The sequence below is a fragment of the Chiloscyllium punctatum genome, chromosome 34, assembly GCF_047496795.1.
Source record: "Chiloscyllium punctatum isolate Juve2018m chromosome 34, sChiPun1.3, whole genome shotgun sequence".
In the NCBI taxonomy this organism is placed as follows: Eukaryota; Metazoa; Chordata; class Chondrichthyes; order Orectolobiformes; family Hemiscylliidae; genus Chiloscyllium; species Chiloscyllium punctatum.
In genome coordinates, this window is record NC_092772.1 from 51,473,956 (window position 1) to 51,579,270 (window position 105,315).

At 50.4% G+C, this 105,315-nt stretch overlaps 2 protein-coding genes across 7 annotated transcripts; one reads left to right on the forward strand and one right to left on the reverse strand.

Annotated features, from left to right (window-relative positions):
* Nucleotides 1-19,754: 19,754 nt before the first annotated feature.
* Nucleotides 19,755-81,951, reverse strand: LOC140458836 (uncharacterized). Of its 5 annotated transcripts, XM_072553515.1 has the most exons (9): nt 81,848-81,951; nt 46,753-46,948; nt 40,482-40,817; nt 35,188-35,493; nt 33,731-33,853; nt 28,782-28,825; nt 26,394-26,423; nt 26,262-26,305; nt 19,755-22,250 (listed from the first exon to the last, which is right to left on the reverse strand). In XM_072553515.1, the coding sequence occupies exons 2-9, from the start codon at nt 46,799-46,801 to the stop codon at nt 22,247-22,249; spliced, it is 936 nt and encodes a 311-aa protein (XP_072409616.1). In that variant the 5' UTR covers nt 46,802-46,948; nt 81,848-81,951; the 3' UTR covers nt 19,755-22,246. The 5 variants fall into 5 exon arrangements, with proteins under 5 accessions (XP_072409616.1, XP_072409614.1, XP_072409617.1 ...); XM_072553513.1 differs by lacking the exon at nt 19,755-22,250 and having other exon boundaries at nt 26,066-26,305; XM_072553516.1 differs by lacking the exon at nt 19,755-22,250 and having other exon boundaries at nt 26,066-26,305; nt 40,482-40,833.
* Nucleotides 79,336-97,715, forward strand: LOC140458838 (uncharacterized). Of its 2 annotated transcripts, XM_072553518.1 has the most exons (8): nt 79,336-79,489; nt 82,210-82,345; nt 91,100-91,453; nt 92,769-92,841; nt 93,236-93,349; nt 93,890-93,912; nt 97,226-97,267; nt 97,365-97,715. In XM_072553518.1, exons 2-8 carry the CDS (start codon nt 82,300-82,302, stop codon nt 97,433-97,435), a joined length of 723 nt encoding a protein of 240 aa, XP_072409619.1. In that variant the 5' UTR covers nt 79,336-79,489; nt 82,210-82,299; the 3' UTR covers nt 97,436-97,715. The 2 variants fall into 2 exon arrangements, with proteins under 2 accessions (XP_072409619.1, XP_072409620.1); XM_072553519.1 differs by lacking the exon at nt 92,769-92,841.
* The last annotated feature ends 7,600 nt before the right edge of the window (nt 97,716-105,315 follow it).

Genomic DNA, 105,315 nt, shown 5'->3' on the forward strand with positions numbered 1-105,315 from the left:
ACATGCACACAGGCAGACACACACACACCTTCTGATACACAGACACACACAGACTCTCATCACACACATACGCACTCGCACTCTGACACACACACAGACACAGACTTTCACACGTACGCACATACTCTGTCACACACTGTCTCACTCAGATACTCACACACACACTCTGACATACAAACACTCAGACTCTCACCCACAGACACATCTCTCAGACAATCACACACACAGAGACAGACTCTGACACACGCACACACAGACACAGACACAGACACACACACACTCTGACACACACAGACACTCAAACTCTGACACACGCACCACCACACACACACACACACACATACACACACAGACACGCACACGCACATACTCACACAGAGAGACACACACACTCACACAGAGACACATACCCACACAGAGACAGGCACACCCACATGCACACACACGCACACACACTCACACAGAGAGACACGCACACACGCATAATCACACACACACGCACATGCGCACAAACACACATAGACACATGCGCGTGCACACACACACATACATTCACAAATACACACACATTTGCATACACATACACACACACTCTCTCTCACACACACACACTCACTCACACACAGACATACACACTCACACTCACACATACGTACACACTCACACACACACACACACACTCATGCACACAAACTCATACACACACTCACACACACATGAACACACTCACTCACACATACACTCAAACACACTCTCACACACGCACAGACATACACACACACACACTCTCATTCACTCAGACACACACTCTGACACACACTGACAGGCACAGACACACATATACATACACACTCACACACACGAACACAAGCTTACACACACGCACACAAACTCACTCACACTCACACACACACTCTCACACACACTCACTCACACTCACACACACACTCTCACACACACTCACTCACACTCACACACACCCTGTCACACACACTCACACACAAACAGCAAAATCTCCTGTGTCATTTGTATCATGATGGTTGTGACTGGTCAGGACAAGTGACACCCTTCCTGTTTTTGATCCACAGAGCTGAAGCCCGTGCCAACCACTTCTGTGTGTGTCCAGTGAATGCCAACTGTTTGCTGCACCTCTCCCTTTGTGTCCAGAGTGGTTACACTGTCACTGAGTCAGTGCTGAGGGAATGGCACTGTCGGAGGGTCAGTGCTGAGGGAGTGGGCACTGTCGGGGGGTCAGTGCTGAGGGAGTGGGCACTGTCGGAGGGTCAGTGCTGAGGGAGCGCTGCACTGTCGGAGGGTCAGTGCTGAGGGAGTGGGCACTGTCAGAGGGTCAGTGCTGAGGGAGTGGGCACTGTCAGGGGGTCAGTGCTGAGGGAGTGGGCACTGTCAGAGGGTCAGTGCTGAGGGAATGGCACTGTTGGAGGGTCAGTGCTGAGGGAGTGGGCACTGTCGGGGGGTCAGTGCTGAGGGAGTGGGCACTGTCGGAGGGTCAGTGCTGAGGGAGTGGGCACTGTCGGAGGGTCAGTGCTGAGGGAGCGCTGCACTGTCGGAGGGTCAGTGCTGAGGGAGTGGGCACTGTCAGAGGGTCAGTGCTGAGGGAGTGGGCACTGTCAGGGGGTCAGTGCTGAGGGAGTGGGCACTGTCAGAGGGTCAGTGCTGAGGGAATGGCACTGTCGGAGGGTCAGTGCTGAGGGAGTGGGCACTGTCGGGGGGGTCAGTGCTGAGGGAGTGGGCACTGTCGGAGGGTCAGTGCTGAGGGAGTGGGCACTGTCGGAGGGTCAGTGCTGAGGGAGTGGGCACTGTCAGAGGGTCAGTGCTGAGGGAGTGGGCACTGTCAGGGGGTCAGTGCTGAGGGAGTGGGCACTGTCGGAGGGTCAGTGCTGAGGGAATGGCACTGTCGGAGGGTCAGTGCTGAGGGAGTGGGCACTGTCGGGGGGTCAGTGCTGAGGGAGTGGGCACTGTCGGAGGGTCAGTGCTGAGGGAGTGGGCACTGTCGGAGGGTCAGTGCTGAGGGAGTGGGCACTGTCACTGAGTCAGTGCTGAGGGAGTGGGCACTGTCGGAGGGTCCGTGCTGAGGGAATGGCACTGTCGGAGGGTCAGTGCTGAGGGAGTGGGCACTGTCGGAGGGTCAGTGCTGAGGGAGTGGGCACTGTCGGAGGGTCAGTACTGAGGGAGAGGGCACTGTCGGAGGGTCAGTGCTGAGGGAGTGGGCACTGTCGGAGGGTCAGTGCTGAAGGAGTGGGCACTGTCGGAGGGTCAGTGCTGAGGGAGCGGGCACTGTCGGAGGGTCAGTGCTGAGGGAATGGCACTGTCGGAGGGTCAGTGCTGAGGGAATGGGCACTGTCGGAGGGTCAGTGCTGAGGGAGTGGGCACTGTCGGAGGGTCAGTGCTGAGGGAATGGCACTGTCGGAGGGTCAGTGCTGAGGGAGCGCCGCACTGTCGGAGGGTCAGTGCTGAGGGAATGGCACTGTCGGAGGGTCAGTGCTGAGGGAGTGCCGCACTGTTGGAGGGTCAGTGCTGAGGGAGTGGGCACTGTCGGAGGGTCAGTGCTGAGGGAGTGCCGCACTGTCGGAGGGTCAGTGCTGAGGGAGTGCCGCACTGTCGGAGGGTCAGTGCTGAGGGAGAGCCGCACTGTCGGAGGGTCAGTGCTGAAGGAGTGGGCACTGTCGGAGGGTCAGTGCTGAGGGAGTGGGCACTGTCGGAGGGTCAGTGCTGAGGGAGTGGGCACTGTCGGAGGGTCAGTGATGAGGGAGTGGGCACTGTCGGAGGGTCAGTGCTGAGGGAATGGGCACTGTCAGAGGGTCAGTTCTGAGGGAGTGGGCACCGTCGGAGGGTCAGTTCTGAGGGAGTGAGCACCGTCGGAGGGTCAGTGATGAGGGAGTGCTGCGCTGTCGAACGGTCAGTGCTGAGGGAGTGGGCACTGTCGGAGGGTCAGTGATGAGGGAGTGGGCACTGTCGGAGGGTCAGTTCTGAGGGAGTGGGCACCGTCGGAGGGTCAGTGCTGAGGGAGTGCCGCACCGTCGGAGGGTCAGTGCTGAGGGAGTGGGCACTGTCGGAGGGTCAGTGCTGAGGGAGTGGGCACTGTCGGAGGGTCAGTGCTGAGGTAGTGGGCACTGTCGGAGGGTCAGTGCTGAGGGAGTGGGCACTGTCGGAGGGTCAGTGCTGAGGGAGTGGGGAAGGAGGGGATGGTACACACTGCTGTTACTGAGGGTCGGTGGGGGGAGGGAGGGGATGGTACACACTGCAGTTACTGAGGGTCGGTGGGGGGAGGGAGCGAGGGGATGTTTGTGGGTGTGGGGGCTGCTTTGTCCCTGGATGGTGTCGAGCTTCTCGAATGTTGTTGGAGCTGCCCCCATCTAGGGGCAAGTGGGGAGTAGTCCCTCAACCTCCTGCCTTGGGCCTTGTCGATGGTGGGACAGGCTTTGGGGGGAGTCAGGAGGGGAGTTACTTGCTGTAGGATTCCCAGCCTCTGACCTGCTCTTGGAACCGCTGTGTTTATGTGGTGGGCCCAGTTGAGTTTCTGGTCAATGGTAACCCCAGGATATTGGCAGTGGGAGAATTCAGTGTTGGTGACACCATTGAATCTCCAGGGGCAGGGGTTATAATGTCTCTTGTTGGTGATGATCATTGGTTGTTATTTGTATGGTGTGAATGTTACTTACCCCTTGTCAGCCCAATTCTGGATATTGTCCAGATCTTGTTGGATTTGAACATGAATTGCTTCAGTATCTGAGGAGTCGTGAATGGTGCTGAACACCCAATGGTGCCATTTTCAAGTTCGCTGATGACCTCAGCATCGTCGGTCGAATCCCCGATGGTGATGAAACAGACTACAGACAGGAGATGGAAGACCTGGAAAAATGGTGCACTGAGAACCACCAAGCTCTCAATACCAGCAAAACCATGGAACTCACTCAGGACTTTCAGTGGGATATTACTCATGCCCCCCCCCCCCCTACACATTAACAGCACAGAGGGGGAACGAGTGGAGAGTGTCAAGCTCCTGGGAGTGGTCATCATCAACCAGCTTCCTTGGACTCTTCATGTGGACGCACTGGTTACAAAGGCCCAACAACGTCTCTTCTTCCTCTGTCACCTGAGGAAATTTGCCATGACAGCGAATACCCTCGCCAACTTTTATAGGAGCACCATCGAGAGCATTCTGTCTGGATGGATCAGTACATGGTATGGTAACTGTACCATTCAAGATCAGAGATGGTTACAGAGAGTGGTGAACTCGTCCCAGACAATCACAAAGGCCAACCTCCCATCTATCGAATCCATCTCCCAGGCCCCACTGTCAAGGAAAGGCCACCAGTATTCTCAAAGATCCATCCCACCCCGGCAGGTCTACAACCAGTACCATTGGGGAGAAGGTACAGAAGCCTGAACACATACACCAGCTGGTTTTGTAACTGTTGTTAGAATACTGAATGGACTCACAAACTCTTAACATTCTCCTGTACCTGTTTTTGCTGCTGTTTACCTATTATTTACTATCTGTGCTACTTTACTCTGTGATCTGCCTGGATTGCTCACGAGACAAAGCTTTTCACTGTGCCTCGGTACACAGGACAATAAATTCAATTCCATTCAATGCTGCACAATCTTCGGCGAACATCCCCATTCTGACCTTATAACAGAGGGGAGGTCATTGATGAAGATGGTTGGGTCTAGGACACTACCCTGAGGGACTCCGGCAGAGCTGGCCTGGAGCTGAGATGACTGACCCTCCAACAACCACCACCATCCTCCTCTGTGCCAGGTATGACTCAGCGGAGTGTTTGCCCCCTGGTTCCCATTGATTCCAGTTTTGCCAGGGCTCCGTGATGCCTCACATGGTCGAATGTAGCCTTGATGTCAAGGGCGGTCCCTCTCCCCTTCTCTCTGGAACTCAGCTCCTTTTGTGTCCATGTTCGGACCGAAGGCTGGAATGAGATCAGGAGCAGAGTGACCCCAGGGTGGGGTGGGGGGTGGGGGACCCAAACTGGGCCTCACTGAGCAGGTTATTGCTGAGCGGGTGATGGGGGGTAGCACAGAGCCCTTCCATCATGTTACTGTTGGGGGAGAGGAGGTGGATTGGGGGGGGGAATTGGCCGGGGTTGGATTTGTCCTGCTTTTTTAGGTGCGGGACATCCCTGGGGTAATTGTCCCCATTATCGGGTAGATGCCAGCGTTGTAACTGCACTGGAACAGTTTGGCTCGGGGAACGGCCAGTTCTGGGGCACAATCATTTAGCACTATTGCCAGAGAGATGTGTTCTTGAAGGACAAGGGGCAGCCGGTACATGGGAACACCCCCCGCTCCCCCCCCCACCCCCCCACCCCCCACCTGCAAGTTCCCCTCCCAACCCCTCACCGTCCCGACTTGGAAATCTATCGGCCGTTCCTTCCTGGGTCGGAATCCTGGGATTCCCTCCCTCAGGGACATTGTGGGTCTACCCTACAGCACATGGACTGCAGTGGGTCAAGAAGGCAACTCCCCCCCAGATTCCCAAGGAGGGCAACGAGGGACGGGGTGGGTGATAAATACTGGGCTGCAGCCAGTGAAGCTGAGATCGCGGAAATGATTAAAAATCGATCGATGGTTGCTGGAGTCTCCCGTAAATACAAATGTATCCTGTAGCTGAGTAAAGCAGCTGATTGGAAATGTTGGTGTCCACTCACTGGGAGGGCGTGAGTCCAATAGCTCATGCTGCGGATTTGTAACGGCACTTCCCCAGCATCGCATGATTCAGCCTGAATTGTTATTGCGGTTTTAGATCATGACTCAGCTACTGTGCAGAGGGTGAGGGCAGAGGGCTCAGTTGCATCGATGTGAAAAACATGGTCATCAACAAATTGAACACACACTTTTCAGGAATGTGAAGGAGCCAGCGCCCGAGCTGTCGGTATTCAGCCAGAGAGCCGCATGTGGCTTCCCTCTCGCCTCTGAGTCACACACCGTCATGGGTTCAGGCCCGTCACAAAGAGCTGCAGGTTCAAAATGGTCAGTGTTCTCGGAGTGCCGCACTGTCAGAGGGTCAGTGCTGAGGGAGTGGGCACTGTCGGAGGGTCAGTGCTGAGGGAGTGCCGCACTGTCAGAGGGTCAGTGCTGAGGGAGTGCCGCACTGTCGGAGGGTCAGTGCTGAGGGAGTGCCGCACTGTCAGAGGGTCAGTGCTGAGGGAGTGGGCACTGTCGGAGGGTCAGTGCTAAGGGAGTGCCGCACTGTCAGAGGGTCAGTGCTGAGGGAGTGGGCACTGTCAGAGGGTCAGTGCTGAGGGAGTGCCGCACTGTCAGAGGGTCAGTGCTGAGGGAGTGGGCACTGTCAGATGGTCAGTGCTGAGGGAGTGGGCACTGTCGGAGGGTCAGTGCTAAGGGAGTGCCGCACTGTCAGAGGGTCAGTGCTGAGGGAGTGGGCACTGTCAGAGGGTCAGTGCTGAGGGAGTGCCGCACTGTCAGAGGGTCAGTGCTGAGGGAGTGGGCACTGTCAGATGGTCAGTGCTGAGGGAGTGGGCACTGTCGGAGGGTCAGCGCTGAGGGAGTGCCACACTGTCGGAGGGTCAGTGCTGAGGGAGTGGGAACTGTCAGAGGGTCAGTGCTGAGGGAGTGGGCACTGTCGGAGGGTCAGTGCTGAGGGAGTGGGAACTGTCAGAGGGTCAGTGCTGAGGGAGTGGGCACTGTCGGAGGGTCAGTGCTGAGGGAGTGGGAACTGTCAGAGGGTCAGTGCTAAGGGAGTGGGCACTGTCGGAGGGTCAGTGCTGAGGGTGTGGGCACTGTCGGAGGGTCAGTGCTGAGGGAGTGAGCACTGTCAGAGGGTCAGTGCTGAGGGAGTGGTCATTGTCGGAGGGTCAGTGCTGAGGGAGTGGGCACTGTCGGAGGGTCAGTGCTGAGGGTGTGCCGCACTGTCGGAGGGTCAGTGCTAAGGGAGTGCTGCACTGTCGGAGGGTCACTGCTGAGGGAGTGGGCACTGTCGGAGGGTCAGTGCTGAGGGTGTGCCGCACTGTCGGAGGGTCAGTGCTGAGGGAGTGGGCACTGTCGGAGGGTCAGTGCTGAGGGTGTGCCGCACTGTCGGAGGGTCAGTGCTGAGGGAATGCTGCACTGTGGGAGGGTCAGTGCTAAGGGAGTGGGCACTGTCGGAGGGTCAGTGCTGAGGGTGTGGGCACTGTCGGAGGGTCAGTGCCGAGGGAGTGAGCACTGTCAGAGGGTCAGTGCTGAGGGAGTGGTCATTGTCGGAGGGTCAGTGCTGAGGGGGTGGGCACTGTCGGAGGGTCAGTGCTGAGGGAGTGAGAGCTGTCGGAGGGTCAGTGCTGAGGGAGTGGGCACTGTCGGAGGGTCAGTGCTGAGGGAGTGGGCACTGTCGGAGGGTCAGTGCTGAGGGAGTGCCGCACTGTCAGAGGGTCAGTGCTGAGGGAGTGGGCACTGTCAGAGGGTCAGTGCTGAGGGAGTGGGCACTGTCAGAGGGTTAGTGCTGAGGGAGTGGGCACTGTCAGAGGGTCAGTGCTGAGGGAGTGGGCACTGTCAGAGGGTCAGTGCTGAGGGAGTGCCGCACTGTCAGAGGGTCAGTGCTGAGGGAGTGCCGCACTGTCGGAGGGTCAGTGCTGAGGGAGGGCCGCACTGTCGGAGGGTCAGTGCTGAGGGAGTGGGCACTGTCAGAGGGTCCGTGCTGAGGGAGTGGGCACTGTCGGAGGGTCAGCGCTGAGGGAGTGCCACACTGTCGGAGGGTCAGTGCTGAGGGAGTGCCGCACTGTCGGAGGGTCAGTGCTGAGGGAGTGGGCACTGTCGGAGGGTCAGTGCTGAGGGAGTGGGAACTGTCAGAGGGTCAGTGCTGAGGGAGTGGGCACTGTCAGAGGGTCAGTGCTGAGGGAGTGGGCACTGTCGGAGGGTCAGTGCTGAGGGAGTGGGCACTGTCGGAGGGTCAGTGCTGAGGGGGTAGGTACTGTCGGAGGGTCAGTGCTGAGGGAGTGCCGCACTGTCAGAGGGTCAGTGCTGAGGGAGTGGGCACTGTCAGAGGGTCAGTGCTGAGGGAGTGCCGCACTGTCGAAATGTCAGTGCTGAGGGAGTGCCGCACTGTCGGAGGGTCAGTGCTGAGGGAGTGGGCACTGTCAGAGGGTCAATGCTGAGGGAGTGCCGCACTGTCGGAGGGTCAGTGCTGAGGGAGTGCCGCACTGTCGGAGGGTCAGTACTGAGGGAGTGGGCACTGTCGGAGGGTCAGAGCTGAGGGAGTGGGCACTGTCGGAGGGTCAGTGCTGAGGGTGTGCCGCACTGTCGGAGGGTCAGTGCTGGGGAATGCTGCACTGTGGGAGGGTCAGTGCTGAGGGAGTGGGCACTGTCGGAGGGTCAGTGCTGAGGGTGTGGGCACTGTCGGAGGGTCAGTGCTGAGGGAGTGAGCACTGTCGGAGGGTCAGTGCTGAGGGAGTGGGCACTGTCGGAGGGTCAGTGCTGAGGGAGTGGGCACTGTCGGAGGGTCAGTGCTGAAGGTGTGCCGCACTGTCGGAGGGTAAATGCTGAGGGAATGCTGCACTGTGGGAGGGTCAGTGCTGAGGGAGTGGGCAGTGTCGGAGGGTCAGTGCTGAGGGAGTGGGCACTGTCAGAGGGTCAGTGCTGAGGGTGTGGGCACTGTTGGAGGGTCAGTGCTGAGGGAGTGAGCACTGTCGGTGGGTCAGTGCTGAGGGAGTGGGCACTGTGGGAGGGTCAGTGCTGAGGGAGTGGGCACTGTCGGAGGGTCAGTGCTGAGGGAGTGGGCACTGTCGGAGGGTCAGTGCTGAGGGAGTGGGCACTGTCGGAGGGTCAGTGCTAAGGGAGTGGGCACTGTCGGAGAGTCAGTGCTGAGGGAGTGGGCACTGTCGGAGGGTCAGTGCTGAGGGAGTGGGCACTGTCGGAGGGTCAGTGCTAAGGGAGTGCTGCGCTGTCGGAGGGTCAGTGCTGAGGGAGTGGGCACTGTCGGAGGGTCAGTGCTGAGGGTGTGCCGCACTGTGGGAGGGTCAGTGCTAAGGGAGTGGGCACTGTCGGAGGGTCAGTGCTGTGGTTGTGGGCACTGTCGGAGGGTCAGTGCTGAGGGAGTGGGCACTGTCGGAGGGTCAGTGATGAGGGAGTGGGCACTGTCGGAGGGTCAGTGCTGAGGGAGTCGGCACGTTCGGAGGGTCAGTGCTGAGGGTGTGCCGCACTGTCGGAGGGTCAGTGCTGAGGGAATGCTGCACTATCGGAGGGTCAGTGCTGAGGGTGTGGGCACTGTCGGAGGGTCAGTGCTGAGGGAGTGCCGCACTGTGGGAGGGTCAGTGCTGAAGGAGTGGGCACTGTCGGAGGGTCAGTGCTGAGGGAGTGAGCACTGTCGGAGGGTCAGTGCTGAGGGAGTGGGCACTGTTGGAGGGCCAGTGCTGAGGGAGTGGGCACTGTCGGAGGGCCAGTGCTGAGGGAGTGGGCACTGTCGGAGGGTCAGTGCTGAGGGAGTGGGCACTGTCGGAGGGTCAGGGCTGAGGGAGTGGGCACTGTCGGAGGGTCAGAGCTGAGGGAGTGGGCACTGTCGGAGGGTCAGTGCGGAGGGAGTGGGCACTGTTGGAGGGTCAGTGCTGAGGGAGTGGGCACTGTCGGAGGGTCAGTGCTGAGGGAGTGGGCACTGTCGGAGGGTCAGTGCTAAGGGAGTGCTGCACTGTCGGAGGGTCAGTGCTGAGGGAGTGCCACACTGTCGGAGGGTCAGTGCTGAGGGAGTGCCGCACTGTCGGAGGGTCAGTGCTGAGGGAGTGGGCACTGTCGGAGAGTCAGTGCTGAGGGAGTGGGCACTGTCGGAGAGTCAGTGCTGAGGGAGTGGGCACTGTCGGAGGGTCAGTGCTGAGGGAGTGGGCACTGTCAGAGGGTCAGTGCTGAGAGGGTGGGCACTGTCGGAGGGTCAGTGCTGAGGGAGTGGGCACTGTCAGAGGGTCAGTGCTGAGAGGGTGGGCACTGTCGGTGGGTCAGTGCTGAGGGAGTGGGCACTGTCGGAGGGTCAGTGCTGAGGGAGTGGGCACTGTCGGAGGGTCAGTGCTGAGGGAGTGGGCACTGTCGGAGGGTCAGTGCTGAGGGAGCGCCGCACTGTCGGAGGGTCAGTGCTGAGGGAGTGGGCACTGTCGGAGGGTCAGTGCTGAGGGAGTGGGCACTGTTCGAGGGTCAGTGCTGAGGGAGTGGGCACTGTCGGATGGTCAGTGCTGAAGGAGTGCCGCACTGTGGGAGGGTCAGTGCTGAGGGAGCGGGCACTGTCAGAGGGTCAGTGCTGAGGGAGTGGGCACTGTTGGAGGGTCAGTGCTGAGGGAGCGGGCACTGTTGGAGGGTCAGTGCTGAGGGAGCGGGCACTGTCGGAGGGTCAGTGCTGAGGGAGCGCCGCACTGTCGGAGGGTCAGTGCTGAGGGAGTGGGCACTGTTGGACGGTCAGTGCTGAGGGAGTGGGCACTGTCGGAGGGTCAGTGCTGAGGGAGTGGGCACTGTCGGAGGGTCAGTGCTGAGGGAGTGGGCACTGTCGGAGGGTCAGTGCTGAGGGAGTGGGCACTGTCGGAGGGTCAGTGCTGAAGGAGTGGGCACTGTCAGAGGGTCAGTGCTCAGGGAGTGCCGCATTATCGGAGGGTCAGTGCTGAGGGAGTGGGCACTGTTGGACGGTCAGTGCTGAGGGAGTGGGCACTGTCGGAGGGTCAGTGCTGAGGGAGTGCTGCACTGTCGGAGGGTCAGTGCTGAGGGAGTGGGCACTATCGGAGGGTCAGTGCTGAGGAAGTGGGCACTATCGGAGGGTCAGTGTGAGTGTGTGAGCGTGTGTGTGTGCATTTGGTTTTGTGTGTATGTACGTTTGTGTGTGTGTGCGTGAGTGCATGTGTTTCCGAGTGTGTGCGTGTGAGTGTGCGTGTGAGTGTGTGTGTGAGTGTATGTGCCCATGAGTGTGCGTGTGTGTTTTGTGAGTGTGTGTGTTTGTGTGTGTGTGTGTGTATGTGCGTGTGTTTGAGTGAGTGTGAGTGTGAGTCAGTGTGTGTGAGTGTGAGTGAGTGTGAGTGTGTGTGACTGTGTGTGTGAGTGTGAGTGTGTGTGTGAGTGAGTGTGTGTGTGAGTGAGTGTGTGTGTGTGAGCGTGTGTGTGAGTATGTGTGAGTGTGAGTGTGTGTGAGTGAGTGTGTGAGTGTGAGTGAGTGTGAGTGTGTGTGCGTGTGTGTGAGTGAGTGTGAGTGTGTGCATGTGAGTGTGTGTGAGTGTGAGTGTGTGTGAGTGAGTGTGTGTGTGTGAGTGTGTGAGTGAGTGTGACTGTGTGTGAGTTAGTGTGTGATTGTGAGCGTGTGTGTGAGTTACCGTGAGTGTGTTTGAGTGAGTGTGAGTATGTGTGAGTGAGTGAGTGTGTGTGTGAGTAAGTGTGAGTGTGTGTGAGTGTGAGTAAGTGTGAGATTGTGTGAGTGAGTGTGAGTGTGTTTGAGTGAGTGTGAGAGAGTGTGTGTGTGTGAGTGTGTGTGAGTGTGTGTGAGTGAGTGTGAGTGTGTGTGTATGAGTGTGTGAGTGTGTGTGTTAGTGTGAGTGTGTGTGAGTGTGTGTGTGAGTGAGAGTGTGTGAGAGTGTGAGCGTGTATGTGTGAATGAGTGTGTGAGTGTGTGTGATTGTGAGTGAGTGAGTGTGAGTGTGTGTGAGTGTGTGTGTGAGTGACTGTGAGTATGTGTGTGTGAGTGTGTGTGAGTGTGTGTGAGTGTGTGTGTGAGTGTGTGTTAGTGAGAGTGTGTGTGAGTGTGAGTGTGTGTGTGAGTGAGTGTGAGTGTGTTTGTGAGTGTGAGTGTGTGTGAGTGTGTGTGAGTGAGAGTGTGTGTGAGTGTGAGTGTGTGTGTGAGTGTGTGTGTGATTGTGAGTGTGTGTGTGAGTGAGTGTGAGTGTGTTTGTGAGTGTGAGTGTGTGTGAGTGTGTGTGAGTGAGTGTGAGTGTGTGCATGTGAGTGTGTGTGAGTGTGAGTGTGTGTGAGTGAGTGTGTGTGTGAGTGTGTGAGTGAGTGTGACTGTGTGTGAGTTAGTGTGTGATTGTGAGCGTGTGTGTGAGTTACCGTGAGTGTGTTTGAGTGAGTGTGAGTATGTGTGAGTGAGTGAGTGTGTGTGTGAGTAAGTGTGAGTGTGTGTGAGTGTGAGTAAGTGTGAGATTGTGTGAGTGAGTGTGAGTGTGTTTGAGTGAGTGTGAGAGAGTGTGTGTGTGTGAGTGTGTGTGAGTGTGTGTGAGTGAGTGTGAGTGTGTGTGTATGAGTGTGTGAGTGTGTGTGTTAGTGTGAGTGTGTGTGAGTGTGTGTGTGAGTGAGAGTGTGTGAGAGTGTGAGCGTGTATGTGTGAATGAGTGTGTGAGTGTGTGTGATTGTGAGTGAGTGAGTGTGAGTGTGTGTGAGTGTGTGTGTGAGTGACTGTGAGTATGTGTGTGTGAGTGTGTGTGAGTGTGTGTGAGTGTGTGTGTGAGTGTGTGTTAGTGAGAGTGTGTGTGAGTGTGAGTGTGTGTGTGAGTGAGTGTGAGTGTGTTTGTGAGTGTGAGTGTGTGTGAGTGTGTGTGAGTGAGAGTGTGTGTGAGTGTGAGTGTGTGTGTGAGTGTGTGTGTGATTGTGAGTGAGTGTGAGTGTGTGAGTTTGTGTGTGTGTTTGAGTGAGTTTCAGTGTGTGAGTGTGAGTGTGTGTGAGTGTTAGTGTGTGTGAGTGAGGGTGAGTGAGAGTGTGTGTGAGTGAGGGTGAGTGTGTGTGTGAGTGTGTGTGAGTGAGAGTGTGTTTGAGTGAGTGAGAGTGTGTGCGAGTGTGAGTGTGTGTGTGTGAGTGAGTGTGAGTGTTAGTGTGTGTGAGTGAGGGTGAGTGTGTGTGTGAGTGTGTGTGAGTGAGAGTGTGTGTGTGTGAGTGAGTGAGAGTGTGTGCGAGTGTGAGTGTGTGTGTGTGAGTGAGTGTGAGTGTGTGTGTGTGAGTGAGTGAGAGTGTGTGTGAGTGTGTGTGATTGTGAGTGAGTGTGAGCGTGTGTGTGAATGAATGTGAGTGTGTGTGAGTGGGAGTGTGTGTGAGTGTGTGTGAGTGTGTGTGTGATAATGTGTGTGTGAGTGAGTGAGTGTGAGTGTGTGTGAGTGTGTGTGTGAGTGAGTGTGAGTGTGTGTGTGAGTGTGTGAGTGTGAGTGAGTGTGTGTGAGTGTCAGTCACACACCCTCCCTGATCCCCCTCACACCTTCCATCCATCTCCCTCACTCACACCCTCCCTCCATCACCCTCAGTCACACACTCTCTCCATCTCCCTCACACACTCCCTCCATCTCGCTCACACCCTCCCTCATCTCCCTCCCTCACACCCTCCCTCATCTCCCTCCCTCACACCCTCCCTCATCTCCCTCACACACTCCTTCCATCTGCCTCACACCCTCCCTCATCTCCCTCCCTCACACCCTCCCTCATCTCCCTCCCTCACACTCTCCCTCATCTCCCTCACACACTCCTTCCATCTGCCTCACACCCTCCCTCCATCTCCCTCACCCAAACCTCCCTCCATCTCCCTCACACTCTCTGTCTATCTCCCTCACTCACACCCTCCCTCTATCTCCCTCACTCACACACTCCCTCCCTTTTACTCACACACTCCCTCTGTCTCCCTCACACCTACGCTCCTTCTCCCTGACACCCCTTCTCTCTCCCTCACCCCCTCCATCTCTCTCCCTCACTCCATCCCTCCCTCTCACACACTCTCCCTCCAGCTCACTCACACTCTCCCTCCATCTCACTCACCCCTCCCTCCCTCTCACACACTCTCCCTCCACCTGCCTCCTACCTTCCCTCCCTCTCACCCCCACCCCCCACCTGAACTCCTCGAGCCATTGATTCCCTCCCTCGCCCCCTTCCCTCCATCCCCTCAGAGCCACTCCTGCCCCATTCCCTCCAATCCCCACCACCCTCCCCTCTGTGAACCCTCATCTCTCTCTCTACCTCTCTGCTCCCTACCATTCTGCCTCACTCTGCCTCCATTGGTGCTCTCCCCCAATTCCTCCAGCCCTCTCCCTCAGAATCCCACCTCCTGCACCCTCACTCCCTCCTCAAAACCCTCCAAAACACCTCTTCCCTCGAACGTTCCCAATGAGGCCTGGACTCAACTCCACCCTCAACATGACCCTCACCCTCCGACTCCTCACTCAGAGTCACTCAGGAGGGTAGAGGAGACACAGTCACACTCCTTGGCACACAGACACCGTGCGGAGGGAGGGGGATATCCCAGCAATCCATGGGACTCCCAGTCCTTGGGAAAATCACGGAATGCCTTCGGGAAATGGATTCCAAACGAATTCACCGGGCGTCTGAGACAGAAAGACATACTATCCCAGTGCATCAGGACAATTACCTCATTATTGACCTCAGAGCTCCCTCTACACTGTCCCTCTATCCCAGGACAGGGACAGCACGGGGTTAGATACAGAGTAAAGCTCCCTCTACACTGTCCCCCCATCAATCACTCCCAGGGACAGGGACAGCACGGGGTTAGATACAGAGTAAAGCTCTCTCTACACTGTCCCTCTATCCCAGGACAGGGACAGCACGGGGTTAGATACAGAGTAAAGCTCTCTCTACACTGTCCCCCCACATCAAACACTCCCAGGGACAGGGACAGCACGGGGTTAGATACAGAGTAAAGCTCTCTCTACACTGTCCCCCCATCACACACCCCCAGGACAGGGACAGCACGGGGTTAGATACAGAGTAAAGCTCCCTCTACACTGTCCCCCCATCAAACACTCCCAGGGACAGGGACAGCACGGGGTTAGATACAAAGTAAAGCTTCCTCTACACTGTCCCCCATCAAACACTCCCAGGGACAGGGACAGCACGGGGTTAGATACAGAGTAAAGCTCCCTCTACACTGTCTCCCATCAAACACCCCCAGGACAGAGACAGCACGGGGTTAGATACAGAGTAAAGCTCCCTCTACACTGTCTCCTCATCAAACACCCCCAGGGACAGGGACAGCACGGGGTTAGATACAGAGTAAAGCTCTCTCTACACTGTCCCCCATCAAACACTCCCAGAGACAGGGACAGCACAGGGTTAGATACAGAGTAAAGCTTTCTCTACACGCATTCCGCAATGAATCTTTAAGGTGGTGCATTGGTGCCACACTGTGGCCATTCTCTGAAATGGCGCCTGTCATTTGCAATAGCTGCACCAGAGAGTTGTTGAGGGCGGGGACGTTGGGAATAGGAGGGTTTCTGCTGGACTTTCCCAGGATTAATTGGCGACGTCGGCTCCCGCTCTGCCCCTTCGTATATGACGAATGGAGAGATTTTCCGATTTCTGACGGGAGATGGTGATCGGGAAATCGCAGGGCGGGCTGGAGCACAGAACGCATCATTCCCTACTGGCCTTTATACAACTGGCACCTGCTGCATTCTTATATCCCCAGGGATTTGGGGATAGCGGACGGTGTGAGGGTGGCCCTGCCAGGTAGGTAGGATGTGAAGGGAGTGTGGGGCAGGGTGCAGCGAGACAGGATAGTGGAGAAGGTGTTTGGTTTGCTTTCCTTAATTGGTCAGAGTATTGAGTACAGGGGTTGGGAGGTCATGTTGCGGCTGTACAGGACATTGGTGAGGCCACTGTTGGAATATTGTGTGTAATTCTGGTCTCACTGCTACAGGAAGGATGTTGTGAAACTTGAAGGGATTCTGGAAAGAATTTCAAGGATGTTTCCAGATCCATAGGATGCCAAGTGGGTAAGGGTTTAAGAGATCAGTGAGCCAGGTGGGTAGGGTGCCAGGATCAAGTGGGAAAGTGCGGGTGAGGTTGGCAAATCCATGCTGAAGGTAGGGCACGGTGCACCGAGGGAGTTGGGGAGCGGTTGGGTGAGAGTGGGTATGGGGTCTTGAGGGACAGGTGGGGGAATGGGCCCAGGGGGTGGGTGAAGGGAGCTGGGGGTGGGTGCAGATTGGGCCTGGTCAAGGGAATGATCAGAGGAAATGGGTTGGGGCACCAGGCGGAGGGAGATGAGGGGTCAGGAAGGGGATTTGGGATAGACAGAGGAATGGGAAAGGTCGAGGGCAGGGGGTGCTACCAGACCCCTGGGGAGCGCGAAGGGAGGGGTGTACAGGAGTCCGATCCCTCGGGGAGGGGGGTGGGCGTAAACGAGGAACAGACGGATGTGGTTTCACAGGAGATCAATAGTTGAGCTGTCCCGGAAGGACTGTAACATATCGGAGATTTTCACCTCGAGGACCGACTACACCAGAGAGTCAGAGAGATGGACAGCTCGGAAACAGACGCTTCAGCCCAAATCATCCACACCGACCCAGATATCCCAACCCAATCTAGTCCCATTTGCCAACAGCCGGCCCATATCTCTCCAAACCCCTTCCTATTCATGTCCCCATCCAGATGCCTTTTAAATGCTGTCATTGTACCAGCCTCCACCACATCCTCTGGCAGCTCATTCCATACACGCACCACCCTCTGGGTGAAAACGTTACCTCTCAGGGGGCTTTTAAACATTTCACCCTCAACCCTTAAACCTATGCTCTCTAGTTCTGGACTCCCCCAAGCCCAAGGTAATTGTCCCATAGTGCCCAGGGATGTGCAGGTTAGGGTAGATTGGCCATGGGAAATTGTCCCATAGTGCCCAGGGATGTGCAGGTTAGGGTGGATTGGCCATGGGAAATTGTTCCATAGTGTCCAGGGATGTGCGGGTTAGAGTGGATTGGCCATGGGAAATTGCCGAATAGTGCCCAGGGATGTGCAGGTTAGGGTGGATTTGCCATGGGAAATTGTCCCATAGTGCCCAGGGATGTGCAGGTTAGGGTGGATTGGCCATGGGAAATTGTCCCATAGTGCCCAGGGATGTGCAGGTTCGGGTGGATTTGCCATGGGAAATTGTCCCATAGTGCCCAGGGATGTGCAGGTTAGGGTGGATTGGCCATGGGAAATTGTCCCATAGTGTCCAGGGATGTGCAGGTTAGGGTGGATTGGGCATGGGAAATTGTCCCATAGAGCCCAGGGATGTGCAGGTTAGGGTGGATTGGGCATGGGAAATTGTCCCATAGTGTCCAGGGATGTGCAGGTTAGGGTGGATTGGGCATGGGAAATTGTCCCATAGAGCCCAGGGACGTGCAGGTTAGGGTGGATTGGCCATGGGAAATTGTCCCATAGTGCCCAGGGATGTGCAGGTTAGGGTGGATTGGCCATGGGAAATTGCCGAATAGTGCCCAGGGATGTGCAGGTTAGGGTGGATTGGGCATGGGAAATTGTCCCATAGTGTCCAGGGATGTGCAGGTTAGGGTGGATTGGGCATGGGAAATTGTCCCATAGAGCCCAGGGACGTGCAGGTTAGGGTGGATTGGCCATGGGAAATTGTCCCATAGTGCCCAGGGATGTGCAGGTTAGGGTGGATTGGTCATGGGAAATTGTCCCATAGTGCCCAGGGATGTGCAGGTTAGGGTGGATTGGCCATGGGAAATTGTCCCATAGTGCCCAGGGATGTGCAGGTTCGGGTGGATTTGCCATGGGAAATTGCCCGATAGTGTCGCATTTTGAGTGCGAGCAGCAGCGGAGGTAAGACGAACCCGGAAGACTGCAGCTAAAGTAAGGCAGTTTTAAAAAAAATTACTTACTTGGTAACGGACAGCGGTGTTTTCCCTTTCACAGAAGGAGCGGGAGCAGTGGGGGAAGTGACGGGAACCAGAGGGGCAGCCGGGAAGGAAAGCAGTGACCATATATATCAGCAAGGTGGGAAAATTGTCCCATATCATATTTCTGGACACTATGGGACAATTTTCTATGGCAAATCCACCCTAACCTGCTCATCCCTGGACACTATGGGACAATTTTCAATGGCCAATCCACCCTAACCTGCACATTCCTGGACACTATGGGACAATTTCCCATGGCCAATCCACCCTAACCTGCACATCCCTGGGCACTATGGGACAATTTCCCATGGCCAATCCACCCTAACCTGCACATCCCTGGGCACTATGGGACAATTTCCCATGGCAAATCCACCCTAACCTGCTCATCCCTGGGCACTATGGGACAATTTCTCATGGCCAATCCACCCTAACCTGCACATTCCTGGACACTATGGGACAATTTCCCATGGCCAATCCACCCTAACCTGCACATCCCTGGGCACTATGGGACAATTTCTCATGGCCAATCCACCCTAACCTACACATCCCTGGGCACTATGGGACAATTTCCCATGGCCAATCCACCCTAACCTGCACATCCCTGGGCACTATGGGACAATTCCCCATGGCCAATCCACTCTAACCTGCACATCCCTGGGCACTATGGGACAATTTCTCATGGCCAATCCACCCTAACCTGCACATCCCTGGGCACTATGGGACAATTTCCCATGGCCAATCCACCCTAACCTGCACATCCCTGGACACTATGGGACAATTTCCCATGGCCAATCCACCCTAAGCTGCACATCCCTAGACACTATGGGACAATTTCCCATGGCCAATCCACCCTAACCTGCACATCCCTAGGCACTATGGGACAATTTCCCATGGCCAATCCACCCTAACCTGCACATCCCTGGGCACTCTGGGACAATTTCCCATGGCCAATCCACCCTAACCTGCACATCCCTAGGCACTCTGGGACAATTTCCCATGGCCAATCCACCCTAACCTGCACATCCCTGGGCACTCTGGGACAATTTCCCATGGCCAATCCACCATAACCTGCACATCCCTGGGCACTCTGGGACAATTTCCCATGGCCAATCCACCCTAACCTGCACATCCCTAGGCACTCTGGGACAATTTCCCATGGCCAATCCACCCTAACCTGCACATCCCTGGGCACTCTGGGACAATTTCCCATGGCCAATTCACCTAACCTTCACATCTTTGGACTGTGGGAGGAAACCGGAGCACCCGGAGCAAACCCACGCAGACACGGGGAGAACGTGCAAACTCCACACCGACAGCTGCCCGAGGGTGGAATCGAACCCGGTTCCCTGGCGCTGGGAGGCAGCAGTGCTAACCACTGAGCCACCTGTTTTGTACATGTTGGCCGCGTGGTGAACGGGTTTCTCGTTGATTGAGGGGTTGCATGTTTCTTCTTGTCTTATTAATGCTGCAGTTCACCTGTTAACATTTAGTAAACATTTTGTGTCTCAGGACACCCTCCATTGGTACGAACTGCCCACAGTCACTGACATCCTGTAAGCCCTCCCCTCCAAAATCCCTCAGGCCAAGCAGTGACCCCCATGGTAACATTGCAGCAAGGACATTGAGGCAAAGTTGGGGATAGTAATCATGGGTTGGGAGGCTGGATGTTCGAATTTGGTGCTTGTAAAATATTGCTGTTTGTAAATTGTTGGGGGATTGGAATAATTGCATGGTCCCTTTAAAAGATTGTGTGCTTTCGCTGCACTTAGAGATTTACAATGTATGTCTGTGAAAAGCAGTGCAGCAACAATTTGCAAGCACACAGAGAGATCCCGAACTGAAACATTTATATTGAAAGGCCGTAGCGTTAGCAGACCAAGCTGCATTTTTACCAAGAAACAGTCTTTTGAATTTAGCCCTTAGATACCAAAAACCTGTCAAAGTTAAATCTGACAGTTTTGATAACCTGGGACCAATCTGATTGTAAAACTATTGATATCTCATCAAAGGTAGAAGAGAAGGGGGCAGTTGGAAAATTAGCAGAGCTAACTATCATCTGCTAGAGATAACAGCTCTCTGATCTTTGAGGAAGTGTTCTCTATTTACCATAGTAACAGCAACAGAGAAGGAGTTCCTGGCAGAAGAATCATGTGAAGGAGGTACAGAACATTCCGGAAGATGTAACCAGGCTGTAACTTCAAACAAATTCTATTTGTTTTTGTATAAGTGGGACTTCTATTTATTGGAACAGCATACCATCAGAATCTTGCTGTATTCGGGAACAGTTGGCAGTTAGAAGGGATTTATTTGCTTTGTTACTAGTTTAGTTAATTTGTTCACTGTTAGAGTTAGATAAATAAATGGTGACTGCTTGATTTTTAAGTGAGCATCAGGGATTTATTTTATTGGACCACGAGAAGTTGCTGAAAAGCAGGTTACACCAACGTTTACAGATTATAGGGTGAGGTGTTCCACTTTGGGTGTTTTTGGTTGAATCTCTCACGGAGGGGAGGGGTGGTCAGGTTCTGCTTTATTACAACATTGTGCAGTCAGAACCACACAGCCAGCTCACGGACTAGACCAGGCAACAACTCCCAGCTATTTGCACACTGTCATAACACTCACTCAGTCCAAACCCTCAAACCTCACAGCTCATGCCTGCACTTGGGAGATAGACTTGGAACATACAAAGAGGTGATAGTTGATGCGATAATCCTTCTCTCTCCCACCCTGGTTACAGTCTCCTTTTCCACCAGGCAAAAGTTTGAGAACGCGTGCCAACAGATTCAAGAGCAGCTTCTTCCCCGCTGTTATCAGACTCACGAAGTGACCTCCCCTGCATTAGAGTTGATCTCTCTCTCTGTTGCTGTGCCACTAGACTCTGCATTCTAGTTACCCTGATGTACTGATGGAAGGGATGATTTGTCAGGTTAACACGCAAAACAATACTTTTCACTGTAACTCAGTACACCGGACAACTATAAATCAAATCAAATCTTGCTTTGATCCACAACGCTTAATAACTGGTTAAAAATCTGACTCTTTCTCATAGCATTGGACACATTGAATGTCCCAGCCTCAAGAGACCTCTGTGGTAAAAAGGCCCACCGATTCACTCCCCTCAGAGGGTCGGTATTCCTCCTCACCTCTGTCTTTAACGTGTGCCCCCTTATTCCAAGATTGAGCTGTCTGGTCCGATATTGTCTCACTAGGGGGAGCAAAGATTTCCATAAGAATATCAAAAGGAAGGAGAGTTGCCTCAATACATGAAACGTCTTCTTTCGGGAGAATTAGATGACTGGAGATTCTGAGTATTTTATAGAGTCACATCGTCCCACAGCACAGAGACAGGTCCTTCGGCCCACACTGGTCCAAACTGGCCAAAATGTCCGTCCATGTTAACTCCATTTCCCTGCATTTGGCCCATATCCTTCTAACCCTTTCCTATCCATGTATTTGTCCAAATGCCTGTAAAATGTTGTTGATGTACCAGCCTCAACCCCTTCCTCTGACAGCTCATTCCATATGCGTACCACCCTCTGTGTAAAAAAGTTGTCCCTCAGGTTCCCTTTTATTCTTTCTCCTCTGACCTTAAACTGATGTCCTCTAGTCCTCGATTCCCCAACCCTGGGGAAAAGACTGAGAGCGTTCACCCTGTCCAGGCCCCTCATGGTCTTATACACCTCTATAAGGTCCCCCCCTCAGTCTCCAAAAGTCTAAAGTTAAAATGTCCTCTCCAGCCTCACCCTTTAACTCCCGGCAACGCCCTTGTAAATTTTCTTCTGCACTTGCTCCAGTTTAATACCATCCTTCCTGTCGCAAGGTGACCAAACCTGAACCCAATACGCCAAGTGCAGCCTCACCAACGTCCTGTACAACTGCAACATCATTTCCCAACTCCTGTACTGAGGAGAGATATTTCCTCAGAATGTTATTGAAAGACACTGGGCTGGTGGGTGACTGGTGTTCCTGAGCTGGACGAACAAGGGATAAAGTATTAATTGGCGAGATTCACAGGTGTCACGATGCGTTGAAGATTTAGATGTGGAAAATGGGGCATTGAGATGGGGTTGACACGAACAAATAAGTCAAGAAACAAACACAGCAGTTACTGGCAGATCCGAATAGGTCTGGGAACATCCGTCCAGAGAGAAGGAGAGTTAACCAATTCCCAATCATCATTCGTAGACTGAAATCTCCTCGGATAATACAGTTGTCCATCCTGAGCCCTTGTTGTACTGAGGTACAGACTTCCCGGTGGGCAGCTGAGCTTCTGCACTCTCTCCCGTTTCAACGAGTGCGGATATGTCAGAGGCTTTTGAAGAGGGAGACAATGGGAAATTGGGAGTCTCTCTGACTGGAGAGGAGGGGGGTGTGGGGGACGGGTATCCCAGTATCACACCACCACTGAGGACGGGCCATGGGGAGAGGACAGGGTGAAGGGTCTCGGACAGGGTGAGGCACACCAGCGACGCGGGCACCAGGATGTTGATTGACCCGTGGCATGGATTTGGCCGAGAGATTGTTGCATTAGGATGGCAGAGCTGGAGAGGGTTTTCAGATCCAGGTGGGATGGTGCCTCTGGAAAGGGAGGGCCAGGGTTGGACACTCGATGGGAGGAACGCTCACTGCTCCCGGAGACTAGTCTCAGTCGCAGCTTATCTAGGGGAGAGATAAGGGGCCAGGTGAGTTTATAATCCTCAGCCAATCCACCCCCTCCCAATCTCTGTAACCCCCTCCAGCCCCTACACCCCCTCCCTATCTCTGTAACACCCTCCAGCACGGACACCCCCTCCCTATCTCTGTAACCCCCTCCAGCCCCTACACCCCCTCCCTATCTCTGTAACCCCCTCCAGCCCCTACACCCCCTCCCTATCTCTGTAACTCCCCTCCAACCCCTACACCCCCTCCCTATCTCTATAGCTCCCCTCCAACCCCTACTCCCCCTCCCTATCTCTGTAACCCCCTCCAGCCCCTACACCCCCTCCCTATCTCTGTAACCCCCCCTACAACCCCTACACCCCCTCCCTATCTCTGTAACTCCCCTCCAACCCCTACACCCCCTCCCTATCTCTGTAACTCCCCTCCAACCCCTACACTCCCTCCCTATCTCTGTAACCCCCTCCAGCCCCTACACCCCCTCCCTATCTCTGTAACTCCCCTCCAACCCCTACACTCCCTCCCTATCTCTGTAACCCCCTCCAGCCCCTACACCCCCTCCCTATCTCTGTAACTCCCCTCCAACCCCTACACCCCCTCCTTATCTCTCTAACCCCCTCCAGCCCCCTACACTCCCTCCCTATCTCTGTAACTCCCTCCAGCCCCCTACACCCCCTCCCTATCTCTGTAACCCCCTCCGGCCCCCTACACCCCCTCCCTATCTCTGTAACCCCCTCCAGACCCTACACCCCCTCCCTATCTCTGTAACCCCCTCCAACCCCTACACCCCCTCCCTATCTCTGTGACCCCGTCCAACACCAACACCCCTCCCTATCTCTGTAACCCCCTCCAGCCCCTACACCCCCTCCCTATCTCTGTAACCCAAAGCCCTCCCCATGACCCGAAGTCTGATGTTCCCAAGTTTAGTGAGGTCAGAGAATCCGATAGGATCGAGTCAGGTCCTTCGGCCCTAACTGGTCCGTGCTGAACAAATGTACATCCGTGCTAATCCCTATTTCCCTGCACTTGGCCCATATCCTTCTAACCCTTCCCTATCCATGTATTTGTCCAAATACCTGTTAAATATTATCAATGTACCCCCCGCCCCAACCACTTCCACCAACAGCTCATTCCATATGCGTACTACCCTCTGTGTAAAAACGTTGTCCCTCACGTTCCCTTTAATTCTTTGCCCTTTAACCTTTAACTGATGCCCACTAGTCCTCGATTCCCCAACCCTGGGGAAAAGACTGAGAGCGTTCACCCTGTCCATGCCCCTCATGATCTTATACACCTCTATAAGGTCACCCCCTCAGTCTCCTACTCTCTAAGGAAAACACTCCGAGCTTGTCCGACCTCTCTCCCTACAACTCAGACCATTAAGTCCCGGCAACATCCTTGTAAATTTCCTTCTGCACTCTTTTCCAGTTTAATACCATCCTTCCTGTCGCATGGTGAGCAAACCTGAACCCAATACTCCAAGTGTAGCCTCACCAACGTCCTGTATAACATCAAGATACTGAGTCTGCACATCCCTGGGCACTATGGGACAATTTCCCATGGCCAATCCACCCTAACCTGCACATCCCTGGACACTATGGGACAATTTCCCATGGCCAATCCACCCTAACCTGCACATCCCTGGACACTATGGGACAATTTCCCATGGCCAATCCACCCTAACCTGCACATCCCTGGACACTATGGGACAATTTCCCATGGCCAATCCACCCTAACCTGCACATCCCTGGACACTATGGGACAATTTCCCATGGCCAATCCACCCTAACCTGCACATCCCTGGGCACTATGGGACAATTTCCCATGTCCAATCCACCCTAACCTGCACATCCCTGGACACTATGGGACAATTTCCCATGGCCAATCCACCCTAACCTGCACATCCCTGGGCACTATGGGACAATTTCCCATGGCCAATCCACCCTAACCTGCACATCCCTGGGCACTATGGGACAATTTCCCATGGCCAATCCACCCTAACCTGCACATCCCTGGGCACTATGGGACAATTTCCCATGGCCAATCTACCCTAACCTACACATCCCTGGACACTATGGGACAATTTCCCATGGCCAATCCACCATAACCTGCAAATCCCTGGGCACTATGGGACAATTTCCCATGGCCAATCCACCCTAACCTGCACATCCCTGGGCACTATGGGACAATTTCCCATGGCCAATCCACCATAACATGCACATCCCTGGGCACTATGTGACAATTTCTCATGGCCAATCCACCCTAACCTGCACATCCCTGGGCACTATGGGACAATTTCCCATGGCCAATCCACCCTAACCTGCACATCCCTGGGCACTATGGGACAATTTCTCATGGCCAATCCACCCTAACCTGCACATCCCTGGGCACGATGGGACAATTTCCCATGGCCAATCCACCCTAACCTGCACATCCCTGGGCACTATGGGACAATTTCCCATGGCCATTCCACCCGAACCTACACATCCCTGGGCACTATGGGACAATTTAGCATGGCCAATCCACCCTAACCTGCACATCCCTGGGCACTATGGGACAATTACCCATGGCCAATCCACCCTAACCTGCACATCCCTGGGCACTATGGGACAATTTAGCATGGCCAATCCACCCTAACCTGCACATCCCTGGGCACTATGGGACAATTACTCATGGCCAATCCACCCTACCCTGCACATCCCTGGGCACTATGGGACAATTTCCTATGGCCAATCCACCCTACCCTGCACATCCCTGGGCACTATGGGACAATTTCCCATGGCCAATCCACCCTACCCTGCACATCCATGGGCACTATGGGACAATTTCCTATGGCCAATCCACCCTAACCTGCACACCCCTGGGCACTATGGGACAATTTCCCATGGCCAATCCACACTAACCTGCACATCCCTGGGCACTATGGGACAATTACCCATGGCCAATCCACCCTAACCTGCACATCCCTGGACACTATGGGACAATTTCCCATGGCCAATCCACCCTAACCTGCACACCCCTGGGCACTATGGGACAATTTCCCATGGCCAATCCACCCTAACCTGCCCATCCCTGGGCACTATGGGACAATTTCCCATGGCCAATCCACCCTAACCTGCACATTCCTGGACACTATGGGACAATTTCCCATGGCCAATCCACCCTAACCTGCCCACCCCTGGGCACTATGGGACAATTTCCCATGGCCAATCCACCCTAACCTGCATATCCCTGGGCACTATGGGACAATTTCCTATGGCCAATCCACCCTAACCTGCACATCCCTGGACACTATGGGACAATTTCCCATGGCCAATCCACCCTAACCTGCACATCCCTGGACACTATGGGACAATTTCCCATGGCCAATCCACCCTAACCTGCATATCCCTGGGCACTATGGGACAATTTCCTATGGCCAATCCACCCTAACCTGCACATCCCTGGACACTATGGGACAATTTCCCATGGCCAATCCACCCTAACCCGCACATCCCTGGGCACTATGGGACAATTTAGCATGGCCAATCCACCCTAACCTGCACATCCCTGGACACTATGGGACAATTTCCCATGGCCAATCCACCCTAACCTGCACACCCCTGGGCACTATGGGACAATTTAGCATGGCCAATCCACCCTAACCCGCACATCCCTGGGCACTATGGGACAATTTAGCATGGCCAATCCACCCTAACCTGCACATCCCTGGGCACTATGGGACAATTTCCCATGGCCAATCCATGCTCCTCTTCACATCTTTGGAGTGTGGGAGGAAACCTACCTGCAGTCATGCAGAGAATGCGCAAACTGCACCCACTCCGTGTCCCGAGCGTGGGATTGAAACCTGGTCTTTTGTGACCGCTGGGCCACCCTGCTGTGTGTTTGGATCCAGGGCTTAGCGTGGCAGTAACAGTGCAGAACTGCGCATACAGAGTCTACCTGGTTATATCCAATCGAGTTACGTAGTGTCCGAGGAAAGAGTGATCTGTGTAGATCAGGAATAAATCGTACCTCTGCAGCTGACTGTACAGTGATCGATCATTCATGTTCAGTATCTTGAAGAGAGATGGTCAGACAGTTATAAAAGCTGAAATCTCTGGTTAATGTGAGAACAACAGATGTGTGTTTGAGCAGTACACTCACCATGTAAATCGAGCTCACCGCTGGGTCACCCTGGAACACAAATTCAACAAGGTCAACTGAGCAGGCTGCACCCAGGTGCTAAACAAATGTAGAGTAAGGCACCTTGTCACACACGCAAGATTCTTAAGGGGGTACATGACAGGGGAGATGTGGGGAGGATGTCTCCCATTGTGTGGGAGATTCTCACACCAGAGGGACATCATCATCGAATAGGGGGGCCACCCGTTGAATACAGGGATGGGGAGGACCGTCATCTCTCTCTGCCGATGGGGAGTGAATCGTTGGAATTCTTTCCCGCAGAAGGGGCTGGCTCAGTCCGGATGTCCATGGCTGAGTCAGATCGCTCAGGGGAACTTGGGGAGAAAAGGCAGGATAGTGGAGTTGAGGGCAATCAGAGCCACCATGATCCCACTGTGAGCTGGAGGCTGCTCGAGAAGACTATGAGATGTAGAAGCAGAAATGAGGCCATTCTGTCCATTCAGGATCGCGTGCAATTCTGGTCTCCCTCCCATCGGAAGGATGTTGCGAAACTTGCAAAATTTCAGAAACGATGACTTGGATGTTGCCAGGGTTGGAGGGTCTGAGCTACAGGGAGAGGCTGAACAGGCTGGGGCTGTTTTCCCTGGAGCGTCGGAGGCTGAGGGAAGACCTTATAGAGGTTTATAAAATCATGAGGGGTATGGATAGGGTAAATAGACAAGGTCTTTTCCCTGGAGTGGGGGAGTCCAGAACTAGAGGGACATAGTTTGTCATTCATGGCTGATTAGTTTCTCAACCCCAATGTCCTTCCTTCTGCCCTTTGACCCCCTTAACAATCAAGAACTTATCTATCTCTGTGTTAAATATGCTCAGTGACCTGGCCCCACAGCCTTCTGTGGGAGTGAATCATGGCTGAAGATGTTTCTCCTTATCTCGGTTCTTAAAGGGCTTCCTTCTAATCTGAGGCTGTGCCCTTGGATCCTAGTCTCTCCAAACAATGGAAACATCTTCCCAACATCCACTCTGTCTAGGCCATTCAGTATCCCTCCCCCCCACCGACCCTCAGTAACAGCAGTGTGTACCATCCCCTCCCTCCCCCCACCGACCCTCAGTAACAGCAGTGTGTACCATCCCCTCACTCCCCCCCCCACCGACCCTCAGTAACAGCAGTGTGTACCATCCCCTCCCTCCCCCCACCGACCCTCAGTAACAGCAGTGTGTACCATCCCCTCCCTCCCCCCACCGACCCTCAGTAACTGCAGTGTGTACCATCCCCTCCCTCCCCCCACCGACCCTCAGTAACAGCAGTGTGTACCATCCCCTCCCTCCCCCCCACCGACCCTCAGTCACAGCAGTGTGTACCATCCCCTCCCTCCCCCTCCACCAACCCTCAGTAACTGCAGTGTGTACCATCCCCTCCCTCCCCCAACGACCCTCAGTAACAGCAGTGTGTACCATCCCCTCACTCCCCCCCCCACCGACCCTCAGTAACAGCAGTGTGTACCATCCCCTCCCTCCCCCCACCGACCCTCAGTAACAGCAGTGTGTACCATCCCCTCCCTCCCCCCCCACCGACCCTCAGTAACAGCAGTGTGTACCATCCCCTCCCCCCCCACCGACCCTCAGTAACAGCAGTGTGTACCATCCCCTCCCTCCCCCCCACCGACCCTCAGTAACAGCAGTGTGTACCATCCCCTCCCTCCCCCCACCGACCCTCAGTAACTGCAGTGTGTACCATCCCCTCCCTCCCTCCCCCCACCGACCCTCAGTAACTGCAGTGTGTACCATCCCCTCCCTCCCTCCCCCCACCGACCCTCAGTAACAGCAGTGTGTACCATCCCCTCCCTCCCCCCACCGACCCTCAGTAACTGCAGTGTGTACCATCTACAAGATGCCCTGCAGAAACTCACCAAAGACCCTCAGGCAGCACCTTCCAAACCCTCGGCCACTTCCATCTAGAAGGACAAGGGGCAGCAGGTACATGGGGACACCACCCCACTCCAAGTTCCCCTCCGAGCCCCTCACCGTCCCGACTTGGAAATCTATCGGCCGTTCCTTCCTGGGTCAGAATCCTGGGATTCCCTCCCTCAGGGACATTGTGGGTCTACCCTACAGCACATGGAGTGCAGTGGGTCAAGAAGGCAGCTCACCCCCACCTTCCCAAGGGGGGGCAACTAGGGACAGGGGGCGATAAATACTGGGCCCACCCATCAAAGCCTACACCCTGCAAGTTAATAAAATAAAGCTGACCAGTGTTATCTCAGGTCAGGGTTCAGATTCTGAAGGTTAAGTGTCAGATATTACTGGAGACCATTGAGCCAACAGCCAACGTGCTGATAGACAATTACTTAATGATTTCTCGAAAGGGGGATGCTCACTCTCTCTAGAACATTCCTGCAGTCAGCTTACCTGATTGGAGAGCTGGTGTTGAGCAGGAAAATTGACGTAGTTGCCTGGAAACAGGGGAAAATATCAGTTAAAATCACAACGGTTCACACTGGGAATGCTCTCCAGTCACTGCTGCCACATTGCAACGTGGACAGTTTTGTGAACTCAATGCTCAATTTTTTCCTCTTGCGTTTCAGTGCGACAATGGCTCAAATCGGGGGCTATTCCCTTTGAGGGAGAGAATGTTCACAGGAGATTTCAGGACCTGACTCCTCCCAAAGACTGTCCCACCATCGACAAGGCCCAAAGCAGGAGGGTGAGGGAATACTCCCCACTTGCCCCTGGATGGGGGGCAGCTCCAACATCACTCAAGAAGCTCATCACTATCCAGGGACAAAGCAGTCCTCGCCGGAGTGGCCCCACACCCACAAACATCCTCTCCCGTTCCCTCCCCCCACCGACCCTCAGTAACAGCAGTGTGTACCATCCCGTTCCCTCCCCCCACCGACCCTCAGTAACTGCAGTGTGTACCATCCCCTCCTCCCCCCCCACCGACCCTCAGTAACAGCAGTGTGTACCATCACTTCCCTCCCCCCCACCGACCCTCAGTAACAGCAGTGTGTACCATCCCCTCCCTCCCCCACTGACGCTCAGTAACAGCAGTGTGTACCACCCCCTCCCTCCCCCACCGACCCTCAGTAACAGCAGTGTGTACCATCCCCTCCCTCCCCCCCCCACCGACCCTCAGTAACAGCAGTGTGTACCATCCCCTCCCTCCCCCCACCGACCCTCAGTAACAGCAGTGTGTACCATCCCCTCCCTCCACTCCACCGACCCTCAGTAACTGCAGTGTGTACCATCCCCTCCCTCCCCCCACCGACCCTCAGTAACTGCAGTGTGTACCATCCCCTCCCTCCCCCCACCGACCCTCAGTAACAGCAGTGTGTACCATCCCCTCCCTCCACTCCACCGACCCTCAGTAACTGCAGTGTGTACCATCCCCTCCCTCCCCCCCACCGACCCTCAGTAACTGCAGTGTGTACCATCCCCTACCCCCCCCACCGACCCTCAGTAACAGCAGTGTGTACCATCCCCTCCCTCCCCCCCCACCGACCCTCAGTAACAGCAGTGTGTACCATCCCCTCCCTCCCCCCCCCACCGACGCTCATTAACAGCAGTGTGTACCATCCCCTCCCTCCCCCCACCGACCCTCAGTAACTGCAGTGTGTACCATCCCCTCCCTCCCCCCCACTGACCCTCAGTAACAGCAGTGTGTACCATCCCCTCCCTCCCCCCATCGACCCTCAATAACAGCAGTCTGTACCATCCCCTCCCTCCCCCCCACCGACCCTCAGTAACAGCAGTGTGTACCATCCCCTCCCTCCCCCCACCGACCCTCAGTAACAGCAGTCTGTACCATCCCCTCCCTCCCCCCCACCGACGCTCAGTAACTGCAGTGTGTACCATCCCCTCCCTCCCCCCACCGACCCTCAGTAACAGCAGTGTGTACCATCCCCTCCCTCCCCCACCGACCCTCAGTAACAGCAGTGTGTACCATCCCCTCCCCCCCCCCACCGACCCTCAGTAACAGCAGTGTGTACCATCCCCTCCCTCCCCCTCCCACCGACCCTCAGTAACTGCAGTGTGTACCATCCCCTCCCTCTCCCCCCCACCGACCCTCAGTAACAGCAGTGTGTACCATCCCCTCCCTCCCTCCCCCACCGACCCTCAGTAACAGCAGTGTGTACCATCCCCTCCCTCCCCCCCCACCGACCCTCAGTAACAGCAGTGTGTACCATCCCCTCCCTCCCTCCCCCCACTGACCCTCAGTAACAGCAGTGTGTACCATCCCCTCCCTCCCCCTCCCACCGACCCTCAGTAACTGCAGTGTGTACCATCCCCTCCCTCCCCCCCCACCGACCCTCAGTAACAGCAGTGTGTACCATCCCCTCCCTCCCTCCCCCCACCGACCCTCAGTAACAGCAGTGTGTACCATCCCCTCCCCCCCCCACCGACCCTCAGTAACTGCAGTGTGTACCATCCCCTCCCTCCCTCCCCCACCGACCCTCAGTAACTGCAGTGTGTACCATCCCCTCCCTCCCTCCCCCACCGACCCTCAGTAACAGCAGTGTGTACCATCACTTCCCTCCCCCCCACCGACCCTCAGTAACTGCAGTGTGTACCATCCCCTCCCCCCCCCCCACCGACCCTCAGTAACAGCAGTGTGTACCATCCCCTCCCTCCCCCACCGACCCTCAGTAACTGCAGTGTGTACCATCCCCTCACTCCCCCCACCGACCCTCAGTAACTGCAGTGTGTACCATCCCCTCCCTCCCCCCACCGACCCTCAGTAACAGCAGTGTGTACCATCCCCTCCCTCCCCCCCACCGACCCTCAGTAACTGCAGTGTGTACCATCCCCTCCCACCCCCCCACCGACCCTCAGTAACAGCAGTGTGTACCATCCCCTCCCCCCCCCACACCGACCCTCAGTAACTGCAGTGTGTACCATCCCCTCCCCCCCCCCACCGACCCTCAGTAACAGCAGTGTGTACCATCCCCTCCCTCCCCCCCCGACCCTCAGTAACTGCAGTGTGTACCATCCCCTCCCTCCCCCCACCGACCCTCAGTAACTGCAGTGTGTACCATCCCCTCCCTCCCCCCACCGACCCTCAGTAACTGCAGTGTGTACCATCCCCTCCCCCCCCCCCCGCCCCTCAGTAACAGCAGTGTGTACCATCCCCTCCCTCCCCCCACCGACCCTCAGTAACAGCAGTGTGTACCATCCCCTCCCCCCCCCCCCGCCCCTCAGTAACAGCAGTGTGTACCATCCCCTCCCTCCCCCCCCCTCAGTAACTGAAGTGTGTACCATCCCCTCCCTCCCCCCCACCGACCCTCAGTAACAGCAGTGTGTACCATCCCCTCCCTCCCCCACCGACCCTCAGTAACAGCAGTGTGTACCATCCCCTCCCTCCCCCCACCGACCCTCAGTAACAGCAGTGTGTACCATCCCCTCCCTCTCCCACCGACCCTCAGTAACTGCAGTGTGTACCAACCCCTCCCTCCCCCCCACCGACCCTCAGTAACAGCAGTGTGTACCATCCCCTCCCTCTCCCACCGACCCTCAGTAACTGCAGTGTGTACCATCCCCTCCCTCCCCCCACCGACCCTCAGTAACAGCAGTGTGTACCATCCCCTCCCTCCCCCCACCGACCCTCAGTAACAGCAGTGTGTACCATCCCCTCCCTCTCCCACCGACCCTCAGTAACTGCAGTGTGTACCATCCCCTCCCTCCCCCCCACCGACCCTCAGTAACAGCAGTGTGTACCATCCCCTCCCTCCCCCCACCGACCCTCAGTAACTGCAGTGTGTACCATCCCCTCCCTCCCCCCACCGACCCTCAGTAACTGCAGTGTGTACCATCTACAAGACCCACTGCAGAAACTCACCAAAGTCCCTCAGGCAGCACCTTCCAAACCCACGGCCACTTCCATCGAGAAAGACAAGGGGCAGCAGGTACATGGGAACACCACCCCTCTGAAATTCCCCCTCCGAGCCCCTCACCATCCCGACTTGGAAATCTATCGGCCATTTCTTCCTGGGTCAGAATCCTGGGATTCCCTCCCTCAGGGACATTGTGGGTCTACCCTACAGCACATGGACTGCAGCGGGTCAAGAGGGCAGCTCACCCCCACCTTCCCAAAGGGGGGGGCAACTAGGGACAGGGCAGTAAATGCTGGGTCCACCCATAATCTATGCATATGAAATGTTATAAGACATGAACCAGTTACTGTTCTGTGCTCCTTTTGTATTGATTTTGCCAGGACTTAAGGGTCTGAGTTATCGGGACAGGCTAGGACCTTTCTCTTTAGAGTGTAGGAGACTGAGGGGGGACCTTATCGAGGTGTCTCAGATCGTGAGGGGCATGGACAGGGTGAACGCTCTCAGTCTTTTCCCCAGGGTTGGGGAATCGAGGACCAGAGGGCATCAGTTAAAGGTCAGAGAGGAAAGAATAAAAGGGAACCTGAGGGACAACTTTTTTACACAGAGGGTGGTACGCATATGGAATGAGCTGTTGGTGGAAGGGGTTGGGGGGGGTACATCAACAACATTTAACAGGCATCTGGACAAATGTATGGATAGGGAAGGTTGGGAAGGATATGGGCCGTGAGCAGGGAAATGGGGATTAGCACAGATGGACATTTGGGTCAGCACGGACCAGTTAGGGCCGAAGGTCCTCTCTCTGCACTGTAGGACTCTACGTCCCTAAGAAGGGCAGTTTATTCTAAGTAATTTGGGAACTGGTAAACCTTCCTAAATGTCGGCCCAGCCAGTGACACTCAAACCCCGTGAATAAGTAAACTGGAAAAAATAAATATTGTTTTCCCAATTGAACTTTGCAACACAGAAACTGAATGAAGGAATACGCGCAGTGTAGACACCAGAGCTCTCTCTCTCTCTCTCTCTCTCTCTCTCTCTGTCTCTCTCTCTCTCTCTCTGTCTCTCTCTCTCTGTCTCTTTCTCTGTCTCTCTCTGTGTCTGTCTCTCTCTGTCTCTCTCTCTCTGTCTCTCTCTCTCTCTCTCTCTGTCTCTCTCTCTCTCTGTCTCTCTCTCTGTCTCTCTCTCTCTCTCTCTCTCTGTCTCTCTCTCTCTCTCTCTCTCTCTCGGTATCTCTGAATAAAAACAGAAAGAGCTGTGGATGCTTTAAATCAAGAACAAAGGCAGAAGTTGCTGGAAAAGCTCAGCAGGTCTGGCAGCATCCGTAGAGAGAAATCAGAGTTAACGTTTCAGATTCTGAGGAAAGCTCACCAGGCCTGTTAACTGATTTCTCTGCACAGATGCTGCCATACCTGCTGAGCTTCACCAGCAATTTCTGTATTTCTCTCTCTCTCTCTCTCTCTTTTTCCCTGTCCCAGTGTTTTGGATTTTCAGAAATGAACAGGAAATCGATGGGTGCAATCAAAATCTCACCAGGCTGGTTTTGTTGACGAACTGCTGGCCTCTTATAAGCGAGCATCGCTGAGGCGATTAAACACAGCACCCCGATAATGGCCAGGCTGACGCCAGAGATGAGCGAGATTTCGGGAAAAGACCCTGGAAGGAATAAGATTGGTGCATCTGTGATTTGAACTCTGGTTCCTTGACGTTGTCTCGCACCCCTTTCCTTTCCAAAACACAGCCTGAGTTTTGCCCTACTCTCGTTCGGAGAGTAGACATCTGCATTCTACAATAGCTGCACATAGAGTCATAGAGATGTACTGCACGGAAACAGACCCTTTGGTCCAACCTGTCCATGCTGACCCAGATATCCCAACCTAAACTAGTCCCATTTGCCTTCACTTGGCCCATATCCCTCCAAACCCCTTCCTATTCATGTCCCCATCCAGGTGCCTTTGAAATGTTAACATTGTACCACCCTCCACCACATCCTCTGGCAGCTCATTCCATACACACACCACCCTCTGCGTGAAAAAGTTGCCCCTTAGGTCTCTTTTATATCTTCCCCCTCTCACCCTAAACCTACGCCCCTCTAGTTCTGGACTCTCCCACCCCAGGGGGAAAAGACCTTGCCTATTTACCCTATCCATGTCCCTCATGATTTTATAAACCTCTATAAGGTCACCCCTCAGCCTCCGACGCTCCGGGGAAAACAGCCCCAGCCTGTTCAGCCTCTCCCTGTAGCTCAGACCCTCCAACCCCGACAACATCCTTGTAAATCTTTTCTGAGCCCTTTCACGTTTCACACCATCCATCCTTTGTGATATCCACCGATTCTGACTGACAGCATCAGCAGTCCTTACTGTCCCCAGAATGGGGTAGTGAGTTGGGGAGTGGCTGGGTGGGAAGGGGCGCGCACTACATGCCTCCAGACCCCTCTGTCCCATTCATCCCCACACATCCAGGCCCCTCCTGCCTTTGCCCTCACTCCAGAGAGGAATGTTGTAATCCACAGGCTATTCCCATGGTACCCCTCCCCCCCACCCCCCCCCCACCCCCCCAACAAAGACCCCAAAGCCAACTGAGACTGGAGAATCATTGACCCTGAGGTAGATGTTGCGAGTTCCCACCAAAACATTTTTTTCCGATCCACCGGGTGGAGGGGCAGTAACTGGATTCTCTTCGAGGGGTTTGGTGTAGATCTGTTGTGCCAAAGGGCCGGTTTCCACACTGTCAGGTTTCTGTGAATTCTATGGGTTCGAACCGGGGGTCCCTGGGGCTGTGGGGCAGCAGTGCTAACCACTGCCCCAAGGTGGCACCCAAATATGTTTGAAGGGGCTTTGGTCTGGTCCATAACAAGTGACAAACTAAGCCTTTGAGGGTTTCGCAATGTGGCCCATCTGAGTGACTCCATTGCCTCTGTCTGTCCCCCTGTACCTCCCCTGCTTCCTGGATGCTAAGGGAGCGTTGGAAGTGGCCGCGCAACGTACCTGCCACCTCCAGCCACTTGCTGTAAGTAGCGGCCGTCCTGTTGTTCAGGGTCAAGGTTAGCGTATACTCCCCGGAGTCCCTCCTTTGGAAGCAGCTGATGTTGAACGTTCCCGAGTTCAGCATGTGCCTGCTGCCCCTCACGATGGGAGCACCATCGCGTGTCCACTGGAACTCCAGCTTGCTCGTGGCGCCGTGCGCCAAGCGTGGATCCCACTTGACGTCATGGCTATGGATGGGCTCCGATAGTTCTGTGGTGAAGCTCACGGTTTCCCCCGGGGTCAGGGCGTTCACTGGAGTCACCTTCACTGCAGGAGCAAAGTGGTGAGAGCAGCTGGTAATGGCGCCAGCGATAACGTTGGCAACCCAGAGGCCTGGGCTTTGACCTGGGTTCCCAATCCCGCAACAGCCACGCGCAGAAATCAAATTCGATTCGTCAACGTGCAATTGTCTCAGCGAGGAAAAACGCCACCGAGCGAACACCAACTGTCGTTAAAATTACCCATGTCTCATTCCCATCTGTCCGTTCGGAAAGGAAGCTGGTTCCGTCAGGTAGAGTGGTGATGAAAAAGCAAGGGAGACTTCCCTCTATCAGCCAACACTATGATCTCTACAGCCAGGAAGCTACAATGGAACAGACATTAGAGAACACTGGGAAAAGTTCAGTCAGTCTGGCGGTATCCGTGGAGAGAGAGCAAAACAGATTTCTGATCCACTGACCAGTCTGAAGGAGAGTCATACCAGGCTTAAAAACGTTAACTTTGTTACTCTCTCTTCACTGATGCTGCCAGACCTGCTGAGTTTCTCCAGCATCCCCTGTCTATGTGTCAGATTCCTAGCTTTCACTTGATTGTTTTGGAGCTGGGTGTAACATGTAGCCCAGATATTGGTGTCATGGCGGCTCAGTGTTTCACACTGCTGCCTCCCGATGCCAGGGACCTGGGTGAGAATCCAGCGAGTGGAGTTTGCACATTCGCCCTGTGTCTGCGTGAGTTTCCTCCGGGTGCTCCAGTTTCCTCCCACAGTCCAAAGATATGCAGGTTAGGATGGATTGGCCATGGGAAATTGTCTCACAGTGCCCAGGGATGTGTAGGTTAGGGTGATTGGCCATGGGAAATTGTCCCATAGTGCCCAGGGATGTGCAGGTTAGGGTGGATTGGCCATGGGAAATTGTCCCATAGTGCCCAGGGATGTGCAGGTTAGGGTGGAATTGGCCATGGGGAAATTGTCCCATAGTGCCCAGGGATGTGCAGGTTAGGGTGGATTGACCATGGGAAATTGTCCCATAGTGTCCAGGGATGTGCAGGTTAGGGTGGATTGGCCATGGGAAATTGTCCCATAGTGCCCAGGGATGTGCAGGTTAGGGTGGATTGGCCATGGGAAATTGTCCCAAGTGTGTCGGGAATGTGCAGGTTCGGGTGGATTGGCCATGGGGAATTGTCCCAAGTGTGTAGGGAATGTGCAGGTTCGGGTGGATTGGCTATGGGAAATTGTCCCGTATTGTCCAGGGATGTGCAGGTTAGGGTGGATTGGCTATGGGGAATTGTCCTTGTAGTGTACAGGGATGTGTAGGTTAGGGTGGATTAGTCAGGGGTAAACATAGGATAAGGGGCATGGGTCTGGGTGGGTTACTCTTTGGAGGATTGGTGTGGACCTGTCGTGTCGAAGGGTCTGTTTCCATTCGGTGGGGATTCTACGATGCCGCGTGCAGTTCTGGTCCGTGTGTTTTTTGGAAGGATGGGGATTGTACTGGAGGGAGGGAGGGAGGGAGTGGGGTATTTGCCGAGGAGATGACCCAGCAATCTGCCTGGGATGGGGTTACCAGGCTAGGAAGGGAGGCTGATTCGTATTGGGAGGTGCAAAGAAAGCTGAGGGGGTGATCTGGTTGAGAATGACGGACGTTTGAGGGATGTCGGTTGGGTTTATTCATTCACGGGATGAGGGTATCTCTGGCTAGACCAACATGTATTTCCCCATTCCTAACTAACCAGGGGACAGTTAAGAGTCAACCACGTTGCTGTGGGTCTGGAGTCACGTGTTGCCCCAGACTAGGTAAGGATGGCAGTTTCCTTCCCTGAAGGACATTGGTGACCCAGATGGGATTTTCCAACAATGGATTCATCATGAGACTCTTGAATTCAGATATGAAATTCACATTCCATCATCTGCTATGATGGAATTTGAACCAAATTCCCAGGACCATTCCCTGGGTTGCGGTTAACAATCCAGCAATAGTACCACATGACCTTTACCTCCCCTACATTGTCAAATGTCCCTCCTTTGTAGCCTGGTCAATAACCATGGTTACGGCTAAGTTAACAATAAACTGGCTTTGGAAGTCATGAGAAGTCCTCTCACTCCTTTACCCCCCAAATATGACTTCCCAGTGGATGTAGGTTTGCTCGCTGAGCTGGAAGGTTCATTTTCAGACGTTTCGTCACCATTCTAGGTAACATCATCAGTGAGCCTCCGGTAAAGCGGCGATGATATGGCCCGCTTTCTATTCATGTGTTTAAGCTTCCATGGGTTGATGATGTCATTTCCCGTGGTGACATCAGTTCCACTGGTGACACCATTTCCTGTTCTTTTTCTCAGAGATCGGTAAATGGGGTCCAAGTCAATGTGTTTGTCGATAGAGTTCCGGTTGGAATGCCATGCTTCTAGGAATTCTCGCGTGTGTCTCCGTTTGGCTTGTCCTTGGATAGATGTGTTGTCCCAGTTGAACTGGTGTCCTCTCTCAGCCGTATGTGAGGATAGTAGTGAGAGAGGATCATGTCGCTTTGTGGCTAGTTGGTGTTCATGTATCCTGGTGGCTAGCTTTCTGCCTGTTTGTCCAATGTAATGTTTGTTACAGTTCTTGCACGGTGTTTTGTAATGCGTAATGTCTGTATGATGTCTTATAAGTTCATTAGCTGCTGTTTTAGTGTGTTGGTGGGTTTGTGGGCTACCATGATGCCAAGGGGTCTGAGTAGTCTGGCAGTCATTTCTGAGATGTCTTTGATGTAGGGGAGAGTGGCTCGGGTTTCTGGACATGTTCTGTCTGCGCGTTTGGGTTTGTTGCTGAGAAATCTGGGGACTGTGTTCATTGGGTACGTTCTTTTTGAGTACATGGTATAAGTGATGTTCCTCTGCTCTGCGTAGTCCCTCTGTGCTGCAGTGTGTAGTGGCTCATTGAAATAATGTTCTGATGCAACTTAGTTTGTGGGTGTTGGAATGATTGCTTCATTAGTTCAGTATTTGTTCTGTATGTGTTGTTTTCCTGTCGGTGCTGGTTTGAAGATCCCCATTGGCTGTTCGCTCAACTGTGACATCTAGGAACGGCAGTGTGTTGTTGCTTTCCTCCTGTTTAGTGAATTTTATGCCAGTGAGGGGATTATTGATGAGTCTTGAAGGTTTCCTCTAATTTGTTTCATTTAATGATGACAAAGGTGTCATCCACGTAGTGGACCCAAAGTTTGGGTCGGATGGTTGGCAGAGCTGTTTGTTCAAGTCTCTGCTAAGAACCCTGATATCAGAGACCCCATTGGTGCTCTGTTGGTTTGTTGTTGAAGGTGAGGTGGGTGGTAAGGCATTGGTCCACTGGCTTGATGATACTGTCCTTGCTGATGAAGATGGTGGTGTTTGGTGCATGTGTCTTTGGTCTTCTAATAGTGTAGTCAGGGTTACCTTGGCCAGGTAGATGTTGGTGAATATGAGCAGGGCTGTTCCATCAAAGGAGACCATTATTTCATCCTCTTCTATCTTGGTGTCTTTGATGGCCTTCAGGAATTCTTGGGTGGAGTGGATGGAGTGCCGTTAGTGTTTCAGTCTATAGTGTAGTTCCTTGGCCAGTCTGTAAGTTGGTGTTCCAGGTAGCGAGACTATGGGTCCGAGGGGGGGCTCCTGGTTTGTGAATTTTGGGTACTCCATAGAAGAGTGGTGTATTGGATCCATCTGGCTTCATTTTTTGGAAGTTGGTCTGATTTAATTCTCCAGATTTCTGAAGCTTTTTGAATAGGGCTGTGATTCGGTTCTCTCGTTGTGGGTCATGTCTATCACCACCTGTTGGTAAGTGTTGGTATCTGCAACCAGTACATTCACTTTCTCGATGTAGTCTATTTAGTTAAAAATGGCCATCAAGCATCTTTTGTCAGACGCAGCAGCTATTGAACTTGAAAGAGCTGACACAGACAACAAGCAAAGCTAATCTCATTTACAAAATACCGTGCTAGAACTGTAACAAACACTACATTGGACAAACAGGCAGAAAACCAGCCATCAGGATACATGAACATTAACTAGCCACAAGATGACATGACCTCTCTCACTGGTATCCTTACATAAGGATGTGGGAGAACACCACTTTGACTGGGACAACACATCCATCCAAAGACAAACAGAGGCACGCATGAGAATTCCTAGAAGCAGCCAGAACTGTATCAACAAACACATCGCCTCAGAACCCATTTGGGGAAAAGAACAGGAAATGACATCACTGCAGGAAATGACCCCTCCACACGAAATGACCTCGCCAACCCAAGGAAGTGTAAATACATATATAGAAAGTGGGTCATACCACCAGTGCTTCACCAGAGGCTCACTGTTGATGTTATCTAGTGTGGTGACGAAACGTCTGAAAATGAACCTTCCAGCCCAACGAGCAAACTTGCAACCTGAGGCACAAATCTTCTCAAAATACCTTCCCACTTTCTATTTTTTTTTAAAAAAATCAACCCGGTCAGAGATGTTACACTGAACCTCGGGCACAGGTGGGACTTGAACCTGGATCTCTCGGGCCTGGGGAACGGACTCTACCTCTGCACTGCAGGAGGTCTCTTTGCTCTACCTTTCATCCTTGCTGGAGCACACACTGTAACCTGCCTTCCCCACCCCCACCCACCCCCTGCATTGACTGCAAAGGAAAAGTCGACACATCACAGAGATAGCGATCTGGTTTACTCACTCATAAAATATGGGAACTCCCCTGACCAGAGCAGAATTTACTGCCTTAATTGCCCACAGGGCAGTTAAAGTCAACCACATTGAGTCAAATATTGTTCCAAAGCAGGCAAGAACAGTAGCCTCCTTCCCGAAAGAATCCCGGCAATAGATTCATCATTCGAATCTTAATTCCAGCCTCGCTATTCTTTTATCGAATTTACATCTCACCATCGGTCGCAGCAGGATTTGAACCTGGGTCCTTGGGTGGATAATCTAATGACTGAAGCGGCTGGGACATCACCTTTCCTCCTCGCCCTCCAAAAGCAGCTGTGGTCTGTGGAATGAGCTGGTGTTACCTGGAAAGACGGAGCCTTACCTCGAAAAACGAGCAGCTCGATCCCCCGAATATACACGGTCTCGGCCTGCCCGCGGACCTCGCAATAATAGGACCCACCGTCCCGCAGTGTCGGCGTGAGCAGGATTGAGAAGTCTCTCGTCTGAAAGCAGTCAGCCCGATTGAAGGTGACTTTGTCAGTGTTGCCTTGGCAAGGGAGGCTGGCGTTGTCGATCCTGCTTATGAGGTGTTTATTCTCTGAGGAAGAATTTCTCCGAAGCCAACTGACAGCCACTGGTTGAAAACTCACGTTGGAACAGGGCAGCAGGACCTCAGTGGAATCCATGGAAATGATATTGGTCTTGGTCACAGTCGAGCCTGTTAACAGGGAAGTCTGTTTTGAGTCATTTTGATTTATTGCAGCCCCTCGCGCCTAAGTACAGTGAAAAGTTCTGTTTTGCATGCAGTACAGACAGATCATCCAATACAAAGATCACAGGGGTGATTGAACGAGCGAGGAACGCATCTGCACACAAAGCGAGATCGGTGTTGGGTGTGAAATTTGAGAGATCCGTTCGGGAGTCTAACGAGAGCGGGGAAGAAGCTGTTCCCGTACCTTCTGCCTGACGGACGGGGTTGGAGGGGATTATAACCGGGGTGGGAGGGCCCTGTGAGAATGTTGGCTCCCATTCCCGATGGAGTCCATGGATGGGAGGTTGGTTCCCGTGATGGTCTGGGCTGTGCCCACCACCTTCTGTAGTTTCTCACCGTCCCTGGGCAGAGCAGTTTCCATACCAGGCCGTGTCACCCCCCCGGACAGTACCCTCTCAATGGGGCATCTGTAGCAGTCGGTGAGGGTCCGTATGGACAGGTGGGATTGCCTGAGGCTCCTGGGGAAGAGGAGACTTTGCTGTGCTTGTGTTTTGAAGGGACAATATGACCAAGATGTCAAATTATGAAGAATATTTCACTCTGCAGGTCTGTCACACCATGCATTCCATGGTTCATTGTAATGTTCGGAATGTTTTAATCAGGAAGGCGAAAAAAATAGCAGAAGGAGGCCATTCAGCCCATCGATCCTGCTCTGACATTCAGTGGGATCGCTGTTGATCTGATCTCCACTTTCCTGCCTTTTCCCCTTGAGTCCCCTTCAGGACCGAACTCCATCTTTACAAACTTCAGGTCCTAACCTCGGCAGCCCTCTCGGCTAAAGAGTTCCACAGATTCCCGCCCTTCTCACAGAAGGAATTCCTCCTCATCTCTGACTTCAAAGGGAGACCCCCTTCTCCTGAGACGATGTCCCTCTGACCCTAGACTCTCCCACACAAGGGGGAAGGAAACCTCACCTCATCTCCCCCCCCCCCCGCCGACAAGAATATTCCCGTGAATCTGGTACATTTCCATAAAGGTCTCATCCCCTTTATCCAAACTCCGATGAATAAATCATAGTAAAATTGTGAGGGGGAGTATAGGTAAGGCAGCTGTCTTTTCCCTAGGGTTGGGGATTCCAAGACTCAGGAATGTCACCTCCTTGTGTTAACTGCGATAGTCACGTGGAAGGTATTGGTGAGACCACATTTGGTGTCGTGCGTACAATCCTGGTTGCCTTCCTACCGGAAGGATGTTGTTAAATGGTTCAGAAAATATTTACCAGGACGTTGCCGGGACTGGAGGGTTTGAGCTACAGGAGGTGCTGGAGGACTGGTACAATGACAACACTTAAAAGGTACCTGGATGGGGATATGAATAGGAAGGGTTTGGAGGGATATGGGGTAAATGCAAGAAAATAAGATGAGCTTTATTCAGGGGTATATATGGATTGGCATGGGGGAGTGGGGCCAAATGGCTGTTTCAATGCTTCCTTTCTCCATAGTGGCCAACAAACTGAAAGAGGGTGAAACCTCAGTGGTCACAGATGACAATGAAGCTGAGGGAGACATTAATTTCAGGAACTTAATGTCGGAAAGCAGCTGGGTATGGAGGAAGAGGCTTCTCTCTGTCTCCATTTGGTGTGTTGGACCAAAGGGTCTGTTTCTGTGCTGTATGACTCTATATGGGGCAGGGACAGCAGAGATAAGAAGCTCTTGGTTCAATAACAAGGAGGGGGATAGGGATAATAACTTGAAAGGCAAGAGGGTTAGAGAGGGTTTGAGGAAATGGTGGGGGTGCAGTTGGGATGGAAAATCTCACGACTATTTGAAAGTACATGGATGACCACTTGGGACTCTCGTAATATTCGAGGCTATGGGGCGAGAGCAGGGAAGAGGGACTTGTGTACATAAACTTGGACTAACGACAGTTGCGTCGGTGGAACAACTTGATGGGCCGAAGGGCCACAACTCCATAATTCTATTCCATGAGGAGAAATGTCTTTGCCCAGAGGGCGGGAGGAGACTGCGGAATTCTCCATCACGGAAAGCAGTTGAGACCGAAGCATTTTCACAACTGCAAACATCTAAATGGGTATATGAATTGGGAGGGTTTGGAGGGATAGGGGCCGAGTGCTGGCAGGTGGGACTAGATTGGGTTGGGATATCTGGGTCAGCATGGACGGGTTGGACCGAAGGGTCTGTTTCCGTGCTGTACATCTCTATGACTCTATGATTCTAAGAAGGGGGTGGATTGTAGTTCTCAGGGTTAAAGGGATCAATGGGGGAGAAAGTTGGAGTGAACAGCAGAGCAGGCTAGAAGGGCCGAACAGCCTCCTCTTACCCCCATTTCCACTTTGTTTCAATGTTTGAAGATGGAAAGGTTTGTTTTTTATTAACAGACGAGAGTCAGTTCTTGTCATCAACATGTTGGTCAGTACACAGCCGACAGAAACATTAATATTTAAAACGATATGGAATTGTGTGTTCCCAGTGTTTCTGGGTCTTGTCGACTCTCTGGTGAACGGCCGACTCCTCTCCCCTGAATGATGATACCCTCTATGGACGGGGAGTTCCAAACCATTTTCCTTTCGTTTATTCATTTGTGGGATGTGGATGTCACTGAATGGGCCCCGTCCCTAGTTGCCCCCCTTGAGAAGGTGGGGGGGAGCTGCCCTCTTGACCCGCTGCAGTCCACGTGCTGTAGGGTAGACCCACAATGTCCCTGAGGGAGGGAATCCCAGGATTCTGACCCAGCCAGACTGAAGGAACTCTCTAGAACCCCTCTGCCTGCCCAATACTCTGAGATTGGCCATGTTCGTCTCTCAACTCTGTGCCACATTTTAGCCACCCCCTCCCCACCTGAAGTCGTCAATTCGGACCACCCCCCCCTCCCCCCCCCAAGACCATCTCTGTAAAAAGCGCCTGAGTTGTGGCCCGCTCTGGGCTCATCGGCCGGGGAAGCCCTCATCGGTGCTTTTGTCACCTCGGGACTCGGCCAGTTTCCTACTCTGGCCTCTTCCACAGCTTTCAGCCCTCCACCTTTGGTGACTGTGCCTCCCTTGACTAGGCCTGGACTTTTGGACGTCCATCGTACACCCTTCACCAGCAACACCCCCTCTTCCCCTCCCCAACTCCAACTCCCATCAATCCAGCGGCACCTCTCTGTCCTCTCCCACCCTGGAGACTTCAGCGTCATGCCTTACTTGTGACGTTTCACGCGGCCTGTCTCAGGACACTTTGTTTCTCTAAAGGTGCTAGACAAATGCAGATTTTCTTTCATGTGTGGGATGTGACCGGGCCCAGGATTTATTGCCCATTCCTACTTGCCCCTTGAGAAGGTGGGACTGCGACCAGACCTGGGTGTCTCGGTGGAACAGTCCCTGAAGGTTGGGAGGCAGGGGGAGCAAGCAGTGAGGGGAGCTGATGATGTGCTGGCCTTCCTAGCGAGAGGATTGGAGTATCGCAGTGAGGGGCGTCCTGCTGCAGTTACCCAGGGCCTAGCTGAGGCCACTCCTTGAGGACTGTGTGCAGTTTCGGTCTCCTGGTCTTGAGGGAGGGACATTCCCGCTATTGAGGGATCCCAGCGAAGGTTCAGCAGACTGATTCCCGGGAATGACACATGAGGGAAGGCTGGATCGACTGGGCTTGGACTCACTGGAATTTCGGGGAATGTGGGGGTGGATTCTCGTAGAAACATATACAATCCTGTTGGGACTGGGCAGGCTGGACGTGGGAGAAATGTTGGGAAAATCCAGAACGAGGGGGTCACAGTCGAAGACTAAAGGGGGAAGCCATTCCGGATTGAGATGAGGGAGAATTTCTTCCCTCAGGGAGTTGGGAATCTGTGGAATTCTCTCCCACAGGAAGCTGTTGAGGGCCAGTTCATTAGATATATCCAAGAGGGAGCTGGATGTGGATCATGGGGCTAAAGGGATCAAGGGGAGAGGGTGGGAATGGGATCCTGAGATTGTACAGTCAGCCATGATCGGAGTGGATGGTGGACCAGGCTGGAAGGGCCGAATGGCCTCCTCCTTCTCCTTCGTTCTTGGTAGACTGAAGGATGTAAAAGGAAGTGAGGAAGGAGGTATAGTTGAGGCAGGCGTTGGCAGTGTCAGAGATGCAAGAAGACAACTCTATGCTGTTTCTGACACGACTGATCAATCTCCTCCTCACCTCAGGGGCCAGAGTTACATAATTCCGATGAGACATATGTTCCCTTTGTGTTTTGCACGGAAGTCTTGCGCAAGGTCGTAACCGTTTTCTGTGCTCAGTGCATCAAAAACAGAAGTTCAGATGACAAGGACAGTCTGTGCACACACACATATTTCATTTGTTTTCTTGAGAGCAATGGCCAGCGATACTGCTTTGTAACTTCAGAGAGATTAACCATCACGTCCTATCAGCTTGAACACAACTCATCAAACCATCTGCGTGTCCGAAGGTTATGAAATTTGCAACTTGATCTCTTCCTTGAATGTCACTTCATAACTCCACGAAAAGTCATCTGTGCATTTTGGAAAAGCAAATCAAGGCAGGACTTATATCCTTAATGGGAAGGTCTTAGGGAGCATTGCCTTGGAGTGCAGATTCATAGCTCCTTGAAAGTGGAGTCGCAGGTCGATAGGATAGTGAAGAAGGCATTTGGTATGCTTTCCTTTATTGGTCAGAGTATTGAGTACAGGAGTTGGGAGGTCATGTTGCGGCTGTACAGGACATTGGTTAGGCCACTGTTGGAATATTGCGAGCAATTCTGGTCTCCTTCCTATTGGAAAGATGTTGTGAAACTTGAAAGGGTTCAGAAAAGATTTACAAGGATGTTCCCAGGGTTGGAGGATCTGAGCTACAGGGAGGGGCTGAACAGGCTGGGGCTGTTTTCCCTGGAGCGTCGGAGGCTGAGGGGTGACCTTATAGAGGTTTATAAAATCATGAGGGGCATGGATAGGATAAATAGACAAAGTCTTTTCCCCCTGGGGTGGGGGAGTCCAGAACTAGAGGGGCATAGGTTTAGGGTGAGAGGGGAAAGATATAAAAGGGACCTAAGGGGCAACTTTTTCACCCAGAGGGTGGTACGTGTATGGAATGAGCTGCCAGAGGAAGTGGTGGAGGCTGGTACAATGACAACATTTAAAAGGCATCTGGATGGGGACATGAATAGGAAGGGGTTTGGAGGGATATGGGCCAAGTGAAGGCAAATGGGACTAGATTAATTTAGGGTATCCAGTCAGCATGGACGGGTTGGACCGGATGTGTGCGTTTTTATGCTATATGACTCTGTGACATAACCCTGAGATAGACAGACAGACAGACAGACACAGAAACAGTTAACTGTATGGATCGATGGATATTCAGATAAATACGCAGAGACATGCAGACAAATGATCAGACAGATACAGAGACGCACACCCAGATCGACAGATAGAAAGACGGACAGACACACAGATGGATTGTTTGATGGATACATGTTTAGCATGTGGAACAACAGATAAACAGTCGGACAGAGAAACAGACAGAAAGATAGCCAGACACACACACACACAGGCACACACTCACACACACACACACACACACACACATACACACACACACACGCACACACACACACACACGCACACACACACACAGACACACAGACACACACACACAGACACACACACACTCACACGCATGCACACACGCATGCACGCGCACACACACACAGACAGGCACACACTCACACACACACGCACACGCACGCACACATGCACGCACGCACACACACATACACACGCACGCACACACACGCACGCACACACACACACACTCACACACACACTCACACGCACACACACACGCACACCGCCACACAGGTACACGCACACACGCACACCGCCACACAGGTGGAAGAACAGAGACAGTGAACTGAAAAGCAGCTGCGTATCGAGCTGCTCAGATGATGTCCCTACCTGGAGAGATGGCCCTGAAGATGAGGAGATACCAGATGAGAGAATCCATTGCCCTCAGTGTCGGTGTGGAGAATGCGGAGGGTGCAGTAACAGCTGCTGACGATATAACCTTCCACTTGCTGTGGAGACTGAGCTGCTGTAAACTGGACTCCACCAATGAGACCGGCCATCACTTATCACTGATCTGTACTGACAGCTGGGGTGACACAAAGACTCACACTTAGCTGGAACTCTACAAACTGTTTAACCTGAATCCTGAAGATGGCAACGTTCACAGAAATGCTGTGATTTTCCTGTTTTCCGATAATCCTGTGGATTGCTCTATATTTTTTTCTCTCGAACGGAGATTACTGACCCTTCCCCTGACCACTGCAGTGTCTCTACCTCATGTTGTAGCTCTGCATATTTTATGGTTCTCACTCACTCCAAAACGGGAAGAGAATGTCAGATCAAGTCAGGTTTTGTTTACGGGTAAGTGAAATGTCTGTAGAGAGGTGAAGGCATCACACAAAGATTTAAGAAATTCGATTACTTACAGTGTGGAAACAGGCCCTTTGGCCCAACAAGTCCACACCGACCCTCTGAAGAGCGACCCACCCAGACCTATTCCCCTACACCTAACACTACAGGCAATTCAGCATGGCCAATTCACCTGACCTTCACATCTTTGGACTGTGGGAGGAAACCAGAGCACCCGGAGGAAACCCACGCAGACACGGGGAGAATGTGCAAACTCCACACAGTCAGTCGCCTGAGGCGGGAATTGAACCCGGGTCTCTGGCACTGTGAGGCAGCAATGCTAACCACTGTGCCACTGTGCAGCCCACCGTGCTCCCCATCCTTCCCGGAATGTGCCGAGCAGAACTGAATGCAGTTCTCTCAGTGCGGCCTAACTAAAATCCGATAAAGCTGCAGCCTGACATCCTGACTCACGTACTCAGTTACCCGAGCAATAAAAGGCGTTTAATACTGATTGGAAGTTTGTGAATGGTTTACAACTGATCTAAATCCACCACAATTCTCTCAGATTACCTGACAAATTTGAGAAGGGAATGTGAATGAAAAGCCAGTTTAATTCTCACACACAAAAAGACTGAGATAACATTTCAGTTTGAACTGACAACGAGCAGTTGACTTCTCTATCGGAAAAGGAGCAGGTAATGCCCACCTCGATCTGAGAGAATCTACCAATTACACCTTGAAGTTCAGTGAGGACCATTTTATCTCCCACAATCAACATCCTGGGGATTATTATTGATCAGAAACTCAACTGACCATAGAAATAACGTGGCTGCAAGATTAGGACCGAAGCCTGTAAATCGGAAGTGAGAAACACACATCCTGTCAACTCTAGCTCTGCTTCTCATAGTTTTGTAGACTAATATCAAGTCTCCCCTCGGCCTCTGTCGCTGGAGAGATTTTTCGAGGCGCTCCTTCAAGTTGACACCCCCTAATCCAGGCTTCATCCCTGGGAAACCTCCACATCCTCACTGGAACCAAGCAACACCAAACCTGTCCCACCATCGACAAGGCCCAAGGCAGGAGGGTGAGGGAATACTTCCCACTTGCCCCTGGGTGGGGGCAGCTCCAACAACACTCGAGAAGCTCGACACCATCCAGGGACAAAGCAGCCCCCACACCCACAAACATCCCCTCCCTGCCCCCACCGACGCTCAGTAACAGCAGTGTGTACCATCCCCTCCCTCCCCCCACCGACCCTCAGTAACAGCAGTGTGTACCATCCCCTCCCTCCCCCACCGACCCTCAGTAACTGCAGTGTGTACCATCCCCTCCCTCCCCCCACCGACCCTCAGTAACTGCAGTGTGTACCATCCCCTCCCTCCCCCCACCGACGCTCAGTAACAGCAGTGTGTACCATCCCCTCCCTCCCCCCACTGACCCTCAGTAACAGCAGTGTGTACCATCCCCTCCCTGCCCCCCCACCGACCCTCAGTAACAGCAGTGTGTACCATCCCCTCCCTCCCCCCCACCGCCCCTCAGTAACTGCAGTGTGTACCATCCCCTCCCTCCCCCCCACCGACCCTCAGTAACTGCAGTGTGTACCATCCCCTCCCTCCCCCCCACCGCCCCTCAGTAACTGCAGTGTGTACCATCCCCTCCCTCCCCCCCACCGCCCCTCAGTAACAGCAGTGTGTACCATCCCCTCCCTCCCCCCCACCGACCCTCAGTAACTGCAGTGTGTACCATCCCCTCCCTCCCCCCACCGACCCTCAGTAACTGCAGTGTGTACCATCCCCTCCCTCCCCCCACCGACCCTCAGTAACAGCAGTGTGTACCATCCCCACCCTCCCCCCACCCTCAGTAACAGCAGTGTGTACCATCCCCTCCCTCCCCCCACCGACCCTCAGTAACAGCAGTGTGTACCATCCCCTCCCTCTCCCCCACCGACGCTCAGTAACAGCAGTGTGTACCATCCCCTCCCTCCCCCCACCCTCAGTAACAGCAGTGTGTACCATCCCCTCCCTCCCCCCACCCTCAGTAACAGCAGTGTGTACCATCCCCTCCCTCCCCCCCCACCGACCCTCAGTAACTGCAGTGTGTACCATCCCCTCCCTCCCCCCCCACCGACGCTCAGTAACAGCAGTGTGTACCATCCCCTCCCTCCCCCCACCGACCCTCAGTAACAGCAGTGTGTACCATCCCCTCCCTCCCCCCCACCGACCCTCAGTAACTGCAGTGTGTACCATCCCCTCCCTCCCCCCCCCACCGATGCTCAGTAACAGCAGTGTGTACCATCCCCTCCCTCCCCCCACCGACCCTCAGTAACAGCAGTGTGTACCATCCCCTCCCTCCCCCCACCGACCCTCAGTAACAGCAGTGTGTACCATCCCCTCCCTCCCCCACCGACCCTCAGTAACAGCAGTGTGTACCATCCCCTCTCTCCCCCCACCCTCAGTAACAGCAGTGTGTACCATCCCCTCCCTCCCCCCCCACCGACCCTCAGTAACAGCAGTGTGTACCATCCCCTCCCTCCCCCCACCCTCAGTAACTGCAGTGTGTACCATCCCCTCCCTCCCCCTCACCGTCCCTCAGTAACAGCAGTGTGTACCATCCCCTCCCCCCCCCACCGACCCTCAGTAACTGCAGTGTGTACCATCCCCTCCCTCCCCCCCACCGACCCTCAGTAACTGCAGTGTGTACCATCCCCTCCCTCCCCCCCACCGACCCTCAGTAACAGCAGTGTGTACCATCCCCTCCCTCCCCCCCCACCGACCCTCAGTAACAGCAGTGTGTACCATCCCCTCCCTCCCCCACCGACCCTCAGTAACTGCAGTGTGTACCATCCCCTCCCTCCCCCCCACCGACCCTCAGTAACAGCAGTGTGTACCATCCCCTCCCTCCCCACCCACCGACCCTCAGTAACAGCAGTGTGTACCATCCCCTCCCTCCCCCACCGACCCTCAGTAACAGCAGTGTGTACCATCCCCTCCCTCCACCACCGACCCTCAGTAACTGCAGTGTGTACCATCCCCTCCCTCCCTCCCCCCACCGACCCTCAGTAACAGCAGTGTGTACCATCCCCTCCCTCCCCCACCGACCCTCAGTAACAGCAGTGAGTACCATCCCCTCCCTCCCTCCCCCCACCGACCCTCAGTAACAGCAGTGTGTACCATCCCCTCCCTCCCCCCACCGACCCTCAGTAACTGCAGTGTGTACCATCCCCTCCCTCCCCCATCGACCCTCAGTAACAGCAGTGTGTACCATCCCCTCCCTCCCCCCCCCGACCCTCAGTAACAGCAGTGTGTACCATCCCCTCCCTCCCCCACCGACCCTCAGTAACTGCAGTGTGTACCATCCCCTCCCTCCCCCCACCGACCCTCAGTAACTGCAGTGTGTACCATCCCCTCCCTCCCCCCACCGACCCTCAGTAACTGCAGTGTGTACCATCCCCTCCCTCCCTCCCCCCACCGACCCTCAGTAACAGCAGTGTGTACCATCCCCTCCCCCCCACCGACCCTCAGTAACAGCAGTGTGTACCATCCCCTCCCTCCCCCCCCACCGACCCTCAGTAACAGCAGTGTGTACCATCCCCTCCCCCCCACCGACCCTCAGTAACAGCAGTGTGTACCATCCCCTCCCCCCCCCACCGACCCTCAGTAACAGCAGTGTGTACCATCCCCTCCCTCCCTCCCCCACCGACCCTCAGTAACTGCAGTGTGTACCATCCCCTCCCTCCCCCCACCGTCCCTCAGTAACAGCAGTGTGTACCATCCCCTCCCCCCCCCACCGACCCTCAGTAACAGCAGTGTGTACCATCCCCTCCCTCCCTCCCCCACCGACCCTCAGTAACTGCAGTGTGTACCATCCCCTCCCTCCCCCCACCGTCCCTCAGTAACTGCAGTGTGTACCATCCCCTCCCTCCCCCCCCGACCCTCAGTAACAGCAGTGTGTACCATCCCCTCCCTCCCCCACCGTCCCTCAGTAACAGCAGTGTGTACCATCCCCTCCCTCCCCCCCCCGACCCTCAGTAACAGCAGTGTGTACCATCCCCTCCCTCCCCCCACCGTCTCTCAGTAACAGCAGTGTGTACCATCCCCTCCCTCCCCCCACCGACCCTCAGTAACAGCAGTGTGTACCATCCCCTCCCTCACCCCACCGACCCTCAGTAACTGCAGTGTGTACCATCCCCTCCCTCCCCCACCGACGCTCAGTAACAGCAGTGTGTACCATCCCCTCCCTCCCCCCCACCGACCCTCAGTAACAGCAGTGTGTACCATCCCCTCCCTCCCCCCACCGACCCTCAGTAACAGCAGTGTGTACCATCCCCTCCCTCCCCCCACCCTCAGTAACAGCAGTGTGTACCATCCCCTCCCCCCCCCCATCGACCCTCAGTAACAGCAGTGTGTACCATCCCCTCCCTCCCCCCACCGACCCTCAGTAACAGCAGTGTGTACCATCCCCTCCCTCCCCCCACCGACCCTCAGTAACAGCAGTGTGTACCATCCCCTCCCTCTCCCCACCGACCCTCAGTAACTGCAGTGTGTGCCATCCCCTCCCTCCCTCCCACCGACCCTCAGTAACTGCAGTGTGTACCATCCCCTCCCCCCCCCACCGACCCTCAGTAACAGCAGTGTGTACCATCCCCTCCCCCTCCACCGACGCTCAGTAACAGCAGTGTGTACCATCCCCTCCCCCCCCCACCGACGCTCAGTAACAGCAGTGTGTACCATCCCCTCCCTCCCCCCCCACCGACCCTCAGTAACTGCAGTGTGTACCATCCCCTCCCTCCCCCCACCGACGCTCAGTAACAGCAGTGTGTACCATCCCCTCCCTCCCCCCCCACCGACCCTCAGTAACTGCAGTGTGTACCATCCCCTCCCTCCCCCCACCGACACTCAGTAACTGCAGTGTGTACCATCCCCTCCCTCCCCCACCGACCCTCAGTAACAGCAGTGTGTACCATCCCCTCCCTCCCCCCACCGACACTCAGTAACTGCAGTGTTGAGAGCTACAAAATGAGATCGTGGCTGGGAGCCGGGTGTGTTAGTGTGTGTGTTTGCGTGTGTGGGTGTGAGTGTGATTGTGAATGTGTCTGTGTCTGTGTGAGTGTGTGTGTGTGATTGTATGTGTGCGATTGTGTGTGTCAGTGTGTGTGTCTGTGTGAGTGTGCATTTGAGTGTGTCTGTGAATGTTTGTGTCTGAGTGTGTGCGTGTGTGTGAGTGTGTGTGTATATGTGTGTGAGTGTGTCTTCGTGTTCGTGTGTGTGTGAGAGTGTGTGTATGTGTGTGTGAGTGTGTCTTCGTGTTCGTGTGTGTGTGAGGGTGTGTGTGTCTTTGTTTGGGTGTGTGTGTGAGATTGTGGGTGAGAATGTATGTGTGAGCCTGTGTCTGTGTGTGTTTGTATGCGTTAGTGTGTATGTGTGTGTGCGTGAGTGTGTGATTGTGTGTGTGAGTGGGTGTGTGTGAGTATATGAGTGTGTGTGCATGTGAATGTATGTGTGAGTGTGTGTGAGAGTGTGTACGTGTGTGTGTGTCTGTGTGTTTGTGTGTGTGTGCGTGTGTGTCTGTGTGTGGGTATGGGTGTGAGTATGAGTGTGAGTGTGTAAGAGTGTATGTGAGTGTGTGTGAGTTTGTGTGCGTATGTCTGTGTGTTTGTATGTGTTAGTGTGTGTACGTGAGTGTGTAAGTATGTGTGAGTGTGTATGTGCGTTTGTGTGTGAGTTTGTGAGTTTGTGTGTGAGCGTATGTGTGTGTGTGTGTGTAAGTTTGTGTGTGAGTTTGAGTGTGAGTGTGTGTGTGTATGAATGAGTGTGTCTATGAGTGTGTGTGTGAGTGTGTTTGTGAGTGTGTGTGTGTGCCTGTGTGTGTGTGTGCGTGAGTGTGTGTGTGTGTGTGTGTGTGTGTGAGTGTGTGAGTGTGTGTGCGTGTGTCTATGTGTTTTTGTATGTGCTCGTGTGTGTGTGAGTGTGAGTATGTGTATGTGAGCGTGAGTGTGAGTGTGTGAGTGTGTGCGTGTGTGTGTGAATGTGTGTGTGAGTGAGTGCGTGTGTGTGAGTATGTGAGTTTGTGTGTGAGGGTGAGTGTGTGAGTGTCTGTGAGTGTGTGCGTTTGAGTGTGTGTGAGTGTGCGTGTTCAAGTGTGTGTGTGTGAATGTGTGTGTGAGAGTGTGTGAGTGTGTGTGTTCCTGTGTCTGTGTTTGTATGTGCTTGTGTGTGTGAATGTGTGCGAGTGTGAGTGTGAGTATGTATGTGTAGGTGTATGTGTGTCTGTATGTGTGATTGTGCGTGTGAGTGTGTGTGTGTATGTGTCAGTGTGAGTGTGTTAGTGTAAGGGTGTGGGTCTGTGTGTGTGAGTCTGTGTGTGTGTGTGACCGTATGCGTGTGAGTATGTGAGTGTGTGTGTGTGAATGTGTGAGTGTGCGCGAGTGTGTTCGTGTGGGTTTGTGTATCTGTGTGTGAGTGTGAGTGTGTAAGTGTGAGTTTCTGTGAGTGTGTGTTTGTGAGTGTGAGTGTGTGTGTTTGTCAGTGTGTGTCAGTGCATGTGAGTGTGGGTGTGTGTATCTGAGTGTGTGTGAGTGTGAGTGTGTGCGTGGGAGTGTGTGTGTGTGAGTGTGCATGAGAGTGAGTGTGTATGTTAGGGTGAGTGTGTGAGTGTGTGTGCGAGTTTGTGTGGCTGTGTGTGAGTGTGTATGTGAATGTGAGTGTGTGCATGTCTGTGTGCGTGTGAGTGTGTATGAGTGTGTGTGTGAGTGTGTGTATGTGAGTGTGTGTGTGTGTGAGTGTGTGTGTGAGTGTGTGTGAGTGTGTGTGTGTGTTTGTGAGTGTGTGTGTGAACGTGTGTGAGTGTGTGTGTGAGTGTGTGTATGTGAGTGTGTGTGTGAGAGTGTGTCTGTGTGTGTGATTGTGAGCGTGAGTGTGTGTGAGTGTGTGTGTGCGTGTGTGAGTGTGAATGTGGGTGGGAGTGTGTGAGTGTGAGTGTGTGTGTGTGACTGTGTGAGTGAGTGTGTGAGCATGTGTGTGTGTCTGTGTGTAAGTGTATGTGTGAGAGTGTGTGAGTGTGTGTGTGTGTGTCTGTGTGTTTGTATGTGAGTGTGAGTATGTGAGTGTGTGAGAGTGTGTGAGGGAGAGTGTGTGCGTGAGTATGTGAGTGTGAGTGAATGTGAGTGTGTGCGTGTAAGTTTGAGTGTGTGTGTTATTGTGAGTGTGTGTGTGTGGATGTGAGTGTGAGCGTGTGTGTGTCTGTGTGTGAGTGTGTGTGTGTGAGTGTGAGCATGTGTGGGAGTGTGTGAGTGTGTGTGTGAGTGTGAGTGTGTGTGTATGAGTATGAGCATGTGTGTGTGTGAGTGGGTGTGTGTGAATGTATGAGTATGTGTGAGTGTGCGTGTGTGTGTGTCTGTGTGTTCGTGTGTGCATGAGTATGTGTGTGTCTGTATGTGTGTGTGTGTATGAGCGTGTGTGAGTGTGAGTGTGTGTGTGAGTGTGTGAATATGTGTGAGTTTGTATGCGTGTGTGTGTGCGTGTGTCTGTGTGTGTTTGTATCTGCTAGTGTGTGTGTGCCTGAGTGCGTGAGTGTGTGTGAGTTGGAGTGCGTGAGTGTGTGTGTGAGTGTGAGTGTGTGTGAGTGAGTGTGTGTGAGTGCGAATGTGTGTGTGAGTGGGCGTCTGTGTGTGTGAATGTTTGTGTGTCTGTGTGTGCTTGAGTATGTGTGTGTCTGTGTGAGTGTGTGTGAGTATGTGAGTGTGTGAGAGTGTGTGAGTGTGAGTGTGTGTGTGAGTTGGTGTGAGTATGTGAGTGTGTGAGAGTGTGTGAGTGTGTGAGTGTGAGTTTTTATGCGTGTGTCTATGTGTCTGTGTTTGTTTGTATGTGTTAGTGTGTGAGTGTGAGTGTGTGTGAGTGATTGTGTGTGAGTGCGAGTGTGTGTGACTGTGAGTGTGTGTGTGAGAGTGAGTGTGTGTGTGAGCCTGAGTGTGAGTGTGTCTGTGTGTGTGAGTGTATGTGTGTGAGTATGTCTATCTCTGTGTGTCTCTGTGTGTGAGTGTGGATGTGAGTATGAGGGTGTGTGTGAGTGTGTGTGTGTGTCTGTGTGTTTGTATGTGAGTGTGAGTATGTGAGTGTGTGAAAGTGTGTGAGGGAGAGTGTGTGTGTGAGTATGTGAGTGTGAGTGTGTGTGAGTGTGTGCGTGTAAGTTTGAGTGTGTGTGTTATTGTGAGTGTGTGTGTGTGGATGTGAGTGTGAGCATGTGTGTGTCTGTGTGTGAGTGTGCGTGTGTGTTAGTGTGTGTGTGAGTGTGAGCATGTGTGTGAGTGTGTGTGTGTGAGTGTTTGTGTGTGTGTATGTGCATGTGTATCTGTGTGTTTGTGTGTGTGTTCGTGTGTGTGAGTGTGTGTACGTGTGTGTGTCTGTGTGTGAGTGAGTGTGCGACTATGTGTGTGTCTATGTGTGCGTGTGTGTGAGCATGTGAGTTTGTGAGAGTGTGTGAGTGTATGTGCGTGTGTGTGAATGTGTGTGAGTTTGTATGTGTGTGTGCGTGTGTCTGTGTGTTTGTATGTGCTAGTGTGTGTGCGTGAGTGTGTGAGTGTGTGAGTGCGTGAGTGTGAGAGCATGTGTGTGAGAGTGCGGGTGTGTGTGTGAATGTGGGTGTTAGTGTGTATGTCTGTGTGTGTGTGTGTGTGAGTGAGTGTGTGTCTGTGTGTCTGTATGTGTGATTGTGTGTGTGTGTGTGTGAGTGTGCATGTCTGTGTGTATTTGTATGTGTGTGTGTGTCTGTGTGTGTTTGTGTGTGTGTGAGTGTGTGAGAGTGTGTGAGTGTGTGTGTGGGAGTGTGTGTGTGTGTCTGTGTGTGTGAGTGTGTGTTTGTGTGTGAGTGTTTATGAGAGTGTGTGAGTGTTTGTGTGTTTGTGTGTGAGTATGTGCGTCTGTGTGTGAGTGTGTGAGAGTGTGTGTGTGAGTGTGTGTGTGTGTCTGTGTGTGTGATTGTGTGCATGAGTGTGTGTGTGAGTGTGAGTGAGTGTGACTGTGGGTGTGAGTGTGAGTGTGTGTGTGAGTGAGTGTATGTGTGAGTGTGAGCATGTGTAAGTGTGTGTGAGAGTGTGTAAGTGTGTGTGAGTGTGTATGTGTGTGTATCTGTGTGTTTGTTTGTGAGTGTGAGTATGTGAGTGTGTGTGTGTGACTGTGAGTGTGTGTGAGTGAGAGTGTGTGTGTGTGTGTGAATGTGTGCGTGTATGTTTGAGTGTGTGTGTTTGAGTGTGTGTTTGTGTGGCTGTGTGTGTGACTGTGAGTGTGTGTGTTTGAGAGTGAGTGTGTGTTTGAGTGTGTGTGTCTGTGTGCGTGACTGTGAGTGTGGATGTCAATGTGAGTGTGTGTGTGTCTGTGAGTGTGTGTGTGTATGTGTGAGAGTGTGTGAGTGTGTGGGAGTGTGTGAGTGTGTGTGTGAGTATGAGTGTGTGTGTATGAGTGTGAGCATGTGTGTGTGTGAGTGGGTGTGTGTGAGTGTGTGTGAATGTGTGAGTGTGTGTGAGTGTGCGTGTGTGTGTCTGTGTGTTCGTGTGTGCATGAGTATGTGTGTGTCTGTGTGTGCGTGTGTGTATGAGAGTGTGTGAGTGTGAGTGTGTGTGTGAGTGTGTGAATATGTGTGAGTTTGTATGCGTGTGTGTGTGCGTGTGTCTGTGTGTGTTTGTATCTGCTAGTGTGTGTGTGCCTGAGTGCGTGAGTGTGTGTGAGTTGGAGTGCATGAGTGTGAGTGTGAGTGTGTGTGAGTGAGTGTGTGTGAGTGCGAATGTGTGTGTGAGTGGGCGTCTGTGTGTGTGAGTGAGTGTGTGAGTGTTTGTGTGTCTGTGTGTGCTTGATTATGTGTGTGTCTGTGTGTGCGTGTGTGTGAGTATGTGAGTGTGTGAGAGTGTGTGAGTGTGAGTGTGTGTGTGAGTGTGTGTGAGTATGTGAGTGTGTGAGAGTGTGTGAGTGTGTGTGTGAGTGTGTGAGTGTGAGTTTTTATGCGTGTGTCTATGTGTCTGTGTGTGTTTGTATGTGTTAGTGTGTGAGTGTGAGTGTGTGTGAGTGCGAGTGTGTGTGTGACTGTGAGTGTGTGTGAGAGTAAGTGTGTGAGTGATTGTGTGTGAGTGCGAGTGTGTGTGTGACTGTGATTGTGTGTGAGAGTGAGTGTGTGTGTGAGTGTGAGTGTGTGTGAGTGATTGTGTGTGAGTGCGAGTGTGTGTGTGACTGTGAGTGTGTGTGAGAGTGAGTGTGTGTGTGAGTGTGAGTGTGTGAGTGCGAGTGTGTGTGTGACTGTGATTGTGTGTGAGAGTGAGTGTGTGTGTGAGTGTGAGTGTGTGAGTGATTGTGTGTGAGTGCGAGTGTGTGTGACTGTGAGTGTGTGTGTGAGAGTGAGTGTGTGTGTGAGCCTGAGTGTGAGTGTGTCTGTGTGTGTGAGTGTATGTGTGTGAGTATGTGTATCTCTGTGTGTCTCTGTGTGTGAGTGTGGATGTGAGTGTGAGGGTGTGTGTGGGTGTGAGTCTGGTGTGCGTGTGTCTGTGTGTGTCTGTGTGTGTGAGTGTGTGTGTGGGAGTGTGTGAGTGAGTGTGTGTGTGAGAGTGTGTGAGTGAGTGTATGTGTGTGTGTGTGAGTGTGTGTGTGTCTGTGTGTTCGTGTGTGTGTTTGTGTATGTGTGTGTGAGTGGATGTGTGTGTGAGCGTGTGAGTGTGTGTGTCTGTGTGTGTGAGTGTGTATGAGCATGTGTGTGAGTGTATGTGTATGTCTGTGTGTTCGTGTGTGCATGAGTATGTGTGTGTCTGTGTGTGTGTGAGTATGTGAATATGTGAGTGTTTGTGTGAGCTTGTGAGTGTGTGTGAGTTTGTATGCGTGTGTGCGTGTGTCTGTGTGTTTGTATGTGGTAGTGTGTGTGAGTGCAAATGCGTGAGTGTGAGTGTGAGTGTGTGTGTGAGTGTGTGTGTGAATGCGAGTGTGTGTGTGTGAGTGGGCATGTGCATGTGTGTGTGAGTGAGTGTGAGTGTGTGTGTGAATGAGTGTGTGTGTGTGCCTGTATGTGTGTGTGTATGTATGTGTGTGAGTGTGTGTGTGTGAGTGTGAGTGTGTTATTGTGAGTGTGTGTGTGTGAGTATGAGTGTGTGTGTGAGTGTGTGCATGTGTGTGAGTTTGTGAGTGTGTTTGTGAGTGTGTGTGTGAGTGTGTGTGTGTCTGTGTGTGTGAGTGTGTGTGTGAGTGTGTATGTCTGTGTGTGTGAGTATGTGAGTGTGTAAGAGTGTGTGAGTGTGTGTGAATTTGTATGTGTGCGTGAGTCTGTGTGTTTTTATGTGTTAGTGTGTGTGAGTGTGTGTGAGTGCGTGAGTGTGTGTGTGAGTGTGTGTGTGTGAGTGCGTGCGTGAGTGTGTGTGAGTGTGGGTGTGAGCGAGTGTGTGTGAGTGTGGGTGTGAGTGAGTGTGTGTGAGTGTGCGTGTCTGTGTGTGTTTGTATGTGTGAGTGTGTGTGTGTGAGTGTGTGCGTGTGTGTGTGTTTGTATGTGTGAGTGTGTGTGTCTCTGTGTGCGCGTGAGTGTGTGCGCGTGTGTGTGAGTGGGTGTGTGTGTGTCTGTGAGTGTGTGTGTGAGAATGTGTGAGTGCGAGTGTGTGTGTAAGTGGGTGTGTGCGTGTGTGTGTGAGTGAGTGTGAGTGTGTGCGTGAGTGGGTGTGTGTCTGTGTGTGAGTGTGTGTGAGTGTGAGTGTGTGTGTGTCTCTGTGTGTGCGTGAGTGTATGAGTGTGTGTGTTTGCAAGTGTGTGTGATTGCGAGTGTGTGTGTGTATGTGAGTGGGTGTGTGTGTGTGTGAGTGAGTGTGTGTGAGTGTGTGCATGTCTATGTGTGAGTGTGTCTGAGTGTGGGTGTGAGTGAGTGTGTGTGAGTAAATGTGTGTGTGAGTGTGCATGTGTCTGTATGTGTGATTGCGTGTGTGTGTGAGTGTATGTGTTAGTGAGTGTTTGTGAGTGTGTGTGTGTGCATGTGTGTGAGTATGTGAGTGTGTGAGTGAGTGTGTGTGTGTGAGTGAGTGTGTGAGTGAGTGTGTGTGTGAGTGAGTGTGTGAAAATGTGTGTGTGAGTGGGTGTGTACGTGTGAGTGCAAGTGTGTGTGTGTGAGTGTGGGTGTGAGTGTGTGAATATGTGTGTGAGTGTGAGAGCTTGTGTGCGAGTGTGAATGTGTGTCTGTGTGTGTGTCTGTGTGAGTGTGTGCGCGTGTGTGTATGTGTGTGTGAATGTGTGTGTGTCTGTGTGTGCGTGTGCTTGTGTGTGAGTATGTGAGTGTGTGTGAGTGAGAGTGTGGGTGTGTGTGTTTGTATGTGTGAGTGTGTGTGTTGAGTCTGTGTGTGTGTCTCTGTGTGTGTGAGTGCGTGTCTGTGTGTGAGTGTGTGTCTGTACTTCCGTGAGTGTGTGTGTGTCCGTGTGTGTGAGAGTGTGAGTATCTCTGTGTGTGTATGTGTCTGGGAGTTTGTGTGTGAGAGTGAGTGCGTGAGTGTGAGTGTATGTGTGTGAGTGTGTGTGTGTGTGAGTGTGAGTGTATGTGTGAGTGTGTCTGTCTGTGTGTGAGTATGGGTATGAGTGTGTGAGCTTGTGTGTGTGTGTCTGTGTATGTGAGTGTGTCTGTGTGTGCGTGTGTGTGAGTGTGTGTGTGTGTGAGAGTGTGTGTGAGTGAGTGTGAGTGTGACTGTGCATGTCTGTGTGAGTGTGTGTGTTGAGTCTGTGTGTGTGTGTGTGTGCGTCTCTGTGTGTGTGAGTGCGTGTCTGTGTACTGCGTCTGTGTGTGTGTATATCTGTGTGTGAGTTTGTGTCTGTGATTGTGTGAGTGCGTGTGTGTCTGTGTATATGTGAGTGCATACGTCTGTCTGTGTACATGTGAGTGTGTGTGTATCTGTGAGTGTGTCTGTGTGTATGTCTGTGTGTGTGTCTGTGTATGTGTCTGAGTGTGTGTGTGTCTGTGTGTGTTTGTGTGTATGTCTGTGTGTATTAGTGTGTGTGATATTGTGTGTGAGTGTGAGTGTCAGTGTGTGTGAGTGTGTGTGTGTCTGTATATGTATGAGTGTGTTTGTGTGAGTGTGAGTGAGTGAGTGTGAGTGTGTGTCTGTGTGTGTTTTTGTATGTGTCTGTGTGTATGAGTGCTTGTGTGATTGTGTGTGAGTGTGGGTGTCTGTGTGTGTAAGTGTGTGTGTGTCTGTATATGTATGAGTGTGTGTGTGAGTGTGTGTGAGTGTGTATGTGTCTGTGTGTGTGTGTGTTTGTGCGTCTGTATGTGTGTATGAGTGTGAGTGCGAGTGTGTGTGTGTGAGTGTGTCTGTGTGTGTGAGTGTGTGTATATGAGTGTCTGTGTGTGAGTGTGTGTGAGTGTGTATGTGTGTGAGTGTGTGTGTGTGTGAGTGTGTGTGTAGCTAAATCAGAATTTGATGCTGGATTACATATCACTCCGGTAATCTGAGTTGCCATGGCTACACGCACGAGGAGACAGAGAAAGAGGCTAAAGAATCACACAGCCAGCCTGGAATCCCATCCTGTCACTGGCAAACTCAATCTGTTGGCTCATGTCGGAAATGCCTTTAGCCATTAAATGCTGGAGTGGGACTCGAACCTCCAGGTCTTCAGGCTCGGACGCTACCTTCTGCCCAGCAGAACCACCCTGACACCCATCACAAAACTATTTGATTTGATTTGAATTTGATTTGATTTTGAGTTGAATTTGATTAATTTGGAATTTGATTTGAATTTTATTAGATTTGAAATTGTTTTGAATTTGATTGGATTTCATTTGATTTGAATTTTTAAAAATTTGATTTAATTTAAATTCGAAGTGATTTGATTTCTTTTATTATTGTCACATGCACCGAGATACAGAGAGAAATATTTTCTTGTGTATTAACCAGGCAAATCCTACCTGACCTAAGTATATCGGGGTAATAGAACAGAATGTAGTGTTACAGAGAAGGTGCAGAGAGAGAGATCAAACTCTGATGTATGAGAGATCTGTTCATAAGTCTGGTAACAGCAGGGAAGAAGCTGATCTTGAATCTGGTGGTATGTGCTTTTTTGAACTTTCATATATTCTGCCTGATGGAAGTGGGTGGAAAAGAGTATAAATGGGGTAGGAGGGGGTCTTTGAAGATGTTGGCTACTTTTACAAGACAGTGGGAAGTGTAGATATTGTTACGACACAGTGATGAACCCTTCTGTTAATTAAACAAAACACCCAGAGTAGCTCACCTCACCTCATAATCTGTTATAATACGAGTGACTGAGAACTCCCAAATTCTACTATTCAAAGGAAATAACATCAGTTTATTCTTTAAGTCTAAAAGTAAACATTGAACAACAGCTTTTCACAACTCCAAACCCTCTTTCTCTTAACTGCTTATTATCTGCCTCCAATTCCATCACAATATACTGTTCCAATAAAACACTTATTAAAATTACATCAACTTAATTTCAAAACCACACAGCCGCTGTCGTCTTCAGTGTCTGTCTTCTTCTGGCTGAAGATTTCCCTGGGTCACCTTCTTTCTTTTTACTGTGAAGGTGTTTCATAAGAAAATGTATCTTTGATAGAGAGTGTTTCAATGTCTTGGGTCTCTCTCTCTCTCTCTCTCGATGTCAGTTACTCGGTCTGACTTTCAAAATGTCTGTCTTTTATATACCCCCAACATCGGATCGTCTCATTAGTTCGAAGTTGGCAAAACTACAAATTCAAAATTGATTGTGTTTTAGTATCCTGGGGCATAACTGAAACAAGGAGAAAGTGAGGACTGCAGACGCTGGAGAGTCAGAGTCAAGAGTGTGGTGCTGGAAAAGCACAGCAAGTCAGGCAGCATCCAAGGAGCAGGAGAATCGACGTTTCGGGTGTAAACCCTTCAGGAATGAGGCTCATTCCTGATAGAACATCGATATTCCTGCTCCTCGGATGCTGCCTGACTAGCTGTGCTTTTCCAGTACCATGCTCATAATTTAAACTGATTGGTTAAATTCAAAATCATTGTCAAAACAGCAACCAAAACTCTGGGATCTATTTCACAGCCAAATGTTACATATTTTCAATTTTCCAGTACTCTCTGAAGCTGCTCTTGCAAGCTCTCGGTGCAGAACAGCACTCACTCCCTCTTCAAGGTACAGTACATGTCTTCAGCTTCATAACAATGGAGTCAATGGATGGAAGGTTGGTTTGTGTGGTGAACTAAGCTATGTTCATGACTCTCTGCAGTTTCTCATGGTCTTGGCCCAGCGCTGTTACCGTTCCACGTTTTGTGTTGCATTCGGATAAGATAAAGTTCGAGTGGCGTGTAATGTGGGGGCGAAATGTGGCTTGCGTTTAGACATCAGGCATTCTTCACCACCCTACACCCTCCACCCCCACCCATCTCAGATTCTATTCCATCCCTGATCAATGCAGAGGTGATTGTCTATTGCTATCATTGTGCAGCTGTTAATCCAGTCACCAGCGTCATGTGCTGAGAACCAGGGGGTCCAAACCCTCCCAAGACAGAGGGTGGAATAGGGTTTGGTTAATCCAAGTCGCGTAATGACTGTGAAACCATTGTTGATTGTAAGGGAAAGTGCCACCTGGTTTGCCAATATAATGCAATGTAAATTCCAAGGAGTTAAAGGTATCAAAGGATAGGTGGGCAGCACAGTGGCTCAGTGGTTAGCACCGCTGCCTCACAGCACCAGGGACCTGGGTTCGATTCCCCCCTGACTGTGTGGAGTTTGCACATTCTCCCTGTGTCTGTGTAGGTTTCCTCCAGGTGCTCTGGTTTCCTCCCACAATTCAAAGATGTGCAGGTCAGGTGAATTGGCCACGCTAAATTGCCTGTAGTGTTAGGTGCGTTAGTCAGGGGTAAACATAGGATAGGGGAATGGGTTTGGGTGGGTTACTCTTCGGAGGGTCGGTGTGGACTGGTTGGGCCGATGGGCCTGTTTCCACACTGTAGAGAATCTAATCTAATACAGCAAAAAGTAGGACCATGGTATAGAGCTGGATGAACAGCCGTTATCCTGTTGAAGGGCTGAATGGCCTGCTGTTGTTCGAATGTTCTACGTTAGGGAAGGAACCTTCCATCCTTACTCACTGTGACCCTCCCACGGCAGGACTATCTTAGATTGGAGCGACTGGGCCTGTATACCCTTGAGTTTAGAAGACTGAGGGGGGATCTGATTGAGACGTATAAGATTATTAAAGGATTGGACACTCTGGAGGCAGGGAACATGTTTCTGCTGATGGGTGAGCCCCGAACCAGAGGACACAGCTTAAAAATAAGGGGTCGGCCACTTAGAACAGAGATGAAGAGAAACTTCTTCACCCAGGGAGTGGGGGCTGTGTGGAATGCTCTGCCCCAGAGGGAAGTGGAGGCCCAGTCTCTGGGTTTGTTTAAGAAAGAGTTGGATAGAGCTCTTAAGGATAGTGGAATCAAGGGTTATGGGGATAAGGCAGGAACAGGATACTGATTGAGGATGATCAACCATGATCATAATGAATGGTGGTGCTGGCTCGAAGGGCAGAATGGCCTACTCCTGCACCTATTGTCTATTCACTCCAGGCCCACAGCAAGTGGCTGATTAGTAAAGATGTTATCGAGCTGGAAAGGGGTGGAGAAAAGATTTATGGGAAAGCTTGCCGATTATGGAAGGTTTGAGTTATAAGGAGAGGCTGAGATTTTTCTGACTGGAGCGTTGGAGGCTGAGGGGTGACCTTACAGAAGTCTATAAAACCATGAGGGGCATGGATGGGGTAAATAGATAAGGTCTTTCTCCTGGGGTGGGGGAGTCACCTCAGAACATAGGAGACTGGGAGGGGAACCTTACAGAAGATCACGAGACGTATGGATAGGGTGAACCCACTCATTCTTTTCCACAGGGTTGGGGAATCGAGGACTAGATTGGATTCCCTACAGTGTGGAAACAGGCCCTTCGGCCCAACAAGTCCACACTGACCCTCCGAAGAGTAACCAACCCAGACCTACTTCTCTCTGACTAATGTACCTATGGGCAATTTCCCATGGCCAATCCACCCTAACCTTCACATCTTTGGACTGTGGGAGGAAACCGGAGCACCCGGAGGAAACCCACGCAGACATGGGGAGGACGTGCAAACTCCACACAGTCACCCAAGGCTGGGATCGAACCCGGGTCCCTGGCGCTGTGAGGCAGCAGTGCTAACCGCTGAGCCACCATGCCACCCCCAACAGCAGCACAGAGGGGCATAGGTTTAGGGTGAGAGGGGAAAGATTTAAAAGGAATGTGAGGGGCAACGTTTTCACCCAGAGGGTGGTACGTGTATGGAATGAGCTGCCAGAGGAAGTGGTGGAGGTTGGTACAATGACAGCATTTAAAAGGCATCTGGATGGGGAGATGAATAGGACGGGGTTTGGAGGGATATGGGCCGGGTGCTGGCAGACGGGACGAGATTAGTTTAGGATTTCTGGGTTAGCATGGACGAGTTGGACCGAAGGGCCTGTTTCCTCACTGAAGGACTCTCTGAACGTTAACTTGCCTCTGAGTAATTGGAGATGGGGGAACAAAAACTAGCCTGGCCAGGGAAATGAATGAAGGAAATGAAAAATTCAACGCGGACTTGCTACACAATCCCCCGCAAACCCCCCCCCCCCTCCAAACTTGAACCTTTAACCAGCACTTATCAGGCCACTGTTGGTGAAGTCTTGCTGTGCTCAGTTTAGTCAGCGTTCTCTGGAAACTGGCAGTGGTGGTTGACTACACTTCCCAAGCGGTGGGTGTCACAACAGCTTGGACAGTGATGCTGAGAAACCTGGCTTTCCTGTTTTACGAAATGCCTGAGGTTTCACAACAGACTCGGGGAGGCCTGTAACAAGAGCTGAGACTTGAATCATTTGTATTAAACATGTGCAAACGATCTGGTGTTCAGGGGGCATGGCATTTGGGAACCGCACAGGAGCAAGAAGAATTCCCAACGTTTTCAGGCAGTTCTCAAATTTCTTTCGGATTATCATTTCGGCGCACAGAAATCGTGGCAAGGCAAGGTGAAGTGAAATTATTTCGGAAGGCCAGCTAGCCACTCAGAGACATGACACGGAAGCATCCGATTTCCGATTCAAGTTGGCACCTCAATGGTAGGATCCCGACAGTGCGGAGAGAGGCCATTTGTCCATTCGAATCTGCACTGACCAACCATTCCATCCACATAACTGCAGCTTGGTCATGAGGAGACAATGTTCCCCACGCAATCAGGAGCAGTTCAGCGTGGTCAATCCCCCTAAACCCACACAGTACGGGACAGTTCAGCGTGGTCAATCCCCCTAAACCCACACAGTATGGGACAGTTCAGCGTGGTCAATCCCCCTAAACCCACACAGTATGGGACAGTTCAGCGTGGTCAATCCCCCTAAACCCACACAGTATGGGACAGTTCAGCGTGGTCAATCCCCCTAAACCCACACAGTATGGGACAGTTCAGCGTGGTCAATCCCCCTAAACCCACACAGTACGGGACAGTTCAGCGTGGTCAATCCCCCTAAACCCACACAGTACGGGACAGTTCAGCGTGGTCAATCCCCCTAAACCCACACAGCACGGGACAGCCAATTCACCCTTACTTGTACGTGTGAGAGAGTGAGTTTATCCATGGAAGTGAGAGATTGTGTGTGCGTGCAAGAGAGAGAAAACGTGTGAGAGTGAGTGTGCAAGAGAGAGTGTGAGGGAGAGACAGAGAATGTGCGAGAGAAAGCATGTGAGAGCAACTATCTGAGAGAGAGAGAACGTATGAGAGAACGTGTGAGAGAGAACGTATGAAAGAGAACATGTGTGAGAGAGAGAGCGTGTGAGTGAGAACGTGACAGAGAGCGCGTGTGAGAGTGACCGAAAGAGAGAGTGTATGAGAGAGAATGTGAAAGAGAGCATGTGTGAGAGCGTGCGAGAGAGAGTGTGTGTGAGAGAGACCATGCGAGAGAGAGAATGTGTGAGAGAGTGTGCGCGAGAATGTGTGAGAGAGAGAGAGAATGTATGAAAGAGAACATGCGTGAGAGAGAGAGCATGTGAGAGAGAATGTGTGAGAGAGAGAATGTGAGAGAGAATGTGTGAGAGAGTGTGCGCGAGAATGTGTGAGAGAGAGAGAGAATGTATGAAAGAGAACATGCGTGAGAGAGAGAGCATGTGAGAGAGAATATGTGAGAGAGAGAATGTGAGAGAGAATGTGTGAGAGAGTGTGCGCGAGAATGTGTGAGAGAGAGAGAGAATGTATGAAAGAGAACATGCGTGAGAGAGAGAGCATGTGAGAGAGAATGTGTGAGAGAGAGAATGTGAGAGAGAATGTGTGAGAGAGAGAGCATGTGAGAGAGAATGTGTGAGAGAGAGCATGTGAGAGAGAATGTGTGAGAGAGAGAGCATGTGAGAGAGAGTAAACATGTGACAGAAAATGTGAGAGTGTACAAGAGAGATAGTGTGTGAGAGAGTATACAAGAGAGAGAGCAAGTGAGAGCGTACGAGAGAGAGACTGTGTGAGAGAGAGCATGCGAGAGAGAGTGTGTGAGAGAGTGTGTGTGAGAGAGTGTGAGAGAGCATGCGAGAGAAAGTGTGTGAGAGAGAGCGTGCATGAGAGAGTGTGTGAGAGAGAGTGTGCGAGAGAGATTGTGCGAGAGAGTTTGTGAGAGAGAGAGTGTGAGAGACCATGCGAGAGAGAGAGAGAGTGTGTGAGAGAGCGTACGAGAGAGAGAGTGCAAGAGAGAATGTGCAAGAGAGAGCGTGAGAGAGAGAGAGAGAGAATGAGAGTGTGCGCGAGAGAGTGTGTGAGAGAGTGTGTGAGAGAGTGTTAGAGAGCATGTGAGAGAGAGTGTGAGAGAGACCGTGCGAGAGAGAGAGAGAGAGCGTGCGCGAGAGTGTGTGAGAGAGCGTGCGAGAGAGAGTGCAAGAGAGAGGGTGTGCGAGAGAGAGTGTGTGAGAGACAGAGAGCATGTGAGAGAGAGTGTGAGAGAGAGAGCGTGCGAGAGAGAGAGAGCATGCAAAAAAGAGAGAACGTGTGAGAGAGTGTGTGAGAGAGAGAGAATGTGAGAGAGTGTGAGAGAATGTGAACCTGCCTGAGAAACAGACTGTGTGCATGGGAGAGAAGGAGAATGCATGCATATGAGAGAGTGTGTTAGTGTGTGTGTGAGGGAGAGAGAGTGTGTGTTAGTGTGTGTGTGAGGGAGAGAGAGTGGGTGTTAGTGTGTGTGTGAGGGAGAGAGAGAGTGTGTTAGTGTGTGTGTGAGGGAGAGAGAGTGTGTGTTAGTGTGTGTGTGAGGGAGAGAGAGTGGGTGTTAGTGTGTGGGTGGGGGAGAGAGAGTGTGTGTTAGTGTGTGGGTGGGGGAGAGAGAGTGTGTGTTAGTGTGTGTGGGTGAGGGAGAGAGAGTGGGTGTTAGTGTGTGTGTGAGGGAGAGAGAGTGGGTGTTAGTGTGTGTGTGAGGGAGAGAGAGTGGGTGTTAGTGTGTGGGTGCATGTGAGGGAGAGAGAGTGTGTGTTAGTGTGTGGGTGGGGGAGAGAGAGTGTGTGTTAGTGTGTGTGTGAGGGAGAGAGAGTGTGTGTTAGTGTGTGTGTGAGGGAGAGAGAGTGTGTGTTAGTGTGTGTGTGAGGGAGAGAGAGTGTGTGTTAGTGTGTGTGTGAGGGAGAGAGAGTGGGTGTTAGTGTGTGTGTGAGGGAGAGAGAGTGTGTGTTAGTGTGTGTGTGAGGGAGAGAGAGTGTGTGTTAGTGTGTGTGTGAGGGAGAGAGAGTGGGTGTTAGTGTGTGTGTGAGGGAGAGAGAGTGGGTGTTAGTGTGTGGGTGAGGGAGAGAGAGTGTGTGTTAGTGTGTGTGTGAGGGAGAGAGAGTGTGTGTTAGTGTGTGGGTGAGGGAGAGAGAGTGTGTGTTAGTGTGTGGGTGCATGTGAGGGAGAGAGAGTGTGTGTTAGTGTGTGTGTGAGGGAGAGAGAGTGTGTGTTAGTGTGTGTGTGAGGGAGAGAGAGTGTGTGTTAGTGTGTGGGTGCATGTGAGGGAGAGAGAGTGTGTGTTAGTTTGTGGGTGGGGGAGAGAGAGTGTGTGTTAGTGTGTGTGTGAGGGAGAGAGAGTGTGTGTTAGTGTGTGTGTGAGGGAGAGAGAGTGTGTGTTAGTGTGTGTGTGAGGGAGAGAGAGTGGGTGTTAGTGTGTGTGTGAGGGAGAGAGAGTGGGTGTTAGTGTGTGTGTGAGGGAGAGAGAGTGGGTGTTAGTGTGTGGGTGCATGTGAGGGAGAGAGAGTGTGTGTTAGTGTGTGTGTGAGGGAGAGAGAGTGTGTGTTAGTGTGTGTGTGAGGGAGAGAGAGTGGGTGTTAGTGTGTGTGTGAGGGAGAGAGAGTGTGTGTTAGTGTGTGTGTGAGGGAGAGAGAGTGGGTGTTAGTGTGTGTGTGAGGGAGAGAGAGTGTGTGTTAGTGTGTGTGTGAGGGAGAGAGAGTGGGTGTTAGTGTGTGGGTGAGGGAGAGAGAGTGTGTGTTAGTGTGTGGGTGCATGTGAGGGAGAGAGAGTGTGTGTTAGTGTGTGTGTGAGGGAGAGAGAGTGGGTGTTATTGTGTGGGTGCATGTGAGGGAGAGAGAGTGTGTGTTAGTGTGTGGGTGAGGGAGAGAGAGTGGGTGTTAGTGTGTGTGTGAGGGAGAGAGAGTGTGTGTTAGTGTGTGTGTGAGGGAGAGAGAGTGGGTGTTAGTGTGTGTGTGAGGGAGAGAGAGTGTGTGTTAGTGTGTGTGTGAGGGAGAGAGAGTGGGTGTTAGTGTGTGTGTGAGGGAGAGAGAGTGTGTGTTAGTGTGTGTGTGAGGGAGAGAGAGTGGGTGTTAGTGTGTGTGTGAGGGAGAGAGAGTGTGCGTGTGTGTGTGAGGGAGAGAGAGTGGGTGTTAGTGTGTGGGTGAGGGAGAGAGAGTGTGTGTTAGTGTGTGGGTGCATGTGAGGGAGAGAGAGTGTGTGTTAGTGTGTGGGTGGGGGAGAGAGAGTGTGTGTTAGTGTGTGTGTGAGGGAGAGAGAATGGGTGTTAGTGTGTGGGTGCATGTGAGGGAGAGAGAGTGTGTGTTAGTGTGTGGGTGAGGGAGAGAGAGTGTGTGTTAGTGTGTGTGTGAGGGAGAGAGAGTGTGTGTTAGTGTGTGTGTGAGGGAGAGAGAGTGGATGTTAGTGTGTGTGTGTGGGAGAGAGAGTGTGTGTTAGTGTGTGTGTGAGGGAGAGAGAGTGTGTGTTAGTGTGTGTGTGAGGGAGAGAGAGTGGATGTTAGTGTGTGTGTGAGAGAGAGAGAGTGGGTGTTAGTGTGTGTGTGAGGGAGAGAGAGTGGGTGTTAGTGTGTGGGTGCATGTGAGGGAGAGAGAGTGTGTGTTAGTGTGTGTGTGAGGGAGAGAGAGTGGGTGTTAGTGTGTGTGTGAGGGAGAGAGAGTGTGTGTTAGTGTGTGTGTGAGGGAGAGAGAGTGGGTGTTAGTGTGTGGGTGCATGTGAGGGAGAGAGAGTGTGTGTTAGTGTGTGTGTGAGGGAGAGAGAGTGTGTATTAGTGTGTGTGTGAGGGAGAGAGAGAGGGTGTTAGTGTGTGGGTGGGGGAGAGAGAGTGTGTGTTAGTGTGTGTGTGAGGGAGAGAGAGTGTGTGTTAGTGTGTGTGTGAGGGAGAGAGAATGGGTGTTAGTGTGTGGGTGCATGTGAGGGAGAGAGAGTGTGCGTGTGGGTGTGAGTGTGTGGGTGTGTGTGTGAGAGAGAGAGAGTGAGAGTGTGTCGGTGTGCGTGTGTGTTTGTACCAAATGCAATAATTAATGGACTGAACTGTCACAGAAACTCTGGAAAAGCTGAAGATTTGTTTTGGACAGACACAGTGAATCAGATGTGGGCTGGTTATGGGCTGAGTCTGAGAGTGTGAGTGTGTCTATGTGAGTGTGAGTGTGTATATATGAGTGTGTGCGTCTGTGTGTCACACACACAAGCACAGAGACACACAAACACTCACACATGCTCACTCACACACACTCACTCACACACATGCACAGACACTCACACATGCTCACACACACACGCTCACACACACACATGCAGACACACACTCACACACACACACTCACTCACACACATGCACAGACACACACACTCACACACTCACTCACACACATGCAGACACACACTCACTCACACACACACATGCAGACACACACACTCACGCACACACACTCACTTACACACACACATGCAGACACACACACTCACACACACACACACTCACACACACACTCACACACATGCACAGATACACACTCACTCACACACATGCACAGACACACACTCACTCACCCACATGCACAGACACACACACTCACTCACTCACACACATACACAGACACACACACACATGCACAGACACACACACTCACTCACACACACACGCTCATACACACACATGCAGACACACACTCACTCACACACACACACACACACTCACTCACACACATGCACAGATACACACTCACTCACACACACACACACACACACATGCATAGACACAGACACACATGCAGCCATACATGCAGACACACACTCTCTCACACATGCACATACACACACATGCAGTCATTCACACACACACACACCCTCAGACAGACACACACACACACACACACACACATGCACACACACACGATAAACCCTGTGACCTATCTAGTTATTAGATTATCACCACACTTCATTTGTCTACTTTTTAAAATTCTTTCATTTCAGTTTATACTTTCATTTTGGCTAACCCAGGAACCCTTCGGTTAATATCTGCACCTTCCAGCTGCTTCCTTTGTGAGAAAGGATTTCCTCATCCCTCCCTCTTGCTTTATTTATGGTCCTGTTGACTTAATTCAGTACCTTCTGGTACTTCACATACACTCCTGTAAATGAGAACAAGATCCACCCTGCTCTCTCCCCACAACCACCAATCCCCCGCTTCTCACCCCACCATTCCAACCTGACGAGACACCTCGTGACTTCAAAAGTACTGCTCTCAACCTCTTATTCTTCAGAAGCCTTGGTTTCTCCACCTCCACGTGACTCCATTCCCTCACACTGCCCCCAATCCATTCACCTGTGCCTTGTGCGTACCTGCATCTTCACTCTGAAGTGTGGGCAGGATATTCCAAGGGAGTCCTGACCAGCATTGGATACATATTTCACCAAAACGTCCTCATTTCTGTTCTCTCTCCCCCTTGTTCCTAAAACCCAGGATCCTGTACACGTTACACCTGTCACGTGATTATCCACTAACTCTCTGTTCCTCCTTTAGAAATTCAATTTTCCTTTCAGGGGTAGTTTACTCACTAACCTGCAGTGGGCACATCTCTGAGGTTAGAGCAGGGACTTGAGCCCAGGTTTGCTGGTCCACAGGTAGGGACGCTACCACCCCACCTTTCTTTTATATTGCCTCACCCAATTCTTCAGACCAAATGATAACACCCTCTTGCCATCCATTCAAAACGGGGGCGGGGGGTGGGGTGGGGTTGGTCAGAGAAATGGACTCACAAACTCTTAACATTCTCCTGTACCTGTGTTTTTGTTTTTGCTGCTGTTTACCTATTATTTACTATCTATGTGACTTTACTCTGCCTGGATTGTTCACAAGACAAAGCTTTTCGCTGTGTCTCGGTACACAACACAATAAATTCAATTCCGTTCAATTCAATTTAGTTCAATTCAATTCAATTCAATTCAAATCAATTCAATTCAAATCACTTCAGTTCAATTCAATTCAGTTCAATGCAATTCAATTCAATTCAATTCAGTTCAAATCAATTCAATTCAATTCAATTCAAATCAATTCAATTCAATTCAGTTCGATACAATTCAGTTCAATTCAATTCAATTCAGTTCAGTTCAATTCAATTCAGTTTAATTCAATTCAATTCAATTCAACTCAATTTAATTTAAATCAATTCAATTCAATTCCATTCAGTTCAATTCAATTCAATTCAGTTGAATTCAATTCAGTTGAATTCAATTCAATTCAATTCAATTCAGTTCAATTCAATTCAATTCAATTCAGTTTAATTCAAATCAATTCAATTCAATTCAATTCAGTTCAATTCAATTCAATTCAGTTCAATTCAATTCAGTTTAATTCAAATCAATTGAATTCAAATCAATTCAGTTCAATTCAATTAAATTCAATTCAGTTCAATTCAATTCAGTTCAATTCAATTCAATTCAAATCAAATCAATTCAATTCAATTCAGTTCAATTCAATTCAAGTCAATTCCATTAAATTCAGTTCAATTCAATTCAGTTCAATTCAATTCAATTCAGTTCAATTCAATTCAATTCAATTCAAATCACTTCAGTTCAATTCAATTCAGTTCAATGCAATTCAATTCAATTCAATTCAGTTCAAATCAATTCAATTCAAATCAATTCAATTCAATTCAGTTCGATACAATTCAGTTCAATTCAATTCAATTCAGTTCAATTCAATTCAGTTTAATTCAATTCAATTCAATTCAACTCAATTTAATTTAAATCAATTCAATTCAATTCCATTCAGTTCAATTCAATTCAAGTCAATTCCATTAAATTCAGTTCAATTCAATTCAGTTCAATTCAATTCAATTCAATTCAATTCAAATAACTTCAGTTCAATTCAATTCAGTTCAATGCAATTCAATTCAATTCAATTCAGTTCAAATCAATTCAATTCAATTCAATTCAAATCAATTCAATTCAATTCAGTTCGATACAATTCAGTTCAATTCAATTCAATTCAGTTCAATTCAATTCAGTTTAATTCAATTCAATTCTATTCAACTCAATTTAATTTAAATCAATTCAATTCAATTCCATTCAGTTCAATTCAATTCAATTCAGTTGAATTCAATTCAGTTGAATTCAATTCAATTCAATTCAATTCAAATCAATTCAATTCAGTTCAATTCAATTCAATTCAATTCAGTTTAATTCAAATCAATTCAATTCAATTCAATTCAGTTCAATTCAATTCAATTCAGTTCAATTCAATTCAGTTTAATTCAAATCAATTGAATTCAAATCAATTCAGTTCAATTCAATTAAATTCAATTCAGTTCAATTCAATTCAGTTCAATTCAATTCAATTCAAATCAATTCAATTCAAATCAAATCACATCAATTCAATTCAGTTCAATTCAATTCAAGTCAATTCCATTAAATTCAGTTCAATTCAATTCAGTTCAATTCAATTCAATTCAGTTCAATTCAATTCAATTCAATTCAAATCAATTCAATTCAAATCAATTCAGTTCAATTCAAATCAATTAAATTCAAATCAGTTCAATTCAACTCAATTCATTTCAATTCAATTCAGTTCAATTCAATTCAATTCAATTCAATTCAACTCAATTCAATTCAATTCAGTTTAATTCAAATCAATTCAATTCAATTCAGTTCCATTCAAATCAATTCAATTCAATTTAATTCAGTTCAATTCAATTCAATTCAATTCATTTCAGCTCAATTCAATTCAATTCAAATCAATTCAGTTCATTTCGGTTCAATTCAATTCAATTCAATTCAGTTTAATTTAATTCAAATCAATTCAATTCAATTCAAATCCATACAATTCAAATCAATTCAGTTCAATTCAGTTCAGTTCAATTCAATTCAATTCAGTTCTATTCAATTCAATTTAGTTCAATTCAATTCAGTTTAATTCACTTCAAATCAATTCAATTCAAATCAATTCAGTTAAATTCAATTCAAATCAATTCAATTCAATTCAGTTCAATTCAAATCAATTCAGTTCTATTCAATTCAATTCAATTCAAATCAATTCACATCAATTCATTTCAGTTCAATTCAATTCAAATCAAATCAATTCAATTCAAATCCATTCAATTCAAGATAATTTAGTTCATTCAATTCAGTTCAATTCTGTTCAATTCAATTCAGTTCCATTCAATTCAATTCAATTCAATTCCGTTCAATTCAATTCACTTCAATTCAATTCAGTTCGATTCGAATCAATTCAATTCAAATCAATTCAGCTCAATTCAATTCAATTCAGTTCAATTCAATTCAGTTCAATTCAATTCAATTCAGTTCAGTTCAATTCAGTTCAATTCAATTCAATTCCGTTCAATTCAATTCACTTCAATTCAATTCAGTTCGATTCGAATCAATTCAATTCAAATCAATTCAGTTCAATTCAATACAATTCAGTTCAATTCAATTCAATTTTATTCAATTCAATTCAATTCAGTTCAATTCAATTCAATTAAATTCAGCTCAATTCAATTCAGTTCAATTCAATTCAGTTCAGTTCAATTCAGTTTAATTCACTTCAAATCAATTCAATTCAATTCAGTTCAGTTAAATTCAATTCAAATCAATTCAATTCAATTCAGTTCAATTCAAATCAATTCAGTTCTATTCAATTCAATTCAATTCAAATCAATTCACATCAATTCATTTCAGTTCAATTCAATTCAAATCAAATCAATTCAATTCAAATCCATTCAATTCAAGATAATTTAGTTCATTCAATTCAGTTCAATTCTGTTCAATTCAATTCAATTCAATTCAGTTCCATTCAATTCAATTCAATTCAATTCAGCTCAATTCAATTCAATTCAGTTCAATTCAATTCAGTTCAATTCAATTCAATTCAGTTCAGTTCAATTCAGTTCAATTCAATTCAATTCCGTTCAATTCAATTCACTTCAATTCAATTCAGTTCGATTCGAATCAATTCAATTCAAATCAATTCAGTTCAATTCAATTCAGTTCAATTCAATACAATTCAGTTCAATTCAATTCAATTTTATTCAATTCAATTCAATTCAGTTCAATTCAATTCAGTTCAGTTCAATTCAGTTTAATTCACTTCAAATCAATTCAATTCAATTCAGTTCAGTTAAATTCAATTCAAATCAATTCAATTCAATTCAGTTCAATTCAAATCAATTCAGTTCTATTCAATTCAATTCAATTCAAATCAATTCACATCAATTCATTTCAGTTCAATTCAATTCAAATCAAATCAATTCAATTCAAATCCATTCAATTCAAGATAATTTAGTTCATTCAATTCAGTTCAATTCTGTTCAATTCAATTCAATTCAATTCAGTTCCATTCAATTCAATTCAATTCAATTCAGCTCAATTCAATTCAATTCAGTTCAATTCAATTCAGTTCAATTCAAATCAATTAAATTCAAATCAGTTCAATTCAACTCAATTCATTTCAATTCAATTCAGTTCAATTCAATTCAATTCAATTCAACTCAATTCAATTCAATTCAGTTTAATTCAAATCAATTCAATTCAATTCAGTTCCATTCAAATCAATTCAATTCAATTTAATTCAGTTCAATTCAATTCAATTCAATTCATTTCAGCTCAATTCAATTCAATTCAAATCAATTCAGTTCATTTCGGTTCAATTCAATTCAATTCAATTCACTTTAATTTAATTCAAATCAATTCAATTCAATTCAAATCCATACAATTCAAATCAATTCAGTTCAATTCAGTTCAGTTCAATTCAATTCAATTCAGTTCTATTCAATTCAATTTAGTTCAATTCAATTCAGTTTAATTCACTTCAAATCAATTCAATTCAAATCAATTCAGTTAAATTCAATTCAAATCAATTCAATTCAATTCAGTTCAATTCAAATCAATTCAGTTCTATTCAATTCAATTCAATTCAAATCAATTCACATCAATTCATTTCAGTTCAATTCAATTCAAATCAAATCAATTCAATTCAAATCCATTCAATTCAAGATAATTTAGTTCATTCAATTCAGTTCAATTCTGTTCAATTCAATTCAATTCAATTCAGTTCCATTCAATTCAATTCAATTCAATTTCGTTCAATTCAATTCACTTCAATTCAATTCAGTTCGATTCGAATCAATTCAATTCAAATCAATTCAGCTCAATTCAATTCAATTCAGTTCAATTCAATTCAGTTCAACTCAATTCAATTCAGTTCAGTTCAATTCAGTTCAATTCAATTCAATTCCGTTCAATTCAATTCACTTCAATTCAATTCAGTTCGATTCGAATCAATTCAATTCAAATCAATTCAGTTCAATTCAATACAATTCAGTTCAATTCAATTCAATTTTATTCAATTCAATTCAATTCAGTTCAATTCAATTCAATTAAATTCAGCTCAATTCAATTCAGTTCAATTCAATTCAGTTCAGTTCAATTCAGTTTAATTCACTTCAAATCAATTCAATTCAATTCAGTTCAGTTAAATTCAATTCAAATCAATTCAATTCAATTCAGTTCAATTCAAATCAATTCAGTTCTATTCAATTCAATTCAATTCAAATCAATTCACATCAATTCATTTCAGTTCAATTCAATTCAAATCAAATCAATTCAATTCAAATCCATTCAATTCAAGATAATTTAGTTCATTCAATTCAGTTCAATTCTGTTCAATTCAATTCAATTCAATTCAGTTCCATTCAATTCAATTCAATTCAATTCAGCTCAATTCAATTCAATTCAGTTCAATTCAATTCAGTTCAATTCAATTCAATTCAGTTCAGTTCAATTCAGTTCAATTCAATTCAATTCCATTCAATTCAATTCACTTCAATTCAATTCAGTTCGATTCGAATCAATTCAATTCAATTCAATTCAGTTCAATTCAATACAATTCAGTTCAATTCAATTCAATTTTATTCAATTCAATTCAATTCAGTTCAATTCAATTCAATTAAATTCAGCTCAATTCAATTCAGTTCAATTCAATTCAGTTCAGTTCAATTCAATTCTATTCAATTCAGTTCAATTCAATTCAGTTCAGTACAATTCAGTTCAGATCAATTCAATTCAAATCAATTCAGTTCAATTCAATTCAGTTCAATTAAATTCAATTCAATTCAGTTCAATTCAATTCAGTTCAATTCAATTCAATTCCATTCAGTTCAATTCAATTCAATTCAGTTCAATTCAATTCAGTTCAACTCAATTCAATTCAATTCAAACCAATTCAGTTCAATTCAGTTCAGTTCAATTCAATTCAATTCAGTTCAATTCAGTTCAATTCATTTCAATTCAATTCAAATCAATTCAATTCAAAGCAATTCAATTCAATTCAGTTTAATTCAATTTAATTCAAATCAATTCAATTCAAATGAATTCAATTAAATCAATTCAGTTCAATTCAATTCAATTCAAATCCATTCAATTAAAAATAATTCAGTTCATTCAATGCAGTTCAATTCAATTCAATTGAGTTCACTTAAATTAAATTTAAATCAGTTCAATTCAATTCAATTCAATTCAGTTCCATTCAATTCAAATCAATTTAATTCAACTCAATCCAGTTCAATTCAATTCAGTTCAATTCGATTCAAATCAATTCAGTTCAATTCAATTCAGTTCAATGCAATTCAGTTCATTTCAATTCAATTCAATTCAAATCAATTCAATTCAATTCAATTCAGTTCAATTCCATTCATTTCAATTTGATTCAAATCAATTCAATTCATATCAATTCAATTCAAATCAATTCAGTTCAATTCAATTCAGTTCAACTCAATTCAATTCAGTTTAATTCTATTTAATTCAAATCAATTCAATTCAAATCAATTCAGTTCAATTCAATTCAATTCAATTCAAGTCCTTTCAAATCAATTCCAATCAAATCAATTCAGTTCAATTCAATTCAATTCAGTTCAGTTCAATTCAATTCAATTCAAATCAATTCAATTCAATTCAGTTTAATTCAATACAATTCAATTCAATTCAGTTTAATTCAATTCAAATCAATTCAATGCAATTCAATTCAGTTCAATTCAAATCACTTCAATTCAATTCAATTCAGTTCCATTCAAATCACTTCAATTCAATTCAATTCAGTTCAATTCAATTCAATTCAGTTCAATTCAGTTCAATTCAATTCAAATCAGCTCAGTTCAATTCAATTCAATTCACTGCAATTCTATTCAATTCAGTTAAATTCAATTCAGTTCAATTCAATTCAATTCAAATCAATTCAGTTCAATTCAATTCAGTTCAATTCACTTCAGGTCAATTCAATTCAGTTCAATTCAATTCAATTCAATTTAAATCAATTCATTTCAAATCAATTCAGTTCAATTCAATTAAGTTCAATTCAAATCCATTCAATTCAAAGCAATTCATTTCAATTCAATTCAGTTCAATTCAAATCAATTCAATTCAATGCAATTCAATTCAATTCTATTCAAGTCAATTCAATTCAGTTCAATTCAATTCAATTCAGTTCAATTCAATTCAATTCAATTCTGTTCAATTCAAATCAATTCAATTCAGTTCCATTCAATTCAATTCAATTCAGTTCAATTCAATTCAATTCAATTCAATTCAAATCAATTCGATTCAATTCAATTCAATTCAAATCCATTCATTTGAATTCAATTGTGCCAGTCTCAAAAGTTCAGTTATGAACCACCCTTTTCTCTGGAAGACCAGCAAGTGGGGATATTCACTGATGACCTCACAATGTTCAGCACTGTTTGTGAATCCTCTGATACAGAAACAGTCCACGTACAAACGCAACAAGGTCTGGTACATTTAAAAGGCATATGAATCGGAAGGGTTTAGAGGGATATGGGCCAAGTGCTGGTAAATGGGACTAGATTAGGTTGGGATATCTGTTCAGCATGGAGGAGTTGCACTGAAGGGTCTGTTTCCGTGCTGTACATCTCTGTGACTCTATGACAAATAACAAGTAACATTCACACCACACAACTGCCAGGCTATGACTATTTCCAATGTGAGAGAGAATCTAACCATCATCCTTTGAGTGCCAACGGTGTTAGCATCAATGAAGTCCTCTACCACGATCAACATCCTGGGGGTCACCATTGACCAGAAACTCAACTGAGCCCACCACATAAACACAGCGGCTTCAAGAGCAGGTCAGAGGCTGGGAATCCTGCAGCGAGTAACTCCCCTCCTGACTCCCCCCCAAAGCCTGTCCCACCATCGACAAGGCACGAGTCAGGAGGGTGAGGGAATACTCCCCACTTGCCCCTGGATGGGGGCAGCTCCAACAACACTCGAGAAGCCCGGCACCATCCAGGGACAAAGCAGATTTTTCTTTCCAATTTCCTGTAAATCCTGTTCCCGACAAGGAGGATGGACTCAGCTTTGAGTCACTGTTGTATTGCCACAGATGGGAAATAACTGGCCGTTGAGTTCACAAACTTGACAGTGTCGCAATGTGGCAGCAGTGACTAGAGAACATTCCCAGTGTGAACCGTTGTGATTTTAACTGATATTTTCCCCCTGTTTCGAGGTTTGCTGCATCAATATTCCTTCTCAACACCAGCTCTCCAATCAGGTAAGCTGACTGCAGAAATGTTCGAGAGAGAGTAAGCTTCCCCTATTCGAGAAATTTTTAACTATGTGTCCATCGGTACTTAGGCTGTTGGCTCAATGATCTCCAGGACAATATGACACTTCGCTTTTAGCACCTGATATTTCACCCAAGATATTTCTCTCTTTCTCTCTCTCTCTCTATTTCACTCTCTCTCTCACTTTCTCTCTCTCTCTTATGCACACATACTCTTAAACACAGTCTCTTACACGCTCACACACATTCTCTCTCTCATACACCTGCACCCACACGTTCACATTCACATGCACACAAACTCTTCCTCTCTCTTTCTCACACACACTCACTTTCTCACACACACTCACTCACACACACAGTCACGCACACACACACACAACTCACTCACACACACTTACTCACACACACTCACTCACTCACACACACACCACACACTCTCACTCACACACCCACACACTTACTCACACACATTCACTCACACACACAGTCACGCACACACAACTCACTCACACACACTTACTCACACCTGCACCACACACACACCACACACTCTCACTCTCACACACACACACACTCACTCATACACACACTCATGCACACACACTTACTCACACACGCACCACATGCACACACCACTCTCACTCACACACACACTTTCTCACACACACTCACTCACACACATAGTCACGCACACACAACTCATTCACACACACTTACTCACACACGCACCACATGCACACACCACTCTCACTCACACACACACTTTCTCACACACACTCACTCACACACACAGTCACGCACACACAACTCATTCACACATACTTACTCACACACCCACCACACACACACACACACCACTCTCATTCACACACACACACACTTTCTCACACACACTCACTCACACACACAGTCACGCACACACACGCACACAACTCACTCACACACACTTACTCACACACGCACCACACACACACCACACACTCTCACTCACACACACACACTTTCTCACACACACAAAGACACACACACAGTGACGCACACACACGCACACACAACTCACTCACACACACTTACTCACACACACACCACACACACCACACACTCTCACTCACACACTCACACTTACTCACACACACTCACTCACACACACACACCACACACTCTCGCTCACACACCCACACACTTACTCACACACATTCACTCACACATACACAGTTACGCACACACACGCACACACAACTCACTCACACACACTTACTCACACACGCACCACACACACACACACACACCACACACTCTCACTCACACACACACTTTCTCTCACACACTCACTCACACGCACAGTCACGCACACACAACTCACTCACACACACTTACTCACACACGCACCACACAGACACGCACTCCACACACTCTCACTCACACACACACTTTCTCTCACACACTCACTCACACGCACAGTCACGCACACACAACTCACTCACACACACTTACTCACACACGCACCACACAGACACACACACCACACACTCTCACTCACACACACACTTTCTCTCACACACTCACTCACACGCACAGTCACGCACACACAACTCACTCACACATACTTACACACGCACCAACCACATACACCACTCTCACTCACACACACACACATTCTCACACACACTCACTCACACACACAGTCACGCACACACAACTCACTCACACATACTTACTCACACACACATCACACACACACACCACTCTCACTCACACACTCACACACACTTTCTCACACACACTCACACACACACACACAGTCACGCACACACAACTCACTCACACACTCACACACACTTTCTCACACACACTCACTCACACACACACGAAGACACACACAGTCACGCACACACACGCACACACAACTCACTCACACACACTTACTCACACACGCACCACACACTCTCACACGCACACTCACACTTACTCACACACACTCACTCACACACACACAGGAAGACACACACACAGAGTCACGCACTCACAACTCACTCACACACACTCACTCACATACGCGCCACACACACACACCACTCTCACTCACACACTCATACACTTACACACACACACCACACACTCTCGCTTGCACACACATACACACACGCATACACACACACACAACACACTCTCACTCATACACACTACACACACTGACTCACACAAACACACACATGCACACACTCACTCACACACATAGAGAGACACAGTCAAAGCCACACTCAGACATACACACATGCACACACTCTTCCAGTAATACAAGAACCTGTTAAAAAACAGTAAGCTTTCTAAACTTGAGGTCATCACCAGGTTTCATATGCTTCCCCTTCCTCAAATCATCTTCTTTAATTTTGCTTCTGTTTGGCTCATCCAGCTAAATTTACCGAAGTGCGATTTCACATGCGCATGTTTATTGTAACACAGACATATCCTGTTAGGCTGTAAATGGTGCTGAACAGAACTAGGGGTGGAAGATAATTAAATATTGGGACATAATTTCTGCACGTCTTCAACATTCTTGTTTCTCTGTACGAAACTTAGTTTCGATTGCAAAATTTGTCAATCATCGTTCTGTTGCAACCAGAAAACAAATAGAAATCCCAACTTGTTGAGAAAGCATCACCTCAGATGTGTGAGCTATTGAAATCCCTTTGTTTCTGTTTTGTCAGGTTTGGAAGCTAATCGTGTTTGCTTGGCTGGGTTACAGAAGCTGGAGCTGGAAATATATTCAGTGGGCAGGAGGACATTTCACGTCTACAATGCTGTCTGCTCTCTCCTTGGTGGTCTTAACTCAAGCTGTGGTGGGTAGGTACTGGGGATTGATGATAAATCTGCTGCACGCAGTCTGTCAATCTAATTTCAACAGCTCCCTGCGCAACTCTGTTTCAACAGTCTCTCTGACGAAGGGATCACTGGTTTATTGTCTCTCTGCTGCTGAGTTTCTCCAGCGTCTTTGATGGAGGAGGAATTCTGCCTCCAAGTTTTCCAGATTATCCCGGCGATGACCACACACGGCTGAAATCATCTTCTCCCTGGATGGACTTGACTTTGAGGTGGTTTATGGGCTGACACGTTGAAACACAATCGCTCGAGGAGCTTGGATTTGATTCAATTCCTCGACGCCCTGGGCAGCGAGACCATAAGGAATAGGAATAGCAACAGGCCATTCAGCCCATTGAGTCTGCTCCACCATCTCCCGTGGCTGGTCTGATAACCCTCAATCCCACTTCCCTGCGCCCCTCCCCACCTTTGATTCCCCACTTCCTATTAGATTACTTACAGTGTGGAAACAGGCCCTACGGCCCAACAAGTCCACACTGACCCTCCAAAGAGCAACCCACCCAGACCCATTCCCCAAAATTTACCCCTTTCACCTAACACTATGGGCAATTTCCCATGGCCAATCCACCTAAGCTGTACATCCCTGGACACTATGGGACAATTTCCCATCGCCAATCCACCTAAGCTGTACATCCCTGGACACTATGGGACAATTTCCCATGGCCAATCCACCCTAACGTGCACATCCCTGGACACTATGGGACAATTTCCCATGGCCAATCCACCCTAACGTGCACATCCCTGGACACTATGGGACAATTTCCCATGGCCAATCCACCCTAACCTGCACACCCCTGGGCACTATGGGACAATTTCCCATGGCCAATCCACCCTAACGTGCACATCCCTGGGCACTATGGGACAATTTCCCATGGCCAATCCACCCTAACCTGCACACCCCTGGGCACTATGAGACAATTTCCCATGGCCAATCCACCCTAACGTGCACATCCCTGGGTACTATGGGACAATTTCCCATGGCCAATCCACCCTAACCTGCACACCGCTGGGCACTATGAGACAATTTCCCATGGCCAATCCACCCTAACCTGCACATCCCTGGGCACGATGGGACAATTTCCCATGGCCAATTCACCCTAACCTGCACATCCCTGGGCACTATGGGACAATTCCCCATGGCCAATCCACTCTAACCTACACATCCCTGGGCACTATGGGACAATTTAGCATGGCCAATCCACTCTAACCTACACATCCCTGGGCACTATGGGACAATTTAGCATGGCCAATCCACCCTAACCTGCACACCGCTGGGCACTATGAGACAATTTCCCATGGCCAATCCACCCTAACCTGCACATCCCTGGGCACGATGGGACAATTTCCCATGGCCAATTCACCCTAACCTGCACATCCCTGGGCACTATGGGACAATTTCCCATGGCCAATCCACCTGAACCTACACATCCCTGGGCACTATGGGACAATTTAGCATGGCCAATCCACTCTAACCTACACATCCCTGGGCACTATGGGACAATTTAGCATGGCCAATCCAACCTAAGCAGCACATCTTTGGACTGTGGGCGGAAACCAGATCACCCAAAGGAAACCCACAGAGACATGGACAGTTGCCCGAGGCGGGAATTGTACCCAGGCCTCTCGTGCTGTTCGGCAGCAGTGCTGACCACTGAGCCACTGAGCCACCATATTTAAAAGGGCTCACAACCTTGAACATCCTGAATGCTCCAGCCTCCACAGCCCTCTGCAGTAACAAATTCTACAGAAGTTCCTGTTAGGGTGAAGGGAAAGACTGGTAGGTATAGGGAATGCTGGATGACTAAAGAAATTGAGGGTTTGGTTAAGAAAAAGAAGGAAGCATATGTCAGGTATAGACAGGATAGATCGAGTGAATCCTTAGAAGACTATAAAGGCAGTAGGAGTATACTTAAGAGGGAGATCAGGAGGGCAAAATGGGGACATGAGATAGCTTTGGCAAATAGAATTAAGGAGAATCCAAAGGGTTTTTACAAATATATTAAGTACAAAAGGGTAACTAGGGAGAGAATAGGGCCCCTCAAACGGGCTTCTTTCTGTTCTATATTTAAGCGACTCCTGGACATGCACATGGAGAGCAGTGGGTTGAGGGGTGCGTAGGTTAAGTTACTATATTTTACATTAGGATTAATCCTCGGCACAATATTGTGGGCCAAAGGGCCTGTCCTGTGCTGTAATTTTCTATGTTCTATGTTCTAAAGATCAACAATGCGGCCTTTGTTTGGAGCCACAGGAGATGGGGGAGATACTAAACGAGTATTTTGCATCAGTATTTACTGTGGAAAAGGATATGGAAGATATAGACTGTAGGGAAATAGATGGTGACATCTTGCAAAATGTCCATATTCCAGAGAAGGAAGTGCTGGATGTCTTGATATGCGTAAAAGTGGATAAATCCCTAGGACCTGATCAGGTGTACCCTAGAGCTCTGTGGGAAGCTAGAGAAGTGATTGCTGGGCCTCTTGCTGAGATATTTGTATCATCGATAGTCACAGGTGAGGTGTCGGAAGACTGGAGGTTGGCAAACACGATGCCACTGTTTAAGAAGGGTGGTAAGGACAAGCCAGGGAACTATAGACCAGTGAGCCTGACCTCGGTGGTGGGCAAGTTGTTGGAGGGAATCCTGAGGGACAGGATGTACATGTATTTGGAAAGGCAAGGACTGATTAGGGATAGTCTGATGGGAGACTAATTAGCAAGGTTAGATCTCATGGAATACAGAGAGAACTAGCCATTTGGATACAGAACTGGCTCAAAGGTAGAAGACAGAGGGTGGTGGTGGAGGGTTGTTTTTCAGACTGGAGGCCTATGACCAGTGGAGTGCCACAAGGATCGGTGCTGGGCCCTCTACTTTTTGTCATTTACATAAATGATTTGGATGTGAGCATAAGAGGTACAGTTAGTAAGTTTGCGGATGACACCAAAATTGAAGGTGTAGTGGATAGCGAAGAGGGTTACCTCAGATTACAACAGGATCCAGACCAGATGGGCCAATGGGCTGAGGAGTGGCAGATGGAGTTTAATTCAGATAAATGCGATGTGCTGTATTTTGGGAAAGCAAATCTTAGCAGGACTTATACACTTAATAGTAAGATCCTAGGGAGTGTTGCTGAACAAAGAGACCTTGGAGTGCAGGTTCATAGCTCCTTGAAAGTGGAGTCACAGGTAGATAGGATAGTGAAGAAGGCGTTTGGTATGCTTTCCTTTATTGGTCAGAGTATTGATTACAGGAGTTGGGAGGTCATGTTGCAGCTGTACAGGACATTGGTTAGGCCACTGTTGGAATATTGTGTGTAATTCTGGTCTCCTTCCTATCAGAAAGATGTTGTGAAATTTGAAAGGGTTCAGAAAAGATTTACAAGGATGTTGCCAGGGTTGGAGAGTTTGAGCTACAGGGAGAGGCTGAACAGGCTGGGGCTGTTTTCCCTGGAGTGTCGGAGGCTGAGGGGTGACTTATAGAGGTTCATAAAACCATGAGGGGCATGGATAGGGTAAATAGACAAGGTCTTTTCCCTGGGGTGGGGGAGTCCAGAACTAGAGGGGCAAAGGTTTAGGGTGAGGGGGGAAAGATATAAAAGAGACCTAAGGGGCAACGTTTTCACCCAGAGGGTGGTGCGTGTATGGAATGAGCTGCCAGAGGAAGTGGTGGAGGCTGGTACAATGACAACACTTAAATGGTATATGGATAGGAAGGGTTCAGAGGGATATGGGCCAGGTGCTGGCAGGTGGGACTAGATTGGTTTGGGATATCTGGGTCAGCATGGACAGGTTGGACTGAAGGGTCTGTTTCCGTGCTGTACATCTCTATGACTCTGTGATTCACTCCCTTGTGAGAGAAGACATCCCTCCTCATCTCCATCGTCAGTGGGAGACCCCCCCCACCCCCCGTTCAGACCTGATGCCCCTCTGGTCCTCCACTCTCCCACACAAGGGGGAGCTTCCTCTCCGCATTTTTCAATAAGATTGTCCCTCTAAACTTCAATGAGTAATGCAGGTGTCTGTGACTCCATGGAAAAACAAACTGAAAACTGAATACCAACATGATTTTGTGGAGGGATGTTGTATGTTGCAATGGGACATTGACAGGAAGCAGAGTTGGGCTGAGAAGCAGCAGATGGAGTTCAACCTGGAAAAGTGGGAAGTGATTCACTTTGGAAGGTGGGATTTGAATGCGGAATACAGAGTTAAAGGCAGGATTCTTGGCAGGGTGGAGGAACAGAGGGATCTTGGGGTCCACGTCCATAGATCCCTCAAAGTTGCCCCCCAACTTGATCGGGTTGTTAAGAAGGTGGACAGTGTGTTGTCTTTCGTTAGCAGGGAGATTGAGTTTAAGAGCCGTGAGGTTATGCTGCAGCTCGATAGAGCCCTGGTTAGACCACACTTGGAATATTGTGCTCAGTTCTGGTCACCTCATTATATGGAAAGATGTGGAAGCTTTAGAGAGGGTGCAGAGGAGATTTCCCAGGATGCTGCCGGGACTGGAGGGAATGCCTTATGAGGAAAGGTTGGGGGAGCGAGGGCTTTTCCCATTGGAGTGAAGAAGGATGAGGGGTGACTTGGGAGAGGTGTACGAGATGACGAGAGGCAGAGACAGAGTGGGTAGACAGAGACGTTTTCCCAGGATGGTAATAGCTATCACGAGGGGGCAGAATGTTTAGGTAATTGGGGGAAGGTTTTGGGGGAGATGTCAGAGGCAGCTTCTTTACACAGAGAGTGGGGGGGGTGTGTGAAATGTACTGCCAGCGGTGGGAGTAGAGTCAGATACATTCGGGACATTTAAGCGACTCTTGGATAGGAACATGGAAGAGAGTACAATGAAGGGGATGTAGGATAGTCCGATCGTAGAGTAGGACAAAAGGTCAGCACAGCATCAAGGGCCGAAGGGCCTGTACTGCACTGTGTGAGGGGCTCGGAGGGGAACTTGTAGAGGGGTGGTGTTCCCATGTACCTGCTGCCCTTGTCCTTCTCGATGGAAGTGGCCGTGGGTTTGGAAGGTGCTGCCTGAGAGAATTTGGTGAGTTTCTGCAGCGCATCTTGTAGCTGGTACACACTGCAGTTACTGAGGGTCGGTGGGGGGAGGGAGGGGATGGTACACACTGCAGTTACTGAGGGTCGGTGGGGGGGAGGGAGAGGATGGTACACACTGCAGTTACTGAGGGTCGGTGGGGGGGGGAGGGGATGGTACACACTGCTGTTACTGAGGGTCGGTGGGGGGAGGGAGGGGATGGTACACACTGCAGTTACTGAGGGTCGGTGGGGGGGGGAGGGGATGGTACACACTGCTGTTACTGAGGGTCGGTGGGGGGAGGGAGGGGATGGTACACACTGCAGTTACTGAGGGTCGGTGGGGGGGGGGAGGGGATGGTACACACTGCTGTTACTGAGGGTCGGTGGTGGGGGGGAGGGGATGGTACACACTGCAGTTACTGAGGGTCGGTGGGGGAGGGAGGGGATGGTACACACTGCAGTTACTGAGGGTCGGTGGTGGGGGGGAGGGGATGGTACACACTGCTGTTACTGAGGGTCGGTGGGGGGAGGGAGGGGATGGTACACACTGCTGTTACTGAAGGTCGGTGGGGGGAGGGAGGGGGTGGTACACACTGCAGTTACTGAGGGTCGGTGGTGGGGGGGAGGGGATGGTACACACTGCAGTTACTGAGGGTCGGTGGGGGAGGGAGGGGATGGTACACACTGCAGTTACTGAGGGTCGGTGGGGGGAGGGAGGGGATGGTACACACTGCAGTTACTGAGGGTCGGTGGGGGGAGGGAGGGGATGGTACACACTGCAGTTACTGAGGGTCGGTGGGGGGAGGGAGGGGATGGTACACACTGCAGTTACTGAGGGTCGGTGGTGGGGGGGGAGGGGATGGTACACACTGCAGTTACTGAGGGTCGGTGGGGGGAGGGAGGGGATGGTACACACTGCTGTTACTGAGGGTCGGTGGGGGGAGGGAGGGGATGGTACACACTGCAGTTACTGAGGGTCGGTGGTGGGGGGGGAGGGGATGGTACACACTGCAGTTACTGAGGGTCGGTGGGGGGAGGGAGGGGATGGTACACACTGCTGTTACTGAGGGTCGGTGGGGGGAGGGAGGGGATGGTACACACTGCTGTTACTGAGGGTCGGTGGGGGGAGGGAGGGGATGGTACACACTGCAGTTACTGAGGGTCGGTGGGGGAGGGAGGGGATGGTACACACTGCAGTTACTGAGGGTCGGTGGGGGGAGGGAGGGGATGGTACACACTGCAGTTACTGAGGGTCGGTGGGGGGAGGGAGGGGATGGTACACACTGCTGTTACTGAGCGTCGGTGGGGGGAGGGAGGGGATGGTACACACTGCTGTTACTGAGGGTCGGTGGGGGGGAGGGAGGGGATGGTACACACTGCTGTTACTGAGGGTCGGTGGGGGAGGGAGGGGATGGTACACACTGCTGTTACTGAGCTTCGGTGGGAGAGGGAGGGGATGGTACACACTGCAGTTACTGAGGGTCGGTGGGGGGAGGGAAGGGATGGTACACACTGCAGTTACTGAGGGTCGGTGGGGGGAGGGAGGGGATGGTACACACTGCTGTTACTGAGGGTCGGTGGGGGGAGGGAGGGGATGGTACACACTGCTGTTACTGAGGGTCGGTGGGGGGAGGGAGGGGATGGTACACACTGCAGTTACTGAGGGTCGGTGGGGGAGGGAGGGGATGGTACACACTGCTGTTACTGAGCTTCGGTGGGGGGGAGGGAGGGGATGGTACACACTGCTGTTACTGAGCTTCGGTGGGAGAGGGAGGGGATGGTACACACTGCAGTTACTGAGGGTCGGTGGGGGGAGGGAGGGGATGGTACACACTGCAGTTACTGAGGGTCGGTAGGGGAGGGAGGGGATGGTACACACTGCAGTTACTGAGGGTCGGTGGGGGGGTGGGAGGGGATGGTACACACTGCTGTTACTGAGGGTCGGTGGGGGAGGGAGGGGATGGTACACACTGCTGTTACTGAGGGTCGGTGGGGGGGAGGGAGGGGATGGTACACACTGCTGTTACTGAGGGTCGGTGGGGGAGGGAGGGGATGGTACACACTTCTGTTACTGAGCGTCAGTGGGGGGAGAGGAGGGGATGGTACACACTGCTGTTACTGAGGGTCTGTGGGGGAGGGAGGGGATGGTACACACTGCTGTTACTGAGGGTCGGTGGGGGGGAGGGAGGGGATGGTACACACTGCTGTTACTGAGGGTCGGTGGGGGGAGGGCGAGAATGGTACACACTGCTGTTACTGAGGGTCGGTGGGGGGAGGGCGAGAATGGTACACACTGCTGTTACTGAGGGTCGGTGGGGGAGGGTGGGGATGGTACACACTGCTGTTACTGAGGGTCGGTGGGGGGGAGGGAGGGGATGGTACACACTGCTGTTACTGAGGGTCGGTGGGGGGAGGGAGGGGATGGTACACACTGCTGTTACTGAGGGTCGGTGGGGGGAGGGAGAGAATGGTACACACTGCTGTTACTGAGGGTCGGTGGGGGAGGGAGGGGATGGTACACACTGCTGTTACTGAGGGTCGGTGGGGGGAGGGAGGGGATGGTACACACTGCAGTTACTGAGGGTCGGTGGGGGGAGGGGATGGTACACACTGCTGTTACTGAGGGTCGGTGGGGGGAGGGAGGGGATGGTACACACTGCAGTTACTGAGGGTCGGTGGGGGAGGGAGAGGGAGAGGATGTTTGTGGGTGTGGGGGCTGCTTTGTCCCTGGATGGTGTTGAGCTTCTCGAGTGTTTTTGGAGCTGCCCCCACCCAGGGGCAAGTGGGGAGTATTCCCTCACCCTCCTTACTTGGGCCTTGTCGATGGTGGGACAGTCTTTGGGGGGCAGTCAGGAGGGGAGTTACTCACTGCCGGATTCCCAGCCTCTGACCTGCTCTTTGAGCCCCTGTGGTGCGTCCAGTTGAGTGTCTGGTCAATGATAAACTCCAGGATGTTGATAGTGTGGGATAGTAACACGATTAGGGGTGAATGCCCATTGTCTTTTCTTGGAGGTGATCATTGTCTGGAATATGTGTGTTGCCAATGTTCGTTCATGGTGAACATAACCAATGTTATCTGACTCAGCTTTTGATCGTCTTGTCCTTAAATTGAATGCCATCCTGATGTACCATCCCCTTTGTCTGTGAATGAAACTTTGGGGATGAAAGGAGGTGACTCAGTGGTTGGCACTGCTGTCTCCCAGCGCCAGGGAGCCAGGTTCGATCCCACCGTCGGGTGACTGTCTGTGACATTCTCCCTGTGTCTGCGTGAGTTTCCTCTGGGTGCTCCGGTTTCCTCCCACAGACTAAACATGTGCAGGTTAGGGTGGATTGGCCATGGGAAATTGTCCCATAGTGTCGAGGGATGTGCAGGTTAGGGTGGATTGGCCATGGGAAATTGTCCCATAGTGTCGAGGGATGTGCAGGTTAGGGTGGATTGGGCCATGGGAAATTGTCCCATTGTGTCCAGGGATGTGCAGGTTAGGGTGGATTGGCCATGGGAAATTGTCCCATAGTGCCCAGTGATGTATAGGTCAGGGGTCAATTTTGAGTAGTAGGGGAAGGGTTTGGGTTGGTTACTCTTGGGAGTGTCGTCGCAATAGTGAAGGGCCGAATGGCCTTTTTTTTTGACGTTCAGGTTTTGTGTGAATGCTGTCGTAACCCGTTCACAACCTTTGTGTCTCGTTGTTGCAGTTACAGGTAGCGTTCAGCACGGGCAGGGTGAATGCCCAGTGGTGTATTTTGATGGCTCACACCCAGTCGTGTTGAACTGTTCCAACCCGTCCTATGCTCGGGCACCATTGGTCCAGTGGCGCTGGACAGACCTCTTCGGGAAGCGGAAGGAACAGCTTCTGCTCCAGGTCCTGAATGGGGATGTGTCCAGGCACGCTGACTGGGCTGACGTGGGGATATCCTTCAAGGCCTGTGCGGGAAATGGCAACTGCTCACTCACTGTGACCCCTACCCAGGACTACGCTGGACTCTACCACTGTGTTGTGTGGACCTCGAAACGCATCACTGAAGAGAAGATGTGGCTCACATATGAAGGTTTGATGTTTATTCCGAAATAGATCAAGTGCGGACAGCATTTTTTTTAGAAGAGTGACTTTTCATTTTGATGTAATCCCCCCTTTATGTCTCCATTGGGTTTCGGTGTTTTTTTGCATTCAAGTTCGAGTGATTCTCTGCTGTTAACACCGACTCTACACTCATGCCCACTCACTTCACTTTAATCCTTCCCCCCCCCCGCCCCGTGTCACCAGTGAGTCCGTATCTGTCTCGCTCTCCCACCTCTCCCAGGCTTCCCTTTCTGTTCCCATTCCCTTCCCCACCTTTCTCAACAACGTGAAGACCATCACTTCGCCATCTCTGCCCTCAGTTCCGAAGGACAGTCAAGCACAGAAACACAGAAAACAGGAGCAGGAGTCGGCCATTCAGCCCTTCCGGCCTGCACCACCATCCAATACGGTCATGGCCGACCGTGCAATCCCAAGATCCCACTCCCACCCTCTCCCCATGCCCCTTTGATCCCTTTAGCCCCTTGGTCCATGTCCAGCTCCCTCTTGGATACATCCAATGAACTGGTCCCAACAGCTTCCTGCGGGACAGAATTCCACAGATTCCCAACTCCCTGAGTGAAGAAATTCTCCCTCATCTCACTCCGGAATGGCTTACTCCTTATTCTAAGAGTGGGAAACTGGACTCAAGATGACAAACCTGTTTCTGTTCTCCCAGGACGCTGCCGGACCCGTTGAGATTTCCCTGTTTTTATTTCAGAGTTCCGACAGTATTGTCTCGTGCTGTGGCGTTGCTTTTTCTTGAACGATGATTTGGAAGTGATCCTTTTCAATCCTCGCCCTTTGGAGACGTGATGGTCGAGGGATCTTATCCCAGGGTGGGGGAGTCCAGAACCGACGTGTGTGGGCTGTTTTCCCTGGAGCGTCGGAGGCTGAGGGGTGACCTTATAGAGGTTTATAAAATCATGAGGGGCACGGATAGGATAAATAGACAAGGTCTTTTCCCCCTGGGGTGGGGGAGTCCAGAACTAGAGGGGCGTAGGTTTAGGGTGAGAGGGGAAAGATATAAAAGAGACCTAAGGGGCAACGTTTTCACCCAGAGGGTGGTACGTGTATGGAATGAGCTGCCAGAGGAAGTAGTGGAGGCTGGTACAATGACAACATTTAAATGGCATCTGGATGGGGACATGAATAGGAAGGGGTTTGGAGGGATATGGGCCAAGTGCTGGCAAATAGGAATAGATGAGTTTAGGATATTTGGTCAGCATGGACAAGTTGGACCGAAGGGTCTGCTTCCATGCTGTACATCTCTATGACTCAATGAATGGCTTATCCTGTATCCTTAGACCATGGCCCCCTGGTTCTGGATTCGCCTGGTCGTCAGAAACCTCCTTGCTGTGTTTACCGTGTCTTAGCCTGGTACGATTTTTTTTTCAGTTTCTGTAAGAATCCCCCTACCTCATTCTGCTAAACTCCAGTGAATATCATCCTAACTGATCCTGGGAATCAGTCTGGGAAACCCTTCGCTGCCCCTCCTCCATCACCAGAACATCCTTCCTCAGATAAAGAGACTCAACACCCCACCCCCCCCTCCCCCCCTCCCCCCCCCCCACCCCCGGCCTCCAAACCGCACGCACACGCAATACTCCAGGGAGCGGTCTTCCCAAGCCCCCCCCCCTGCTGTGAGTCCTCCCCGTCCCTGGGCTCTGTCCCTCTGGTGCGTTTCCTTTGAGCTGCTCGTTGTTTGTGACTCTCCCAGACTATCCGGTGAAGTGCGTCCCGTCTCTGAACGTACTCCATTCCTCTCTCGCAGTGGAGCGCAGGACGCCCGGCGCGATCTTCGTGACAGTGGGAGTTGGCGCGGGGATGCTCGTGCTGGTCCTAATCGGGCTCGTTTGGTTCTGCAAGAGGAAAGCGAGAGATCAGGGTGGGTTCGGAAAATGCGGTGCACTGGGTGGAGGGGGGGTGGGCGCGGGATGTTGTTTTGGGGGGTTTTTGAGGGTGGGAGTGTGATGGCTAACTCCATTTAAGAGATCAGAGTCTAGATCAGAGGGGTGCTGGAAAAGCACAGCAGGTCAGGCAGCATCCGAGGAGCTGGAGAATCGACGTTTCGGGCAAAAGCCCTTGCCTCATTCCTGATGAAGGGCTCCTGCCCGAAACGTCGATTTCCCTGCTCCTCGGATGCTGCCTGACCTGCTGTGCTTTTCCAGCACCCCTCTGAGCTAGCCTCTGGTTTCCAGCATCTGCAGTCCACACATTTGCCCATTTAAGAGGTCAGCCCTGACCTCTTGCAACAACAACCCACATTGCTGTAGCGCCGCCCACACGGGCTGGAGCTCGCTGTAGAAATCTGTGCCACCCGACTCCGCTGTGACTTGTTCCCAGCAAGGGTGGAGTTCGGAAGCGTGCTTCTGCTGGGTCAGACTCATCGCGTCTAACCTTGTTCTGTTTTTCTTTTCTGTGACAGGAACTCGGAGTGCTGCATCCCAGGTGGGCCCTTTAAACCAAGCCCTTTACGAAAACATTACCAATGGCGCTGTCAAACTATAAACTGCGTATTTTAAAAGTGTCGTCTGTGTACTTTTAATCGCTTCAGCCTCTTGGTTTTAGGCTTGTATTTGAATCGGCTGCTTCGAGATCTGTGTGCTTTCCCCTGCCTGTGTTTTAGTAATTCTAAACTAAACAGTCTCCACCCATTTCCAAACAGTGCTGGTGAAAAGGTCAGGCTAGGTTGGTAACAATGCTGCCCCTTCAACGAGGTGACTTTGTCCTTTGGTTTCGTAAGAGGGGTCATAAAGGCAGAGGTGCTGAAATGTCTCCGATAAAGCCAGGTTTAACAGTGGCAATGCACGCTCCCCCAGTTCAGGACTTCTCTAGGTTGGTTCAGTTGTAGCAGGCAGACAGAAGCTGCTATAAGAAAGAAGGTTCCATGCTTCAGCAGATGATTCTTGACTGACTCCACCCTCTGGAATCTCTCCTGCCTGTAACAACCTGTACCTTCTGACAAGGGGTGGGCTGATGAGATGTTGCAGAGAATTGGGGCAGTTCTGTTAAGCTGTGGTACTGAGTCGTTTGAGTTTTCCAATAGTTAACTTATTCCAAGTTCCACTTTCTTTTGCTTGTGTTTCTCCTGTAGTGTTTAAATAAATTCTGATTTTCTTAAAGCCGAGTGTTTTGACTAGCTGCAACACACCAGAATATCCACTCTACATCGACCATTAAAATAAGAAAAAGTTAGGTTCTCTCCCAGAGTGTCCAGGGATGTGCAGGTTAGGGTGGATTGGCCATGGGAAATTGTCCTATAATGCCCTGGGATGTACAGGTTAAGGTGGATTGGCCATGGGAAATTGTCCCATAGTGCCCAGGGATGTGTCGGTTAGGGTGGATTGGTCATAGGAAATTGTCCCATAGTGCCCAGGGATGTGCAGGTTAGGGTGGATTGGCCATGCTAAATTACCCATAGTGCCCAGGGATGTGCAGGTTAGGGTGGATTGGCCATGCTAAATTACCCATAGTTCCCAGGGATGTGCAGGTTAGGGTGGATTGGCCATGGGAAATTGTCCCATAGTGCCCAGGAATGTGCAGGTTAGGGTGGATTGGCCATAGGAATTTGTCCCATAGTGTCCAGGGATGTGCAGGTTAGGGTGGGTTGACCATGGGAATTTGTCCCAAAGTGACCAGGGATGTACAGGTTAGGGTGGATTGGCAATAGGAAATTGTCCCATAAGCCCCGGGATGTGCAGGTTAGGGTGGATTGGCCATGGGAAATTGTCACATAGTGCCCAGGGATGTGCAGGTTAGAGTGGATTGGCCATGGGAAAGTATCCCATCATGCCCAGGGATGTGCAGGTTAGGGTGGATTGGCCATGGGAAATTGTCCCATAGTGTCCCGGGATGTGCAGGTTAGGGTGAATTGGCCATGGGAAATTGTCCCATAGTGCCCAGGGATGTGCAGGTTAGGATGGATTGGCCATGGGAAATTGTCCCATAGTGTCCCGGGATGTGCAGGTTAGGGTGGATTGGCCATGGGAAATTGTCCCATAGTGCCCAGGGATGTGCGGGTTAGAGTGAATTGGCCATGGGAAATTGTCACATAGTGCCCCGGGATGTGCAGGTTAAGGTGGATTGGCCATGGGAAATTGTCCCATAGTGCCCAGGGATGTGCAGGTTAGGGTGGATTGGCCATGGGAAACTGTCCCATAGTGTCCCGGGATGTGCAGGTTAGGGTGGATTGGCCATGGGAAATTGTCCCATAGTGTCCAGGGATGTGCAGGTTAGGGTGGATTGGCCATGGGAAATTGTCCCATAGTGTCCAGGGATGTGCAGGTTAGGGTGGATTGACCATGGAAATTGTCCCATTGTTCCCAGGGATGTGCAGGTTGGGTGGATTGGCCATGGGAAATTGTCCCATAGTGTCCAGGGATGTGCAGGTTAGGGTGGATTGGCCATGGAAATTGTCCCATTGTTCCCAGGGATGTGCAGGTTGGGTGGATTGGCCATGGGAAATTGTCCCATAGTGTCCAGGGATGTGCAGGTTAGGGTGGATTGGCCATGGGAAATTGTCCCATAGTGCCCAGGGATGTGCAGGTTAGGGTGGAATGGCCATGGGAAATTGTCCCATAGTTCCCAGGAATGTGCAGGTTGGGGTGGATTGGCCATGGGAAATTGTCCCATAGTGCCCAGGGATGTGCAGGTTAGGGTGGATTGGCCATGGGAAATTGTCCCATAGTTCCCAGGGATGTGCAGGTTAGGGTGGATTGGCCATGATGGATTGCCCTTAGCATTCAGGGATTTGTGGGTTAGGTAAGTGTTGGTGAATGGGTTTGTGTGGGACACCCCTTGGAGGGTCGATGTGGATTTGTTGGACCGAAGGGCCTATTTCCACACTGTTGGGATTCTGTGTTCCACTGCTAAAACCTGCTCACCGAAACCATTTAGGATATCCTGGGTAGATTAGCGACCACCAATCCTTCACAATGGGACTGTTGGAAGTCAAGTCACTCAGTTAACTGAATGGACGTCAATTGGCACCAACAGTTCTGGGAGAAACTGAGGACTGTATTCCTGATGGAGAGCTTATGCCATAAACATGGACTCTCCTGCTCCTCGGATGCTGCCTGACTGGCTGTGTTTTTCCAGCAGCACCCTTTTCGGTCTAATTCCTGTCCTAATTGAGGTTAGTGTATAGATCAGATCGTCTGCCATTGACTGGGGAATGTGATGAACCTTGGAATAAACCCCCAGCAGTTATATCTCTCTCTCTCTTGCCCCTTTCTCTCTCTCTCTGCTGAGAGGGTAGCAGATAGCCAACAGGAACGCAGTTTGCTGGAGAAGCTCAGCTGGTCCAGCAACACCTGTGGAAGACAGAAAGCAGCAGTTTGGCGCTCTTTATCTGAGATCTCAGGGGAGGTTACTCTACCTGGAATGTTAACTCTCCTATCTCTCGCTCTCTTTCTGTATAGATGTTGCCAGGTCTGCTGAGTTTCTCCAGCAATTTCGGGGTTCGTTTCATGAGTCCTGTCACTGGACTGGAAACATTTGTATAGATGTTGCCAGATCTGCTGAGTTTCTCCAGCAATTTCGGGGTTCGTTTCATGAGTCCTGTCACTGGACTGGAAACATTTGCTGTGTTTTTTTGTTTTCTCTCTCCCTGCTGCTGGACTGGCTGAGTTTCTCCAACAAGTCTCTGTGTGATTATTTTTTCTCTCTGGTTTCCAGTTAACTGGGTGAAGTTCAGCATTAGCGAGAGGCGGTGTTGATTAAGAATAAATTAATTATGTTCTCATTTGGGTGCTAATTACAGAATCGTCAAGGAAACAGGCAAACCGTAAATTCAACGTATATGGTAAGCAGACTACCTCCCAGTGTTCACTTGATTTAGTTTTGAAGCCATAATATAGCTGAGGAAATCACTCAAACTTGTTTACCCGTTTCTCATTAAGGAACTCAACTTAAACGAGCAGGAAGTGTACAGCAACCTGATACAGTAAGACGGCGTCCAGGGAGAACATAAGAGCACAAGACCATAACGACTAGGAGCAGGAGTAGTCCATCTGACCCATCGGTCTCCCTCCGCCATCCAATAGGATCACGGCCAGTCTCAGTTCCACTTCCCCGCCCACTCACCGTAACCCTTCATCCCTTTACCGTTCCAAAATCGGTCTCTCTTTGGCTTAAAAAAACATCCAACGATCCACTGCTTCCCTGGGCAGGGAATTCCACAGCTTCACAACCCTCTGGGTGAAGATGTTCCTCCTCAACTCAGTCCGAAACCTGCTCCCCCCTTATTTTGAGGCCCCTTTGTTCTAGTTTCACCCCCCCCCCCCCCCACCCCCCACTCCAAGTGGAAACATCCTCCCTGCTTCTATCTGATCTATTCCCTTCACCATTTTATAAGCTCCTCCCCCCCCCGCCCATTCTTTGAGATTCCAATCAACACTGTCCCAGTCGACTGGAGGCTGTGGCCCTGGTGATGGTATCACTGGGCTATGAATTCAGGGTATGATTGACGGAGCTGGGTTTGAGTCCCACCATGACAGATGATGGAATTGAATCGGATAGCAATCTGGAATGAATTATCAATCGATTGTTGGGAAAACCCCCTCTGATTCACTAAAGTCCTTTAAGGGACGGAAATCTGCCATCCTTCCCTGGTCAGGCCTACATGTTCAGGTGCACAGTTCTCTGAAAGTGGCATCATAGGTCGATAGGGCAGTGAAGAAGGCTTTTGGCAGACTGGCCTTCATCAGTTGGGAAGTTATGTTGCAGTTATACAGGATGTTGGTGAGGCCCATAGTATCCAGGGATGTGTAGGTTAGGGTGGATTGGCCATGGGAAATGGTCCCATAGTGCCCAGGGATGTGCAGGTTAGGGTGGGTTGGCCATTGGAATTGTCTCATAGTATCCAGGGATGTGTAGGTTAGGGTGGACTGGCCATGGGAAATTATCCCATAGTGCCCAGGGATGTGCAGGTTAGGGTGGATTGGCCATGGGATATTGTCCCATAGTGCCCAGGGGTGTGCAGGTTAGGGTGGATTGGCCATGGGAAATTCTCCCATAGTGCCCAGGGATGTGCAGGTTAGGGTGGATTGGCCATGGGAAATTGTCCCATAGTGTCCAGGGATGTGCAGGTTAGGGTGGATTGGCCATGGGGAATTGTCCCATAGTGCCCAGGGATGTGTAGGTTAGGGTGGATTGGCCATGGGGAATTGTCCCATAGTGCCCAGGGATGTGTAGGTTAGGGTGGATTGGCCATGGGAAATTGTCCCATAGTGCCCAGGGATGTGTAGGTTAGGGTGGATTGGCCATGCTGGATTGCCCTTAGCATTCAGGGATTTGTGGGTTAGGTAAGTGTTGGGGAATGGGTTTGGATGGGACACCCCTTGGAGGGTCGATGTGGATTTGTTGGACCGAAGGGCCTATTTCCACACTGTTGGGATTCTGTGTTCCACTGCTAAAACCTGCTCACTGAAACCATTTAAGATATCCTGGGTAGATTAGCGACCACCAATCCTTCACAATGGGACTGTTGGAAGTCAAGTCACTCAGTTAACTGAATGGACGTCAATTGGCACCAACAGTTCTGGGAGAAACTGAGGACTGTATTCCTGATAAAGAGCTTATGCTATAAACATGGACTCTCCTGCTCCTCGGATGCTGCCTGACTGGCTGTGCTTTTCCAGCAGCACCCTTTTCGGTCTAATTCCTGTCCTAATTGAGGTTAGTGTATAGATCAGATCGTCTGCCATTGACTGGGGAATATGATGAACCTTGGAGTATTGGTCACCTTGCTACAGGAAGGATAGTACTAAACTGGAAAGAGTGCAGAAGAAATTTCCCAACAACATCATGGTGAATCTCTTCTGAACCCTCTCCAGCTTAGTAATGTAACAGGGTGACCAGAACTGGACACAGTGTTCTAGAAGGGGCCTCACCAATGTCCTGTCCAACCTTCAACATGACGTTCCCAACTCCTACACTCAAAGGGCTGAGCAATGAAGGTAAGCGTGCTAAACTCCTTCCTCCCCATCCTCTTTTCACAAATTCCTCATCCCTTGGAGCTATTCTGGTAAATCCCCATCCCCATCTCAACCCTCCGCTCCCCTATCATGTCTAAGAGATTATCGCCCTGCGATTATGTGGTGCCTAGAAATAAAATTCCATGTGCGTTTTGAATTGCTGAACATTTGTAGACTTCAAACAGCCCTCGCGATTCAGGATGCTTAATTTTGTAACTTAACAAAGCTTCCTGTTTAACTGGCATGGCTTCATTTCTCAGATGACACGTGTTTAAAGGAACCTCCAGGCACCTTGCCTGAAGGAGAGTTCACCGTTCATGGCTCCATCAGCTGTGTGTATACCTTGTTGTGACCCCGCCTGACTGCTATTCTGCTGTGGGGTTGCGCTCTACATGTGCAGAGAGTTTCTCGATATTGTCTACTTCATAAATTATCACGGGTTTCGTTCGTTTTCAGCTAAATTAGCCCACAGATATGATCAGTTCCTGAAGCCTGTGGGATAGAATTCCTCAAGTTCAAAACCCTCCAGGTAAAATAATTTCCTCTCATCTCGGACCTAAGTGACATCCCCTTGCCTTTATAGTATGACCCTGGTCCTAGAGTCAGGGGAAACATCTGACCTTTATCTACACTAGTTTAGGACATCGTGGACTGGTTGGACCGAAGGGTCTGTTTCCTTGCTGTACAGCTTTGATCCCTTGAGTGGTCAAATTGCAACGAGTTCACCTTTCACGCTCAGAAACTCCGGAGAATACAGGTCCAGTTTACCCAACCTTTCTCCACAGGACAGTCCTGCCCGCTAGTGAACAAGTCTTGAGGACCTTTGGTACATTCCCTCCATCTCTTTCCTGAGATGGTTCACCCAAAACTGCACACAGTACACCAAGGCCTAGTCTAACCAAGCTCCAATATAACTGAGGCCAGACCTCACCTATTGCTGTACTCCAATCCTCCTGAGGTAGCGACTAGCGGTCCATTAGCCTCCCACACAGCTGGCTGCATCTCTAGGTTAGCCTTCAGCGAATTATCGGCAAAGTATTGCGTCATGATTGTGAAAAAATCAAATTCCTAAGACCAGCTAAAGCAAATGCGAATCCGTTGAAGGTGGAACAGGGGAAGAGGGACCTCCTGGCACATGTACATGTGAAAGGGACCCCAGCTATTCATAACATTGAACATAGAACATTCCAGCGCAGTACAGGCCCTTCGGCCCTCGATGTAGTGCTGCCCTGTGGAACCAATCTGAAGCCCATCTATCCTACACTATTCCATTCTCATCCATATGCCTACCCAATGACCATTTAAATGCCCTTAAAGTTGGCGAGTCTACTACTGTTGTAGGCAGGGCGTTCCATTCCCCCACTACTCTGAGTAAAGACACTACCTCTGACATCTGTCCTTTACCTATCACCCCTCAAGTTAAAGCTACATCCCTCATGCTGGCCATCACCATCTGAGGAAAAAGGATCTCACTGTCCACCCTCTGATTATCTTCTATGTCTTGACTAATACATATATTAATGATTTGGTTGAGGGGGCAACAGGTAACATTTCAACGCTTGCAGATGATGCCAAGTTGGGTGGGAGGGTGAGCTGTGGCAAAGATGAAGAGGTCCTTCAGCGTGCTTCTGGACAGGTTGGGTAAGTCAACCCTTGGATGCTGCCTGACCTGCTGTGCTTTTCCAGCACCACACTAATCTTGACTCTAATCTCCAGCATCTGCAGGATCCACTTTCGCCCAGGTTGGGTGAGTGGGCGAATCGGTGGCAGATGCAGTAAAATTTGGATAAATCTGAGGTTACTCACTTTGGAAGCAAAAACAAGAAAGCAGGTTACTACCTCAATGGGTGTAGGTTGGAAGTAGGGTGTGTGCAGTGGGATCTGGGTGTCCACCCGTTGCTGAGGGTTAGCGCGCAGGTGCAGCAGGAGGTAAGGAAGGGTTACGGTGTGTTGGTCTTCACTGTGAGAGGGTTCGAGTCCAGGGAGCAGAGGGATGTGCTGTTGTAGTTACACAGGGCCTTGGGGAGGCCACACCGAGAGTATTGCGGGCGGTTTTGGTCTCTGTGGAAGGATGCTCTTCCCCCTCGAGGGAGGGTTTACCCAGGATGGTTCCGGGGATGCTAGGACTGACGTACGGGGAGAGATTGACCAGGTTAGGATTGTTTTCACTGGATAATGGGGGGGGGATCTCATAGAGACTCACAAAACGCTAACAGGACGGGACAGGGTAGATACAGGGAGGAGGGTCCCAATGGTGGGTGTGTCCAGAACCGGGGATCACTGTCTGAGGATTCGGGGTAGGCCATTGAGGACAGAGATGAGGAGACATTTCTTCACCCAGAGAGTGGGGAGCCTGTGGGATTCATTCCCACGGGAAGGAGCTGATGCCAAAACATTGAATGTATTCAAGAGGCGGCTGGATATTACACTGGGGGGGAATGGGGTCAAGGGTTATGGGGAGAAAGCAGGAAGGGCTGAATGGCCTCCTCCTGTCCTCTCTCCTATGTTTCTATGTTCCTACAATTCTCTGAAAGTGGCTGGGTATAATGAAACAGTTGTTAAGGAGACTTACAGGATCCAAAGGTGTGAAAGTCAGGTGAACTGGCCGTGCTAGTTTGCTCATAGTGCTCAGGGATGTGTAGGTTAGGTGCATTAGTCAGGGACAAGTGATTTCGCTGCTCATTGGATGCTGCCTGAACTGCTGTGCTCTTCCAGCACCACTAATCCAGTATTTGATTTTCAGCATCTGCAGTCATTGTTTTTACCCTGAGAAGTGTAGAGCAGTCAGGTAGGGGAACGGGTCTGGGTGGGGTACTTTTCAGAGGGTCGGTGTGGACTTGTTGGGCCGAACGGTCTGTTTCCCCACTGCAAGATTCTACGATGATCCTTGGAGTTTATAAATAGAGGCATTGAGTGCAAAAGTAAGGAATTGATGCTGCATCTCTACCAGTCGTTTCGAAAATTGCATTCAACTCTGGGGATTTTATAGAAGGTGGATTGTTGAAGCCCTGGAGAGATTTCAAAGGAGACTTGCTAGAGCGATCGCGGGACTGGGGGATTTTTTAGACACAAGGAAAAATTAGAGGGATTGGGTTTACTCGCAATGGAGCAGGGAAAATCATTGAGCTGTCCAAAACTGTGGACAATGTTGACAGGATAAACAAGGGTCTATTCTGCTTGACTTAGTACGTCAGTAACTGCCAGCAAGAGAACCAGGAGAGCGAACGAGGAGGACTACGTCTGTTCAGAAAGTTGCTCGGACTTAGAGTTCGCTGCCTGGGAGAGTGGGGGGAGGCAGAGCCCACTGGAACTTCCGAAAGAGAGTTGGGAGTGATGACGTTCGAGAGGCTTTGGAGATAGGGCTGGAGATCGGGACCAGGGTGGGTGGCTCTTCCAGGAGCCGGTGCGGAGATGAGGGGCTGAATAGCCTCCTCTGAAACGGTCTCCGATTGTGCCACTCCAACTCGGACGATGGCCAAATAAAAGGACAGGATTTTGCAACACGTCCAGACAGACAACGAAAGAGGAAGGCAAGTTCCTGTCAAAATGAAACACGGCAATTCCGCAAAAAAACCCCGCCAAGATGAGAAATTGATTTCTCCCCTCAGACAATTGATATCACTTTTATTTCTCATCTTCCTGTTTCTGCACTGAATTCTTAGCTCAAGGTTTAGTTTTACTTGGGTGGTGGGGGGAGGGGGGGTGGGGAGTAAACAAGGCAGGGTGAATCTGGGCTTTATGAGAACCCAATGAATAGAATTAATAAAGAGTAATAATAAAACAGGCTGTTATAATAGCTTCTCATCTGGTCGTAGAATCATTCAGCATGGAAGAGGCCCTTCAGCCCATCGAATCCCCAGGGACAAAACAACTGTAAATCTATGCCAGCATGTGGCCAATAGCCTTGAACGTTGTGATGCTCCACGTGCTGATCCAAGTGCTTTTTAAAGGTTGTGAGGTTTCCCAGATAGCGTCCCACTCTGTGGGTGAGAATCGTATTCCTGCCATCACCTCCTGACCTAGTCTTTAAAAGGATGTTCCCCTACCTGCTCCCTGTCCATGTCCCGGGTAGACGCACACACTTTGACCCTTGGCTCCTGGTAAACCAACAGGCCAGCCTCCTGGTTTGTGCTGAAGCAACGTTTCTCAGCCCTCTGCAGACGAAGGCAAGGTTACAGCGCTGTGTGCTCGGAGCGGTATGGGTCCTAAGCTCCTAGGAAGATGAAAGCAACACATCCACATGGTCACTTAACCCTTCCTCGATCCGCTCAGAAAATAGGAGCGGGAGTAGACCATTCAGCCCTTCAAATCTGCTCTGTCCATTCAACATGACCATCCGACTTAGTCCTCTGTTCCGTGCGCTCTCCCCCATCCCCTCTGATCCCTTTAGAGTCACGCAACGTGGGAACAGGCCCAAACTGGTCCATGCCGGCCTGCTCAGCTCGTTCCAGTTGCCTGCATTTGGTCCATGTCCCTCTCAACCCTCCCATCCAGGTCCTTGCCCAAATGGTTTTGAAATGTTGCTGTTGTACCTGCCTGACCCACTTTCCCTGGCAGCCCATTCCATACACGCACCACTCTCTGTGTGAAGGAGTTGCCCCTCAGTCCCTTCTGAAATCTTTCCCCTCTCACCCTAAACCTGTGTCCTCTAGTTTCCAATTCCTCATGACTAGGGAAAAGATGATCTGCTTTCACCCCCATCAATGCTCCTCATGGTTTTGTGCACCTCAATAAGGTCAGCCCATCATTCTCCTACGGTCCGAGGGATAAAGTCCTATCCCGGCCAACCCCCCCTCCCTGTAACTCCGGCCTGCTGGTCCGGGCAACATCCTGGTCAATTTTCGCCGCCCTCTTTCTGGTTTAACCCTGCCTTTCCTGTAACAGGGTGACCAAAATTGTACGCAATAAACTGCACATTTTAAACCTCAGAGCTGTATCTATCCCCTTTGTGAAAATGTTCAATGTTTTAACTCATCTGCTTGCTGTGGGAGAGAATCCCACAGGCTCCCTCCCCATCTCAGAGTGAAATGGTTCAGCTCGGATCCTTCGAGGGCGGTGTTTTTGTTCTTGACTGTCAAGGGATATCCCAGGCATTCTAGCCCTTCCCCAGTTGTCTTAGACTCAGAGAGCCACAGAGATGTACAGCATGGAAACAGACCCTTCAGCCCAACCCATCCATGCCGACCCGGATATCCCAACCCAATCTAGTCCCACCTGCCAGCACCCGGCCGATATTCCCCAAAACCCTTCCTATCCATATACCCATCCAAATGCCTTTTGAATGTTGTAATTGTACCAGCCTCCACCACATCCTCTGGCAGCTCATTCCATACACGTACCACCCTCTGGGTGAAAACGTTACCCCTTAGGTCCCTTTTATATCTTTCCCCTCTCACCCTAAACCTATGCCCCTCTAGTTCTGGACTCCCCCACCCCAGGGAAAAGACCTTGCCTATTTACCCTATCCATGCCCCTCATGATTTTATAAACCTCTATACGGTCACCCCTCAGCCTCCGACGCTCCAGGGAAAACAGCCCCAGCCTGTTCAGCCTCTCCCTGTAGCTCAAACCCTCCAACCCTGGCAGCATCCTTGTAAATCTTTTCTGAACCCTTTCAAGTTGCACAACACCTTTCCGATAGGATGGGGACCAGAATTGCTCGCAATGTTCCAAACATTGGGCCACCGATCAAAGGAGCCACATTTGTTGAGCTGCTGTAGTCCGTGAGCTGTTTATTCCTTTGCAGTTGGACGTGGTTGACTGATGTGGGCATGAAGAACAAGCAGGCAAGCAAGAATGGCTGGTCTCCTCCGTTCAACAGCCCAAAGTCCAGATCTATCGTTGAGTTGTACTTAAAATCTCCCCTCGGCTGCTG

Bases quoted from the DNA above. Each gene is read 5' to 3' on its own strand.
- LOC140458836 (XM_072553513.1), bottom strand. From the start codon at position 46,801: ATGGATTCTCTCATCTGGTATCTCCTCATCTTCAGGGCCATCTCTCCA. The intron at 35,494-40,481 runs GTAAGGCTCCGT...TTGCTCCTGCAG, and splicing joins CGAGCTGCTCGTTTTTCGAG to TGAAGGTGACTCCAGTGAAC. The intron at 26,306-26,393 runs GTGAGTGTACTG...TCTCTCTTCAAG, and splicing joins CGGTGAGCTCGATTTACATG to ATACTGAACATGAATGATCG.
- LOC140458838 (XM_072553518.1), top strand. From the start codon at position 82,300: ATGCTGTCTGCTCTCTCCTTGGTGGTCTTAACTCAAGCTGTGGTGG. The intron at 91,454-92,768 runs GTTTGATGTTTA...CTGTATCCTTAG, and splicing joins GATGTGGCTCACATATGAAG to ACCATGGCCCCCTGGTTCTG. The intron at 93,913-97,225 runs GTGGGCCCTTTA...TGCTAATTACAG, and splicing joins CTCGGAGTGCTGCATCCCAG to AATCGTCAAGGAAACAGGCA.